This window comes from Cucurbita moschata, unplaced genomic scaffold, assembly GCF_002738365.1.
Source record: "Cucurbita moschata cultivar Rifu unplaced genomic scaffold, Cmos_1.0 Cmo_Scf00018, whole genome shotgun sequence".
Classification (NCBI taxonomy): domain Eukaryota; kingdom Viridiplantae; phylum Streptophyta; class Magnoliopsida; order Cucurbitales; family Cucurbitaceae; genus Cucurbita; species Cucurbita moschata.
In genome coordinates this window covers 1,687,964-1,823,965 of record NW_019268534.1, presented here as the reverse complement: position 1 = coordinate 1,823,965, position 136,002 = coordinate 1,687,964, and the positions used below count along the sequence as shown (strand labels likewise).

Sequence of the window (136,002 nt, the reverse complement as noted above, 5' to 3'; positions counted from 1 at the left end):
AGTTTTCTAAAATGTTACAGCAATGTATATAATTATTTTAAATAATATAAATAAACGATTGAAGTAAGTCATTGAGGATGATAACTAGTTTAAATGAGGAGAATGTCATAACTTAACTCTTAAGAGAGTATGTTGTGACTTTCACATTGTGACAAGAGAAGCGTGGATCTTTAAGTAGCGCGTGATAATCCAACGTAACCCAACTTGAAAATAAAATATTTAATAATTAAAATTTAATTAGATAAATAAATCGACGGCTAATAGCATATAAGAATGTTATCCATGGTGTTGATATTTATTATTATGCTTTTTGTGTCCAACATTTATTGTTACATGTCTTCAATGACTATTATTGGAGGATTTCTATAGTCTACATATATAAACATTGATGATATCAAATAATATAAATTATAACTAATCTAATTTTTTAAGAAAATAAATAAATAATATACTATCCAAAATTGAACGCAATTAAAAAGCAAAATATTATATTCGTTAAGATTTGGCCCAGACGATATATTGCACGTGGTTATTAATTTTATATTTTTTATTTTTAAATGACTATATTCAATATAAAAATAAGCCAAAAAAAATAATAATTATATATAGTAACGTGTACTTTGATTGCTAATTTTAGTTTATTTCTTTATTATATTTGTTGATGCCAGAATTTGACCCCAAGTAAGGTCGGGCACGATTTATAGTGTTAAACATAGAATAGATCATTTTAAGATAATCTACTGATTTTCTGATTTGTTACCAAATATATGATTTAATGGTTTGTTACGATCTAATCTTCATCATACACATGTATAAATACATGAGGTCGTGACTCATATAGGTCATAGTGTCATTTAACCTAACGTGGTATCAGAGTCACGCCATAACTTAGTCATGTCAATAGAATCCTCCTCGAAAGGACTTCAAAAGAAAAGGAGTAGGCATAGTAAAAAACGACTAAGACTCCAAAAGAAAAGGAGTCGAGCCACGATTAAGGGGAGACATACTTTGTTCGAGTCGAGGTGTTGATGAAAGTCCCACATCGGCTAATTTAGGGAATGATCTTGGGTTTATAATAAAGGAATACTATCTCCATTGGCATGAGACATTTTTTGAAAGCCCAAAGGAAAGTCATGAGAGTTTATGCTCAAAGTGGACAACATCATACAATTGTGGAGAGTCGTGTTCATTTAACATATAAGACTATGTTCCATATGCTCATGTTTACGTTAGTACTTAAATTAAGACAACGTTCCATTGTATTACTGTTTACATACCATGTTATTTGGAATGTAGTCGAGAATGTTATGCTTTGACTCAATCTCTAACAACAATCAATGAGATATTTTTTCGCGTGGGCCTCCAAAATTCTATAATAGACGGGCCATTAATTCCTAATCTATTAATTACATAATAAAAATATTTAATAAAAGTACCTATAAACTTATTTAATTTTTCTTAAAATTAACTGATTTATATTAGGGACATTACCCCATTTTAGTGTAAATTTGTTTGGAAATTTAATATTTTGCTGAACACCTTTAAATAAAATTAATATATTAAATTTTTAAAAGTTATATAAAATTAAAATTTTAAGATCGAAATAAACACAAATTAAAAAGAAAAAAGGAAATATATATATATATTAATAAAAGAAACCGCTTTCCTCACAGAGGTTTCAGAAACATGACTAATTTATTGTCCCGAGTTTCGACTCCCGAATTCTGATAGAAAGCTTACAGGTGTGCTCCATAGTTACACACACAACACCAACACCACACCAACACCAACACCAACACCATGGCCTTTTCCCCTTTCCACCGCTTTCTCTTCGTAACAGAACTCTTCTCCTCCCTGGGTCTCCATCTCCACTTCTCTGATTCAGCTCCTCCCAATCTCCCCGGATAATGGAGGTGATCGGAAACTGCTTGGGACCGCCGAGGTTGAGAAGAATCCAGAGAACTCTCCGCAATTTCAAGCTTACCATCCTCTGCCTCTTCCTCACCGTTGTTGTCCTCCGCGGCACCATCGGCGCCGGTAAGTTCGTCTCCTCCGAGTGGGACTTCATCCACTTCCGTGACCGCTTCCCCTTCCGCAACCGTCTCCTCGTCGAGCATCAAACGACGTCATCGAGCGGTGGAACGGACAAACCCTACCGACTTGGTCCGCCGATCTCCGACTGGGATGAACGGAGGAGGAAATGGCTTGAAAACAATCGCGGATTTCGTCATTTCACCCGGCCGGGTAAGCCTAGGGTTTTGTTGGTTACTGGATCGTCGCCAGAACAATGTGAGAATCCGATTGGAGATCATTACCTGTTGAAATCGATTAAGAATAAAATTGATTACGGTAGGTTACACGGAATCGAGATTTTCTATAACCTAGCGGTTTTGGATGCGGAAATGACCGGATTCTGGGGGAAGCTTCCGTTGATACGGACGCTCCTTCTATCGCATCCGGAAGTAGAATTCATATGGTGGATGGATAGCGACGCAATGTTCACCGACATGTCGTTTGAAATCCCTTGGGAGAGGTATAGAGATTTCAATTTCGTAATGCATGGTTGGAAAGAAATGGTGTACGATCAGAGAAGCTGGGTTGGGCTGAATACAGGGAGTTTCTTGATGAGAAACTGTCAATGGTCGATCGACATTCTGGACGCGTGGGCTTCAATGGGGCCGAGAGGGAAGATCCGAGAAGAAGCAGGGGAAGTCCTAACGAAAGAGCTGAAGGACAGGCCAGTGTTCGAAGCAGATGATCAATCCGCCATGGTTTATCTCCTTGCAACACAGAGAGAAACATGGGGGAACAAGATCTATCTAGAGAATTCATATAATCTCCATGGATATTGGGAGGTTTTGGTGGACAAATTGGAGGAGATGAGTGGGGGAAATCGGCCGCTGGTGACTCATTTTACAGGGTGCAAGCCATGTGGGAAAGCTGGGGATTACCCTGTTGAGCGATGCTTGAAAGCAATGGAGAGGGCGTTTAATTTTGGGGATAATCAGATACTCCAATTGTATGGATTCATACATAAATCGCTGATGAGCAGAAGAGTTGAAAGGATTAGACGGGTAACTGAGAATGAAGTTGGATCGATTCAACCAGTTCTTTCCCCTGGTGTGGAGGTGGAACCACCTTCTTCTAAAGGTATTTTGTCTCTCATCAGATGAACCTGTCGCTTGTCGGTTCCTTTTTTTCAACATTGTTCATAGACGTGTCAGGAATGTGTTCTTTTTCAGAGTATGAATTTAGTAGGTGGAAGGAAAATGTATGCGTCTGTTCCTTGAAACTCGGGCATGATCCCAAATGTTTATAAAGTATTTGGATTGCATGAACTAATACATCCATTAATACTAATCCATTAGTGTTGATGATGACTAATGATGAAAGTCCCGCTAATTTAATCACAGGTTTGACATTTAGAGAAGGATCATAAGTTTATAATAAAAAAATACTGTCTCCATGAATACTATCTTCCTTGGTATTAGACATTTTATGAATACTATCATCGTTGGAGTCAGTCATTTTAGGGAAGTCTAAAGGAAAGTCATGAGACGTGGACAATATGGATAATATTATATCATTGTGGAGAGTCTAAAGAAAAGTCATGAGAGCTTATGCTCAAAGTGGACAATGTGAATAATATTATACTATGTTATACTATTGTGGAGAGTCTAAAGCAAAGTCATAAGAGAGTAGACAAAGCAAAGTCATGAGAGCTTATGCTCAAAGTGGACAATATTACAGAGAGTCGTGTTCATCTCGATTATGTTAGTTGAAGTTTTGAGGAGTTTTTTTTATTGGAACTTTTGAACACATAAGGCCAAGGAAAAATGTGAAATTAGTTGAAGTTTTGAGGAGTTTTTTTTATTGGAACTTTTGAACACATAAGGCCAAGGAAAAATGTGAAATTTGTTCAAAAGATGGTAACATTATTTAGTAACGGAAAATGTGAAATTTCACGTGATTGGTCGGGGGAGAACAAATCATTTCTTATAAGCTGAGACTAATACGCACGATAGTATAAGCTATGAGACTGATACGCAATGGTATCTATAGAGTGGTACTCGAGTTTGTAAATTTTGTGAAATACTAAATAAATAAATGTGTAAAAAATACTTTTATTTTTATTTTTATTATTTTTATTTTTTTTATAAATTTAGGCATATTGTATTTTTTTAGTTATATAATACTCCTATGTTTTTAGCTATAAAATATTATTGAAATTTATTAGCATATTTTGCACTTTTTTAATAGAAATTGTATTTAAAAAATAAAATAAGTCAATTCACTCCTATTTAAGAAAATTAATTTGGTTACAAAAATTTTAATTATTCAAGGAATAAATCTTGCGGATTTTTATACCCAACCTTTTTTTTGGACGAAATGTTAAATAAAACAAAAACATGGAATTTAATAAATTTTGACCATGGTCAACCAACTCTTTATTTTAATGTAATAAATATTTTTATATTGTTTTATTCTAATACTACTAGATAAACTCGAATAAATTAAACCGATGCTTATTGAATTTATAAGAGAATAAAACTAGGAACACAAACAACCATTCAATTCACAAGCGAAAAAAAAAGTCCCAAACAAAACCACAAGACAAAGCCCCATATTATTCATTACTAGACCTCAAACAGAAACCATTGTAAGACTCACGATAGTAAGAAAAACAGACCAAACCAAACAAGGCCTAACCAAGTCCGCCGCAATCGCGTTCACTCCTCGGAACAACCGGTCACACCCAACCAGCGTCGCCGTCTTCCCCAAACACGCCACGGAGCCTAGCCATCGCGACCCGGCTCCAAGCACGAGGCCGTGCCACGCCATGCACAGCACCAAGTACAAAGTGTAAAGATACAGCGCGTTGGGCCTAGCTTGGAACCCGCCTTCAGCCCAGAACAGCCAGCTCGAGATGCCCATCAACAAGCTAGAAGCCAACGACCCCCAGTTCACGACCCTTGCCGATGGAACCCAGAAGGGCTTCGTGGCGGAGGGGTAGTAGTTTTTGGGTCTGGCAAGGAGGAGGATGGAGAGGAGAGTGACGGCGATGGGGATGGAGACTGCCACAGCTAGAGACTTCAGGCCTCGTTTGGCGATAGCCTTGTTCTTCTCTCTCTTCGCGCTAACCTCGTCGGCGGCGGCTGGGACGGCGGGGGAGTCGCCTGTTGTTCGGTGCTTAAGCTCGGTGGAAGCCATATTTTTGTCGGAGAATTACAAAATGGGAAAAAGATTAGGAGATTTAAGGAGGTGGAGGAGCGACGGAAGAGGACACGTGGAAGGAGAAGAAGATGAAAACGTGGACAAAACGACGTACAAATATATGTATGGGACACATAGCTAATTTTGTACCTAAAAAAAAAAGTTAACCGCGTATAATAAAGATTTAACTTAACGATTAAGATATCTATTTTATTTATTTATTTTAATATATCGATATTAGATTTATAAGTATTTATTCTACAGATTTATCACGTGTTATTATTTAGTTAATTATGCTAATTTTGGAGGATTACGTAGAAATGTAACCTAGCTCCTATTTTTTTTCTTCTTTCATTAATTTTTTATTTTTATTTTTTATTAATAATTTAATTATTAAATATATTACTTTGACGATCAGATCAATAGTAAAAAAAATTCCCTTATAAATTTATGATTCGAACGACCTCATAAAATGTTTAGTCGATATAATAATTAATAAAATAAATGAAGATTATAATTACCATTAAAATAATGCAATACGTCGGGTAATTTTTAATTTTTATTTTTTTTACCTCTATATATAAATTTAATATTGGGTGGAATAATCTTGAAAGTGGTCCAATTAGCGGTAGGGCTCAAATAGCGCGAACGAGAAGTAAAATCCACGTGGGTTAAAAGCCCACTTTGCAGCCCATCAAAAAATGGCGATTTTGGTCGGCCTGCTTCTCGGACCAGCGCCGTGTACGTCAACAGACTTGCAGGTCTGGGGACGGAGGGCAGCTCGACGACGGGGAAGGCCATGGCTGCGAAATCGGCGAAACCTCCGCGAAAATTAGCAAATTCCCGCCACAATTATTGTCGAAATCCGAAGCTCGCATTTGCGTTATGTTTGATCTTGGCCGATGCTATCCTCGTTGCCCTTATCATCGCATATGTACCCTGTAAGATCGAATTTCTACTCATTTCTGTTCTTCTTAAAATGGATTTTCGATATATCCTTTTGACGCCATTGATTCTTTGGTTCCAGATACTAAAATTGATTGGGACGCTTACATGTCGCAAGTAAGTCTCGTTAGTAGTAGAATTATAACATTAATTTGCTTAGAATTTCGATCACAAGTGAAAACATTTTTCAGATTGGCCTTACCTCTCTAAGAACTGTAACAGTAAACAGCAAAGAATGATAAAATTACAGATTAAGATTAGAGTGTTTCAGAACTATTCCATTATTTTGTTTTAAGTAGAGCATTTCTTGCGCATCAATGGCCGTTTGTTTGATCTTTTACATCTTGGTATTATTTTCAAGCAGGTAAGTGGTTTTTTGGGAGGGGAGAGAGATTACAGCAAATTGCAAGGAGACACTGGACCTCTAGTTTATCCTGCTGGGTTTTTGTACATTTATTCTGCCATACAGCATGTCACTGGAGGAGAGGTCTATCCAGCTCAGGTAATAGTTTGTACTTATAGAGATCAAGAAACTGTCATTTACCCTACTGATCTTTTGTTATTTCATGGTTGTTTGTAAGAACTATAATTAGGTGACTTGGAAAAATTAACGATACCGTGTTAAAAAATCTCGAAGAGGCAGTTTGGGTGTTTTTCTGTTGTTTGGGTCCGGTTCAACGTTTTTAAGGGTTGGTTCGACCGGTTCGTGATCCTCGGGAGCGGTTCACGTTAATTTCAAATTATTAATGAGCACGAACTCTTGTTCTTGTTCAAAAGTTGCCGTAATTTGTTTTAAACATCAGTTCATTCATTAGAATATAGGATTTTACTGATTTATTTATTTTTTCATGTGCTAAATTCAGGGAATATTGTTTTCGTTCCTGAGTGGTAATAAAATTCTATTATTGCAGATTCTTTTTGGTGTCTTGTACATTATAAATCTGGGAATTGTCTTATTTATCTATGCGAAGACGGATGCGGTAAGCATTTATCTTCCTTTCTTTTTCTTGTTATACTTCTTTTATGCTGCAGAGTATAAACTAGGGTGCCTTAACATAGCTTAGCAGGCAACATAATCGTCCTTGCAGCCTCGACCTTACCGGAGACTAGCACCTATTACGGGTAGAAAGTAGTAGTATATCTTAGATGGCAACAAGTTGTTTAATCTTCAAATTTTTTCAAATTGATTGCTTTCCAGCTTCCATTCTGGTCTTTTTGCTTACTCTCCCTCTCCAAACGAGTGCACTCGATCTTTGTGCTCCGACTCTTCAATGATTGCTTTGCCATGACTCTTCTTCATGCTGCATTGGCCTTAGTTCTTTTACGAAGGTGGAACCTTGGATTAATCATCTTCAGGTATCATTATCTCTGTTATAGTATTATCTTAATTTTTATGTTACCACTTTTAACCGTCTCGTTATTCCGATTCTGCAGTTTTGCTGTTTCCATAAAGATGAACATTCTTCTATATGCCCCACCTTTGTTACTTCTGATGTTAAAGGTAATTCTCGTTATCGTTTTTATTGTTTACTTACCTTAGTTTCCAAGTTTATTTTTGTTCAGATTATTTGTTAAGACAATTCAAACTATGTTACAGGCTATGGATATCGGTGGAGTGATAACGGCTTTAGCTGGGGCAGCTCTTGTGCAGGTGCTTTGCTTCCTATTTTAACTTTGAATTTCTTCAGCTGAGTGTCTTCTGAGTTAAAAAAGAGCTTTAAACTTTGGACTTATTTATGGTATTTCTTGACATATAATTATTTTCCCCATAAGATCTGTTTCCTAAGTGCTCTCAAGTTTACCATCAGTAGCTACTACATAGTCTTTCTTTTCCATTCGGACAGTTGGACGAGTTTAATTTTTAACATTGCTATTTACTTCATCTTCGAGGATGCATTGTCATCTACTTACATTTGCTCGATCAACGGTTTTGCAGATTCTTTTGGCGCTTCCTTTTATAGTTTCACATCCATTTGAATACATATCAAAAGCTTTCAATCTTGGGCGCGTCTTCATCCACTTTTGGTACATCTCACTGTACTTCCAAAGCGCTGTTATTTTTTAAAAACATCTTATACCGTATTTATTGGCCATCTTCTAAACGATACAAGATAGTTGATTCGGATCGTCTTTATTTGTAATTTTGTTTCTTGAATTCGAAGTGTTTGTGCTTTGATGTATTAGGTCCGTTAACTTCAAGTTCGTCCCCGAGCCAATATTTGTGTCAAAACAGTTTGCTGTGTTGTTGCTGATTACTCACTTGATATTGTTGGCAGTTTTTGCTCATTACAAGTGGTGCAAGTAAGTGCTTTAACTACTGACAATAAAGTAGAAACTAATGTTATTATGGTGATAATCTTCTATTTGAGCCTGTTAGAAAGGGAAGATTTACAGAGAAAACATTGGGCCGTTCAGTGGGTTATAAGTCTTATGAATGCATTAGTTTATCTTCTGGAGCATTTGCAGCAATATTTGAGATTTGTTCATTTTCTTCCAGGCATGAAGGTGGGCTTTTGAACTTCATCAATTCATGGTTTCTCTCTATTAAACTTAGATTTCCCAATAACAAGTCATCCTTCAAATTACTTAAGGAAGAACGTAAGTTGGTACTAAAACGATATTTGATGCAAATTGTAATATGTCTTATTTCCTCTGCTCGATTCATCTAACTATTTCATTGGCTCAGATGTCGTAACAGCGATGTTTGTCGGGAATTTCATCGGTATTTTGTGTGCTCGATCATTGCATTATCAGTTCTATTCATGGTAAGCTGAGTAACTCAATCCCTTCACAATTAATGGAAAAGGATGAATTATCTCGATCCACCTGTTAATGTCTGCATCTCATATTTTTACGAACACGCCATCCGATCCTCAAGCAATGGTGTCGAAATTTCATTTGAATAACATTTGATTATCACGATCATATAACTCATCAGATCTGAAGCAGGGCGGTATGAGCTCTAAACGTCATATTTGATTATGCTGCAGGTATTTCTTTTCCCTTCCATATCTGTTGTGGAGGACGCCGTTTCCTACATTATTACGGTACGTTGCTAGAATAACTCGTCCTTCTTTTCTGGATCAATTTGGGCACGTACAATATATCGTTATTGTTTCCGTTTTTTTGCAGTTTGGTTCTGTTTGCAGGGATAGAGTTTTGTTGGAATGTCTATCCTTCTAATATGTATTCCTCCATCTCGCTTCTAAGTCTTCACCTAATTTTGCTCTGGGGTTTGTGGTGTGGACCAGCAGAGCATCCTTATGTTCACAGCGAAGCATCAGATAGGAAACAAAATTAAAAAATACAAGCTCTTCATCTGTGTATCATTACCATTAGACTGAATTGCATATGTTTACATTTTCCATATTTGATTTTCAGCTAACTTTCTCGTGTTACTTTCATCCCGGGAATCGTTTGATACCGTGGGGGAACGTGATCAGGTCAACTTCGGGGTGTCGAGCATCAAATTTTAGGCTAATTTAGTTCGAGTTTTTGCCCTCTGTTATTGTCATCTTGGAAATGGACACACCCTTGAAAGCTGCTGTCTTTACTTGTATTGCGACTACTTTTGTAACACAATTTGATGCAACTCTTGATCCACACAATTTGATGTAACTCTTGATCCTGAACGGGCCCCTTTACTGTTTGTCGAGCTACTTACTCATGAACGCAACCCCTACAACTTGGTTGTGCTTGGGTTCTGGAGATCGTTCTAACATGAAATTACTGTAATTTGAATTTGAAAAGCAATCATGTTGGCTTTAGTTTGAACTTTTCCCAACCCAACTGCCTCTTTTGCTTTCTTTCACAATATGACAACAATTTAATAGCAAAGTTAAAAAATTTTCAAATTTTGAAAATTTGAATGTCATGCCTCCAAAACTTTGCACTCTTTCAGAAGTGAAAAGACTAAAATACCCTTGGGATATTCTTGATTTATATTTAAATTTATGAGCTTCGTGCTTTGAATGGTGTATTTCCTAATAAACTCATGAACTTTTAAGATTCTCTGGGATAACTATTTGATTATTTTTTGAAATTGTTGTTTTTTTTTTCTCTTATAATTATCTTTTCTAAAGAAATAGCTTCAATTCAATGAAAATTGATTCAATCTTAACCTATAAAATTTGATGGCGAAGAATATACCGATTGATATATATATATATATATATTTTTTTTTGTTTAAGAAAATTGAAAAAAAATTGTTGTTGGAATTTGGTTAGATTATAAATTTATTCTTTCAACTTTGAAACTGTGTTTATTTGATTTCAAAATTATAATTTCAAAGTTTTATTAGATATGAAATTTAAATAAATTAAATAATGATGTGTTCCCATGATGAATGGCAAAATGGTAACTTTGTAGAAAGTGGGGGCGAAATGAGCATCACTTAAGCAAGCAAGACGGCCATTCGCCACATTCGTCTTTCGCATTCTTCACCCGCTAACCGGACGATTGGGCATCGCGAGTTTTAGCATTATCTCCCGATTGTCTCTTGAAGATCCAGTTTTGCAGTTATGGTGAGCGTTTCCCCTTCTTCAACCTCATTCCATTCAATTACGCTTCTTCACTGTTGAATGTCATTTCTCTCGTGTTTTCAATTCGCATAGCTTAGTTGTGAAACTTTTGATGGAATGCGAAATCCCTTCGGGTTTCCTTATTCTTCTGACATGAATTTCTGTTGTGAATTTTATTCGCGTGGTCGTCAAATGATTCTGTTCAGCTTTAGTTGTTGAATCGTCTTGTAACCTTTTGCTCACTTTGAACAATGCCCATTAGATCACCTAGGTTTTAGATACTAAAGGTTGGTTTGGGGTTCGGTTGTTGGTGACTTTCTTGTGGGGCTCATGTTTTCAACTTTTGAATCGATGGATGGTTCAAAGCTTCGTCTCCTCGTTAATGTGATAATGTGTTAAGATTTCAATCTCTCTGGGATTTTTTAAAAAGCTGCGGTTGTTGATTTGGTCGATGTCTGCATGCCATGTAGTATGGTGTGGTTTTGTAATTGAGAGATCGAATCTTCTCGATAGTGTGTGGATCCTTGTGTCTTCTCGATAGTATTTGCTTGTGGATCCTCCCTTTTTCATATGATTGTCTTTTCCTTTTGTCAAATCCCTTATTTTTCTCATGGGAGGATGAGCACACTTGACCATATCCAAATATTGTCTTCTGCCCTTCTAGGCCCTTATGGTGCAACGTGAATCATGTTCTAAGGGGGGTTCTTAGTTTCCTGAGTCAATTTGGGACATATTTTTGGAGGCTTTGGTGTCCAAGTGACCCGTATCAGTTCAGATAAGGCTGTGACGTAGTAGGTCTGATTCCACCCGTTTCGAGATAGAGGGATGTTTCTTTAGCATGTTGCTTTCTTTGTGGTCTTATGGAATATCTAGCTTGAAAGAAATAGAATGATACTTGGGTATGGAGAGTTCTAGGGGGGAAATTTGGGCCTTGGCTAGGTTTGCCTCCTTCTAGGTCTTGGCTACTAAGGATTTTTGCGATTACCCTTTATCCATCATCCTTTTGAGCTATAGCCCCTTTTCGTAATTTTGTATATTGTTAACTTTTTTGTTTTTGGGTCTTTTTGTATTGCCCTTGTATATTCTCTTAGTTGTGGCTGATTGCTTTTGGGAGGATAAAGATCATTTGACCGTGTCCAGGGACCAAAACATCATTTTTCTAGGTTATTTTGATCACTGTTTTATCTATAGATTGCTACTGATTTCTATTCCCATATAATTTTTACATACTCGAATCAGACTGTTAAATGTAATTGTCAATACTGAAGATGTTTGATGCTTGATCTTAATTCTTTTTCAAGATTGTCACCCACCACCTCCGGTGGTTCTTATTTGTTTGACTTATTATTGTTCATATTATTTGACTGGTTTGTTTTTGTACCATTGTGTGACAGTGTGAAATACACGTCTTACTCTTTTTGTCCTGCAGGATGGGCATGACTCTGAAGATCCGAAGCAAAGCACGGCTGATATGACGGTTTTTGTGAGTTCATTTTCTTTTCTTTTAGTTCATTCTCTCTGTTTATCCCCATTTGATTGTCAAGCCTACGTTATTTAAAAGGTTGGTGTTATAAGGTTTGTCATTTCCCTCTGACGTATACTCTTGTTCTGTCTAAAATTTGATTCATAAGGCATTCTTGATTGTTTCTTGCTGGTTTATAGATTGGTATTCACTGGCCCTTTTTTTTTGCAGGTGCAAAATCTTCTTCAACAGATGGTGAGTCTCAGTTAAGTGCAAGTCTCTGGCAGAGAAGTTTATGTCTAACAAAATCCTTTTTATGCAGCAATCTAGGTTCCAAACCATGTCTGACTCCATTATCACAAAGAATATCCTTTCTAAATAATTCTATTTATTTCTAGCATTTCTCTAAAGTCGTAATTATGATGATTAATTGTTTCCGATACGCTTGGATACATGTTGATTTTTGAGTTTTGCGAAATAACTCGTATATTTATTTATTCGTTTAATAGGCTAGATGGTGCAATTTCTGAGCATTATCATTTTCTTTCACTCTATCAAACAATGATCTGGTGAACATTATATCAGAATTCGTTTGACTTTCTAGTACAGCTTTTGGAAAAGAAGTAGATTGTAGGATAGCATAGCTTTCTTGTAATAACTTATAGTAAATAAGCTTTCCTTAACTTGAGTATACTCGATGAGATGGGGAGCCGCATAAATGAATTGGAGCAGAGCATCAACGATCTAAAATCTGAGATGGGTGTTGAGGGCTCACCGTCGCCGATGACTCCTTCAAAGTCGAGTGCAGATGAAGTGAAGAAAGATGAAGGTTCTGCCTTGAAATAGTTGAGAGTGTATGCTTTATTGTTGAGTTTGATAACTTGCAATATTCTCTTTTTGCTATTGCCTTTGTGAAATTGAAGCCAATGCTTAGGATGAAACAGAAAAGTGCAATATGTTCTAGACTTGTACTTGCTATTTCTGCATGATTTCTTATTGATAATATAGTGATGATTATACTCTATGATGACCTCATACAACTACTGCTCATCTCTGTTAACAAAAGTAAACACACAACTCGTTAGCTTCGGCAACGAGCAATAGCACTGCAGCCACGGTCGTAGGGGTTAGCCTCAGCACCTGGCTGGCAATTGTAGTAAGATGCTCCTCTGCGTGAGCATGGCACCTTGTTGGCCCTGAGCGCATCGTAGCTTATGTAGTTTACATCGGCCAATATGCGTCTATTGATTTCGGAGTCCATCTGAAATTCAATGTCGTCCATCATGCAGTCTGCCATGGAGCCATGACAGGTAGCTAGAGCTCGATCGAGGACCCAACTCGGGCCTTTTGTGGTGGTGGCCGATACTGCAGTGGAGAAGACGGTCAGGAATGCAGCGATGAAGCAAAATGGAAGGAGAAAAGAAAGCTTGGCCGCCATTCTTGCTTTATCTGCTATTCCTGGTATGTCTGTACAACCCCCTTGAATCCTTTATAATATGCAAGCAAGTTGGTTGGAATTGGTCTTCTGATTTTTGTTTATTATTTATATTTGTTTTGTTTTGATCCATGAAAATTGTCTCATTAATTTGGCTCTGTTCATGAAATGAAATGAGTTGAAAAATAGATTTATTTACACTCTTTATTTTCAAGCAAAGACTTCCTATGGGTGGAGTAGAGAATAATCTTTATTTTCAGTTTTTATTATTATATTAAAAGTCTAAACACAGGCTGGAAGCTTTGATTTAAATAATAAAATACTAATAAAAAATGTAAAATCAATGATTATACACAAGTATATATACTAAAAATACAGGATAAACTCATACCATACCTTATTTTATGAGTGTTTATTTAGTCTTGAAAATATTGAAAGTAGACTTTTATTATACCTAATTAATTTTAGTATTTAACATTAATATTGGTGGATACATATTGGCATAATTAATAAGCCATATTATTATATATATCCTTTGACGTTTTGTTCATTTTTGTCCTTATACCTTCGGCGGGTATGTACATTTTCGTATTAAAAAGTTTTTATTGTGCATAATATTTGCCCATAGGTACCAAAACGGTAACCTTTTAAGTTGAGACGAGCATTTTAAAATGAACCTCAACTAAAATGAACAAAGGTCGAAAGTCTAGGGACGATTATAAATTTGGTTCTTGTAAGTCGGTTGGGTTATATAGAAGTTTATTTTAGTGGGTCTCACATTCTATGATTTCATTTAGGCGGCTCAATATAATAATAATAATAATAATAATAATAATAAATAAGATAAAAGAAAAATAGATTGATCAACTACGCCAAGTATAATATAATTTCACATTTCATTTTTGGACTTTGCATTGCATATTATAATCCATTCATATTATAACAAAACACATTTTTCGTTTTATGAAGTTCACTAATTATTAATTAAATTGATATGAAGACCAAAGATTTAAAAAATAATAATTTTGGTGATCAATATTATGGTTTCGCATATTATTAAATTGGATAATATGGTTGGTATATATATTAATGTATCAATATAGACATAGTAATAATGTTAAATAAGTATGTGTATTATTGAGTGACACCAAAATGATTATTTTATTATTTTTAAGTCCGAAAAGTTTAAGGAGTAAATTAGTTATTTTTAGGATATATAAAAATTTTCTCTATTTTTTTATGCATATATATATATTTAAAAAATATTGATTTTAAGAAAATTTTTAATGGATAATTTCTCGTCCTATAAATTTAATAATATTTTATGAACATAATATGAAGTAGAATATATTAGTTAAGAGGGTTTTAAGACGGATATTGTATGGAAATAATTTAGGGACTTCTTCCGTTATCGGTAGAGTTCATCACAACCCATTTTAGTCATCATCTGCTGCACCAACAATTAACAATTTCGACTAATGGCAGCTTTTGGCGTACAAATGTGGGCTGAATCAAACAGGATTCTCTCCCTTTTCGCCACTTCTCTGTCTCCGATTCACATCCCTCAAATTCAAGCTCAGCTCATCGTTCAAAACCTCCATTCAAATCCCACCATTGCCCACCATTTCATAAACACTTGCCATGATCTTCGACTTCTCGATTCCGCTCTTCGCTTCTTTACTCAAATCCCCAAACCCCACGTCTTCGTCTGCAATTCCTTAATCAGAGCCTTCTCCCACTCCAAAATCCCCCGTACCCCTCTTTCCATTTACGCCCACATGAACAGAAACTCCATTCTTCCCAATAATTACACCTTTCCTTTCCTTCTCAAATCCTTGGCTGATTTCAACCACCTTGTGAGTGGACAATCTGTTCATGCCCACGTTGTGAAATTGGGCTATGTTTCTGATGTTTATGTGCAGAATTCGTTGATGGATGTTTATGCGTCGTGTGGGAGAATGGGGTTATGCAAGAAGGTGTTCGACGAAATGCCTCTGAGAGATGTTGTGTCGTGGACTGTTTTGATTATGGGTTATCGAGTTGCTTTGATGTTTGATGATGCTTTGATTGCGTTTGAGCAGATGCAATATGCAGGTGTGGTGCCTAATCGTGTGACGATGGTTAATGCATTGGCTGCCTGTGCAAGCTTTGGAGCCATTGAAATGGGTGTTTGGATACATGAGTTTGTAAAAAGGAGAGGGTGGGAAATGGATGTGATTTTGGGGACTTCTTTGATTGATATGTATGGGAAATGTGGAAGAATCGAGGAGGGATTGGTTGTTTTCCAAGCCATGAAAGACAAGAATGTGTATACATGGAATGCACTCATTAACGGGCTGGCATTGGCCAAAAGCGGAGAGGAGGCCATTGCTTGGTTTAAGAGAATGAACGAAGAAGGCGGCATTGAGGCAGATGAAGTGACATTAGTGGCAGTGCTTTGTGCTTGTAGCCACTCTGGCTTGGTGGACATCGGCAGGCAGATCTTCGGGTCGATGATTGACGGTAAGTTCGGGTTTTCACCAGGAATCCAACACTATTCATGTATGGTTGATCTCCTGGCTCGTTCTGGGCGTATTGAGGAGTCCTTTGAATTGATTAAGAATATGCCTTTTGATGCCACCAAAGCAATGTGGGGGTCTTTGCTAGCTGGTAGCAGAGCTCAAGGGAGCTTGGAAATGAGCGAATTTGCAGCACGGAAGCTTGTAGAAATGGAACCAGAGAATGGTGCTTATTATGCTGTTTTATCCAATATCTGTGCAGAGATGGGGAAATGGAATGAGGTTGAGAAAGTGAGAGAGATCATGAAAGTGGAAGGACTGAAGAAGGATCTGGGGTCGAGTTCTGTTGAGAGCTTCAAGAGGCTGCCCCATTTCCCATGGTATCGAGTTCCGTGGTCATGATAACCGAGGTCTCACTTGTAATGACTTTGTAAATGCTTAAAAAGCTCTTGGGCTCATGATCTCCCTCATCGCCTTTGTACTCGAAACAGATGCGTTGCGCTAACCAGCGCGTAACCTTCCTTTCCCTATCCCTCTTCTGGTTATACCATTACCAATCTCAGGTAACCCCCGAGCCGGCTGCCCTTGACCTAAGAAGAACCAATATCCTTATTACCAAATAAGGACTAGCTTACTTCTCCGATCTCCACCTGAAACTTGTTGGGCCATTTTGACCATCCCTGATCCTAACTAGACTAGATAAGGGTTAGGAGATTCTTATTAGTGTAGAATAGTCATTTTCTCTAAGTCGCGCGAGACTGAGTGGCAACAACATGGAATAACTTCTTGAACGGAGACGAGTTGCAGAGTTCCATCCATTGTTGGGCGTCCATAGTTTTCTTAGTAATGGAGATGCTAATTGGTAGCAGATTTGAAGCTCCCATTAAATACTTGTGAGCCTGTAATGGTTTGAGCTCCAAAGCAGAAAGGAGGCAGTGAGAAGTCTTGGAAAGCTGCATTGGTTACAGGTAAAACTTTTTATTAATTTATAAAATTGACACATTTTTTTATTAATTTAGCATAAATTAAATACAAAACTCTGTCGTTTTGTAAGTGAAGTGAAAGAGCAAGGGTAATAATCAGGTGGCTTAGCGAGTACCTGGGCTCGCCTTTAAAAGTAGCTTCTAGAGAAATTAGGGTTTTACTTATTTATGATAAACTAGTTTTAAAATCTTCATTTATTTAATATATCTCATATATTTAATTAATTATAATTAAACTCTTAATTTTGTATTATTAGATTTACAAATTTAAAAAAAAATTAAAAGTTTAACAACTATTTATAATTTAATAATTATTTATTGAGTTTATATTTTACTCGAAAGTGACCGTACACGTCACCTAACACACGGCCTTCTTTGATTGGTTCAAATATTTGGCCCGGATTTTCCATTTGTTCAGACGTGTAAACTTTGACCTCTTTATTTTATTCTTCCCCCCCCTTTTTTTTTTCATTCAAATTTTCCTTGTAAAAAAATGAATATTATAATCTAATTTAATATATTTCCATAAATTCTTTTATAGTAAGGTTAGAAATTAATTTATTTCCATTGATTTTTGTATAAATAATAAATTAGTGTCGCTAACATGGGTAATTTTTACATTTATCTTAAAATAACCATTTATTTCTTTTTTCTTATTTTGGATTTATTTTCATTATTCAATTGACAACACAAAAAAAAAATTGTTGTTAGCTCTTTGACAACGAAAAAAACCCAAAAAAAGCTCTCCACTAACTCTTTGACATCGAAAAACCAAAAAAAGCTCTCCCCCTAACTCTTTCGAAAAACCAAAAAAAGCTCTCTAGTCAAGAATTGGGGCCTGACAATCATTAGCATAATCACTAGCTATGCTTTTCTCTCATGCCTTTCTTTCTTTGTTCAGGGTTCAATATTCCGGCGTCCTAGGCGTAGAGGAACCACACCACCAATCCATCCCAAACTTGGTGGTTAAATTCTACTGCGGTGACAGGTTCAATATTCTAGCGTCCTAGGCGTAAAGGAACTACACCAATCCATCCCAAACTTGGTGGTTAAATTCTATGGTGACGGTCCTAGGCGTAAAGGAACCACACCAATCCATCCGAACTTGGTGGTTAAATTCTACGGTGACAATACTACATCCCGAATTTGGTGGTTAAATTCTACTACGGTGACAATATTGCAAGGCGATGATAAAAAGCTTAACACCTCTAATTCTAAGATCTTAGAATCCACCCGAGCCTTCCATTTTTACTTCCCATAAATTGGATTATTTTGAATTTTTTTAATTTAATGAGTGAAGTAAACTAACTACCACTTTATGCACAACTTATTTTTTTATTTTCTTAAAAAAATGTAAAGTAAATATCAGTTGATTAGTTAAATTAATAAAATATAAAATCATTTGGTCTTAATTATACTTTAAATAGAAATGAATTTGATTGCTACCTTGAATCACATCATAATCAAATTATTGTGAATACTTTATCCCATATAATAAGATCTTATCTTAACAGCAAGACTCAAGACTTTGATGTTATCACTAAAAAATAAGACCAAAACTCCTTTAGATTGTTAGCACTCCACACGCTCAAAGTTACTATCAATGTTCATATGAAGTAGGAAGAAAACAAACTCAGAGATCTAATAGTTCATCATGTATAGCAACCAATTCCTCTGAATATGAATGATAATCACACAGATCCAATTCATCATACTCAGAAGCACCAAGCTCGTTACATGATGATACACACACAAAACAGAGAGGACCTACAGAGAAGACACTACCACAGTACAGTCTTTTATTCAAGTTTGTGATGATATGATCAGCACAAATCAAGACCCATCTGCAAAGTCTAAGGCTCCATCACTTGCGGAGAGCAAGAACTTTGGCCCAAGATGGCCTGGCTATGATATCACCCACCCAAGCATTGACATGGGGTCTAGATTCAAACAGTTTCTTCGACGGTGTAGCCAATAGGTAGCCTAATACGGGGAGATGGTGCAGATCAGCCAAGCTGAAGGAGTCACCTCCCAAGTATTTGGACCCGGACAGCCTTTTCTCGTAGATGTCAAGAACTTGGCCTAAATCAGCCTCGCTTTTCTCAACCACTGCAGGATCTGCATCACCCAGCCCAAATAATGGCTTTAGGCAGAACTCGAACACCAGTTTCATGGCTACTGGGTCAAAATGGTGGCTCTCCACCTCGATCCACGTTAACACGACCGCCCCTTTCTTGGAGTCTTTCGGAATCAACTCGGTTCCGTTGCTAGCATAATTTCCCGAGATATACTGAGTGATCGCCCTGGATTCTACACACAAAACATTTTATCAAACACCTTGTGTGCAAAGCCACAAAAACCCACGATTCTCGAAGTAAATCTTACCAAAAAGCGTCAGATCCCCATCGTTAAACCCAGGAACTTGACCAAAGGGCTACAACCAAAATCAAAATCGAAATCAAAATCAAAATCAAAATCAAACCAACAAAACATTCAGGTAGTGATAACCCCAGAAATATCAAATCAAAGAAAACCAAGGCAAGGGAAATGGCTAAAAACCCACATTGATTGAGAGGAAGGGCTCTTTCTTGTGTTCCCCTTCATGCAACTTAACATTAACAAGCTCGAATTGAAGGCCCTTTTCGTAGAGGGCAGCTAGAACCCTAGCTGTGGCTGTAGAAGTGGGGATTCCGTGAACTTTAATACCGGCCATTGACACGAAAACAGGATTAGCGATGAACTAAGAGAAAAGGAAGATCGTGGGGAAAATGGATGTGAATTTGTGAAGGAAAATGGTAAATTATATATAGAAAAAGAGGTGGTGGGTAGGCGGTTTGATTATTACACTGATCACCGCCAGTACGGCCTTGGCCACCGCGCTTCCACACACAGTCAATGACCAATATGATGCTTACACGTGTCAAAGTTTGTTTTAGAAATAGTCTCTAGTACCTAAAAAACGTGGCCCGTGATTTTACCTACCCCATCTTAAAGAGTACTAGAAAAATAAATAAAATACTAGAAAAAATAAATAAATATCATATAAATAAATAATATTTTTTACTCAATTTATTTTAATTTATTAATAATATAGTTTAGGTTTTTAGTTTATTTGGCAATTATCTTAATAATTATTTTAATGAAAATAATAAAAAGATGTATATTTAGAAAATAATTTAATGGATACCCTAAAGATATAATATTTCTTATTAATTATTGAAAGATTTATGAAATATTAAAAACTGATATTATAAAATTGAAAATAATAACAACATTTAAAAAAATAAAGTGGGAAGTTTTTAAATTTAACAATTATGACGTTGAATTATTTTCTTTTGTGCTGCGAATAATGAAATATCATGAATGCGCCCTTTCCCTATTTTATTTAGCACGTGCTTTTTTTTTTCACAACATTTAAATTTTATTGCTCTTACTTTTTCCAAGGCTGCAAACACTTTTTTTTTTCTTTCTTTTTTACTCTACCATTTATTTATTTTTTTTTTTTAAAGATTTTTTATTTATTTTTAATATACATATTTTAAAATATTTGTTTAAGGGATAATTTCGGTTAAAAAGCGTAAAATATTTTAATATATTTTAAAAAATATAATGTAACAGTCGCTAACTCAAATTTTAATATTACAACATAAATTTTAATATTACAATATAGTTATATGTATGAAATTTCCACGAGATTAAATGAACCTCTCATGAAAATAAATGGTAAATTTTACGAAGATAAAAATTGAAAAAAGTGTCGAAAATAGAAATAGATGAAGTTTTCGGTCCTGTCTTGCTTAAACTTCAAATGAAACCGACAATTTGTGGAATTAAGTTATTATTAAATTAACTTAATGGATCTAATAGATGAAGGTTGATCAAATTAACCTACTCCCAAGGTTAGAATAACTATATAGAAATCTTCAACCAACGTTTAGATTCTTTCCAATTATTATTTTTTATTTTTATTTGTAGTTCCGTTTCCACCTACCACCCACCCACGTTGAACTTAAAAAATAAATAAATTAAAAAAATGTCTAATAAATATTTAAGTTTTTAATTTTTAATTTTCAAATGATATAATTCTGATGTCTACTAAAATTTTAAATTTCATAAAATTGAATTATCAATTTATATTTTAAGTTAGAAATCTCTCATTTAATATTAAAAATAAAGATTATTTACTAAAATATTTTAAAAACAACCCTATTGGATAAAAGAAAAAAGAGGAAAAAAAAAACTCGGTTGGCCTTTTCCAAGGATCGTACTAATGTTTTTTTTAATGATTATTTTTGTTTTTATTGAAACACCAATAATCCACACATGGAGAAAATTTCAATTAATTATTTTCAAATGTTTTTTTTATTATTTATTTTAATCCTCTTCCATTAGATTCTTCCAAAAAAAAAAAAAAAAAAACAAAAACAAAATTGATTTGTACAAAATTAAAATCTCTCAATCCCGTCTAATATTCAAATAAGATAAAAAAAATTAAAAAAAATTTAATTTTGGCATCTATGTGTCCAAACATTCTCCTACGACATGAATATGTTACTTATTTTTTTGCTTCTAAAAGTAAAAACTACGTACCTCCACAAACAAACACGTGACCTTTCAACATGATTTGATTTGCGTGCGTGTAGAATCCAAATGACCAAACTATAGCCTTTTCTCTATGCCACCATCAAAGGCATGTGTTTCTTGATCCATTTTCTATTGCAAAAACCTCCTCATATTCTAACATGGAAGCTGACAGAACACAGCCAAATGCAAACATTCATAACATTCCAGTAGGGAAGCAAACAATGGCAATACCTGGACATATGTATAGACCTTTGACAACTCTACAAGGATGGAAACTTATCCTAAATGGCACCATTCAAAACACACATGGCTAGATTGGTTAGTAAAGGTTTCGACCAATTATCCGGGTCGAGTTCTGCTATAACTTACAGCCCAGAAATCAAATCTACCTACTGTTCTCCAAAAACACGGTGTATACGAACCAATGCCTATTCCGAGCAACTGCTATGATAAAAACATATCCTGCACTTGATCTTAGCCAAAAGGCCTAGAAAGGTATATCAAAAACTGCTATGATATTCAATTGCAAGCCTTGTCTTACCCAACTTGTTGACATGTCTTTGTACCTCAAAGACACTGAATGGTACATTACGTTGTCATTCAAATCCTCATTATATTACAACAAAGTTATCTCAAGAAATCTCACGAGCCATGTTTTCATCTCTCCATCCCCCCCCCCCCTTTTTTTATGTATTGCAAATAAGACAAGTAAAATTAAATATGAACATTAGTGGCAATAGTAGCATTTTTTTTCTTTTCTTCCCTTTCCCCTAAGACAGACACAGGCCAATCTATACATGTGCATCGATCTATTTACAACATGCTTAGGAGGAAGCAGGAAAATGCATACATACGACATAGCCGAAGTAAAGAGAATATTGGGCTAGAAGGCTTCCTCTGGCATTAGAAAGTTGTGATATTCAAGCTGTGTCATCTCACCTCCGTTCACTGAATCAAATTGGCATCGGTAGAAGCTGCATACAATTAAAAATGGCACATCAAGATTCTAAATATTCAAAGCGGCAGTTAAACAAACAACCAAACAGAACATAGAAATGCATGGTGTAAAAGAAAATGGATTCTGTAAGTTTGGGCAGTGGAAGAAAAGAAGATCTGAAGGGGAGTCGCTAAGAATACCAGATTGAATGGAAGCTTTCACAATTTAGGGTAATGCTGAAAATATAATGAAGCAAATAACCAACGGTTCGAGTTAAAGCAGAAAAGGAATTGTCTATTTGCGTCTATGAAAACAAAAAACGTTCACATTAACTATATTTTTATATGATAACATCGAATTTCTAGTTAGGTTACCCAAGCAACCCCCATCTTACTTTCTATTCTGCATAATAATCGCATAATAATCGTCAAGTGCACGAGAAATAATGAGAAAAGGGCTACAAAGACCTATTACCTTCCATCCATTCCAAGGATTACGACTGTATTCTTCTGATGACCAAAAGCAACAACATACTGAGAGCCTTCATGCAAGCGAAACTGAGCCACAGACCACTCTGACTTGAAATATTTTGGCAAGACACCTACAGGTGCAAGAGAGGAGAGATCATTATATCCAGAGGTTTAAAAAGGACATTGGACGTTACTTGCCATTAATAGGTTACAACATAATAAGGCTAATCTCCAATCTCTTTGCTTTCATGGGGTATTGCTGGCTGTTCTTATTCTTCTAGCAATCATTGAAAGAAAAATGTGGCGGACAGTGTCAGCCCAACACTTAATTCTGTTATCTTCTAGTCTTAAGCGTTCTCTTTTAGAGGGTGCAAGTAAATTTCCCCAGCTGTTATACTAAGCGATTAAAAAGCAATTCGAAGCGATTAAAAATGTTTGTATTACCTTTGATGAAGGAAAAGGAGGAGCCAGATGGTGCCACAGAAAGAGAGGAATCGTTTTGATGAGACATATCATTCCCAAGAGATCCAGAATTGACTTTAAGGCTGAATACATGGACAGTACCCTTGTCACTGGACACTGCCAGCCATTGGGCAGTCGATGAGAAAGCCAAACTGTATATCTCTGCTCTATCTGCACCTCTCCTTACCTATGCATCACATCCAGATAATACAAAGTAAATTCGTTGTCATGTTAAGTACTTCATAAACGACTAACGAACAAGATTACAGCTTCGTTTTCAACAACAAAACTAGAGTTCAACATCCTCATTACACTGAAATTCTAACAATTCAGAACAATCCCAGAAGAAAAACTTCGTTTTCAAGAACATTAACGCACCTCTTGAAGCAAATTTCCATCAACTGTGTTGAATATCCGAACCAAAGTTCCCTTGGTGCTCGCTGTAGCAAGTAACTGCCCGTTGGTCGTAAGCGCGAAGCAAGCAATCCTCGAGTCGTGAGCCATAATAAACTTTGTCCGTCGAGAGGCATAATGCTCAACCCTAACCTGCCCCTTCTGCAGTCCGGGGCAGACAAGCACAAGCGAAGTACTCAACTGGGAAACAGCACAAAGACCCTTAGGGTTTGCAATCGTTTCGATCTGATGCAGCAACTTCAAGTCCGCAAAATTGTACACAAAAACCTTCTGCTCCAAAATAACAATAATCCGGTCTCTCTGTAGACGAACACCGCGAACAGCAGACCTAAACGAAAGCTCACCAATACACCGGCTCTGATGGTCATCCCAAATCATGACCTTATTACATGGATACTGAGGGTCAGGCCCACCACCAACAAGAGCCAAAATATTACACCGAAAAAGCATCTCAACGACGCCAATACCACCCCCACGGTCAAAATCCCTCCGGAAAATCTCACGGAATGGATCGCAATTGTAGATCCGAAACCCCCGGTCAGTCCCCGCAGCGAAGCAGCCATGGTCCTGATTGAAGGAGAGATGTAGCAGAGAAGGCTGCGAAGCAGCCGGTTCAACCGCCGTGGACGAAACGGTCGTCTCCACCGTCTGCGGCAACTGGGGCAGCAACTGAGGCGGCTCCGATGAAACTGAATCGGAATCGAAGCGTTCGGATTCAGCGACGGCCGGCGGAGGGTTGGGTTCGGGATTCGGCCATGGAGGCGACGGGAAGGCTGAGAGGGTCTCCATTAGAGACGGAGGAACGGAAAATCAGAGAAACTGAGGTTCAGATGAAAACGAAGATGGAGGAATCTTAAGACATGATTTAGAAGAAAACGCAGAACAAATTCGAGCTTCGAAGGATTGGGGATTGTGTGAAGTTACGAATTTGACTTCAAATCGTAAAGTAGCTCTAGAGGGTGCTTGGGGGTACTTTCGTCTTTTCAGACACCTGCTGATTCCGCCCCTATTCGGCGAGTGAGCGACACGTAGCTTTAAATGACGTAATTAGCTTTGTTCTCCAGCGAAGCGAGTTAGAAAGTCATCCTGTCGGCTTGGGATTTAGGACTAACAATAGAGGGGTAATTTTGGAAAACTAATTTGGAAAAATTTCCCTCTAATTTAATTAAATTTAAAGTTTAATAGTTTGTGTTAATTTATTATTTAACAATTTAAACAAAAATTAATTTATATTTAATAGATATATTAATTTTTTAATTTCTATATTCATGAATCTATTATTGCTATTAGTTAGAAAATTTTGTTTAACATACATATTAAAATTTCATATATTTAATTACATTATTCAATTATTTATTTTTATTAAGTTAAAATACTAATTTACTTTAAATTTTTAGATTTTTTAATTTATTTTGCCATGGTTCTCAATAAATTTATATTTCAAAAATTAACTCCAATAAATATAATTATGAAATCTTATAAATTATTTTAAATAATATACAATTACGGTAAAAAAATAATTCAAAAAAATTGTAGTTCATTATTATTAATTATAATTTTAACTTTTAAGTTAATTAATTAGGCTTAAAATTATGATATATTTCGATAAATAATTAATTAATTATCAATAATCAATAAATAATTAGTTATAAGTATTGAAAATTAACTTCTTTTCTTCTTTAGCTAACTAATCCAAATTAATTATCATCCATCCTCAAGCTTGAGCCACGTAAATCAAGCCCATCCGATATCGACCAATCCAAACCGTAGATCTGAAGTATCACCATCCAATCAGTGGGGTCTATTCCCATTCCCAACGAATTCGCCATAGTCTCGGCTACACACAATCACTACTCTCCCCGCGCAATATGAATTATTTTACAAACGACGCCAAAAATATATATATTACATTTAACTCTTATTGGGCACAACCCTCTTCTACCGCTGCTTGCTTCCAGGACTAGCTTAATCTGAAGAACCGGCGGGAATCAACGCTTCCAAAGCTCTCCCCTCATCATCTCCTAACTCTGAGGATAGAGATTCCATCTGTGAGTTCGGTATCGATTTTTTCTTCCTCTTTACCATTTATGAGTTCGTTTGATCTGCTGTTGATGAATCAGGGAGAGTATTTGATTGTTTTCTGTAATCTTTCTCGACGTGTTATGAGATGGACGTTATTTCCTGTTCGAAGTAGTATAGCCTGTGTTTTCTAATCATTGAATTCTTTTTAGCGATTACCTTTATTTTTACTGAGTTTTCTATCACTTTAGCTAACGAATTAGTTAATTTTAGCTTCTGTTGATGGATGTAGAGAGTAGTTGATTATTTGTTGTTATATTACCATGGCTTAATTTTTTCATTAGTTGAGAAACGGTAGTCATCTCCTGTGACAGGAACTTGAATAGCCTGAATAATGTAGCATGATTTGCTAGTAATAGAATACTTCCAGAAATTAATTTGCTCGTTAGTATTGAGATTGGTATGCATGGAGGAAAATGATATCTGGTGAGATTGTAGGCTGCACTGTAATTGACCATATCATTTTTGGTGTTTAAATGGAGTTCTAGATATCTAGACATGGATACTGCTCTTCATGGTTTGAAAACGAGCAACTCTACATTCAAATGGAGCTCTGTGATTATAGTTTATCCATTGGCAGGTATTCTCACCCATTCTCTGAGGTAAATGCACTGAGAGCCTCTGTATCAGGTGAGTTTTAGTTCCATCTTGAATTTTTAAACATTGCATTTTCTTTTTGTAAAACTTCATTGCCAAAAATATTGCTTTTGTTAACGCATTTAAGTAGGCTTAATTTTTATTTGTTGCCTGGAAGAGTAAATTAGTTATTTCTGCACTTCATTCAATTCGTTGCTTTCAACAGGAAATGCCACTTCTGAAAAATAATGATCCAGAATTTTGTTGTAAATTATGTGTTAATGTTTTATCTTTATCCATTCCAATCCTCATGTTGCCTTTATATTTAATACATGAGCTTTTTCCTTTCCAATTTTCAAGTTCTAGAACTGGGAACTTCTGAAACTTCACGGCTTTGCTGCTGAAAATGAAACTACAAACAAATTGCAAAGGCATTACTATTTGTGCACGAGAAAAGATTAGCTCATTTAGATGTGAAACCTGACAGTATATATTGTAAAAAATGGTGTTTATAAACTTGATTTTGGGTGTGCTACCTTTCTGAAAAATGCCTACCGATTGAGGAGGGTGATGCACACTATATGCCTCAAGAAATTATGAGTGAAAGATATGATATGGTCATTCATTGCAATTTCAAAATTGCCACTCCTTCCTGGTCATTCATTGCAATTTCAAAACTTAATCAAGGTACTGATTAATTGAACTGAAAAATCAGATGTCGGAGTCAAATTTTGCTCTTTCCTTCGAACTCATGGAGAAAGTCTTTCTAAATCTTCTTCCTATTTGATGCTGGATTATTAGATTTAGTTGTTGCCTTCTATACTTTCGAAGACCTCTCTCAGGATATGCTGAACCATCATCAAAGTAAGTCCAAGCCCATGTAAGAAGGGCCTTGTTGACTTGGAAGCCCTTTCCTTACTCCTCGCTATAGTCTAGAATCACATTTTTTTGGCCAATTCTCATGGCTTTAGGAATGGGCCCCAGGCTAGGGTGTAATCGAATTTCTCTTTTCAATGGGATTCGTTTGTTATATTTTGCTCTCTTCATATCTACCGACTTTGCCTTTTGGCCTGATAGGCCTCGACTCACCCTCCTAGGATGATGAACCTTGTCGTGGAATCTGGTCACCGTATTTATCAATGTTTGCATTTCTTCCCACAAATTTTGCTTTCCATTAAAAACGTCTATCATTGTAAGAAGGTCAAGACTTCTGCCACCAAAATAAAATTGAACGAAGTTGCATTCCTACCTTCCAAAAGATAAAAGGAAGCTGCAGTTATTTTTTTTTCTTAAGAAGATATCTCCAAATCCTGTTAACCTATGATGCATGTATTTAGATGAACAAATGTTTTCTTGTTTTGTCAGATTCCTCGTTCTGCAAATAACAATCTATGTTTACCAAAAGGAATATTTGATTTTGTTTGTTTGTTTGAACCGTCTGAATATTTAATGCTCTGTTGGGGTTATTTTTGAAAGATGGAATCATTAGATAAATAAAGCAGGCATATCTTATCAAAATGAACTAATTTTAGATGGTCTTTTAGCTGTCTGTTCTACATTTGTGTAGTTTGATCAGATTGCTTATATTGTTTGAGAAGCCTGATTTTATCAGTCCAGCATAATTCATCAAACAAAGATGCATAAGATGTATTATTCTGTTTCTCTTCAAGTCTTTGAGCGGTAAACTTAATAAAATAAATTCTCAAATAGCCTTTGAGTGAATGAAGTCCAACTTAATACAGAGAAGAACTATTTGATATCCCATATCCCATTTGGAAGAGAAATTATAGAAGAATCTTACATCTGATAAAAGCATGGATTCTTGATTGCCTTTGTATGACGATGAGGAAATGTTCACTATTTACTTCATTATCTTGAAACTTTATTAGAGATGTTCAGGACCTTCCCATTTCTTAGCTACTTGTTTCTTTGATTGAGTGATTGATTTATAACTCTAACAGGCTATGTTGGATCCCGAACCGACACGACGTCCTTCGGCAAGGGAAATTCTTGAGACTCCCATATTAGATAAGGTCAGAAATCATACCAAATCTTAGGACAATGTCAACCATGGTATCATCTTATTGTGTTCTCTTTTTCTCAGATGTGCTTTGTTTGTGCAATCCCTTGATATCAGCCTGCTATTTTGTTAGTTTGCAATCCCCACTTTACCAAAGTTCATGCACCAAATTTAGCCTAAAAGTGCTTTCGTTTTCAAATATTTGAAGTCTGAAGGCATGTTTAAGAGCCATTTTGAAAGGATTAAAACCACATTCAAGATGTAAAATAAAAAATTTAATTGATTTTGAATGATTCAAGATATTTTTTGATTGCGTAATTAAAACGTTCCTCCCTATATAGTTATAATACGTGTAATATGTTGCATTTGATGGTTTAGGAAAAAACTATGAATATTAGTGATTATGCCTAAATAAATACAGTTTATATTTGTATGGTTTGTTGGGATTTTGAGATGATTAGAATATTAATGAATATGCCTAAATAAATAGAGTTTAGATTTTGAGGATCGTTCCTTCCCAAACAAACCATACATTTCCACCTACCACAGAAGAAATAAAGTTCAATCAGCCAAAACTAGAAAAGAGGCAAAGCTAGTTATTATGCAAAACTTAGAAGCTTTTGCTGGCTTTTCTCTATGTTTACGAAATCAAAGAGGAAATAATGGCAATCAAAAGGGTCTAAAAAGATGGTTTCTTGTTTTCCTTGCATACAATTTCTTCAAATTGTTCAATTTGGTTACTACAAAAGCACATTTATTGATTGTTTAGAAATTGATTCAACATTGCTTGTTTGTGTTAGAAATGGCTAAGATAAATGAATTCACATTCTCTGTCTCATCTTTCTTTTTTTCTTTTTTCTTTTGTTGAAAAGGGAATTCAATATTTTTTGTTAGTGGAGGATGAAGAAAGAATTTATTGTGACAAAAATTTCCTTATTAAAGTTGGGACAATTTTCTTATGGAAATAATGAATATTTTGCTTATTCTTTTTCAGACAGGGACTTTTTTGTCCAAATTTTTGACAAATTTAATCGACTCTCGTGACTACTACCTCTTATATAAATATGTAGGTAAAAAATGCTGAAGGTCAATATAATTTCCTTTAAAATAGAAACAGAATTATCTCGATGATCAATATCTATAGTAAAGAAAATTCGTTCATAAAATCATCGTTTTATGTACACTACGTTAAGCTAAAATCGCATATTTAATAGCATACGCTCCATATAACTAAAGCCATAATCAACCACTAATCCACCAAAAATCATGAATTCAAAATAATAATAATAGTAATAATAATAATAATAAGGATGTCATCTAATATATTTTTTCTTTTCCCTATAAATGATATCACACCCTTCACTTCCATTAATACATCACCACCTCTCTATCTCTAAAAAATTACTGGAGAAGTAGAAATAAACAACCCCAACAACAGTCCCAAAATACGCTCATTGCCAAAACTACGCCGTTTCGATTCATTAGACATCGAGTCAAACAACCTCGACGGGCGCCGTGGCCATCGCGCCACTGCCTCCGTGGCGGCTGCGGGCTGGTGGGTGTCTCTGCAACTGGCCTTTCAGAGCATTGGAATAGTGTACGGAGATATAGGAGCGTCGCCGTTGTATGTTTTTCCGAGCACTTTTGATCCCTTTGGTTAAGTACATCTTCATCGTCTTGCAGACCAACGACAATGGCATTGGTACGATTTTTTATTTTTTATTTTTATTGTAAGCTAACGACAATGAGAATGTTTGCTTAATTCATCGCATCTAAATGATGTATGAAAGTTCTCCATCTATAATCAAATAAATAATAAGAATATGAAAATAGTAATAAATATAAATAATAATATATGAAAAGATAGTAATATGATAGATATTTACCCTACAAAACTATAATTTAGTACTAAACATCCTTAACATTAAGTACGTCTTCATCATCTTGCAGGAACGACAATGGCGATGGTACGATATTTTATTTTCTTTTTGGACTTCGAGTTTTTAAAATAAAAATAATTATTACTTGTAAATAATATTAATAATAATGCAATATTACTCTGATAAAATACTCGAGTTAGTTCCAATATTTTTCAATTTAGTTTCAATGTTCTATGACATAGAGAAAAAATATTATAAAAAATCATTTAAAAATAATAATAAATGAGATATTTTGAAAATTGAAAACATATTGATTCCCAAGTCCCAACATATTTCAAAAGAACCCCTTTTGACCAATTAATATCACATTTATTAAATACTTTTGTTTTTTCCCCAAACAATTGGGAAGTCCCATTAGACACTTCAAATTAATTTAATTATTATACAAATACACTTTAAATATAAATAAGATTAAAAAATTGCAAAATTACTCTCTACAAAGGGGTAAATATGTAATATTACAAAGTTGAATTTTTTTTTTCAATATTTATTATAAAAGAACAATTTTTTTAAACTAGAGGGGTAAATTTGCAAACTTTGCAAATTAGAGGGTGTAATTTGCAAAGATAATTTAAAATCCTCATGAATTTTTGTTCATAGTTAGGGAAGCCATTTTGTCGTTTTGCAGGGAGTTGGTAGAGAGTCAATTTCTCCTTTGGAATTATTTTGCAGAAAAAATTATTTTTTTAAAAATTGCAATTAATGTAAATATGGAAGAGTTGTATTTCATTTTACTCTCTTTGTTTTGACTTTGCAGTTAAGTTCTTGTGTTTGTAATTATTGCAGTTTTGTCACCTGTTGGAGGCATTTTAATATTTAGAAAAGTTTCGGGTCTATTTGGTAATTATTTTATTTTTGCTCTTCATCACTATTTTTTACTATAATTTACTTATTTTATTATCTAAAAAAAGTAATAGATATTATTGGTTTTTTTTTTTTTTATAAAAAAAATAGTATTTTATTATTTTAAAAATGTGGGGACCAACTGGTATATAATGGTAAGAATCTAAGGACTAAATATGTAATTATTTGAAATTAGGGTTTAATTTATAATATTAGTTTGATAAATCTTTTAATTTCTTTAGTTATTAATTAAAATATCAAAAAAAAAAATTTAAAAAAAGAGAAATAAATAATAATAAACTATTGAGAGGTCAAATTATTCTTGAAAAAAATAATTAATTAATTTTCTATAATTTGCAGACGAAAATAAGAGTTTAAGTCTAATCTTAAAAGGTAATGATTTGTTTAGTGGTCGTAAACAATGGGTCCAATTAAAACAACATAAACCTACTAATGCTAATCCTCGTAGAGTTCTAGGCCTTGCTCTTTTCTACACCGAGCTCGTGCAAGAGATTCCTCCTATTTTCAAGCTTTACATGGCAAACGTGTCAGCCCTTCATCATGTCCTCGTCTTCGTCTCGATCAAGTCATTGCCTATAAGTAAGGTCTCGTTAGACAATGGGTTTCTCTTTTATAGGGTTGAGCCAAGAGAGCTTAATATCTTTCAATGCATCATACAATATAGATACACAAACGGTCACAATGAGCGAGAGTCATTCGAGAAGAGAAAAGGGTTTGATAAAGCAAAACGGCGTTGTTCACTTGGTTGGAAAAAGTGAAATTGTTCCTCACCAGCGTTTTGCTTAAACTACAATCCAAACTCACCGTTTGCAGATATTATTGAATGTTAATAAGAAAATGAATTTTTTAAAGTCTTTGGAGAGTTAAATGCACGCAGAAATAAACTATTTAAAATGAAATAATAGAATTAAAATTTTAAATAATTGGTTTTTTAGGAATTTAATTTTCAAAATTTATAAATTAGTAAATATATTTATAATTAAATTTATTTTTTAATTTAATTCTGATTTAAATAAAAAGGAACAAAAATATCTTATTCACCGTGTGGGAACAGAGCCATCCACTATTTGCACGTTACAAATTGGGAATCGTAGGGGTGACGTGGCACAATTCTATTGGGCATTCATTTGTGACTTTTCCACTGCATGGTGGAATTATTGTAGTCGTCTACGCATGGAGAGTCAAGGAAAGAAGCTTCTCTCCATTGAAATTTTGAGGATCAAAATGCAAATAAACAAATTTTAAAGGACCTTCCTTGAATTTTCCATTTTTTTCCCAAAAATAAAAAAATAATTTAAGTACTTTTTTAGAAAATTATGATAATAAATGTTTTTTTTTTCAAAATTTACCAAAAAAAATATAAGAATTTAACCTCTAATAACAAATTCAAGAGTCTTACGTGGCATGTAACTTTTTTTAAAATTAAATTCAAATAATTAAATAAATTTTCTAATTAAAAAAAAAACAAAACTAGCATTTTTGTAAGTATAGTGGAACATAATTTCTTTTAATTTTTTAACCATTTTTAATTATAAATTTAGTAAAAATATGAGGGAAATTAATGATGTTTTTTTTTCTTTCTTTTTTCTAGTTTCAATTAATGAACATTTATTTATTTAAATTTAGTATAAGAATTTATTATTATTATTATTATTATTATTTAAAAAAAAAATTAAAAAAAAAAGTGCCACAGAGTGGGTCCCACTCCCCCCAAAATTCCATATAAATACCCATTTCCAACTCCAAAATTCCCCAAAAACTCCATTTCTCATAGATAAAACGATGGAAGTCGATCGGACGGCTGAGAACGACCACTGTCCCGATCTCCAACAGAACTCCGGCGAGTCAAGGCCTAACCTGACTGAAACGAACCTCCGACGACACGATTCATTGGACTTCGAATCCCGCTCTGTTAAGGCGGCGGGGAAGGCGGCGGCGACCTGGGGAGTGATACTTCAACTGGCGTTTCAGAGCGTGGGGATTGTGTACGGAGATATCGGAACGTCGCCGTTGTACGTATATGCCAGCACGTTCAGTGAGGGTATCAAGCATAACGACGACGTTTTGGGTGTGCTGTCTTTGATTCTCTACACACTTACCTTAATCCCTTTGGTTAAGTACGTCTTCTTGGTCTTACAGGCCAACGATAACGGCGAAGGTAATATAATTTAATTAAATATAAACTCTCGTAACTTTATTTTAAGATATTCATGATCATTTTCTAAATTAGCAGTAAATTTAGGATCATTTTCTAAATTTGTCCTATTGAATTATAATTTAGCTTAAAAATATGAATTAAGGTGGGACGTTTGCATTATACTCTTTACTATGCCGATACGCGAAGATCGGGCTGATACCAAGCGAGCAAGCGGAAGATCAAGAGGTATCGAATTTTCAGGTGGAGCTACCGACCAACCGCCTCAAAATGGCGTCTTGCCTGAAGTCCAAGCTGGAGAACAGCCGCGCCGCCAAGGTTTTCTTGCTCTTCGCCACCATGCTCGGCACTTCCATGGTCATCGGCGACAGCGTCCTCACTCCTTCCATCTCCGGTAACCACTCCTCTTTCCTTTCAATATGGTGTACGTTGAATGGTGGGTCCACTTATTTATTGCTAATTAATATAAACTAACCTTATTAAGTAGTTAGTTTCTACTTACATAAATAGATAAATAACATTTAAAAAAAATTAATTAATTCAACTGTGATACCTCCCTAAATGACGGTACATAAAATAACTTTTATTAAATAATAAACTCAACCTGACCATAATATATTGAGTTGAGTTGGATTGGTATGGATAGTTCGGATCATTTATTTAAATTTAAATTTTTAATAAAAGTAAAATTTTAATACATATTTTTTTAGTGACCAATAGAAATATAGAGATATAAATAAATTATTTTTTATATTTATATAATTAAATAGGTCTAAGATATGGAGGTGAGTACTTGGGGAGGCTTGAAAATAAATTGGAATTTTATGGCGAATTTGTATGGAAAAAGGAGTTTTTGACTTTTAAAATTTATTTATTAAAAAATAAAAATTAAATTTTGTGACAGTTTTATCGGCCGTGGGAGGAATCAAGAATGCTACCTCGACTATGACACAAGGTACTTCTTCTCGCATAATATTTTATTTATTTATTTAAATTTTTAATTAATTTTATTAATTTTGACAGAGAAAATAGTGTGGATATCAGCAGCAATCTTGGTTTGCCTGTTCATGGTGCAAAGATTTGGTACCCATAAAGTTGGATACTCCTTTGCTCCCATTATTTGCACTTGGTTTGTACTTATTGGTGGCATTGGCTTCTACAATTTCTTGAAATTTGACCCTTCTGTCATCAAATCTGTTAATCCTATATACATTTTTTACTACTTCAAACGAAACAAAAGGGACGCTTGGATCTCTCTCGGTGGTGCCGTTCTTTCCATTACCGGTAATCTCATGATCATTCCCTTAATTAGTCGATGCAGGACTCCCTTCCATCCTGTGTTAAATTTTGTGTTTTTTAAGGTTAATTCTTTGATGTTGTGGTAACAGGGACTGAGGCTCTGTTTGCGGACTTGGGACACTTTAGTGTGACGTCTATAAGACTAAGCATGTGTTGTGTGGCTTACCCTGCCCTTGTCTCTGCGTACGTTGGCCAAGCCTCCTTTCTCCGTGAGAATGCTCATCTTGTCTCCGACGCCTTCTTTAGCTCCATTCCAGGTACTTGGAAGTTTAAGTTAATAAGTTGGTATAGTTTCTACTTAAACTCTTGTCATAATCGGCTAGTAATTACCTTGTAGGTGCTCTCTATTGGCCTATGTTTGTGGTGGCCGTGCTTGCCTCCATCGTCGCTAGCCAAGCGATGATCTCGGGTACCTTCTCCATCATCCAACAGTCCCTCTCCTATGGTTGTTTCCCTAGAGTTAAAGTTATTCATACTTCTTCCAAGTACGAGGGTCAAGTTTACATCCCTGAAGTTAACTACCTTCTTATGGTGGCTTGTCTTGGAGTCACTCTAGGGTTCAAAGATACAACTAGAATCGGAAATGCTTATGGTAATGTTCTCTTCAATCTTTCGTTTTTTTTTCATATCAATATAAATTAGGGAAGAAATGATAGTAGATGGAATCGAGCAAATGTCTTTGCAACAGCTCAAGCCCACCGCTACTAGATATTGTCCTTTATGGCTCTCCCTTCTAAGCTTTCACTCAAGGTTTTAAAACGCGTCTGCTAGGGAGAGGTTTTCACACTGTTATAAAGAATACTTTGTTCCCCTCTTCAACTGACGTGGGATCTCACAATCCACCCCCCCTATTGAGGCCCAGCGTCCTCGGTGGCACTTCAGTGTGGGATCACACAATTGAACGGGTTGGATTGCGAGATCCCACATCGGTTGGAGAGGAAATGAAACATTTCTTTTTATAAGGGTGTGGAAACCATGAGGGGAAGCCTGAGAAGGAAAATCCAATAACAGCAATATCTGTTAGCGGTGGGCTTGGGCTGTTACAGATTTTCTACTCAATTTTGAAAGCTTCTAAATCTAATAGTGTTACAAGTTTAAAAACTTTGTTTTCACACAGGCATTGCAGTGGTGTTCGTAATGACACTTACTTCAAGTTTCTTGGTGCTCATCATGATCATGATATGGAAATCTCACATACTCGTCATACTATCCTATGTTTTCACCATTGGTTTATTGGAGCTTTTATACCTAAGTTCAGTCCTTTACAAGTTCGATCGAGGGGGCTATCTTCCTTTAGCTTTTGCAGGGTTTCTCATGATAATAATGTACATTTGGTATGACGTCCATAGGAGAAAATACTACTACGAGCTTGAGCACAAGATTTCTCCTCAAAAGCTCAAGGACATGCCATCTCTCACAACTCTCAATCGTGTCCCTGGCCTTGCCTTATTCTACTCCGAGCTTGTCCAAGGCATACCCCCAATCTTCAAGCATTATATAGCCAACATTCCCACTCTCCAAAGGGTCCTCGTTTTCGTGTCCTTCAAATCCCTCCCAATAAGCAAAGTCCTAATGGAAGAGCGGTTCCTGTTTAGACGAGTCGAGCCTGATGATCTCAACGTGTTTCGATGCGTGGTTCGATATGGGTACAAAGATATCATCCACGAACAAGAGTCATTCGAGAGAGTACTAGTGGAGAAATTAAAGATGTTTATAGAAGAAGAGTCATGGATATTACGAAACGAAGATAACGATAGAGCAAGCAGGGTATATGAAGGGATAGAGGTGGTGGATAGAGCTTGGAGAGATGGAATTGTTCACTTGATCGGACAAAACGAGGTGGTGGCAAGTAATGGGTCAGGGTTAGCTAAACGGGTTTTGATCAATTATGCGTACAATGCATTAAGGAGAAATTTGAGACAAAATGAAGAGATCTTCTACATCCCTAGGGAGCGTATGCTCAAAGTAGGAATGACGTATGAGCTTTAAGAGTTGACTTCAGTCAACAAGTTCGAGAATTGCAACTGGGTCAAGATGTAGTTTTTCAGCTTCAACTAGTCTTAAATTTCATTCTTAGATTGTTCGTGTATCTATAGAACGAGCACTATGAATTATATGTCGGATTAAACAAAATGAAATGAAAATAAATATATATCAATTACGGTTGAGCTAGCTCGAAAAAAAAAAAACATTAATTTAAGAATAAAATGGAGACAGCAAACAAACAATATGGTTCATTATGTCAGCCCATCACTCATTAGTCTAAAAGCAGCAAGGCCAAGGTGCTAGGTGTCACATGGAGAACTCAAAAGCAGCACATGCTTTCTTATAATTTCTCTAATAAAATATAAATTAAATCTTTTTTCTTTTTAAATATATATTTATTTATTTTTCTTTTTTTCTATTTGTGTTAAATAAGGTTTCTATCCTTTTATGTCTTATTTATTGTCTCTCTTGTTGGATTTGGGATTGTGATGTTTAAATTGTAATTATTTAATATTAGATTAACTAGGATTAATTAGTTTAATTAGTTTTTGTTTTTTTATTTGGCTTTAATGTTGCGTGCCCTAATGAATTTTAATAATTTAGCAACGAGAAAATGACACTCGAGATAGACAGTGACACGTGCGGGGCGTTCATCGAGTCACGTGAGGGGCAAGAAAGGTAAATGTCATATGTTTAGCTCGATTAGTAAATTATGGGAAAACCCTAAAATTTAACCTAATTTAGGGTTTAACTTCGTATGTTTCGGTTCAACCATTCTTCCACCGTGCATACTAGAAATAATGTTGCTCGGGATCTAAAAACTAAGACTGTTTGATAACCGTTTGATTTTAAAAAATTTAGCTGAGAGTTACTAATTCTACCTATAATTTTCTTGCAAGTACATGCTTTCGTAAACCAACCAAATCTTGACAACCTAAAAAAAATATCAGCTTCATTTAAAAATTAAACTTGATCATCATCTAAACTACGACCACATCAGAGGAAAACTAAGCAGAAGAATTCAACTATTCACATGATCCATTTTTCTCGGAGCTCATCGACATAGACCGATGATGATTCGAACCACTAATTTTTAGGTCAAAGGTATACGCGCATTAACGAATTAGGGTATACTCAGATTAGTGACTCATACTAGATTATACTCGGGGGATAGGGTTAAAACAAAATCGCTTTAGTTTTGTCCTTATAATTTCAAACTTTCAATCAATTCCCGATCTCATAACACGTCCCATCAGAAAAGAAAAAAAAAGAACTTATGAAAACTTAATTAATCAGAAATAGAATCTTATAAAGTTCGAGAATAAAGATCTCCAAATCTCATCCAAATCTATTGTATTTGCAATCAAACTACGAAGAAACAAACGTGATGAGCTAACTAAAATCCAAATCTCCTCGAACCCTAAACGTCAAATCTCACATGTTATGAAGACATGACGGAAGTGATTTTAGAACAGTTAAAAGACATGATTTTACAGTTTTAAACGCGATCTTCGTATAATCAAACTTGATTTTGATATCATTTATTAATATGCCCTAAATATATGCAAAATGTAATACGGAAACTGAGAATCAAATTAAGATCTTGAAGTTAAGAACATGAACAAACCAAATTATACATCTCAAACCAAACCCTAAATTGTTGGAAAGTTAAGAACACATTAGTTTTCAAGTGAGAAAATCAAATAAAAACCATAACCCAATTGAAAAAAGTGAGATTAAAAGAGGAAAGTTGTGTTTTTTTTGCTCCAAATCCTTAAAATTATGTTGTTTCATGCATCATGAGTATTGTTATTGCAACAACCCTTATTTTGTTGAGCTCTTTCCCCTTCAATTTCTCTATACCTAATCAAATACCTCCTCAAAGGCTCGGCATAATCATCGAACCCGAGCGTGGCCAAGGCACAGCAAATATCATCGCCATTGACGGTCTTCCTCTTCTCCTTATGGCACTTATCGGACGCCTCGCCCGTGACGAAGCTGATGAACTCAGACACGCATTCTTGCATAGTTTCTTTGGCTTCTTTGGAGATTTTGGCATTTGGAGGAAGAATTTGCTTCATGATTCTCCCTACGTTTGCTATTGGAAGTAGTCGATCTTGCTCTTTTACGAACCCGCCTATGCCGCTACCAGCTTCTTCGCTCGACCCACCGGTACTGCCACCAACTCCGCCGCTGCCGCCGCCGGTGGTGAAATCGTACTTGAATTCTACTAGTCTCTCTGGCATGGGTGTGTTGTCATCCATCTAAAAAGGAAAGGGAAAGGAAGAGAAAGGGGAAAAGAAAGAGGCTTTTTGTATCCTCTAAAACGGAGACACGTTGCTCCCTTCAAGTGCTCAACTTCTCCCTCCCCACTTACTATATATATTCATCATGTGATCTATCCAAATGCTCTTTTTAGGTTAAAACTTTTTTAATTTTTTGGACAAAGATATGTGTAAGAGAGGGAGGGAGAGAGAACGGGTTTAAACCCTAAACCGAAATTTACATCGTGCCAACGAGAACGCTGGACCCTAAAGGTACGGGTAAGATCCCACAATGATTGGTGAGGAGAGCAAGTGCTAGCAAAGACGCTAGATCTCAAAGAGAGGTGGATTGTGAGATCCCACATCGGTTGGAGAGCGGTACGAAACATTCTTTTATAAGGGTGTGGAAACCTCCCCTAACAAACACGTTTCAAAACCTTGAGGAGAAATCCAAAAGAGAAAGCTCAAAGAGAACAATATCTGCTAGCGGTAGATTTTGGTTGTTACAGTGTAAAACTAGAAAAGAATACATGATAATTTATATCATATTCGTAAATGATTTTAACAATATCTTTTGAGATGAAAGTTAGGAACGTTATCAAAATTTACCTTATAATTTAGGACGATTCTGTATAATTTAACCCTAATTTTACTCTATTTTTGTGTTATATAGATATTACTAAAAACTTATTTTAATAGTGTCTTTTGAGTTTCATTTTATTTTAATTTTTATACTTTCAATTATTTAAATTTAGTCTCTGTATTTTCCGTAAATCTTAAATTTAGTCGAATAAATTTTACATTTAATCGTCCTTTAAAATTAATTTGTTTAAATTTAGTCCTATATTTTTAATAAATCTTAAATTTAGTCAAATAAATTTTAAATTTAATCTATCCAAAAAAAATTTAAATAATAATAATAATATAGGGTTTAGGGTAACTTTTAAAATATAGACAATTTTTTAAAATTTATTAAAAGTAAATAACCAAAATTTACTAAAATACAAGAAAACGAACAAAAATAGTATTTTAATAATTATTTATTTATTTTAGTTTTGATTCCTTTTTATATTAAAGATTTTATTCGAGATACCGTTGGTTGTACTATTTTAATTTTTTAAAAGTGTAATCAGAGAATTTTTATTATATTTTTTTAATTAAATTATTTTCACAACATGGTACTTAAAAGATAATTAAATTAATTAAAATAACCCTTATAATTATCATTATTTGACTATTTGCATTTATTCTAAACAAATTCCAACTTTTGTCCTCTTTTATTTTTACCTATGCCCACTTCAATCATTCAATTATTACCTTTTGCTTTTAACTTTCAAAATTTTATATTTTTCAATTTAGTCCCGGTAAATATATATTTTACGTTTTTACTGTTTTAATTTATCCTATTTTCGACAACCTGTTGTCCCTCGAATTTAGATTCATCGTAAATTAAGCACGATAATCTTATTATTACCCAGAAAATTATTTTACAGTAGCGTGAAAGTGACGATTATACAGACTGTGCCAGTCATATTAGAAAAATTGAGGAGATCGATGGTGGATATCGGAGGCAGTAACTTTGGGACAAGTGTCGGCATAGTTAGGTTTTGGTTCTCTCTCCGTTTGTAGGGTTTGGGATGTGAGTAGTGACCTCAAAAGCATATAAAGGCTATGGGAAACTTCTCAATTATAGTTTCATGGTCCCCCTTTGTTGTTCCATTAGGTAATAATCTCTTTCAATTAGCTTTTAATTAAAAATTAATTATTATTATTATTAATTTTTTTTATTTTTTTTTTGTGGACTCAAAGTAATGCACGTGTTATTGTACTACAAACACTACCAAATTTAGGCCTAAAAAGACCCAATTTTGATTCTTACATTAATTAATTAATTAATTAAGCTACACATTGCCCACTAATTCTAGGGTTTGCTGTCTCTCTCTCTCTCTCTCTCTCTCTCTCTCTCTCTTAATTCCCCAAATCTTGTTTCTTAATTGTAATGCAAATGTATATGATTTCCCCTTCTAGATGAACATCCAAACACACCCATTTTTAATGCTTCATTAATCTTATTATAAAATCGTTGCTCGGACATAAAATACGTTTAAACGGGCCAAGCTCATTCGGTGTGAAAATAACAATGACGGGTATGTTTGAAGCTTTTACTATATTCTCGACATGTTATTCCTATATATGGTTGTACATAAATTCATGACAACAGCCCAAGTCAACCTCACGGTTTTAAAACAAGTCTGTTATGGAGAGGTTTTTTGTGAGATCCCACGTCGGTTGAAGAGGGAAACAAAGCATTCATTATAAAAACGTGGAAACCTCTCCCTAAGAGATACGTTGTAAAACCTTGAGGGAAATCATAAAGGTGGACTTGGGCTGTTACATTCTCTTCTCCAACTAACGTGGGATCTCACATAAACAATATAACTATCACTTTTTATAACCGTACGATCTCAGTATCAACATAAGAGATTGTCGTGTATTTATGTTGAGAGAGTAATTTTTCGTGATTTTTTTTTTATCCATCTTAAAAAAAAAAAAAAAAAAACATTTCCCAAAAAGCTTGAACTTTATATATATATATATATAAAAGCTTAGGGTTTGATGAATGGATAAGGATTTGGAAGATTTAAAATATATATTTGAGAGGTTGTTTGGTGAGAAATGGATTAGATCTTAGGAAATTAATTTATTAAAAGGAATAATTAGTTGGAGATTTGGTGTATTAAATATTTAAAATTTGATTAGTTTATTTATTTTAATAAAGAGTAAAAATAGTATTTAAAAAATTATAAAAATGGGATTAATTTGTGCATAATTTTGTTGTAGAAAAGAAGAACGAAATCTATTTAGGATTTTAGAGATTAGGGTTTTGTGCTTATAAATTTTGATGAAATTAAGAAACCAAAGCAACTTTTGTATGGTTTAATGTTACATATTATTAGGGAATAGGCATCCTTGAATCAAGGAGATTGCTTTGGAACTCTTAATTATTACCCTTATTTTAGCAACATAAAATATTAGAATAGCCCCCCCCCCCCCNCCCTAAATTTACCCAAATTATTTACCCAAAACGTAATTGACATGTACTATCAAATTTACTATTAACCAACAGCGTTCATATGACTCGATAATCCAACTCATTCGAACTATTCAACAGAAACCGTAAGGTTGGGTTGGGTTAAATTTTGAAAATCAAAAATTTGGTTTAGTTTCTCGGTTGACATTTTTTTGTATGTGTCAACCTGGTCAACCCAAAAAGAACATTAAGGTTGGTAACCGATGTTAGTGATATTAAAACTTTTCGAGATTTTAGTTAACAATAATTTTTTTAAAAAATAATTAAAAAAAAACAGCTCGATAACCCAATTCAGGATTGAGTTCTATTTGATTGTAAACTTTATTCGGGTTACTCACGTCATCAATCCAATCAATCTTGAATTAACCCTTCTATTTTTTTTTTTTAATGTAATTTACTTAAAAATACTACTTTCAAGGTAAAGTGGTGGGTGGTCGTATATTTTTAGTTAAATTATAAGTTTAATTTTGATATTAGAATATTAAAAAATATTAATGAATTTTTTTAACATAGTAAAAGAATAATAATAAATGATATTTTTCATATAAAATTAAAATTAAAATTTAATTTTGAAAAATTGAGAAGTAATTTTATAAATTGAGAGAGTAAATAGATTTAAATTATTGTAATTTAAAGAGAGGTTATACTTTCAATAATTATGTTTGTAGTCATGAATTATTTAATTAATAATAAAAGACAGACTGTCTGCTGAAATGACATTTAACTACAACCACATAAGATTCTGAACTTTTTTTTTAAAAAAATAATTAAATATATTTTATCTTTATGTAACAAACAGACAATAAAATTGCAACTGAATTAAAACATTCTACACTTTGTGTCCGTACAAACGATTTTCACCAACTCATAATTTTGGAACAACAATAATATTAATTAAAACTTATATTTCATTTTTTTAAATATTTTTTATGATTTTTTTTTAAAATTATTATCCATATATTTAGAGATATCTATAAAGCGGCAAAGACAGTAAGTCGTCTTTATTTTAAGATTTGAGTGACATTCTGGCAATGTTGGTAATTGGGATGGGGACAAGGATTGTAAGCTCAATCTTTAATCCTGTTTAGCTCACGGAAATCATCTCGGTTCAAGTTCACTGCTAGTAGATATTATCATCTTCTGACGAGATTTTCACACCCTTATAAAGAATATTTTGTTTCCTTCTCTAACCGATGTGGGATCTTACACAGCTGTTAACCGACCGAGTGTTGAATATAGAAGTTAACGGACCCGAGTATATATAAAATTAAGTTGGTGGAAGACATCACGACACTCAAAGTTGGATAAAGTTAGACCCTTTTTCTTTTGCATCAAACTCCAACAAAACTACTTTTTCCCACTTTAGCAATTTCTTACAATTTTATTAATTCCACCTCTTCCCACTCTTGTGGCCATCTTATGTTTTTTTTTTTTTTTTTAATTAATTGGATCTCATGTTTCATTAAAAAATTAATTAATTAAAATATTATCAACCCATATAGATTCTAAAATAGAATAAAATAAAACGGTTAAAACCTGAATTAAAATAAACACTAATTAATTTTTTTTATAATTTTTTAAAAAATAATTGTTTGGTTTACTATTTCAGTGATTAACTAAAATTTAAAACAGATAAATAAATAATTTAAATATACTATGGGCCGAGAGCCCAACTTTTTCCTCTTATTTTAAAGCCCACCAAGATGTGAAATGAGCCCATTTATTATTCCAAATTAATTTAAAATCCATAAATAATATAATTATTATAAACTTTTAAAATTATAAATTTAGTCTCGACTTGAAAATATATTAAATACATAAAAATTTAGGGATCTATTAGATATTTTTGAAAGTTCATAAGTTCGTAGACCAGATGTTATACTTAAAAAGTTCACTCTCGATATTATAATATGTTAAAATAATTAAAGCATAATTCTTTTATTTGAATTTTAATATTAATAAAATACAAGTTGGGGAAAGGAACACCTTTTGTCCTTTTTATTGATTTTATCCAACATATTCCTTAGCTCATGTCCACTAGCAAGTGGGAATTTAATTAATTAAAGCATTAATTAAGGGTATATTAATAATAATTAATTAATTAATTAATTAATATTTTGTTTTATTCTTTGATAAATAAATTTGTTGGACAATTGCTTTGTCATCATTAAATATATCGATAATTTCCGTTTATTACTAAGCTTTCTAATTAATTAATTATGTTCCAATTTTTTGTCTTATTTTCTGTTTTTTCTTTTTAATTTATAATACCTTTGTTTATTGTTGTTTCCCCTTTTAGCTTGTGACTACTAATAATGTGTAGCGTGTCGTGTGTCGTGGTCCCGTATAGATTAAAAAAATGATAATTTATGAAATTTGATCGACCCAATTCAAACCATACGAGATTAGCTCAATAAATAAGTGGAAAAAAAATTTAAACCTTCATCTATTTTCATCGAGATCAAATTTTTTTTAATGGTACTTTTGAAAGTTTATAAGTATTTGTTAGACGTGATGCTCGTCTTTTAACTTTTTAAAGAGTGAAGGGTATTCGTGAAGTTTTTAATTTTTTTTAAAGGTATTAATAAAAATTTTGAAAATTCAACGTGCACACGATCCAAACCAATCAGAAATGAAGAAGAATTCTATCTTATTTAGTGTCACGATAGTTTTTCTCTCTTCTTGTTTGCTTGTTCTTCTTTATGGGAACCTAGCTGAAGATCATGGCAACCTGTCTTCACCCAACAGTCAGCATCACCTGCTTGATCACTTCCGACAAAGCGTTACGAAGAAGTGTAATCGCCCCGGTAATCTAGGTAAATCTGTTCGTCGGTCTCTCGTTTTAATCAATGATAGTTAACATGATATCAGAACCGGAAGTCGTTCGTTCATCGATCTCTCATTTTTTTTTTCAGATCTAAATGCTGAAATTGTTGCATTATCACCAACAACCCTAATGACTACAAATAGGTTTGTGTGTGAGCTTTGCAACAAGGGGTTTCAAAGGGATCAAAACCTTCAATTGCATAGGAGAGGCCACAACCTTCCATGGAAACCCCCGCAAAGAACCGACGTTGAAGTCAAGAAAAGGGTCTACGTCTGCCTCGAACTGACGTGCGTTCCTCACAACCCAACACGAGCTCTCGGCGAAGAAATGGAAATGTGAGACGTATTTTGGAAAACTCATCAAAAGACTTGTGGCACTAAGGAATACAAAGGTGATTATGGAACTCTCTTTTAGTAGTCGTTTAAATTTGTATAAGACGTACATCTTTTTATCTATGGATCATAGTTGAATTTAGAGATATCCATTTAACTCATAGGGTCGAGACCCAATTCTGCTAAATGGGGTTAGGGACGGAGATTATATTTTCTATTCTCGTCTTTATCCCAGATCCACCTAAAACTAACTTATTTTGTATGTGTGTACTCAAGGGGTAGGGACCCAATTCGAGGTGGGAAATGGGAGGAGGGAGCGGGGAGAGATGTTTCCTACTAAATGGGGTCGGTGACTAATAAATATTCTCCATGAGAACCTCGTCCCACCCACGAAAATAATTTTTTTTTTTTTTGGTAGAGATAGAGAATGAAATAGGAGGTAAAAATGGGACGGTAAAACTTACCTGTTCCTATCGTACGCCATGAACAGAATTATTATTCTTGAGATTAAAACTTTAGTATTATGGGTGGGGGACAGCAATAATAATTTATAATAAATAATATAATAAAACAAGAAGCTTGTTTGAAAAAAAATATAATAATTCAATGTCATTTTAAGAAATAAAATAAAGAAAATAAACATATATAAAATCCGAAATTTTTTAAATACTAAGATATATTTGATTAATTGGGCCTGGTTATAGTGGGTAGGTTCAGGCCCAAACATTCGAAACGCACCGTTTCATATCCGTATCCAAAACCCTAGCCCTAGACCGTCACTATATATAGACCTTAAACCCTTACATTGGATCATCATCTCCGATTCTCTCGTCCTTTTTTTCGTTTTTGTTTTGAATTATTTCATATTTCTTCTGTTAGGGCTATGAGTTTATGAGGCAATGATGTGGAAATCTACCTATTTTCTGAAGGAAGTTCATCTTCGCGTGATTATGAAAAATAACCAATTGATCCTTCTGAGCCATAAACTCTCCTCTCTAACATTTCGCTGAAGCTTTTGATTTCGTTTTCTTCGATTTCTGCTTGTAGAAAGGAGTCATTGAGGTGATGATCATTATTTCTGAAACTATGCTTGTTGACTTCTTAATTCAGACTACAATTATCTGATCAATGACTCCTACAATTTCTGCTTGTTTTTGTTCTTCTGAAGATTTCGTCGAACTTTGTTTCGAAGAGATCCTGTTATCGAACTCTTTTTCATTATTGTTCTTATCAAATCTTTTTTATTTTGTTTTTAAATCTGAATTCTTGTGAATTTGTAAGCCCAAGATTTAGTAAAATGATGATACTACTCAATATCATAGTTAACAATCATTGTAAATATGTATACGTATTTTGATTTTCCTATATATTATTAATTTTCTAAAATCTAATTTATTTTAGAAAAAAATTAGATTTGATTTTGAAATTTGTTTCCCGTTCTCTACGTTAAATCCGATTTGATGAAATTATCTACATTATAGTCCGGGCAATAAATTTGAATCCAAAAATTATTAATCAAAATGGGGCTGTAACATTGTTATGAAATTACAGACAATCCATTTGGGAAGGAACAAATAATAATTATTTGCTACAAAATTGGCGAATTCTCAATTATTCAAATCAAATTTAGAAATATTTGGAGTTATAAGCTGACTTAGAACTCTTCCTGATGTGAATTCAGTGGGTGAGATGTGGAATTTGATGCCCCAAACGTAGCAGAATGCTAACATGAACAATGTTGGAAGCTGCCATCAAGACCTCAATTTCTGCTTGTTTTGCTACTTCCATTGCATTTCTGGGTAACAAATAAGGGTGTGGAACATAGAATCAAGAACAATGGCACAATCATGAATTATTAATCTGGGTTTTATGAAACGAGGCCCTCAAGTGCTTTACCTTATTAGCAAGTCGGGAGGCATGGAAACCTCGATTTGGAGCAGGATCTTGCCTTGCAACAAGTGGGGTGTAATGCGTTCAACCACCATGCTCTGAAAACAATCACATTCAAGGAATCAAAACTGTTATTTTAATGAATCAAGCAGGTTAGAACAATCATTAAAGTGGGTTAATGAAACATGCTTGGAGACTTCAAAGAACAATTAGTTTCAGCTAATCACCTCATGAAATTTGGACAGGATGATTTTGGATACGATTGCTTCGATATTCTTCTCTTCCAGAGCGATGTCGTCTATATTTTGATTCGATGTTCCTGCTGATCCTCCTTGCTGGTCGGATAACTTGAGTGGGACATGGGAAATGGAGGGATCTACAGGGGATTATAGGTAAATGAGAACATGTGCCAACTACCAAAATGACCAGAGATAAAAGTGAAGTCTAGATGGTGGTACTGATCCCAAAGGGAAATGAATCAAGCAATCTACCTATATGTATAAAAACTTCAGATGCTTCAGGATGGGATGTATGAATCCGTTGACGAACATTTTCACCGATACAATGGGCGGCACTGACACTCAAAAATGGATCAACCTACAAACAAAAAGTAAATAAAGGTAGCACTGACACTCAAAAATGGATCAACCTACAAACAAAAAGTAAATAAAGGTAGAGTTCATCTATAATAACTCAAGCCCACTGCTAGCTGATATTAATTTTTCCTTTTGGATTTTGTTCTTCCCTCCAACCGATGTGAGATCTCACATCATTTGGAAGTGAAATGTTTGTAATTCAATCAGACAACGAACCTCGATATGCACATCAAGATACAAAGAAGAGCCAGCTCTCCTTCCTCTTAGGCGATGGCAGCCCTACAGACAGTGTTCTAACATCAGCAGGATCACAGGCAGTTATTTTCAAAATAATGAATGAAAGGAGCTGGCAGAGAAAGGTCGATGGCAGCGGCTTATGTGGTGATCGGCCAGCTACCCTCCCCCACGAACCAGACACCAACAGTCAAAATAACATGTTTCATATCAACCTTAAAGTTCACAGATAACACAAAACTTGTGATTACCTTGACACCCTCAACTTGAAGTATTGTTTTTCTGACGGGATCTATTTGATCTGCTGGGATTGCAGCATCCACTAATTCCAAGATACTAATTGCAGTACATAACAGAGAAAGTTAGAAATACAGAAATCAAACGAATTGCTGAAATATGAAACATTAAAGATTTTGCCCATCAACAGAGACAATCCTAGATATTATTTTAATTGGGAAGAGTGACATCCCATGAAATCCCAATCCCAAACCCAAATACACGGCTAACAGATATTATCCTCTTTTGGTTTCCCTTTCGGGATTCCCCTCAAAGTTTTTAAAATATGTCTGCTAGGGAGAGGGTTCCACACACTTATAAAGAATGTTTCGTTCTCCTCTCCAACCGATGTGAGATCTCACAATCCATCCCTCTTCGGGGCCAAGCGTCCTCGCTAGCACTCGTTCCCCTCTCCAATTGATGTGGGATCTCATAATCCACCCCTTTCAGGACCCAGCGTCGTCCCTGACACTCGTTCCTCTCTCCAATCGATGAGAATCTCACAATCCACCCCCTTCGGAGTCCAACGTCCTCCCCAACACTCATTCCTCTCTAATCAATGTGGGATCTCACAATCCACCACCTTTCAGGGTCAGTATCCTCTCTGACACTCGTTCCTCTCTCCAATCGATGTGGGATCTCACAATCCACCCCCCTTCGGAGTCCAATGTCCTTGCTAGCACACCGCTCAGTGTTCGACTCTGACACCATTTGCAACAGCTCAAGCCTAGCACTAGCAGATATTGTCCTCTTCGGGCTTTTCCTTTCAGACTTCCTCTCAAGGTTCTTAAAATACGTCTGCTAGGGAGAGGTTTTCACACCTTTATAAAGAATGCTTCATTCCTCTCTCCAATCGACGTGGGATCTCACATGTATTCCTAGTAGTTCTAGAAGACTTACATACCTTTTTACTATTTAAATGAAAAGGTTGGTCGTGTTTCAACGTTAAAACTTTCTTTAATGTTCCATTGATATCACACAAGGAACACCCAACAAGAAATCCATGTACTGCAGTTCTTACATAAAAGTGAAAAGACTAAAATTTAATATGTACCTCTGGTATCCAGTTTCAAGCCCAGCCTTTAGAATCATGCCTGAGACAACAAGTCCTGCTAAGGGATCTAGAAATTTCACCCCAAGGATGGAACCTCCTAAAATTAAAATCAAGAACGAGTATGATTGCTCTTTCGAGTAGCAAGCACGTTCACCAACTGATACAATAACTGAGCTATAAGACGGTGAGATGATGACATGATGAAGTTTGGTTTTAGCACGGCAATTCCAAGAATGTTAATCCATGGACGAATTTAGGAGAATAGTGTTAAAGTTAAACCCTTCACTTTCACGAAAAATCTAAACTTACCGAAATAAAAAAATTGATAATTTAAAACCTCAATGAACTAGAAACCGAAAAACAACGTGAACATAACACAAGTTTCAAACTAGAAAACAAAGATTCTATAGTCGACTGCGGTGAGAGAAATTGTTTGGATTAATTGACTTCAAGTTCTTATGAAAGCTATATCAATCTTCCAATATGAACTTGAAGAGCATTAAAGAATTGAGTTAGTTACCTATGAGTTACTAAACTACAAGCTACTGAAACCATATATACATTCATAATAGGAATGAATGTGAAGGACAAGAACCTAGTTCCTTACCGACACCAATGAGAGCGACTACGGATGATATTGCATCAGCACGATGATGCCATGCATTTGCTTTCATGAGTCCACTTCCTTGTTTTTCCCCTGCTCGTTTCGTGATCCAGTAAAGCCTATTGGAGGAAACAAAGGATCAGGAGAGTAAATATGACAAGAAGACAAAACATCACGTCGGGAAATATGACAGCATACAGCAAAAGAGATAACCACGTTAATATAGTTTAGGAGGCAAGGAATTGGCATAGCTTAAAGTTGGCTGATAGAGATGAACAGTAGAGAACTTTGATTCATTACCGTGCAAAAATAAAGGCTGAAAATATTATGACGCTAGAACGTAAAGATAGAACACAGCACTCGAAGGGATATATTCAGTACCCTTCTTTGATACTTATTGATAGAATAGTCATATTCAAAGCTAGAATAGGATGATCCATGTCAATTCCATGATGATGTCCACCGTGACTATGGTTATGCAAACTCTCGTGTCCAAGAGGCTGATTGACTATTTCGGGAGCTGCTGACAACAATCCCTGCACGTGGGAAAACAGAGAAAGCATGGTTGGCAAAACCATGATATATAGAATCCAAAATGATACTGGGTAAACTAAATTTCATCCAGTTAACATGGAAGATTCCTCAAACTTGTAGAAATCGGGATTGTGAAAGTATAACCGTTGGGTTCTAAAGGTTTAGAAGACATATGAATCACTTAAAACCTTTCAGATCAATCAGAAGGAAATTCATAATCAAGCATACCAGTAATAGTTCTGAAGCATGCCAAGCAATGCCACCAGCAGTTGCTAAAAGCATGGAAGAGATTCCAAGGGCTCCCAGAGTCTCAAATTTACCGTGTCCTGAGTATCACAGAAGAGACGTTACAAAATAGAAGTGAAAACAAGAGCAAGCTCTAAATTATCAATTCCAGGAAAAGAATATCACTATGATAGAATTATCTTTGACAGGGAAAATGCAGTAAGTTTTCAAGTATGGAGTAAAACCGTGCAGAACGCCTAGCCCTTTTCGTAAATCAAGCATTATTAGATGATCAGAAACTTCTCTGCAATAACTAGATCTTAAAGAGTCCACTCTACAGATACATCGGTTTATAAACCCAAGGATAAACTATTTCCAGACGAAGATATAGTAAAGCATAAAAGATATTCGATCTACGACAAGCAAACAATTTCTTAAATATGCTTTGGAAGCGATCATTCCCTCAATTGAAATTTAACAAGCTTAGCCTCAAAAGTCTTAAGACCGAGATGAAGCAAACCAAAGGGAAACCTACTCCCTCTCGCTATCGATTTGAAATGTGGAAGATGGGGGCACGTAATGACTTGATAATATTAACATATGGCCATATTTTCGTCATACGTTAGGAAATTAAATAGGTACGTGAGGAATGCAACAGTGAACTAATAATGTATTGCATATTTAGAACCAAGGCTATAAAACCATTATGCTGAGAATTCATTATATATGGAGAGAACAATGGAGTAGCATGTAGGTACAAATCAAGAGTGACCATATGGATGCTCCTTGTCCTTGGGAGCTTTCCCAGCTTTAAATGACCATAAAGCAATGCCACTAAGAACCTGCAAGCCACAGGTAAATAGTTATCAAAACATATTTGGATCCTTTTAAAAGAAATGGAAGACCAAAAACAGAAAAACAAACATAAAGTAGGAATCAAAAGTTCAAACTCAATAGCAGTACATGTTCCTGATAGTTCAGTTCAAATCAACAATTAAAGGGTTGGAGCAGTAACAGCAGCTTCAAGAATTCAACCAAAAAGACAACTCAAGAAAGCAATAAAAATGGAAGCTAAAGTTACCACATCAGAAACCGAATGAGCGGCATCAGCGATTATAGCTGTGCTTCCTGATAAATAGCCCGTGAAAGCCTTCCCTACAGCCAATCCAATGTCAGCGCCGAGACCCAGCTTGAAAATATTCTCACCCTCTTGGCCAAATCGATGGTCATCGTCATGGCGGTGGGAGTGGCCTAAATGCCACCGTCTGCAGATTTTGCTCTTCGGATCACCGTAGATTCCCAGTAATGTGGCTTGGGGATGAAGATCGAAGGATTGGGTTGAGGGAATCGCATGAAATTCTTTGTGAGTTGCTAAAGAAAGCCTGGAATAGAAGGATTGAAGTATGGGATTTAGGCGGTGGAATCTGTATCCCATTGATGGAGTTTCGCGGGGAAGCGGTGGATTTTGATGATCAGAAGCTTCGAAATTGTAAGGAATTGTGTTTAGTTTCTAAATCTGGAGAGTGGAAATTCAACAAATGATTCAACGACTGTGTGGAACGGAGAGGAAGAAGCACCGATTCCGTACATATTTGCGAGGAAAGGGAATCCGGTTCCCCTGTTCAGAATCTTCGTCTCTGCACCGATCATGCGGTTTTTTTTTCTTTTTTATTTATTAAATTATTCCCGCTTTAATACGTTTCGATTAGGTTAAATAAGTTATTGAAATATTGATTGAAATAAATAAAAATAAATTCCATTTATTATTCATTTGGTTAATTTTTATTAATAAATATGTTGATAACAATAATATGTCTATAAAATTAAAATTAAAATTTCAATATCAGTTTAAAACTTTCGGATTTGTGTCTATTTAATCCGTAAATTTTTAATTTTATATCTATTAAAATTTTAAATTAAAAAAGTGATAATCTTTAATTACACCAATATATCCTTAATTTTTTTTTTTTTTTTTTTTTTTATAACTCATTTACTAATGGGATCATTTTCACTACGTTTATTTTTTTAGCTTTCAAAATTTATTTAAATCCTCAAAATTTAAAATTTATTTAACACAAAAATACTTCTTCCATAAAATATAATAAGTTGAGAGAATCAGTAATTTATGATAATGATTAAAGATGGTTACAACTCAGGAAATTACTGGATAGCTAATGGAAAAGCCTCTTTCAGAGTTAGACTGAGAATAGGAAGATCAATGATCTCATCAGAGCATACTTCCAAAGACAGAGAAGAACACTAGTAATAATTGATATATGAAGAATGATACCCCAATCCCCCTACGAACTCAATCTCCTCAAAACTAAATTTTACAGGTCAAAAGCCAAAGCACCGAAGAACACGAAGAACACGAAGAGGGATACTCTTCCTGGTCGCGGTCGGCCATTGTGAATTTGTGTTACTTGGGGAGCCTTGAAAGTATATAAACTTGCAGAACACAGAACAGCAATCTCAACCCATTCTCGTTGAGAGGCACCTTTTTTTCAATGCTGTTCATACCCATTTTAACAGCCAAAACCAAGCATCTGTGAGCTCCTTCAGCTAAATCTCGTCCTACTGAAACAATAATTCCCAGTTTCAAAATTGCCGATCACGCCACCTCCTGTTGTTGTTGGTTCCATGTCTGTTTTGCTCTTGATATCCATATGGACTCCTCTGTCTCTGCTGCTGGTCTGCAGGCCCATAGCTTCGTCCAGAATTAGTTCTGGGCTCTGAGATGCTTTTGTCCGGCCTGCTATACTCCTGAGTCCTTACTGGACTGTTCTCAGGACTCCATGATTCAAATTCATTTCTTCCCCATGAAGGGCCTCCTCTTGCCGCCATGGATCCTCCAACAAATTTACTGTCACTTCTTTGGTTAGTTCCAGAGTTATAGTGTGAACCAATATCCTGCTGTCTTGGTTTCCAAGAACCTAAACTAGGGGCTGATTTCTCAGAGGGTGGTAAAGAAATATTCACACGAGTTTGATGTGGATGCTCAGACCGAAATGGCTGTATTTGTGACTGCTGCCTTTGCTGCTGTATCAGTGGCATTCGTGTAGGGGTCGGAGAAGGAGGCGAATGGAATGAGATTGGTACTCTTTCTGGTATGTTTGATGCAAAAGTAACAGGTTTTACAACATTCCCACCTTCTACTCTCACTGAAGAGACAGCTGCTGTTAGTTGATTAACTAGGGGCTCATTGGTGATAGGGAAACTCCTCAATGCCAAGGCTATTTCCGAGTTCGGTAATTGAACATTCGGAGAGTTTACGATGCCCTGTTGGTGCTGGTGAGAATGAAGTACATGATGGGATTGACGCCCATTGATCATAGTTTGTGGAAGTGAAAATTGAGAAACTGATGCAGGAAGCTGGTGGGACACTGATGGCATAGCTGCGTGTTGTTGGTTTGGAACACGCGACACTGCAATGCTTGATGCATCAACTGGTGGGGAAGCGAGTGCTACTCTGCTTTCTGCAATGGAATCTCGCTGTGAAAAAGGATTCCTCAAGGCTGCTGGTTTCCATCCACTCTGTAATTTTAAGGGGAAAACAATCATCAGCAAATACACAATTTTGAAATAACTTTTAGTAAGTTTGCTTGTAAAAGAATTGTTCCAAAAGCTTGCATTCAAGGCAAGCATTAGGGTTCATGGGGGGAGGGGAAAAGCTCAGAGACCAAAATCCCTGTTAAGAACTGAGATGCTATGAGTGGGAAACTCATAAATAAGTTTGATTGAGCGATACCCAATTTATCATGAAAATAATAGGTGAAGGAAGACCCAACAATCATTGACGTGACACTGGCAGCCATATATACGTCGGGGACGGGTGAAGTTGAGTTAATATCGAGCCAGAAATTATAAATAAACAAAAAAGAGGTGCTATTTGCTCCCCAAGTTTGACTTGATGAAACAGACAATAATCTGGTTAAGCACAAAATATAAGCAACATTTTTGCAAGTACTTTTGCAACAGCAGCAAAATGAGCCTAAGTCACGCACCGTTCCAGCGTTACTCGAAGGAGTTGGAGATGGAAGAGAGACTTCAACTTTCTCCACTGCCTTTTCCATCCTGTTGACGCTGCCCAAATTATTAGCTCCACTTGCTTTAATCATATCCAACAGCTTTACAGTTTCCTCGGCAGGCAAATTACCAGCTTGGCTAGAAGTGAGAGCATAAACTAATTCTGGATTTTTCAAAAGTACAGCGAGCAACTCGAGATCTGGTTCATCTGCATTGGACTTGGGATCTTGAGATGAGATCACCTCTGATGGAACAGCAGCATCCACCACATGATTACGAACTTCTGTTTCTGAGCTTTCATTATCAGGTAATTGCTCAGTTAGAACTTCAGGAGTCAAAGAGTCATCATAGTCCATTTCAAGGTCCCATGGCTCCTTGGGATTTGATGGTATGTCAAGGATGGTCTGGTAGAAAGTCTCCTTTTCTCTAGAGTTCCTAATGTTTTGGAATCCAGCTTCTTTACTGTTCTCGCCACCGCCTACCCGCCAGAGATCATTGTGTTTCATTTCTGCACATAGAAATAAAGTGAGGCAAGCTGTGAAATAATAAGCATGACAGATATCATAAAATAAAACCAGAGAATCGACAGAAGTATCTGTGGTCAACTACTATGATCCTAAAATTAATAAACTGTCACCAAACTAAGAAGAGTCATCGTTCATCTGGAAAGATATGTGATACAGGATGAAGAATGCATTATCAACAAAACTGGTGAATTGAAATCTCTCTTCAACACCAGATGAATTCGGTTTTTAACTTCTTTTACACCATACAGGAAAAAAAGTAGTTCATTTCATTTGATGGTTCGACAGAATGATAATCGCACGCCATCATAAGAGCAGATAAAACAGCCATAACTCAGATTTATTATTGTTAATATCATCTTGAACTGTCAAGTTTAACTGCAGGCAACATAATATTGTTGTGTTTAAGGCCACTTCACAGAATTCCCTGTATTGAGTCCCGTATTTGACAAAGTAAAACTTTATTTTGGAATTTCTCTTGCTTATTTGACTGCTCTGTTCATTCGATATGGCTCTACATTGAATTGGTTGCACATTAAAAGCCTCAGCTTCAAACCAAGACAGTTCAAACTGAGGTAAAAGCAATATTTCAATCACACTACATTTACCATATTAAAGAAGGTAGCTGATTATAAGCACAATCCATTATACTGAGAAAATGTGTAACAAAATTGTACTCCATAGCAGATTTGGCTTGCTGCATTCCATGCACCACACACACCAACTCCCCCCCCCCCCCCCNCCCCCCCCCCCAAATAAAAAAAAAAGAACATGCTGTATTAAATCTGTGACTATTACAGATAAGTGACCCCTGTACTCGATGGCCTGAAACAGTTTGGATAAGCGATAGCTGAGAACAAAACTCAAACCCACCCCCTCTACCCCCACGAAAAGAAAAAAAAAAGAAGGAGATAGAACACACCATCATCCCTTCTGAGTTGAAAAAAGTAATGTGCGTGTGTATATATATATTTGTTACTATACGATCAATAGAATAAAGTAATCTTTCTTCAATTTTTGCTTCTAGGAGAATCACACCTATCATCCCTTCTGAAGTTTCCCTTTGATCGTATAGAATATAAGTTGTACTCAAACACCAAATAACGAAGATATGTCAAAAATGCAACATTAACATTTGTATTGGACCCACTAACAGAAAATTCAGAAACCAATGCTACCAGCATAAAAAATATAAATACAGAGAAAAAACTGTAAGTATAGAAATGACTCCAGTTAACGTTCCAGGTTAGTTAGTCCTTTCCTTGCAATAGGCTTTACTTTTTAAAGATTTCGATCCCTGTATTTTTTATCTCCAGGTCGTTTGCAAGGTTGGAAATCTGGTCTGCCCATTTGAAACCCGTGCATGGAAAGGTGCAAAGTGCAAGTATGCTGAGTGAAGGTAGGGAGTCTAGTGAAAGAGACCTTTCTATAATTTCAGGGAGGGAAAAAAGTAAACAAATCAAATTGAAAATCTCTACGCATTATACTTCTTTTTTCTTTTTTATACCATTAGCTTGCAGCTGTCATCTAAATCTGATGGAATGAAGGCGTGGATGTCACATGTCTTTTAGTTCAATTCATACATGTTACGAGTGGATGCCCACCTTGCCGGGTTATCAGATTCAAATTTTGTTCAATTCAACGAAAACTTAAAAACATTGACAATAAAAAGAAATGTCCGTAGTACATGCATCTAAGAATTTAATAAAATATAAAAGTTTGTTCATAATGCAGGACCTATTTCTCTTTTTCTAATGGAAAACTATATAGTTTTTGTTAATTTGGTGTACTAGTACAAGCAAAGGGTGGTGGGAGAGACCTATGATCATAATAAATAAGAGCTTCCTTTCAAATCATAGTAACCAACACATCTGTATCGTGCCTAGTTTATCGGAAAACAGCGCATAAATGTTTTATGTCATGTTTATATACCGAGCCAACATAATTTCTTCTAAATAAGTGGCATCTCCAAGTTTTTAACCCATGCAACAATGGTCCATGTTCATACAATCGTTTTAAAATGAAATATGTACTATAAAGGAAGCATAGAGTGTTGAAGAAAATGAACCTGGTGGCATCCGCCATTGGATCTGAACCCTCTTACATTTTTCCCCGAGCGAATCCTTGAAGCCCACTTCAATCTTTGAATGAAGCGGGGTTTCAACCTTATTACTGATTTTTGGAGACAGCACCATAGCTTTTTTCTGGTCCTCAAATTTGGGGTGAAGGGAAGTTTTAGGTGCTGGAGACAATGCACCGGAAACTAAAGGTAATGGTTTATTTACATTCTCAGACTTCATACGTCCATTAGATGAACCGGTCTTCCCATACTTGCTCTGCATGAATTGTGCTCGCATTTTTGCTTTCTGAATATCATCAGTAGACATTGGCCGACCTCGACTCACAGGAGAAGTTCTTGGAGCCTGCGAATTTCTGGCAGTACTTTTCTGCTCAGGCTGTTCTACCATCTGAATTTTTCTACGTTCTCTGAATCCTTTTAACAAGCTAAGGAAATTAACTTTAAACGCTCCATTTACCAAAATGAATTGATCAATGCAAAAACGTTATTAGTTGGGTGAACCTTTAATTATTTATGTCAAAAGAATTCTACAATGTCCATAGGGCAACAAAGAAAATCTTCTTCGGTATACCCAGAATTACTTTGGAACAATCAAACAGAAACAGCGTAAATAAGAAAATTCAAGCCCAACATGATAAATTGAAGGACACGTGGTTTTTTATTGAACTAACGACCAAGTACAATGAGTAAAAAGTTATTAACCCTAAAACAGGTTTACTAAAACCAATTAATGACTCACAAGAGGAGAACATTATATCATCCATACGTAAACTAATCCATGACCCAGAAATGGGTTGATTTCTGGAAAGTTGAAACAAATTGAACAAGAAGTTTTGAGGAAACTGGAGAACCAAAAGAAATTCAGTATTTAAAAAGGAGGACTCCTGCCTTTGGCTAATCCAGTAATTTCTAGTTTCCCAACTGGCAACTCATGAAACGCCCCTTTTTCATATCCCATGGACGATAGTGTTGAACTTTGAAAGAAAGTTAAGGGATCATATTCGAGACGAAGAAAAAAGGGAAAAATATATCAGCAGTCTACTTAGTTGGGGAGTGAGTTTCTTTTTTAATGTAAGAAACATTCCAAAGATTCTATTCAAAAGAGCTTCCAAAACAGTCTATCAGAAAGGTATCGTTGCCCTTGGAAAAAGGTGATCTTCAAATTGGAACTTGAAGAAAGAAATAAAAAACAACATAAAACAATTTTAGATTAGTCTACAAAATAGTTCGTAGTAAATATATCAAAACAATCCTTTATTTTTCTGTTGTTCTTTCAATTAAACCTTTAGGCTTCAGTTATGACAGCAATTTCAGGTGTCCTGGGTCTTAGATGAAGAGGCTGAAGGCAATATTGAACAGCTATTGAATGGTCAAAGACTCTGGAAAAGACAAAGATTTAGGGAGTAAACACTATGGAGAATGCTGCTTAGAAAGTTGGGATGGGAAGAAGACTTTAAGTTGGCTAAAGTTTCATTCTGTTCTCTTACTAAATGTTTATTTAATAATACTCCAATTATTATCAATCTAATTGGAGAGCTTTGTGGTGAGTTTCGGTAGTGTAAGGCTCTGGTAATTCAAATTGGTTTAGTTTGTTTTAGGGACCCTTTGTATCTACAGTTTGATTCAAGAGTTTTGACTTTGTTTCTTCTTTTGGATAATTGTATTGACTTTTTACAACATCAATGAGAATAATGTTTCATTTTCAACCAGTAGTTGAACCTGTTATCAATCCTAGTGGAAAGGTTTCATGATTAGTAAGGAAAATTACACTTCCACTATACTCAAATTGGCCAACGTAAATCATAAAAAAAAGGCATTAATATTAAAAAGTCAGAGTCTGTTCCAAGGATACTGGATGAAGATAAACCGAGGACATTCTTGCGATGCAAATCATCCGAAGAGGCCGGCAACAGTTTCAACGCTTGGCGAGGTTCCAATTTCCTGAAGGAGAAAACACAATTGGTAGCCAGCAGAAAACAATAACTTTGGAGGACTTGAACGTTATTTAGTCAAATTCATACCTCGTGTTATCCACATTTACAATTGAAGAGGAAAAATTTTCCTGTACAGCAGAAAAAGTTGATGAAATTCCAAAACATTATAAATGCTTAAAAAATTAAATCTAGATAGCCCAATAACTTACGGGTACATCAATATTCGACTTCCATGATTCGTCATACATAATGTCTCCAATACTGCAAAAAAATGATAAAATAATGAGACAAATGTTACTAATTTCCACGAACAAATAAATAAGTTAAAAATATGTACATGCCTCTGTTTCAGAATCATATCTGTTTGTGAATTGGTCAGAAGTTTCATGCCATTGGGTTTCTTTAATGCTTGAGATCTTGTCAACAATTTGCTCCATCTTGACAATAAAAACCTTGCCCTGTTTGATATGTCTGATCTTCAAGTCAGAAAATGAGACTCAAAAATTCACAGGAGCAGAATAGAAGCAATCAAACATATTTTCAACGAGCAAACACAAATAAAGGTCATGGATATTGGAAAATCTCCACATGAAGCAAAATTACCATAACATAGCTAATTCATTAGCAGCAAAAAAAAAAAAAATTGCAATATAGCTACAAATATTTCTAAGGGAACTCCTCTACCTCCTGCAATAAAAAAATAAAAATAATGAAAAATAAAAGGACTACAAACTATCAATGAGAAAATGGCCACAAAAAGTAATTTAAGATGTATGTGAGCAATTAACAAAAAGCCTATCTCCGTTAATGATAAATAAGCAATTAACATGCACATAAAGGTGCCAATTGGAGCATTTAGTGTAAGATCATATCTGGTTGTAGTTCACAAAATGATACATTCCAACAAAGAAGAGAGGAGATAACACAAAAGCAAACACCAGACAACAAAATCATACCTGAAGTTCTGTAAAATCGCAAGTTGTTAACACTTTGAAGTATCGCTGATATATGTACAGGAAGAGCCTTGTGTAAAGGCAAATGACAAAAAACCTGCAAAGAATAATATAGATCAATTCTTTGTAATGCAGGGATTCTTTATTTAAATGCAAAATTCCCTTAACATCTTCATGGTCACTGGGACAGAAAGCTAGAAACTACTACCTAATCCACTCCCACGGGGAGGGGAATTTAAATGAAGGAGTCGAGAACCAAGAGCCATCAAAAAATACTCAAGTAATAATTCTTCAACTTGGGACAATATAATTGCTAAATACTTGAACAATGATATCACTTAGGAATAAACAAGCAATGTTAAGGTTATGGTCCAAAGTTAGCTATATATATTACCAGCAACAAAACAATAATAATAATAGAACAGAAGCTAAATGAAGATGACCAACACAAGGCAGTTAAAAACTTTCATTTGTGCATCGAAGGGCTAAAAGCCTGCTACACTAGACAAAATCCTACCCACATAAGATACCTAAAAATGAGATCCATATACCTCAAGGATTACGTGAAGGAGACTTGTTTGTTCTTCAGCAGCAGCTTGACTTAACCAAGTTGCTAAAATAATTGCACCACCTTTAGTCAAGAACCTAACACAATGCAAACAGATAGCATAATGAGGGAAATGGATACCAAAACAAGAAGAGAAAAACAAAACAAAACAAAAAAAAATACAGACTCCCAACCAAATGAGTAGTGTGAATAATACCAACATAGTACTGAAGAATTTTGTATCTGCAAGATCCATTCCATCAATTTAACCTGACCCGAAAATGTTTCTTCTTTCTGCATCATACTAAATATAGTTTGAACAAAATGCTTATCTATACCATCTATGCCAGAAAGTTCACTATCCTGTGTTGAACAGGACGGTCCATTATCAACATTACTTGGTTTGATAGTGTTTAAGGGAACTGGTGTATCAATATTTAAAGGAACTGGAGCTTCAGAGTTCAATTGAATTGGTGCATCAGAGTTAAAAGGAACCACTGCAGCAGAGTTCAAGGGAACTGCATCAATTGGCATACTGGGGTCATTGTCTATTGCAATCCTTCCAGCTTCAAGTTGTTTGCAAGAACTAGATTGGATGGATTTTTCCCGCGACAAACGGACTAGTTTCCTCACCCTTGAGCGTTGGCTATTAAAAAAATCACGGACCTAACAACCAGCAAACACAGAATATAACCAACCAAAAAGAAAAAATTACATGAACGTCTTGATATAATAGAGAAGGATGGTCAGAGATCATTTTTCTCCCATTGGAGCTCTTACAAATTTCTTCTCCTTTTGTAACTATAGTTTTTTTTTTTTTTTTTTTTTTCCTAAACAATGCCAATTGAAGGAATTTTTGTAATCTCCTTGGCTCTTTACGGTTGGCTGCTATAATTTTCTCTCCGTTATGAAAGTTGTGTTTCTTAGTAAAAAAACCATATAAAACCAATCAAAACAAAACTATCGGATTAAAGAATGGACAACCAAGAAGAATATCAAACCTGTGCTACTTTGACACCAAATAAGGCACTGATTTCTCGGGATTCTTTCTTACTAAGTGCATCTTTAATAGAAAAAACAGTCTGCATATACTTTACAGCCTTGGGATTGAGCAGGTCACGGGGTCTTTTTCCTGAAAACGGAAAACGGGGATAAGTGAATATGATAACAATATACTGATAATGAAACTGAATCACTTGATACCGTACTATTTTCATTTACTTAACAGATTTTCTATTATGCGAGTGAGTAAGAAAAACATCTTTGCAAAGTGATAGTCCAAAGTCGGGAGTTACCAATTGTAATTGACAAAGCACCAGCAGCCTGTGCTTGGACAAAAAACAGCATGAAGTCAGTTATCAAATAAAATTATTGTGCACCTTAAAATTGACCATGAAACCGAACTTTTAAGTTCTAAAGATCATAAACATGTCAAATTGCATTGTGGTGAGAACTAAGAGATAAAATGTGAAGCCTAGCAGAGGTTTATCTTGAACTAATAAATTGAAAGCATCTAAGGGGAAAGCATAACTTGCATCAAGAACAAGAGAAAGACCTCTATATACTTGCATTTAGCAAATAAAAGTATATAAACTAAAAATTTCATCCTAAACTCAAAAATAAGTAGGAGAGCAACTATTAAAAGAACACATACCAATCTAAGTCAATCAGAAAAGGGTATGATTTTCAAAAAACTATATATTTGTATAGAGCACTCCAACAATAGGTAGTGTACAACATCATTTTATCTTTAAAAAAAATGTAAAATACCACAAAAACTATCAAAAGAATTCTCATTGTCTTCAAAAACCCTTCGCAAACCAAAGTGGCTACAACAAAACTAAAATGGCACACTTCCAAAGGAAGTTTAGCTTTTCATTTCAACCATCAACACGGAAGCGCTTCAAAAATTCCACCTTCCATTCAAAGTACAGCTACACATAATACTCATAAAATATTTCATATAAATTCAATAAATAGCGTCTTCCACGCTCAACTAGTAGACTAATATTCCGAGCAGCTTGCCAACAAGACCTCTCATCTTTCATGCCCCTAGATATTGTTAACATCATCTGATAACTGTAAGTTATGAAACCAAAACATAGAAACCATAGACATACATGCCCTTACTGGCAAGGACGAACGAGGTCAATTGTGCATACCCCAGAAAGAAAGAGAGCACAATACAAAAAGGCAATAAAACCTTAAAGTTGAAATCCAAATTCTTTCCGCAGTCACCTTCCATTCGGTAGCACGAAAAAACAATGATTATACAAATAAAAATGTACATGAAATCATGACCATTATCCCTAAACTGGAAAGCATTGGGCGTCCATTTTAGTTTTGAAGAACCAATTTCAAGGCTAAATTAAATACAAAGAAAAAACGCACCATCTCTTGAGAGAGCGGGTTGACGCCAGTGAGTTTACATTGCGTGACGACAATTCTCTGCAGCTGATCGACCTGGGAGCGAAAGAGATCCTTTTGAGAGTCCAAAAATTTCTGGAACGACTCGGCTGAATTCCCAATCTCCAAATTGGACAAATCATCCTTCAATACCTCCATTGCCGACCAGAAATCTCGATTTTCTGAATCGAAATTGAACAAAAAATAAGCATTAAAACCTCAAAGCGAAGGATAAAGTATGGGTTGAGGCAATAAATTAGGGCCTGAAACGAGGTAAAAAGGCATTCGATAATGAGAGAGCTCAAGGAAAGAGGAGAGAGAGATAGAGGGAGAAAAAGAGTTGCGTATATAACAGTATACTACCGGGGCAGCAAACCACAGCCCAATCTACCACACGTGGGAACATATCGCACGCTTCGTAAATATGTTCGTTTTTTTTTTTTTTTTTTTTTTGTTAATCTAACCACCTTAGAATAAGAAGGTTACGATCTAATCCAACTCTACTATACTCTTAAAAATAGAAAGAATATTTAACGTTGGTAATAGAAGTTAATTATCCAGTAAATATTTAATATTTAAAATTTATAATAATTTACTTATTATTCTTATTAGTGTAACAAATTTTTTTAAAATATTAATAAAAAATAATGATAATTTACCCTCTAAAATAAATAATAAAATAATCGCATTGATGATAATTAATATATATGTTTACTGAGTTAGGCTTGAACAGAAAAAATAATAATAATTATATAAAACCTAACTAGTTATATTAAATTTTTATTTATTTTATTGCATCAATTTATACCCTCTATTTAATTTGCTAAATTAGTCATTAATTTCACAAATAAAGCCCAAAAAAACTTATTAATGAGGTAAAAATTAAATTAAATTTAATTATTAATGAAGTGAAAATTTATGACTTTTTTTTTGTCATATTAAATTTAATTATTAATGAGGTGAAATTTTATGATTTTTTTTTTTTGTTGTCATATTATAGATATGTTTTATAATTTATTAAAGACGCGTAATAATACTTTTTTTCAAACAATTATTTGAACTAAAACTACCTAAAAAGTTTAAAATATAATTAGATATTAAAAAAAACCTTAAATTATCAATTTTAGGATTTATATTTATCATTTCTTTTTTCTAAATTAGTCAAATATTTTAATAAAATAATAATTTAATTCCAACCCATTTTAACCAAATTTTAGCAAAATTTTAATATTTAAGATTAAAATTAAAAAAAAATTAGGTAACAACTAAGGCCGTCATCCTCACAATTCTAAAACACACTTAAAAGGAGGTTTCCACACTCTTATAAAGAATACTTCGTATCCCTTTCCAACCAATGTGGGATCTCGGCCAAGTAAATTTTTTCATCAATATTTCGAATCTCAAAATTTAAATTATATATTAAAAAAAAGTATCTTAAAAAAAATGAAATGCTCTCATAAAAAAAATATATAACTTACAATAATTGATGAACATAAAAATCTTATTGACCATCGTCATAATATGAATCAAATGCCTATGAACAAAATTGGGTTCTCAGCCATCTCCACCAACATCAGAATCTACAGCAGCCTGCAATGAGAGATATCAATCAGCATTACCAAACAACCAAAGCCGAACGCATCGTTTTCGTGCATATTAACTTCCGCTACATTGGATTGAAAGTTCAAGGACCTACTCGAGATTCTTTTTAAAGCACGAAGACTGAATGAAAACGAATGTCCATCAAGAAGAATTAAATTGAACCAACCCCTCGAACTCCACTCCCTCCCAAGATACGGAAAATGAATTGCTTATCGAACGGTTTAAGAGCCTCTAAAGACATTTAGCTATCCACCTCAAGAGGGACGCTCTCGATACGAAAAATCCAAAGAACGCCGACTGCAGTTTCACGAATATGATATTGTTCTGGAAGAAGATGATACCACTCCAGAAAATAGATGATACCATGGGACGAAGAACGAGGAGAGACCTTAGAAGCAAGAAGTTTAAGTCTAGCAGCTCAAGCCTACCGCTAGCAGATATTATCTTCATTGAGCTTCCCCTAGCAGACGCGTTTTAAAAACCTTGAGAAGTTTAAGTCTAACAGCTCAAGCCCACCGCTAGCAGATATTATCTTAATTGAGCTTTCCCTAGCAGACGCCTTGAGAAGTTTAAGTCTAACAGCTCAAGCCCACCGCTAGCAGATATTATATTCATTGAGCTTTCCCTAGCAGACATGTTTTAAAAACCTTAAGAAGTTCAAGTCTAACAGCCCAAGTCCACCGCTAGCAAAGATTATCTTCATTGAGCTTTCCCTAGCAGACGCGTTTTAAAAAGCTTGAGAAGTTTAAGTCCAACAGCCCAAGCCCACCGCTAGCAAATATTATCTTCATTGAGTTTTCCTTAATAGACACGTTTTAAAAACCTTAAGAAGTTTAGGTCTAACAGCCTAAGCCTAAGCCCACTGCTAGTAGATATTATCTTCATTGAGTTTTCCCTAACAGACGTGTTTTAAAAACCTTAAGAAGTTTAAGTCCAACAGCCCAAGCCCACCGCTAGCAGATATTATTTTCATTGAGCTTTCCCTAGCAGACGCGTATTAAAAACCTTGAGAAGTTTAAGTCTAACAGCCCAAGCCCACCGCTAGCAGATATTATCTTCATTAAGCTTCCCCTATCAAGCTTCCCCTCAAGGTTTTCAAAACGCATCTTAGACCACTCGGCCACCCTAACTTCTACTTTTTTTTCCCCAAAAAAATTTGGACCATTCCTCAATTCGTGCGTGTCATCCTTGCATAAGGGCCATGCTAATCTTCTCTGTATCGTCCTACCAATTTGAAACCTCTCCCTAGCAAACGCGTGTTAAAAATTTTAAGGAAAAGCTCGAAAGAGAAAGCCCAAAGAGGACAATATCTGCTAGCGGTAGGCTAAAGCCGTTACGTTAAGCGTTAAGCGTCTAACATGATTAGTAAGAAAGATGAAGTTACCATGATTATTGCAAGTTCCAGCTGATTGTATTGGATGGTAAGCTCCCCTCTTCCCCATCACTTTTTTCATCCTTCTCTAGAAAAGAACTGTGTACCTTAAACTGATATAAACTGGGTTCAATGACTAATGCATGGAAATATACAGAAACTGCCACACAAAAAGATGACAAACCTGCTGTAAATTAACTCAAACGACAGTCGTGCTGGGAGCTACGAGCTACGAGCATGTACTCGACGATGTTATTACAATTTGTCGTCTTATTTATTTATTCCGTTCCATAAATAACAGGAAAACGTAAAATACAAAACCTGCAATTAGGAGAAAAGCAGAGTTAAATAAGATTAATGAAGTTGATTACTGTATTAAGGAGATAATCACCTGTCTTAACCCCCTTCAACAGCATTTTAGCACGACCCAAGTACGAGAATGGCATGGCCAATCAAGAAACGAACGTTGACGTGTCACCGAATCAATAGGACAGACAAACGTAACTCCTTGTGGATGCTGAAGTCCCTACAAGCTCCACCGTTAGGACTTCGAACGTCCCACAATGACAGGATCGTGACCTTGGATCGTAAATATTCCAGGTACATGTCTCAGAACGTCCATATACAGAAGCCTCGTGGCCGATCGTGCTTTCCTAGTCTAAAACGAATGGCAAAGCAGCCTTAGCCAGCCAAGCACCAGGACAATGTACAGAGAGATCCATTAAAAGGCTGTAACCATGCTATCAACAGGGTTTTCGTGTAACGTGGTCGGTCTCTTCTGCCTTTCGCATCGATGCTTCTCAAAGAAACATACCAACCAGACAAGTCCCGAGTCAAAAATCATTTCTATAATCAGTTTTTTCAACGGTTAATTGCCTCCATTGCAATCCGTACTAGAGCCAACAGACCTTCTACATCTTGAAAGTTAAAATCAAGAGCCGTCTTGATGCAAGAGATACCGTCCTTACTCGTTGTCCCCACCGAACTCGCATTTGCAGCTGTAAAAGCAATCCGTGATTTTCTCGATGCTTCCATGGCGAAATTTACGTTCTGTGCCTGTAAATTACCATCATCGAAATATTAAAGTTCATACTTGAATACACAAAATAAGTATACTTCGTCGCTCGAGATACGAATGGACTATTTTTAGCAATGGAAGGGAAGAACTTCTCAAATATTTGTGTTCAACAATGTAGAGATTTGTAGAGGAAAGAAAAAACCTCTTCATCGACTATATGTGGTAATTTTAAATACCGACCCTCCCTCTCGCAGCCCGTCGAACAAGATATTATTATCTAATATAATTAAAGTAACCAGTATAAAGTTCGAAGTATACATACATAACCAAGCAACCGTACAAAATCGGGACGGTTGTTAGCAGGGATGACATGGGACCCATTAGCTTGGCTCGAGCTGACACCTTTAGAAAGAGCAACTTTGTCTGCCGTGCCAGGGTTATTTAAGTTATCGACATCAGACGCCGGTGATGGAGATTCTCCTGATAAAAACGTACCAGAAAGCGATATGAAGAATGTTATTAACAAATAGCTTGAGCGTATTTCACGTCTATTCGTTCTTATTACCAGAGGGAAGCATTTTCAGGGCTTTCTGTAACTCATTCTGGTCTCTGATGGCAGTGTTATGTGAAGAATAAATCACCCTCATGAAAGCTACTTCCATGCATTTGTATGCCAAAGCAGCAGCAGCCATGTCCTTGATTTTCTCGTACTCGTGTGCGCAAAACCTACGAACATCAAAAGGGAGAAGATAAAGAAAAGCTCAACCCCCGAGCAGTCGAAGAACATATCATTACCACTTTTTTTCCTAATACGAGGAGAGAATAAATCACGAGAAAATGTTGGACGAGAGTCTCACATAAAAGAAACGATACCTAAGCTTCCAACTTTCTATGTATTCATATTTTGACTGACTCGACATAGTTTCAAAAGAAAACATCTAGTTGTAATTCAAAAGCGTGCAGGGAAATCTAAACTATAACTCGAAAGAAGCCGTGTAAAAACGAAGAGAGTAAATTCTGGTTCTCGAGAATCTTGGTGCACGCACAGAAGATATTATTTCGACTTACTCGCATAGTTTTGCGGTGCTACTGTATATTTGCATAGACTGTTTGGCAGTCTCGTTGTTGGACAACTCGAGCAAAGAAGCTCCATAAAGAAACTTAAGGGCTGCTTGGAAATAAAACCCCAAGGATTCGTGATTGGACCCCGTATTCTGAGGAGAATATAAAAAGAATTAGAATACGAAGATCGGATAAAGACCAAATCGGGAATGTATGCGTTTAGTAACCTTAAAACGATCGGCAAGATGTTTTAAATCTTTGGCTTCTTTCATAGCTTTGGTAGCAGCCTGGTTGGAGGAATCCCTTCTAGCCGGACTTGGCGCATCGATGGGCATCCTCTCGTTGGGGGTGGAATGTCGTGAGCCATTGGTCTGAGCTTCCTTTTGACGATTCTTAGCATGCTTTTTCCCCTTTAATACATCCTTACTTTCTGAAGCGTCTATTTGCAAAATATCGGTCGCACTTCCTTTTCCACCCCCTGCTGAAGGGGGGCAATGCGGTATCTCGTTCCGCTGTTCTCCTGACATTGGTAATTGTACCGGTGTACTTTTTCCCGAGACTTTTTCGAGTTGATCCTTTCTCTGAAAAAGGGACTTCTTTGAAGCAGTGCCATTGCGGTCATGTTTCTGATTCTTCATCGCAGACAAAATCACGTTTTCTTTGGAAGTGCTATCTACTGTAGAATCTGGACCTTCATGCTTGACAAAATTTAATTCACCGTCTCGTTTACCCCGCTCGATGGACAGTTTTCCTGAACTTTCCTTCCTTGCATCTCCGGATTTGATCCTAGAGTTGTCGTGTAACTTGTGTTTACCATTCTTAACCTTCAAATCAGAATGTGGATGAGACCTTCCTCGCAAGTCGTCGTGGGAATAAGGAACCTTGTCCTTGTGCATGCCAACATCTGAACAATAGCTCCCATTCATGTCCTTCGACTGTGACGGTAAATCCTTTCCGCTTTTGACTGGATACGTTTCATTGCCCCTGTATCTCGTTCCGTTTGGTCTATCTTCATTCTGAACTTGTTCAGCCCATGATTTACAAGGATGCTGAGGATCAATTCCGCCAAGACTACCATTTGGAAGGTCACAATTTAGGACATCAGAAGAAGACTTCTTAGTTTTAGCCTTTTTCCCTGACATATTACTAGCGTCTTTGTTCAAAGTATCGATCGAGGGGGACTTTAACAGCCTACAATGAGCCACAACAGACTTCTTCTTGCTACCAGTCCCAGAGCGGTCGCTACCGCCATCCTCTTCTTCCTCATCTGAGAATCTCGTACGACCAGCATCCAGAAAATCCTTGCCTTCCCTAGATGACCGTAAAATCTTGTCTCGGTTAGGTATTCTCATAGGCGATGAAGAAACAGATTCAACAGGCGATCCTTTCATCTCATGGAAGCTGGATTTCGTTTTATGTGAACCAGATATCTTAGAAGAACTTGAAGTCGCTACAAGAGAAGGTTGTATCGCTCCTAAATCCCTTTTCAAAGAATCGGCACCGTCCAAACTCCGATGAGAAAGAGAGCTCCCTACATCTTGTCCAAGTGGCAGCCAATTCTTAGAATGGGAACCTTTTTTCTCTTTTCTACCACTGGATTCTTTACCTGGAGGCTTATATAGCTTCGCCTTTTTCTCCTTCCTATGGTCATTATCACTCGTAACAGGACCTCTCTTCTGTGGGAGATGCTCAGAACCGTTAAGGGACCCGGGATTAGTTTGAACATCCGAGGATGCTTTCGCTTTTCTCTTCTTTGAATTGCTTTTGGTACTACCACTACATCCTCCCAGGCAATCATCACCCACAGCACCCAGTAGTTTGTCGTCTCTTTTATCGTTGGGCGCTCGGTGGATGACATTCATGTTATATTTCGAGTCCTTAGAAGAATGGTCCATACTTTTAGACTTATTAGTTCCACCTGATGCAGAAGGAAAGCCAATGCTCGAGGTCGGGTCAACTTTTACAACAGACCCACTGTGCACTGATATCTGGTCTTCATCAATCATATCCAGACTATCAGTTCTGACTTTCTTTACAGGTCTAGAGTAATCGAGTTCTTTCTCTTTTCGGGTTTTAGTCTTTAAAACTTTCGTAGCACCTGTGCAAATGATTCATCGAAAAGTGAGATTCTTATTGTCAAGTAGAGCAAGTAAAAGAAGTCAGTACTAAAAAAAGAAAGATCATGCCTTCATCCGATAAGATATCGTGAAATTCCTGCTTCTCTTTATACTTATGCTTGTGCTTCTCGACAGGAACATCACTCGACTTGTTTAAATGACGAAAATTAGCTTCATCTCCAACAGGCAACTGGTTCACATCATCTAAACTCCTGCTTTTCATCGCTCCATCATGCTTCTTCGAGTTTGATAACTGAGGGGCATCCCCTTTAAGTGTCGCACTCGGTCTTTCGTTTGCTCCGTGTTTCTTCTTCCCACCACCAGGCCAAGCATTGAAATCATAATGATGGTGATTTTGCTCCGATTGCCGAGCATTAGCCACTCCTGGCGCAACTCCGCTCAGATTACTGTAAATGTTACCCTCAGGAGCAACAGGTGCTTGGAACCTTGCTATTAGAGCTTTAGTTGTTTCCTCCTCGCTAAACACACATTGGTTCATTCCGGGCCTACAGATTCATAAACAATAGATTAAAGGTCATAAGATCTGAATGATAGTATGTTCTTTAAGCATTCAAACTTACAGCCAATCAAGCATGCTGCAAAGCCACTTCTCAGGTAGGCTGGCAGGGTTTGTGCCCAGTGGAAGAAGCCGCCATTGTTGACACTTGTCGCAACAAACCCAGTTGTCTTGTCCATTTACATTATCCACTGCAGCAGGAGCTGTATCAGATACTGTCCCACTTGCAGTGTTCATGACAGCTTCAGGAAAAGCTTTTGAAGCCAATGACTTGCCAATTTTCACAACAGATAATCGCTCCCTTGATACAGGAATAACAGGCGTTGATTTTTCAAATACGTCAGAATGATTTAGTCGATCCTCGAAAGGCATCTCCGATGCATCTATTAGATTATCATCTTCGTCCAATTCCCCAAAGAAATCTCGGTATCTATCGTTCGTTTTTCTGAAGTTCTGTGTCTTCTGATCTTCAATTTCAGTTCTGGTTGAAATGTTGTCCGCTTTACTAATACCCTTCGTTTTGGAACCTGAAGAGCCAGATTTCGAACTACGTTTTGAGACCTCTCCGTTGGGGATAGAATCCGTTTGACTAAACTTTGACTTCTTTTTGCCCTCGGGTAATGAATGATCCTTCCCTGAAGTATATTTCATGTTGTTATGTGCATGTAGCGCTTTATGATTAGTATTCAGCTCGTTTGAAGCATTCTTTCCCCTTGAGGCAGCCTCGATCGAGTCAATAGTTTTGTCCCTCTTGCTTTCTCCAGATTTTTTTGCAGAAACCGAAGTATCATCGAACTTACTGGCTTTTTTTGGCTCCTTGACCTTTCCAGATGACCCGTTACTTTGCTTCTCGTCCTCTATAGCAAGTGGAAGCTCTACGGCTGGACCGTCTTCCAGTTGATTGAAAAAATGTCTGTCCCTAGCCACAATTTTATCTGCCTCCGTTAATACGTCCGATGGCCCATTCTGACTTTTCGTTGTTTCGCTTGCAATGGCACATGAATTTGCTAAAAGTGGAAGCTTTAATGCATTAGAAACAAGCGCCTCACAAGCTACTGTATCGATTTCTGAAGTCTTTTTCGACGTAATCGAGCCATTCAGAAAGTCCTTATTCGTGTTCTTTGACTCGGACAAGAAGTCATTCGTATCTTTCGACACTCTCTTCTCAACTAACATTTGACCACCTTTCAAAGAAGGCTCCCCAACTAATGGCCGATCCCGATTGTAATGTTGGACACGAGTAGATTTTTTCTCTCTTGCAGGCTTCCCCGTCTGAGTCAGGTGAATAAGATCATCAGGAAGAGGGGATAGCAAGAGACCTCCATGAACCGGAAATGATGTCATCATCTGCTCCACGAATTAATTGCAATTCGATCAACGAGGCTCATCGTAGCAGTAAAGAAAAGGAGAAACTATGAGCGTCTTATAGACAAATATACCTGAAGAATGCTAGTTGGAGATTCAAACGGACCATCCTGAAGCTCTCGAGAAACCCCTTCACTTTCCGAGGGGCTGTCATCTAACGATGAAGATGGTGAAACATCTAGGCCAAGACCACTATAGATTGCATCGTTTTTTCTCGTCGACAGGTTATCAGAACCCACTTTAATTCGCACCTTCAATGATTTTTGGTCCGAAGAAGTAGTGGATTTATTGTTCACACACCCGTATCCAGAAGCAAGTTCTTCGACATGCTGGAAAGATGTGCATACTTCTTGTTTGGACGATTCATTCAGATTCGAACCTCTGGTGATTGGCAGTGACGTAGAACTAGTAGAAGGCGGGCCAGGTCTTATCGAGTGAGGTGTAGTTGAAGAAACTACAGAGTTATTATGGCCAACCTGAATAGAAACACGTGTTTGATGCTCAATAAGGCCATCATCAACGACAATCAAGAATGGCCAATTATCAAAAACGCAGAACGAAAACAAGTTTACCTCCTGCAGAAAATTATTGGGAGATCTAGATGTACTGCAATTATGACCTTTCGGTGGAGTCCTTGAATGAGGCCGAACCGGAGACCGTTGATAGGAAGGTAAAAACGAACCATATCCACCAAATTTTGCCCCTGTAGTAAGCACATTAGCATCCACTTTCACGTCATAAACGACAACTAAAGTTAGCATACACCGGAACAAAAAAGATCCATCATCCTACGGTGGTTCGACATACCCAAATTTTCTGCAGAGACTCCGCCTTCAAAATCTTTCTGAAAGTGTCCCAGAACATGTTGAATTTTCACATCCTGATGAACAAGTTAAACATCCCTCAAACACATATAATACGAACTTAGAACACATCGATATCAGATTCTTGATATCTCTATCTGGGAAACGAGTCAAACATGACTAATGTTCTTGTCTAGCAACGAATAGTCATTATACTAAAATCGCTCCCCGACATCCACAGTAAACAAATTCATTACACTAACAACCAAACGCTCTTAACTTCAATGCTTACATCTCCGATGATAAACGAAGCATAAAGATTACAAGAGGTAACCATAACGATTCCTCCATGACACTTGACTTCCAATTCAAGAGATCCATAGCAGAACTTCAAGAACAAATGACACGCAAAATTCTTCGTCTACCCGGAACGGGATCGAGTGGGGAACGGTTTAAGTTTCTTCACCTAAGATCTTCTCATTGTTTCTTACATTCTCTCTTATTCACTAGGCTCTAACTATGAGTATGAGCATTCAAAAAGGGAAAGGAAAAAGGAGATCTAATTCAGCAAACAAGGTCAAATCCAGAATCTAGAAGTTACAATATCAAAACAAGATGAACAAAAGGCTTACGATGTAGGAGAGAGCAATATCCGGGTCGATATTTGAATCAAAAACTTCATGGTTTTGGTAAGACCAAGCTTCTCCTTCTTCAAGCTCAGTATCTTCCATGTCTCCTGGCACCGCCCTATGTCCTTCCCGGCATCCCTACGCCCACAGAAATCATTGAAACCCCATTCAAAAAACAAGAACAAGAACAAGAACAAGAACAAAGAACACAGCTACCTCAAAACCAAACGTTTGTCGCCCTGACAAACATCCAAACCCAAATCTTCATCCAACCCATCTCACAAAATAAAAAACCCACGAAAACCCATTAACGATTTCCCCCAAAAACACTCGCAATCCCACCCGATCACGCCACTAAAATCAAAACCACGCCGAAATCGAAAATTTAAGAGAAACCCACCAGAAATTCTGGGAAGAAGATAGAATGAAATAAAACAATCCCAAAATCACCGATCTTCAGCACAAGCAAGGTTCGATCTCTGTTGAGTTAACTCTAAATTCATTAATTGTAGATTTCAATTTTTTAGCTGGAATTCCCAAACCAAAAAAAAAAAAAAAAAAAAAAAAAAAAAAAAACCCACCCTCTTCTCCCCCGGTTTTTTGGTGTGAACAGCAGCCGCGTTTTGTATAATTTTTCTCTCTTTTTTTTATTTTTATTTCATCTATTGTAAAATTTTATTTTAGCTCGACTCATATACCAGACGACAGAGAGAAATATTCCATTGTCTTCCAAAAAAACAATGACATCTGAGTTTATTTCCAATTAAATGTTACATCACCAGCTTTATTCATATCATCAAAATAGTTTATCCATAATTGTAAAAAAAAAATGTTTTTTTTTTAATCAATACATTATCCACATTTATTTATTATCTTTTTAGACCAATTTATTTATTAAAAAATAGTTTGATAATTTTAGACTCTAAGCCTAATAACATGGTTTTATACCTCATTCGTTTCATAATGTTTTTTTAAAAAAATTAAAGTATATTGATGTCATAAATTTAGAAGTATTTATTTTAAATTAATAAAAAATATAAAATCTAAATTGATATTCACGAGGTTAAACTAGACCATATAACTAGATTCGTCTAAAATTTAACGTCTTATTGTTAAGTAAGTGTTAATTATTATTCTGTTAAATTTAATTTAAAAGATATTACTGAATATAATAATTTTTAATTTAAAAAAATTTAAGGTGATCAAAAGTTTAAAAATAAAAATATAATGTTTTATTATTAGTTATTGGCACGTATAATTAATTTTAGTTAGTTTGTAAAAACATTATAGTAATTAAATTAATGAGAGACTATAATATTTTGGTGTTTAATATTTTTAAAATTGAGATTTAATGTCGATAATTATTTATACCTTCAAAAAAAAATACTTTAAAAATTATTTTTAAGAGTTATTGAAAATTAAATAATTATAAAATCTTAACAAATATATGTATATACAAGCAAATAATTTTTTTTTTAAATTGTCGATTTATTTATTTTTAAATACTCTGAATTGACCTTCTCTCAATAATTTTTTTTTTAATAAAAATTATTAGAATGCATAGATTTAAAATTTATTAATAATATATATGGATTAAATTTAGATAAATTAACGAATAGGTTAATTATAAGATTTGCAATAATTGATGGTGAGTATTTATTTATTTGGCTTGAAGCGTTTCATCACGTGGGGCCATAACGTATGATGCACGATTCTAATAGATTGTCTCATGTACGGGAGTTACGGGATTATATCGTGTAGGGCATAGACTTAATAGATCGTCTTGAATACACCGCTCCTATTTGCATTGTAAAAAACAAAGAAATAAAGAAGAGGTAAAATAGTCTTCCTCACAATATCCATACTATGACTAGTAATGCGGTACAAGTCATTCCCGAAATAAGGTAGAAAAAGAATATAAACAAAAACAAGGAAAAAGTTTTTCATAATTTTGTGATCATACATAATTAAATTAGAGAATTGCCAACAAAAATTTGGTTTTTTTTACGAACTTGATGTTGATAAATACGCAGATTTAGAAATTCATTTCGGACAATTGAACCTTCTCAAACTGTTTCTTTTTAAGAACTAAAAAGATTTGTGCCAAAATAACAGATGCAAAAAAGAACAAAAGGCCTTGGACACGTAATGGATCTTGAAGGACTATTTCCGCATCTCCCTGACCAAATCCTCCCACATTAGGATTACTCGTTAATGGTTGATCCAGTTTGATAGATTCGCCCTCTGAAACAACAAGTTCTGGTCCTGGAGGGATAATATCAACCACTTGACGCTCATTCGATGCATCCACTATGGTTATTTCATATCCTCCTTTTTTTTTCGTATTATTTTGCTTACTATACCTGCTGCTGTAGCATTATAAACATTATTATTACTCTTACTCCCGTCGGGATAAATCTGACCCCTTCCCCTGTTCCCGCCTACGTATATGGGATATTTTAAGAAGTGAACATCTTTCTTAGTCGCAGGGTCCGGGGAAAGAATAGGAGAGGTGATTTCACTATATTTCTGACCAGGAACGGGCCCTATCACAAGAATATTTTTTTTAGTGGGACGATAGCTCTGAAAAGACAGATTGTCCATCTTTTCTTTAATCTCGGGAGAAATACGATCGGGGGGGGGCTAATTCAAACCCTTCGGGTAAAATAAGAACAGCCCCCACATTCAAACTGCCCCTTTTCCCATTCGCAAGAACTTGTTTCAGTTGCATATCATAAGGAATTCGAACAACTGCTTCAAATACAGTATCAGGAAGTACCGCTTGTGGAACCTCGATATCCACGGGCTTATTAGCTAAATGGCAGTTGGCGCAGACAATACGGCCGGTTGCTTCTCGTGGATTTTCATAACCCATGCAAGAAATGACCTCTTATATTACCTCGTAGTGTACGATCGTAGCAAATTTAATATTTTATTATTATTTTGTAAAAATAAAAGTTAGAAGACTTAAACCGACATGCCCATGTCTGAAATAAATTAATTTAACATTTTTGGAGGAAAAAAATTGAGTGGCAAAGTTGTTATTATCTGGAAAATGAGGGCTAAATTACAAGTGTCAGTCTAATCGGGAACTTTCTAGGATCATTACAGCATATACGGAGGGGAGGATGTTATTTGAACATGTGACAAATAGGAATAAAGGATAAATATTTTATGTTTTTTTTTTCATTTATAATTTTTGTTATAAATTATTTAACACGCCTAAAAGCACATATTGAAAAATATTTTAAATGCTTGAAAATTTAAATTTAGTAAATATAAAAATTCAAAAAAATAAATAAAATTTATTATATATTTACTATATCAAATATTAAGTTTAATAGATCTAATCGATATATCACTGACTAAATCTTGAAAATAAAATAAAATATACAGAGAAAATATTAATGGATTACGGATATCTAAGATATATTATATAATTAATTATTATAATATATTCTCTGAATATTATATTTTAATAGTTGTATTAATATTTTCTATCGACTTTTTTTTAATAGAGAAAATATAGTGTTCGGAGCTATCTTCTTCAATTTGGAGCTACAGTTTGGAATGAGTTTAAATCAAAAGTCTGGCCGAGATAGATGTTTTAAGTTTTTTTTAATCAATATTAAAAATTTGGAAATTTTGAGATTATCATTTAAATTTTTTTCTTTAAAGTGACGCTTTTAATTGGTTTGTAATTTTTAACGTTCTTAGGAACCATCTCTAATTAAGGACTGACTGAAACATATATTAATAATATTATTATTTATAAATTAAAAATGGAAATGTTCCCACATCGGGAAGTGTGAAAAAGTGGATGCCTTCATAAGGAACTGCCGAATTGAAATGGACCGCCGGGTCTTGTAGCGTGGGCCTGTGACCCAAGTGGGGGCATTAAAGAGGGTAGCGAAGGATTTAATTGGGGCTTTGGGGGCCCAAAAGTAGTAGTAATTGACCAGCCCAGTTAGCTGACCTAAATGGATCAGTGTTAATGTTGGGCCAACCGAATCCCAGGACGAGGTGAGAAGCCCAGCAGGTTTTTGCTGGCTTTATCAGAGCAGCAGCAACTGATCCGTCAAACTAAGCTAGCTCTGCTGGTCAAAATTCTATATCAAAAGGGTTTCCCATTAATAGTCCCTTCCAACTCCAACCGCCATCTTTTTGGATTTTTTTTTTTTTTTCTGTCTTTGGGGATAATATTTAACGGGTCAACATAAAATTCATCCCTCACTCACAAAGAAGAGGCATGCAAGCTGAGGTCACGATACAGCATCGAGGTTGGATCAATCATAATAGTGTCACAATAACATATGTTGAGGACTCAAATTCTCTCTAGTCTCACCTGATCTAAGTCGTAACTCGCATCGAGTATATCGTCTTTGCGGATAATGTTTGAGGAAAATCCCTCCCTCACTCACAAAGAGTAGGCATGCAAGCCGATATTACAATACAGTACCGAGGTTGGATAAACCACCATAGTGTCACGATAACAAATGTTGAAGACTCAACTTAAAGCCATCTTGCACAACGTTTAATTTATTTATTTTTCTTTCAAGTAGGGTTGGATGCATAATACTTTTTTCCAAGCGGATAGTCCCATCTAATCTAGGGTCATATCGAGAGCATCGTTTTTTGAGATAATATTCAAAAGGTCAACATAAGAGTCTTCCCTCACTCACAAATAGGAGGCATGCAAGCTGAGGTCAACATAGAGGTTGGATCAACCACCTTAATGTCACACCAACCGTAGATGGCTCAATTTTAAGCAATTTTTCTCTCTTTATCTAGTAGATAAATATCTTAAGGTATATTACACAACTAAATTGGATATAATATCCTAAAAGAAAAAAATTATATATGACCTTTTCTAATTATAACCAAGAATGTGTTAGAAAAATTCAAAGAAAAGAAAAGGCAATACCAAGAAGAACAAAGCATGAGAGAGAGAACCAGAAGATGGAGAACTGAAAAAAAATCCACCAAAAAGATGAGATTCATTATGTGTTTGAAATGTACCTAAAAATTTGAAGCCAAAACTTCATCAAGATTGGCATTCCCTTGATACAGATCCATCAGCTCAGGAACGGCCTCAAGATATTTGATCACGAACGTCTCCAGAAATCGCTTCTCCACTGGCAACAGAACCGTCGTCAAGCTCAAATCTCTCTTCACCAATCCTCTGGCCGACAGAACTCTGAGCACAGAACACCTCGGGATGATCCTCTTCTCCAAGCTGAAGAACAGAACCACTGGAGTTTTCGCGATCGTTCCCGCGGATTTCCCCATCGTCTCCGTGAAATACTCCATTCCTTTCGAGATCTTCTCCTCCGATAAGATCATACAGTGCGGATGCTTTCTGAACGCCATTAGAATCTCGTCCTTTGTCCAGCCCCACTTTCGGTACACATCGTAGCATCGGTTCCAGATCGATCTGTTTCCTTTGCCGGAAATGGCGTGTATCGCTAACACGAAGGTGGATTTGCTCGGATCGAAGCCCATTCCCTTGATTTCGGCTACGGTTTCTTCGAAACTGTCCGTTTTTTGCATCAGAGTCTCGGGGAAATGCGTCAGTAACAACGCGATGCACGGTTGTGGCACGCCTTCGTCTCGCAAAACGTCGATGTTCGGCATCAGAGTCTTCGTGTGATCCTCGAGGAAAATCCAGGACGTTCGTTTCAGCGCGGCGACGACTTTCGCGTCCGAGAGCAAAACGCTCTTCAGATACCTGTAAGAAGGAATAATCTGATTCTGCAAGCTTCGGGTCAGAACCGTCGGGTCGGAGGTTAGGGCTCTAGCGAGAACCAGTCTCGAGGCGCCAATGGAGTAGAAGAATTCCAGTTTAGGGAGAAGAGTTTGGTTTACGCTAGCGAGGAGAAGTGAAGGGCGTTTACGGACGAGCTTTGATATTTGCGATTTGGAGAAACCATGGCTCTCGAGAAGCTCCAAAACGGAGTCCGGCTTTTCGCGGTTATGAAGCTGGACCTTCTCGGACACAACAATGGCGGTTTCCGGCAGCAATCCGCAAGCATCTGTGAGGTAAGAGATGGTGAAGTTGTGATGCTCGGCTGAGAACTTGGCAGTAATTAGTCTGTGAATAGTATGATTTCTGTGAATAGGGAAGGGGATTGTGGAGCGGAAGGAGCGGAGAGGAGCGCAGAGGTCGAATTTGAGGCGGAGGCCATGGAAGTTCTGCAACTGTAACATGTGGATGAAGATGAAGATGACGAGGACGATGAGATGGCTTCCGATTTGCAGGTCAGTTGAACAAAACAATTATCTGTTCAATTTCGCCTGAATTCTGAATTCCAAATTCTGGGGTTTTCAATGTCGACTTGTGCTAACTTTGCTCTATTATCTTGCATTCCTTTATCCGAGAAGATGGATGGAAAAATATCTGTCTTGATTTTATTTATTTATCTACTTGTTTTTCTTTTAAATTTTATTTTGTGTCATTTTCAGTTTGAATTTAATAATTTTAAATTTAATGAATCTAATAATTTTTCAAATTCAGATTCAGGGTTAGCTGTAGGGCCAATACAAGCCAGCAGCAAAATAGTTCTTCCGTTCTTCCCGGCCACTACTAATGGATACTGTCAGCTTTGGTCGGTTATGTATAGTCATTAGTCTTTGTTAGATGAACACAACTCTCCATAATGGTATAAATTATCTACTTTGAGCATAAGCCCTCATGGCTTTGCTTTGGGCTTCCCCGCCTCAAGCCAAGTCATGAGAGTTTATGTTCAAAGTGGACAATATCATACCATTGTGGAGAGTCGAGTTCATCTAATATGGTATCAGAGCCATGCTCTAAACTTAGTCGTACCAATAGATTAGTAAATCCTCAAATGTCGAACAAAGGATTCTAAAAGAAAAGGAGTCGAGCCTCCTCGAAGGTATAGTAAAAAATGACTAAGACTCCAAAATAAAAAAGAGTCGAGTCTCGATTAAGGGGAGACGTGCTTTGTTCGAGGAGAGGTGTTGGATGATGAAAGTCCCACCTCGGCTAATTTAGGGAATGATCATGAGTTTATAATCAAATAATACTCTCTCCATTGGTGTGAGACCTTTTGGGGAAACCCAAAGCAAAGCCATGAGAGCTTATGCTCAACGTGGACAAATATTATACCATTGTGGAGAGTCGTGTTCATCTAACAGTCTTAAGACGCGTTTACTAGGGAGATATTTCCACTCCTTTATAAGGAATATTTCGTTACAAATGGTATCATAGCCAGACATCGGATGGTGTACCAACGACCACACCAGGTCCCCAAGGGGGTGGATTGTGGGATCCCGTATCGATTGGAGGAGGGAACAAAACATTTTTTTATAAGGGTGTAGAAACATCTCTCTACTAGATGCATTTTAAAACCTTGAGGGAAAGCACACAAGGGAAAATCGGACAATATCTGCAAGTAGTAGTCTCTACTAGATGCATTTTAGCACACAAGGGAAAACCGGACAATATCTGCAAGCAATAGTCTCTACTAGATGCATTTTAAAATCTTGAGGGAAAGCACACAAGGAAAACACACAGAGGGATAGAGAGAATTAATTAGACCTAGTTACTTGTAGAAAATAGGAGGAGATTGCAGAGTCTGTTCTTCCTGTTCTGTTGGGTTCATATGAAGCATGAGCTGCAGTAAAGGTTGGTTTCAAACTGTGCTATCAAGGGTACAGCCCCAGCCATGTCCCTTAACCTTTTCTCGAAACGGCCTGCATTCACGAAGAAAATGCAGCCAGTCAGTATCCCAAATATCTGATGAATTCAATAGAAATATTCGTACTAAGGAGTCTACTGACAAGAAGTTGCTCAGTGTTCTGTCTGAAATGGTCGGAGCTTGTAAAAGTCCAAGCCCACCACTAACGTATATTGTCTGTTTATAGAGCTACGCAACGGAATCGATACTCATCCAAATACTATCCTGTTTGGGCTTTCCCTTTCGGACTTCCCCTCAAGATTTTTAGGCTTTCCCTTTTGGACTTCCCCATTACTCGTTTACTAGGAAGAGGTTTCCACGCCTTTGTAAGAAATGTTTCCTTCCCCTCTCCAACCAACCTAGGATTTCACAGACCTACTTTCAGAAACTAGTGAGGATAACCTGATAATTGATAGCCAAAACCGAATTTCCAGATGTCTCAACCCCATCATAATCTTACTCCACCCGAACAAGAACAGAAGGTGTTGAGAACTGTTGGGAGAGGAATCCCTCTACTAATCAATAAATTGATCATGAGTTTATAAGTAAGGAATACATCTTCCTTGGTACGAGTCATTTTGGAGAAACCAAAAGTAAAACCATGAAAACTTATGCTTGAAGAGGACAATATCATACCATTATGGAGATTCGTAATTCCTAACAGATGGGTCTTCACCCATCGATAGTACAAAAAGAGCCCAAACTGATCCTCACCTAATATTGGAACTCTAAAGCTAGTTAAGTTAGCAAAGTAACAAGAGCAGGGTGGCTTGAAGTTCTATTGCCCAGACCAACCACTTCAGTCCACAACCATATTCATAGAGATCAAGCAAACCTCCAATTAGAAATGCATAGCTATCAGTCAGGAAAGCCAGGTGCTTCGGATGGCCAAACTATGCTGTGATCGATGCGTTTGTTCATTGTAAAGCTTTGTCCTGATAAAAATAGCAGCTTTCTCTGCAACTTCGAATTACTCCTTGGGCTGAAGATCATGAAGACAGTACTTAGAAATTGTATTACCTAGCGAACAAGTCAGCTATGAGAAATTCGAACGTCACGGACAACATCGACATTTGCTTGCATCTCAAGTCATGTTTGCGAGAAATGTTTTAAAAAACGCAAGTGTGAGAGATTTTTTAACAAGAGTTTGAAAGAAAGGTTGAAAATCACTGCAGCTTAAATATCATATAACTTGGGTAGGAAGAACTGACAATTAGTTGCATTCTCTATAGTACATTTTGGGGCATTTTAGCTATGGTGGGGTAGATATGATTTTGGTGAATGGTCATGCACCCTGTATTGATACAATGTGAAATAGTAAAGACCTATCTAAGATGAAAGCTGGTAAAAGGGGTTAGAAATGGGCATGCGGCCATAAACAACACGTCCTGGACAAACATGACCGTGACACCAAGTATATCATTGACCTAAAAGAAGCGAACAAAAATGTTAACAATCAAGAAGAACGCTACATCACACCTCCTATGGTGGTTGCCAAAACTTCGAATGAACTCGAATGAATCTCGAGTTGAGTCTTGACTTTGCCTTTATCTTTTACCTTATGTTCGTAGGCGAACGAGCGACGTTCGTTACTCGATTGAACTTCAGATTGAGTTTCTATAATTTCATTGGCAAAGGTGGAAAATTTCACAATACTCATTTATCTCTATACTCACTCGAGTCAGGAAAGTTGAACGGAGGACAATTTTGGAGCATTGTTTCATTCATTTGCTTCTTTATTATAGATGGGCCTGACTTATGGGACTCCTTTAAATGGGCTTGGGCTGAGATGAGTATTATAAAAATATATTTTATTAAAAAAAATAGTTATAATTATTATATTTAACTTGCCTAAAATTGATGGCATTAATAAATACCATAATCAATTTTAAATAGCCAATTAAAAAAATATATGGATAAATAAATTGTTGTTTTTTTAAAAGGAAAATATTTATGTAACACATTAATAATTAATTTATGATATTTGACAAATATTCTATTTTTTAATCTAAAAATAAAGTCAAATAATTGAAGTTTAAAACTAATCATTCAACAAATTTTATTTTTATTTTATTATTATTATTATTTTGAAGTGACAAAATTTATTATATTCGTTTAGAGTTACCAATTTAAATTTTTAGATCATAAAAAAAATTATTTATATATAATTAAATAATTCCAAATAATTGTAATTTTAATCTCAGTGACATCCTCTCCCACTTAATTGGTTGGCGTCGTCCTGTCAACCGACTACTTTCAAACCTGGCGATGTGAGTGGCGGCGGAGTCCAGATCTTCGGCGCGTTCCCAGCTGGTTTCCTCCGTAGGGAGATTCTTCCAATTGACAAGGAATTCACGAATCGTTCGTACGGGTCTTCCTATCTTCCTAACCTTGTCGACTAGGATCTCCTCTATTTCTTTGTTGTCTCTTTGTTTCAGATCGATGCTCGATCTTGTGATTACATTTCACTGGTCATCGTCCGAGTCAAGTTGATAAGGCTTCAAGTTGCTCACATGAATTACTGGGTGGATTTTCATCCATGTGGGTAACGCAACTATGTAGGAGGTAGCCCCGATCTTTTTAAGGACTTCAACTGCGCCTTCATATTTTTGAACTAGTCACTGGTCCTAGTTGTATTTTGTTTTAAAAAAAAAATCGAAAACGTAAAATGTCTTTCAAATCTTTGGACGTCTTTGGATCCTCCAAACCCGAACATTCCAATTAAAAATTTTCACGACAAACGACGGAGCTATAACAAGATTTTGACCAAGATTTAGAGTCATGATTCAACACGTGATAGTCCCGACATTTTCTTACATCCCTTACGATACTACCTACTTTATTATTAATATATTTTAATTCTATAATAATCGATATCTTATCTACTGAACTATGTTTTAATTACTCGCCTAATTTATACGTTTAAACCCGAAAAAAAAAACAATTTTATTTGATGCGAGGGGCATTTTGGTCCACAAATTCACAGTTGGGTTTTCTTTTTCTTTTAAATTATAGAGACAAACAGACAGAACCCTAACATTCAACAAATAGAAGGGTTTACACTGTTTTCTTCTGAATTTATATCATGTCCCCATTTAGTTCCCATGCACACCACACGTGGTGTGTTTGTTACAAAACTTCGGTTTCGAGTGAGACGTAATGCGACAAACAGCTCAATAAATTAATAGATGTGTTGTCGGGTGAAACAATTAATCGTGGTCGTAGTCGAACGTTTTAGAAAACGGGTATATTGCATCAATAACATTTTTGTGCACGGGTTTAGTTCAATATGCATAATTCAAATTTTAGATCGACTAAATTCATAATTCATTTTTCAGTGCGCAGACTAACAAATTTATGATACTCGAATATATCAGAGATACATGAATAAATCGAAACTGAGTAATTTGGAGAATATAAACAAGATGCACATTCCTTTTCCGTGACTCAATTATAGAAACTTCATTACAAAAACTATTAGGTGCTGAATCCATCCGAACCCTATAAGGCGTTATACAGTCTGACCAACTTAAATCGATCATATTTATTTCAAACGAAAAATAAATTCCAACAATTTAGAGTAAAATAAATCACTCTTATTTATTTTTTAAAATTTAATTTAATTTAATTTTTTTTAAAAGGTGGATAAATTATTATTTACAAAGTTAATTAAAGAAAATCACGTGTTTTTTGTAATAATAAAATAAAATATATGATGAGGTGTAAATGATATTTAAGTCAAAATATTAAAATGGTCAAATGGGAAAGAAAGAACGAACCGAACCAATCAATAACTGCGAACCAATCAATAACTGCCAACTGGCAGAGAGAGAGAATGAAATGATCTAAGCCAGCAATTCCATCATTGCCCCTTGATCCTCCCAATCTTAGACCATTATTGCCCCCAAACCAACCTAACTCAGCTTTGGCAAAAATCAAATTAATTATTTTAAAAAGATTTATTTTCACAATTTTTTAAATTATATGATTTTTGTAAAGTATTTAAAATTTAAATCAAATTTAAACCATTTTTTCTAACTCTTAAAAAAAAAATCATTTCATTTTTGTTCTAATTATCAATAGCTTTTAAATATATATTTTTTTAAAAATAAATTATATATTTCATTAATCAATCAATAAATAATTTAAATTTTCATACGAGATAGTTTAAAACATTTTAAATTTCAAATTAGTTATAAAATTATTGTCTGGATTATGCTACTGGAAATCTAACTTTGTTCTATAATGTAATGATATTATTCGTTCATTTAATTTGTATAATTATATATAATTATTATTTATACACGAAACTAGGTAATCAATTGTGATATTTGTAATTTGTAAATTAAAATAAATTCGATTCAGAGGTCTAATAAAAAGTGGGATGAACTAGATTGAATGGACCGAATGATAATCAGACTCGAAACTCGATACTAAAGTATAGTCAAGGTTGATTTTGGTCACCTCGTCAACTATTTTTAGTCACTTCACGGTTTACTTAATAATATTAGACTAAAATGAACCGAAATAAAAATACCGAAATTAAAACAAACAAAATTTAAAAATACAACATAAATCAACGGATATAAAATATTTATTATCGATGAAAATAAATAATTCAAATAAATTATTTATTTTTATTTTTTAAAGTTAGGACCCGCTTTCTTTTTAAAGAATAGAATAAGGTTTACGTGTGAATGGAAAATCAAATTTATTTATTTATTTTAATTAAAGAATTAAGTGTATAAATCACTAAAATAATAATTTGTATATTGTTTATTAACTTATTATTAAATTAACGAATATAATTTTAATTTATTTTTTAAAAACAAATTATTGTACATAAAAAGACATTAAAAAAAAAATCCAAATAGTATCTTTTTGAAAATAAGATTGTAACTAACTTTCAAAACTACAACGGGTAAATTTAAAAAATCAGGATTTTATTTTATTTTATTTATTAAAAAAGAAAATAATTAAAAGAAAATTTATTTTTGTTTTTAAAAGGTAATTTTTTCGTGGGTGGCTCTCAATCGCCATGATTACAGTTTCTCCAAGCAAACAAAAACGAAGCCATGCTTATAAAACAAATGAAGAAAAAGTTGCAAATGTAATGGCGATTTCGTTTAACTCCTCTGTTTTTGCCTTTTGTTTTCCTCGATCTTGACTTTACCATTATAACTACTCATTAAACTAATGCTTTTCGAAGTCATCACATCCCCTTCAATCTTGCATGAGTTCATGTAACTTTCCCTTCACTCCATCCCCGTTTTTTTCTCACAAAAAGCTCTCGATTCGCAGTGGAGGAGAAGGATATGCAGGGCGTTCGATGTCCTGCAATCGATTTTGTTCGTGTAATTTGAAGTGGGTTTCGATTTCTGAGACGGGTTTCTTAGTTGGGTTTGAATTTTTTGTGTTTTTTAGAATGGGGGTTGTCACTGTTGCGGAGTTGAAGACGAGTATGTCTGGGAAGAGATCGTTGCGGTCGAGTTCGAGCATAAGGCATGCGACTGAGTGGTAGTCTCTTGAACTAACTCTTTATTCCTGTCTTTTTTAGTGGGTTTTTTTTTTTTTTTTTTTTTTTGTGTCTGCTATGTGTTTGATGAATTGCTTGAGAGAGTGTTTGGCTGTTTGAGAATCTGGAATGATGAGTGTTCTGTTGTGGAATTGAATTAGTGGTGATCTTTAGGAGAGTTGGATTTGGAAATCAATACTTGAATGTGATTTCATGGAAATAACAGAGTTGGATTGTTAGCTCCCTTCACTAAGAGACTGACCGAGTGAAACTAATGGCATGCTGTGACTAGAAATAATGTGGAGTGATCTGAGTTGGGAAGTTAGCAATGGCAGGATAGGTGAAAATTGGAGGACTCCTTTTTCACGTTTTGCCGAACTTCATTCTTACAAGCTTATTATAAGCAATTAAACGTCTTGATATGTGTGGCAGGGTGGATTCTCTATCTTGCTCTAGCTAGGACAAGAGAAAAAATGTAACGGCTTAGCCCATCAGTAGCCCACCACTAGCGGATATTGTCTTCTTTGTGCTTACCCTTTTGAGCTTTTCCTATGTGTATGCTAGGGAGATATTTTAACACTCTCATAAAGAAGGCTTCGTTCTCCTCCCCAATCAATGTGGGATCTCACGATTCACCCCCCTTCGTGACCAGCGTCCTCGCTGGCACTCGTTCCCTTCTACTCCAATCGATGTTGGACCCCCCAATCCACTTCCCTTTGGGGCCCAATATCCTTGCTGGCACACCGCCTCATGTCCACCCCCCTTCGGGGCTTAGCTTCCTCGCTAGCACATTGCTAGATGTCTTGCTTTGATACCATTTGTAACAGTCCAAACTCACCACTAGCAGATATTGTTCTCTTTGGGCTTTCACTTTCATGTTTTCCCTCAAGGTTTTTAAAACGCCTCTGCTAGGGAGAAATTACACCCTTATAAAGAATGCTTCGTTCTTCTCCCCAATCGATGTGGGATCTCACAAAAAGCTTGGTCCCACTCCTTTTTTGCTGAACTTTCGTGTTTTCCCCCTTTTAACCCTCTGAGGAGATCAAGCTTTTCTGGAATGGTATAAAACATCTCATTCTCTAAACTGTAATTTTTCTATCAAGCTAAGCTCTGGTTCACAGAGCTTCAAAAGTGTGGAAGAAAACACTAAACAGTAGAAAATAACAATAATCCATACCTTTGAGGTTGACCACCTTGAACATCTTGAGCCCACAGGACAAGTTCACGAGGCTTGGGGCTGATTTCTGTCTTCATTTGCTGCTTTATCATCAATTAATTTTGAGTTTTTCTATCTCTTGTTTCTCACAAAAGGACGGAAATTGTACAACATTTGACGCTGGATGACATATTTTATGGTTTTACATTCTATAAGATGATATTCATCGATCTCTTAAACCATAATGCGCCTATGGCCAATGGTTATCCCTAATCATTTGAATACTGTTGATATGTTCTATATACTAAGTTGGTCCATTTTGATACCCATAAGTCAAGATCTTAACTTTTTACTGTTTATCAGTTTCCTTCATCTTTAATAATAGATCCATTGTTTTCAGAATGGGCCACTATGTTTGATAATATGTAATCCAGTGTTCTTGTCCATAATTTTGAGGTGTAGATAAAATCCTGTCACTTCTTTCATGCAAACAGAAAGTTTTCTTTTTAATTTTATTTGGCTGATGATAATCTTGCAAGGTCCTTGCCAACACTAACAAGTAACAAGCATGTATGCTCGATTTGCTTATTCGTTCGGATGATTCTTCTCTTTTTGTTATCATTCTAACCAGTTGATAAATTGCAGGCCGATTTCTGATGTCGCCAGTGATCTCGTGATCGAAGTTGGAAGCTCGAGCTTTGCACTTCATAAGGTAAGGAAAATCGGGTTCGGTTATCTTTTGAAATCGAATTCTATGATTTATATTCATCTAGCTTAACTCGATCTGATTTTTCCAGTGCAATCCAACATCAACATGGGATATTACGATTGATAATGCTTCTAGTTCTGGTTTGTTGCTTAGATAATAGAAATTTCAAGAAAGATTCACCTAGAACATTGCATTAACTTATGAACCAACTGTAACTGTGTATAGTTTGTCTTGCTTTGTTTGAAAAACGAAAACGACTATTGTAGAAGTTGAAGGAAATGGGTGATCGAACGAGCAGCTCCGTTCTTACTGTTACAATTGTCGATATTTTGCAGTTTCCTTTAGTTTCTCGGAGCGGAAAGATTCGAAAATTACTGTTGGAAGCGAAAGATTCAAAAACTTCCAGGGTTAACCTCTCTACTATTCCTGGAGGGCCTGAGGCATTTGAGCTAACTGCAAAGTTCTGTTACGGTATAAATGTTGAGATTACATTATCAAATGTTGCCATGCTGCGTTGTGCTTCTCATTACTTGGAGATGACTGAAGAGTTTGCAGACAGAAACTTGGAAACCAGAACTGAAACATACCTAAAGGAGACGGTATTTTCGAACATATCGAACTCGATATCTGTTCTTCACCGTTGCGAAAGTTTATTACCTTTGTCAGAAGAGATCAATCTGGTAAGCAGACTTATCAATGCCATTGCTAGCAATGCTTGCAAAGAGCAGCTGACTTCTGGCTTACTAAAGTTAGATCATAACTATCCCTCTAAAACTGCTCTTAACATCGAACCTGAAACGCCATCGGATTGGTGGGGGAAGTCACTAAGCGTGCTCAATCTCGACATCTTCCAACGGGTTTTATTAGCCGTGAAGTCAAAGGGTTTAAAACAGGATATGATCAGCAAGATTTTGATAAACTATGCTCATAACTCTCTTCAAGGCCTTGTTATCAGGGACCATAATTTGGTGAAGGGAAGTTCCTTAAATTTGGAACTGCAAAAGAAACAGCGGGTGATTGTGGAGCCAATTGTTAGCTTGTTACCGACGCAGTCTCGGAAGAGCCCGGTTCCCATGGTCTTTCTCTCGAGCTTGTTGAAAACAGCAATTACTGCTTCGGCTTCGACTTCTTGCAGGTCGGACTTGGAGCGACGGATGGGCTTGCAATTGGACCAAGCTATTCTTGAGGACATTTTAATTCCTTCAATCACTCGTGGGAGCAGCCATGGCAGCATGTATGATACAGATTCAGTAGTGAGGATTTTCTCCATCTTTCTAAACTTGGATGAGGATGACGACGACAACGATTGTCACTTGAGAGATGAAAGTGAAACGATGTGTGATTTCGACAATCCTGGTTCGCCTAAACAAAGCGCGATTCTCAAGGTTTCTAAACTATTGGATAATTATTTAGCAGAAGTTGCACTTGACTCGAACTTGATGCCATCGAAGTTCATAGCACTAGCAGAACTACTGCCTGATCATGCTCGGGTGGTAAGCGATGCCTTGTACAGAGCTGTAGATATCTACCTCAAAGTAAGCATCTCTCTCACTTGTCTCCTCTGTTGCAATTTCGCAGTATAATGTGCTTATGATCCTTCACAGGTTCATCCGAACATCAAAGACTCCGAGCGTTACCGCCTTTGCAAAACCATCGACTGTCAGAAGCTATCTCAAGAAGCATGTAGCCATGCTGCACAAAATGAAAGGCTACCTGTGCAGATGGCAGTACAAGTGCTCTACTTTGAGCAGATCAGGTTGAGGAATGCAATGAATGGTAGCCACAATCAGTTCTTTTTCGGGTCATCCAATGGTAGCCAATTTCCTCTACGATCGAGCAGTGGCGCTGGAAGTGGAGCCATCTCTCCACGAGACAATTACGCATCGGTTAGAAGAGAGAACCGTGAGCTGAAACTCGAAGTTGCTCGAATGAGAATGAGGCTGACTGACCTGGAAAAGGATCATGTTTCTATGAAGCAGGAGCTTGTAAAGTCTCATCCTGCAAACAAGCTATTCAAATCATTCACCAAGAAATTGTGTAAGCTCAATGTTCTTTTCAGGATGAACAGCCTCAAACCATTCGGGACAAAGAACAGTTCCGAAAACCGGTTCCCGTTTCAAAAGAGAAGGCGACATTCGATTTCATGACGATGAATCTAATGAACTTTGATCAGTGAAAGTGAGTGTGTATAGTATAATCCAGTGAGGTTGATAGTTACTGAGTGTTGATTCTGGCTGTTGCTATTGTTCATCCCAATCCCTTTGATGCTTTTTTTTTCTCTTTCTTTTTTGGTGGGTAAGTCTCAATGCTCGAATGCAGGCATTGATCTGTTTATGTGTCCTTTAGTCCTCTCGTACTAGAAAAAGTCCTCTCGATGTGTGAGATCCTACATCGAGAAGTACACAAAGTATTCTTTATGAGAGTGTGAAAACTTCTCCCTATTAGACGCGTTTTAAAATCGTGAGGCTAACGATAATGCGTTACAGGTCAAAACGGACAATATCTATTAGTGGTAGCTTTGACTATTACACAATGGTCTCATGTCCAAACCGATTATGGATTGAATTGTTACAAAATACTCTAAACCAGACTCACATACTGCTTTGAGTTTTGCATACAAGTTAAAGGTCCCGACTCGAGGCAACCACTAGATCAAAAGTTTATAATTAAGTGCGCTCCAGGTTAGATTGAATCATTTGACGCTCTCCATGAATATCATATCAAATACAAAATATTATTACAAAATTACATTAAATTTGATACAAAGTAGAGACCCATGTATAGTTTAATAATAATAACATCATCTTATATTTGTCATAATGAGAATAAGACAGAAGGGACAAAGCAATTGACATCCCATGGCTTATGTTTCATGTGGAAGTGATTGTGTTTGAACTTATGTTACTCAAATATATATATATATTTGTTTTTTTTAATTAATTAAAATTTTAATGGATACCATCAATTATTTTGATTTTCTTCATAAAAGCAAAATGAAGTGATAGTTTCTAAAAGTTGGTATTAAATATTAGAAAAAGGAGATTATTAGCTAACAATTCTGTTTTTATTTCAAAAATCAAAATAATTAATTGAATAAAAACAACATTAAAAAAAGGGTAAAAGGTTCCACGGTTCGATCCTCAGCCATTTCGTTTTTAAAAATTTGCTTTTTAAAATGACAAAAACCCAAACGACGTCGTTCGCCGTTGCATTTATAAGCTGTCTCTCAACGCGCGCGCGACACAATACAAGAAGCTCAGTCCTCAGATATGCCTCTTTCATTTTCTCGACTGGGAAAATCCATCCCCTTCTCCGGCCTTTTCAGGTAATCTCTCATAACTGGTTTCTGGCGATTCTTACCATCGTTGGTGCTGAAAACTTTATGTGAATGTAAGATCTTAGGAACAAGAAGTGATTATTTCAACCTTCGTCGTAAGGATGCCATGGAGACTGAAGTGATCTCAGTGTTTACAACAGTTTTATGTTGATGTCTCTGCATTTTTTTCTTCCTTTTGGTAGCTTTTGTTAGAGTTTTGGTGACTTCTTTTACTTCTTTTTCCCGAGAGGTGCTAAATAGTTTGATTGAAAAATCGTTGATACTTTGCTTTTGTTGCAATAATATGATTTATCTATCGGTTTAAATAACATTTTGGTTTGGATAGTTTTGAGTCTTGTTCAATTTTAGTCGCTTTACTTTCAAATGTTTAATTTGAGTTCGGATACTTTTGAATAAATCTTAAATTTAGTCATTCAAACTTAAATTTTATTGAAATTGATTGAATAATAATAGTAATAATTTTATGCAATGCACTATGTCAATATGTTTCCAAAATCTTGTAGGGGTTAAATTCAAGATTTATTGAAAGTACAAGTATCAAAACTGTATCTTAGAAAGTATAAGGATCAAAATGAACTTTTTTTTTTATTTTTTATTTTTGATGTGAAACTATGATTTTAGTATGTTCTATGTATTTAGTTTTGATGACATATTAGATGTGTTTTATGGTTCTTCTCAAGTCCCTGTTCTAACTACAGGTCGCACTCAGTGTTTAGCGGATATGTTCCTTGTTACCCCAGTAAGATGTTTGCTTTAAAGAAGTAGCCTATTGAAAATTCTTGTTTCCTATCTAACCTATATTTTAAGATGATGAGGGAGCTTTTTAGAATTGTTTCGAGTAAGTGAATACTGATTCAAGTGTGGAGTAGCTTTTAACTCTTAGTCTAGAAAAGTGCACAATAGCCTTAACTTTACAACTTATCTAATTGTTTCTGGACATCTCCTAATGCTTTCCTTTCCTTTGTATAGGCAACTGGAGCAAGAGATGGAAACTGTCATAAGGGTTTTGCAACCTGGACCTTTGGGAATTATTGAACACAAGTTTTCTGCTGAGGAGATGCGCCGGGCACAATCCACTGTTCGGGAAGCAGTAAATAATTGGCGGAGGAATTCAAGTATTTTAAAATAAAAGCAATATTTCTAGTAAGCATGTCTAGGAAAGAAACTGTTTCTATAGTGATATTGAAAGACATGTTTGTGTAATTTCTTAATGAAACTCTCAACAAAAATTAGAATAAATAGTGACATTCACTAAACTTGCAGTAAACTTGTACTGAAGAATATGAAATTGATAACGATAATGAACCTCCAGGGTGTTTGACATTCGTTTGAAGAAAGTTTTATGGACCATCCAAACATGGTGGGAATGAAGTGTATAGCAGCCATAGAAGAAGAACATGTAGATCTTTTCCTCTGTAATTTCTGCTAATAACAGAATGTAGTGATAGGACACATGGGGGAAGACAGTGATTAGGAGTGTGATGTAAGGGAGGGAACTATTTAGTCGTTTTGTAGGAAAGAACTAGGGCCTTCGATCTTCATTTTGGAGAGAACTTGAATGTATGGTAGTTTTTTTTAAACTTTTGTGTGTAAATTGCATACTACCATCAAGTTCACTTCTCTAAAACTATAAGAATTCTGTAATGGTTAGCACATGAAGAGCCTCATTTGGTTTCTACTTTCTTCCTCCCAACTGTTCATCCATTGCTCCCTTTCATCTTTGGCATTCTTTTTTGTTTTTGTGTCTTGTGAAAATACTTCCCACTAATTCAATGGAGATCAGTGTCATCCAAGGCAATCTTGAATGATTGAGAAGAAAAATGTTTTCATTAGCGTTTGGTAGTGCTTTTAGGGTAAGAACACATTTTCTTACTAAAGTTGGAAATTCTTACTCCTTTTCCTTCTCTGTTTAGTCTGTTCCCTTTGAGTGGTTTAGCAAAAAATGAAAAAAAATGAAAAAGAGCCTCAAGTTAGTCTCCTTGTTGTTATTAACTTTGACATAATATCCCATATTGTTACTTCCTTTCCTTCTAGATTTCCAAGACTTCTCTGAAATTTGGGATCTTAGCAACTATTTACACCTTTGTAGCAAATTTGGGATACAAAGGTATAGCTAAAAGGTGGGGATGACTGTTCTGGGATCTTTTAAAAACTCTTAAATGGAAGAAGGGAGTTCTTATTGCTGAGGTACTTGTCAAGTTGTCATGGCTGGTTGTAGTTCTTATTCCCAAAGTCACTAGTGTCATATGAAACCAAGCTTATTTCCACTCTCATTTTTCTTTTACTTCCATAATCTGTTTTATTACATGCTACGTCTCTAAAGGTGCAGAAGAGCATTTATTGGAGAAAGAAAACACGAGCCATTTTGATTCATTGTGTCTCTTGTAAATGCTATAGGGATCCCCTCTTTATTTAGCATGATCAGTGTGTGTTATATGAAGAACAAGAGGGTAAAAAGTGCTGTCAATTCTTAACTTTGGAAGTCAAAATAGAGTCAAGAGTCCCCAAACCAACCAACAAAGTAGAAAAAGGAGAAAAAGAAGAAGAAACGAAGTAAAAACGAGAAAACGTGTATTATCAGCATATTTCTCAAGAGTTTTGTGCTGAATTTACAGCTTTTGTTTCAAACCCATATAGCTCTGGCACTCATGAGCAATGGCATAAGCTCGTTCCTGACCTGCAGGCTCATGAGCTCTCTGGCACCACCAATTAACTTCTGCCCAATGAACACAACAGGCACACATGGCTCGCATCCTAGTTGAAGCAGCAGTGTCTCAATCTGATGCCCATTGGGTATCTCATCAAGCTCATACACTGTAGGATTAGCCCCAAAGCTTGATATGAGTGTCTTTACTGTATAGCTCATTGAGCATTGGCTTCTACTGAAGATCACTACTGGCTTCTCGGCCACCAACCCTTTCACTGCATTCATATCCATGGCTCTTGGAAATGTGATCTTTCTGTTAAGAAGGAAGCTTGGTTTTTCTTTTTTTGTTGATGAGTGTTAAGCTCCCACTTTGATCTATTTATACTGTGGTGGAATTTCATGTCATAGGGTTGTCTGTTCATTTTCTGCAAGTTGGAATATCAGAATCTCTGCCCGGTTTTTCCTTTTAGTATTGCAGGTAGCTGTGTAAGCAGATTTTTAAAATACCATTCATGACACTTGATATTTGATAATGACAAGGTGCAGTCTCATGGAAAAATGTAGAGACAGTTAATGCACAAATCAAAGTTGGACGAATGAGTGAAAGATTGGTGAAATTCTGGAGCCATTTCTTCTAGTTTTAGCCATTAAGAATATTGGAATTCACCATTTGTTAAATAGGTCAAGGCTTCTTATTTGGCATTTATTGTAAACATTTCATTATATTTGTTTTTGTTTTGTACTTTTTATTCTGTTTTTCTCTCTATTTCCTTGTCATTTTCACATTGCTGAACTTGGCTTGGCCTAACATATTTTGGAGTATCTTCTTAGTTGGAGATAAGAGCTTGTTGAGGCTTATCCAATTCTAAAGAAGTTTTGGATTTTACTTTTTTCCTGTGCAAGATTTGGCAGCCATTTGTAAACAAAACAACGCAGGGAAAGGCTGGAAAAAGCCAGATCTTGGAGAATAAAGATGCTTTGGTAAAGGTGATCTTCCTAGCAGCCGTACATGAAGGAGATGACCAATTGAAGGTCCCACCAAATGATCTTCTTGGCTCTCGCCTTTTGCATCACCTGTCGGTAAATGCTTCTATATTCTGATAAAAACATATGTGCTGCGAATTTAATTGGTGATTAAATTTATAAAAACTTATATAAAAAGTTAGTCCTAGTGATGATTTAGCATGGTAATAGATGACATTAAAATTTTATGATACTCGTTTTTCTCTCTTTTTGTTGGCTACATGATTCAAATTTAGAATTTGAGTCTATATGTAAAAAGAAGTTAAGTGACCTAATAGCTATGATGTGTTGGATTGATCATTTCAATTTTAAGTTGAATAGAGTTGATAATTTGAAAATAGGTTGAATATGCTAGAAATTTGTTAGACACAATTTTTAAAGTTCAAAGATTGATTAGATATTTAGTTAAAATTTTATAAACCTGTTGTTACAAACATGAAAATTGATACAAAATTTGTAATCTAAAGGAGAATGTATTGAAGATTTTGCCAAGGCCAAGGTAAAGATTCTTACGTTTTGATTTGAGAGTTAAAAGGTTGTAAAGGTTCCTTGTTTTTCTGATTACAATTCCATGTCCAGCCCAAATGAAAATTGGAATGAATTCCAAGGGAGGAATTACCAATTAGCTAAGCTGACATGACTTATCCTTCAATTGTCTCTTGTTTCATTGAAAGGGCAAATGAAAATAGTCTGCAAATCTTTTCAGCAGGAACTGTCAAGATAATTTATGAGATCAGGAATAACAAAAATTCCCAATTAAGGCATAGAATCTTCTTGCATGAGAGAGAGCCCCTCTCTCTCTCTCTCTCTCTCTCTCTGTTGGCCAAGTGGTATTGTTCTTGGTGTTTTCTTATTCCAAGAGCTTGATGTGAACATTTAGAACATATCTTCTTGTTCTCAATTTTTAGATGAGGTACCTTTTCTTTAGCTTTTCTGCATCAAGGGGTTTTAGGTTCCACATCTTTCATATTTGCAAGCTCAAGCTCAACTATTGGTTGATTGCTTTTATTGATGTTGTGTTTATGAAATAAGATCAAAACTAGACAATGAGCCTAGAACATATATGTTTTGAGATTTGAATCAAAGATAATCAGGTTGTCAAGAGTGACTTCTTAAACTATAACATTAATCACTCAAAGCCATTTCTTTGGGTAATTGAGATATACTCCATATGAGTGAGGAAATTTGCATTCAATCCAGTAAAAGCCTGTGTAGCATAGGAAAAAAAGACAACAGATAACAGCCCATGAAAGTGTTGTTATATAACCAGGAGAACTTGATTCGGCTAATCGAAGAATAAATGTGAGGAAGACTAAATATCTATGGAAGGAAACAAAAAGAACATTATATATTTTACCACACCTCTTGTCCTTTGGGTACAGACTCAAGGCTCAAGATATGGCAGAATAAATGCCAAAGTAAAGTGGCCCTTCATGATATACCCTCATCTGGTCATACAGGAACCACAGAATTGTAGTGCTCTCCAAGTCCGAAGGCATGCTTATGGTATGACAGCCTAACGCTTGAGTTTAGTACGCCGTCTGACTTGTATTCCTTCCCCATTTCCACATCAGGGAAGCATCCTGAAAATATCATGATATGTTTTTTAAGGCAATGGGTTAAAGCACCAAGTTCCAGCTGCCCGCCCCATGCTGCTGTTGACTCGATTTCCTTGCAGTAGTTTTCGAACCTTTCAGCCATCGAAACATCGGAATTCCCTTCTACAACGTTGTCTGAGAGGAAAAATGGCATGTAATCAGTTGAATGGTCTCTCATGTAAGCTGCTACCATTTCACGAAGTTCTTGGTAATTGTATGGAGATGAACCTCCTGAAAGGAGGGCTAACTGGCTTTCGACTGCTCTGTATAGGCAATGCCCATCTGGCTTGATTTCGTTAACAGTCAAACCAAGAGGTCCAAGCTTCTTTTCCAATTGTTCATTCTCAATCATTCTATCACTCACAATGTTGCTCTGCTCCTCTTCGATTCTTCGGTCTCTTTCTGCTTCTTGTTGAGCTCTCTTCTCCCTCCGTCTCGTGCTTTTGCTTGGCTTTGAGTGATCGGACTGAGCTGTCGTAGATACTCCAGCTATGGCCTTCACTAGATTCTCAATATTGTTTTTTTCATTTCCATTACTGTCACTGAAGCCTAAGGACGCAAGTTCTTCAGTATGCTTCTTTTTTAGCTTTGCAGAAAGTTGAGATATCTCTTCCTCCACCTGCTTTTTCTTCATTTTTTGTTCAGCTTTGCTACCTCTAGCAGCTGCCTTTTTAAGTTCGATTTCTTTGTTCTGTAACTGTGATATTTCTTTCCTGCATACAGGTGAAGTAATTGCACAACAATATGAATAACGATAAATACAAATTCTATGAGCACTACAGACACAAAATGTTAACAATACTCCATGCAGTTGAAACGCAAAAGTAAACTTTATCACCAATTGTACCGAGGCATCAATCATGATAAAGCCCTTTGTTTCATATTAATATATGTCTTAGACACGTGCTCATACTGCAGTAATTATATGTTATCCTATAAGCTTCGGTTCTGGGGCAATTGAACACAGCAAAATATGTATAAATTGAGCAATTGTAGTTGAAATGCTGCCTGGTAGACTTAAAGAGTGTAAAGATCTAGTGAGCTTTTTAACACTTACAAAAATCAAGTTAATCAATAGACACTGGATCTTGATATGTTTTTAATGTAGTGCCCCAGATGACTACAACCCTAAAGTTCTGATGAACATTTAAAGACTATGAAAATCAAGCTGGAACTATATATCAAGTAGCCAACCCTTCTGCGGGGTGATGGTGAATAAAAATATATAATTCAAATACATTAAATACCACATGCAACAAGATGAAAGAAAAGCCAAAGATGCAAGACGAAGTGTCAAATTTTTATTTACCTATGTCTTGAAAGCATTTCATCACGAGTCTCATGATTCTCTTGAGCTACTGTATCTGAGACAGTTTCAGATGATGTGTCCTCTATTTGCTGAGTGACTTCCATATTCCTGATACATAAAAGCGAAAAAAACAGAGTATGTAACACCCATCAAAAGCTTCAATTCAACTTCCTCAAGTTATTAAATAACTGATTAGTCTAAAAAATATAGCTCCAGTAAGTGCGTTCTGACCACAAATTAACAGGAAGAATTGAACGTTTAAGCTACTTGTAAATGTGGAAGTTGAGGCCTTGTGGGCGTGGTGTGGTGGGGTAGGGAACTGAATTAAAAATTTGGGGGAAGCGGGGCCAACTAAGAATTAACAATTGATGGACACAAAGCAGATTAGGAAGTACGAATTAGAAAATGTTTCAATTTTGAAATATTGTGAGCTGATGTTTACTACTACTACTACTACTTCCTAGTTCCTACAGAGAAGTTGAATAATTTTGTGTGTAGGAATTCCTTTAGTAACAATAGTTAGTTTTATTTATTTGGTATAGCCCATTACTGCTAGTTAATCATGTATTTGCCTGAAATGCATCCTTGCTTCTAATCTTAAATGCATCCTTTGGCTGAAAAACAAGGACGAATGCTCAAGCGTCTCTAAATCACATCAGAGAAGGTATAACGGCCCAAGCTCACTATTAGTAGATATTGTCTTATTTGGGTTTACCCTTAAGGCTTTAAAACGCATCTAGGTTTCCACACCCTATAAAGGGTGTTTTGTTCTCCTCCCCAATCAATGTGGGATATCACAATCCACCCCCCTTCAGGGCCTAGCGTCCTCGCCGGCACTCGTTCCTTTATTCAATCGATTTGGGACCCCCACCAAATCCACCTCCCTTCGGGGTCCAACATCCTTACTGACACACCGCCTTGTGTCTACCTCCCTCCCTTCGGGGAAGGGCCTCCTCGCTGACACATCGCCCGGTGTCTGATTCTGATACCATTTGTAACAGTCCAAGCTCACCGTTAACAAATAGTGTCCTTTTTGGGCTTTCCCTTTCGGGTTTCCCCTCAAGGCTTTAAAACGCATCTACTAGGGAAAAGTTTCCACACTCTTACAAAGGATGTTTCGTTCTCCTCCCCAACCAACGTGGGGTATCACATAAGAGCCTTCTAAAACGCAAGCTAGACGATGGGGACACCCCAACAATGTCCCCATCAAAGTAAATGACACGTGAATGGAATTATTATTCTAATAATAAATTTCTACGGTAGGAAGGCCAAAAGGAATCACTATTGCTCTACCAATCCTCCCAATAATTGAATCTCATAACCACACTGATACTTCCGTAGAAACATATATTTGAAGCCAAGAAATTTTTTTGGAACAAGAAGATAATAGAACACTTGGAACTAAGATTCATGGATTCTAACGTCAACGTTTTTTTGTCTTCCATAAGGTTTCATGAAATCTAAAGATACGCTAGAATCCTACAAGTTCCTTGACAACTTATTGACATCTATCTATCTATCCATATGTTCACACAAATTCATACGAGGAGTACATTATATCCTCCAATCAACAATCTAATTAACTAAAACAGCAACCAATCAATTTCAGAAACCAGTAGCACCATGATCTAAAGAATGCCTTCTCGTTCTTTTCTTTTACATGCTCTAAAACTAAAAACTACAATCCAGAACCGACTTCAAATATTAGAGGCGAAATTCAATTTGGAAAGTTCCAGTTCCAATTCCATGGTTAACAACCAACCAAAAGAAGAATACAAGAACATGAAAATGAAACTCAGATTTCACTCGGGGGAAGGCGAGTAATTCAAAACAAAAAAATTGGATTTAGATGACAAAATTTACCTCAGCAAATATCTTCTGCAAGAATAACTTAACAAACGACCCACGCGAAGCGTTCTTTTTTGAAAATCAACCAATTCCCCGCAGAAATTGAATACGAAGAGCAGAGCAGCAACAGCTAGGGCCAAAATAGACGGAAAAATGAAGCTGCAATGTAATGGGCGGGTGGAAGAAGAAACGGAACTGAGAGACGCTAGGGCATGACTGTAGTAGTCTCTTTACCTTAAAATGAGACCCTAAAGTTCAAGAATAATACGAAAATGCCACTGCTTCTTGAATACCGGTTCCATTTGTTTTGGGTTCGACCGCCCGCTTAACTCGATTGGTTCGGTTTGAACCGACCGGCTAATGATCCAACCTCAGCTGCAGAAGTTCGGTTTTGTTTTGTCGGCTCAATTCCCGGGTTTCTCTGGTCGGTTTAACCCAAATCCGTTCTAAATTTTAAATAAGTTAAAAGAGGAATGGTATTTTATAATGGATAAATTAAATATATATTTAATAAATCTCGCCTGATAAAAGCTTACTAAAATTATTTTAAAATAAAATTTTAATTGAGAGATGACTGTTTAATCTATCAAGAGAATAAGCTACGTCATTGTTGGACGAACACGATTCTTCACAATGGTATGATATTATCCACTTTGAGCATAAGCTCTCGTGGCTTTGCTTTAGGTTTCCCTAAAAGGTCTGATCCCAATAGAGATAGTATTATTTAATTATAAACGCATGATCATTCCCGAAATTAGTCGTGGGACTTTCATCATTCAACACTTTCCCTCGAACAAAGTAGGCCGCCCCTTAATTGAGGGGCGGCTTCTTTTCTTTTGGAGTCTTAGTCATTTTTTACCATGCTTTTTAGGAGCCTCGACTTCTTTTTCTTTTGGAGTCTTTTATTTGACATTTGAGAATTCTATTGGCATGACTAAGTTTAGGGCAGGACTCTGATACTATGTTAGACGAACAAGATTCTCCACAATGGTACGATATTGTCCACTTTGAGCATAAGCTCTCGTGACTTTGCTTTGGGCTTCCCTAAAAGGCCTCATCCCAAGATAGTATTATTTGATTATAAACGCATGATCATTCCCTACATTAGCTATGAGACAGACTTTCGAATTATATTAAATATTATATTATATTTTTGTTTATGAATTATTATTAAATTTATTATAATGTTTGAAGTTTTTTTAATAGAAATTATATTGAAAAGAAAAGAAATATGAGATATTAAGACAATTAAAATAAAAAATTTAAAACATTATTTATTTGAAATATTATATTAATTATTTATGGCGGTTCTTAAACAAAGATTTGATACCCGACACATACATTTCATATCCATGAAATCAATTTTCAACGGGGTTTTTCAACTTTTCGTTTTCAGGCTTGCATCATACTTTGATCAAATCTTGAATTCCATATTGGTGGAATCAATTTCATCCTTTTTTTTTTTTTGGCGGCTTGCATCATAATTTGATCATGAAGTTTCCCTCGCATTTTTATCATCAAACTCGAATTCTCCTGAGACAAATGCCAAGGCGGTGAAAGCGATTGAAAAATTTGGAGCATGAAAAGACAGCGCGCATCTTTGTAAATGGAGACTATTCGTTTCACTCGCTCTCTCGAATCTTGATCACTCAATTATACGTTTACATTATTGGAGTGGAATCTCTCAACTTGAAGAAGGCTCCGCTTCTTATCAATCTGTAAGTGAATTTACTGTAAGCAATTACCGCTTAAATTTGCTCTGTTGTGATGAATTTTCTTCCGTTTCTGACGGATTTAAGGAACTTAAGAGCTGAAGTTTTTAATTGTTTCCAAGGAGGACTTGTTGAATTTGTTGAATTTGTTGATTTTGATGGTGACTTCTTAGTCACATCTCTTTAATCTTGAGATTCACGCTTTGCATCTCTATCCGCCTCCTTCATTCGTTGACATTCCCTCCTCCACCATTTATATAACCAGTTGGAAGCTGACTTATCTAGCTTTAGATTATTCCTTGTATCAGGATGAGGATATGCACAGCCTGCGCGTGACGCGTCCAGATTATTATGCGAGATAGGTTTTGTGGAGAATTGAATGGATTCAACACTATGAACGGCAAGCAATGTATGTTGTTCACTCACTTAGAAGATTTTTGTGGAGAATGTATTAAATGACTAAATTCATGATAGATTGAAAACTCAGGTTCTGTAGCTGATAATTAAGCTTTAGCTCAGAATTCTGGGATGTTATTTACTCCATATTATTATTGATCATCTCGTGAATCAAGTTAACATCAGCCTCATATTTGGGAAGCGGTGTAGTGTTGAAAATGTAGTAAATTGAATATACTTTAGAATTGTTTGAGAATATATAAATGATTTAATTTGCCTTAGTTTTTTTTTTTAAAGCTTTTAGAAGTGGCGATGATTTAATAATGATGACCAAAACATTTGATTGGTGGAATTTTCTATCGAAGTCTCCCTCGATAATTTGGAAATTGTGACACTTGGAAAACTATAATATTCTTATGGACAAACTTTCTCTCTATAATTGATGTTTACAAAACTGAAAGTTCATTCTATATGTAGAGATACTTAATATACTTATTTATTATTATTATTATTATCATTTAAAAATATGTTATACTATATTGGCTATATGTTGAAGATTTGTTTGAGTGCTAACTGTAAAAATAGAGTCCACTAAGAGAGAAATCTGAATATCATGCTGTTTACTACTTATTTAATGAGCTTTGAGCACAGTGATATCTATGAATTCCCAATTTTAAATGATGGCAGCAAACTAGTAGAATATTCCCATCTTGGAATTTTCATGCATTTTAGATCATGTAGAACAAAGATGAAGATGCATTGACATCTAAGATTCTATAGGTGAAATAAAGAGGGTTTGAGAGGATGGTGTAGGGGTTAATTGAAATGCTGGCCTTATCCTCAACTGATGACAAGAAAAAGTTTGCAGCAGAATCTTAATGAGGGAGAATCAATGGAAATGGTGACCCTTGCTTTTAATATACCAGTGAGCATCGTGCATTTTATCTTCATATTTTACTAGAAATAACATCTCAATGCCTCAAAAGTTTGTTTGATGGAGATATGTAAGAATCTGTCCGAGTTTCGTCATTCAGTTTTATATTTTTCCATTTTACTTTCCTTCCTGGAGGGGGTGGAGATAATTGATGTCCTACTAAGGTGTTCTGATCCATATGTTTATGGGACCGATGAATACAGTGATGGAAATGAACTGGCTAAACTCTTATTAATCTCCACATCAGCTGCAGACGTAGAATTCACTGCATTGTTCAAGTTGCAGGCATGTCCAATATGAATTGATGCCATGTCCTCGTAGCTTTGTTCCTTTCTAACAAATTTCCTCGTAGCTTTGTTCCTTTCTAACAAATTTCAAGTGTGAATTGAATTGGGGTTGACATTGTTCTGATATGAAGGGACCGACATCTAACCCTTCTTTCAAAGGGAGAGACTTTCCATCAATGATGGTTGTAAAAAGATTTTATTGATGTTTTCACTTAGCTTATAATAAATCAAATTCTATTTCCATATTATGTGCTCGAGATTTCATTAAGGCTAGTTATGAAATTATTGATATTCTTGATGGCCGATGCCATCACCCCAGTTGGCCAAATAGAAGTGCTTTCTGGTAATGTTTTTGTGTTATGTATCTTCTTTATTCCAACTATAACGGGGTTTTACATAGATTGAAGGATACATCTTTAGATTAAGTGATGCCATATGCAACTTTGTTTGTGAAAAGAGGGTCACTATCAAGCAAATCATCGATAAGGGCCATTTTCCTTATCCAAAACAACTATCTGAAGGAACTTGCACTTTTCTATCCAATTACTTATGTCTTCCAAATTGTTTCGACTAAACAGTTCAATCCACTAGCCCTTCACCAGCCTTTATAAATACATTCGTTTATGCAAAGTCACCATGTCAAAACCTAAGCAAACATACAACCTTACTTCCATTCTTTCAGCTTCTTGTTCCTTGCTCCTCTACAAGCCTTTGGCTTTTCTCTTTTCCTCCTGCTTTTGTTAGTATAACTGCAGCCATTTCACCTATCTTTAGATATTTGGGTTTAAATATCTTTTGGAAGGAAGAAGAGTGGTTGAATTATAATGGATAGATTGAGAAATTTGGCATCTCAGAAAGCAGTAGTGATTTTTTCCAAGAGCTCATGCTACATATGCCATAGCATCCAGACACTCTTTTATGAGCTTGGTGCAAGCCCTGCTATTCACGAGCTTGACCATGAAGCAAATGGGCGAGAAATTGATTGGGCTCTTAGAGGTCTAGGGTGCAACCCCTCTGTTCCAGCTGTGTTCATAGGAGGAAAATTTATAGGCTCAGCAAAAGATGTTATTTCTCTCCATGTTAATGGGGATCTGAAACAAATGCTGATAGATGCGAAGGCCATCTGGTTGTAATGCTACAAAAAGCTAAACCAGGTGGTTCTTTCTTTGTTTCGTTTTGTCCTTTTTCCCCCCTGCCTTTATAATGTTGAAAAGGCTCGTACAAAATGTTGTAAGAAGGCTCTGATAGTTCTTGAGTTTACTTACTGAACTGTATAAAATGAAGCCATACTTACCCTGAGATCTAAATGTAGGTTATCTTTTCCTTGAACTCAATATTGTTTACCTCTTCATGCATTACAAAGAAAAAGGAAAAAAATATTAAATATTGATTCCAACAAGCCCACTACACTGTCTACGTAGGATTAGTCTTCATTGACTGATTTTGTTATAAAAAGTGAATAATAAGATAGGGCAGCAGCATGAGAGGTTTTTGTGGGTAAAACTGGTAGTTCTGTTTTTCAAGTCTACCATTGATTAAAATAGGAAGATGCACCACTGAGGAATTATGCACTTGCGAAGAAAAATCTCTTCTTGCAAATTGAACTGTCTGAAGTTGTCATTGGCAAAATTGTGTACTTGTTGACGGTTGTGCTTTTCATTAGATCTTCATACTGCTGCCAGACTGATAACCTGTCTGTACACATCATAATACTTAATTATGAGGCAAGGCATGTTGATAAAGACATGCACATGACATTTCTGCCTTACAAATTGAGCTTCAGATACTAGTGATCTAGTTTAAGCATCACATGTGGCTGGGGTTAATTTGATTGATCAGCGCATAACATTTCATATTTAGTTATTTAGATCCTTTACTAGTTCAGGGACAACCTGGTGATGCTGTAACTTTTGTGCCTGCCATGAACCTTTTAAATATCTTGAGCCAAAACCAATTTTGGAGACAAAATCAATAAATGCATTGAATTATGCTTTATTGTGCAGCCAACATGTTTTCGACCAAAAAGTAAGTTAGAGGTTTGAATCCCCACCCCCAAGTGTTGTTCAGCTCAGGAAAAAACATTATGCTTTAATGTTCAATGCTATATACGTATATATGTACACTCATCTAAAATATCAATAGAGCGTGTCTGTACATGTAACCAAGAACAGGATATGCTCTGTTGACAGTATGAGCATGGTTATATACTAGATATTACATTGGAGAAGATTTTATGAAGCTATTATTTTTCAGAGAACTCTGTCAATTGAATAAAGGGGGAAAGTTCAATCATTCCAATTCATATATTTGTATAACACCAGGCTGTGGAACTTAACTCTGTTAGGTAAATGAAGCTTAGCAAGCTCCACATGCAAGGAATCATACAAGTTGGTGGACAGAATACAGAGAACTACAGCCACTGAAGCCTGTCTTCGTAATGATTCAAAGAAGGTGATTGGAGAATCTGGTATTTATTGATTGGCATTACAGAATTTCTTGCTTTTGTTTTATTGTTTCTTGATAGCTATATTCTCATTTCCACAAACTCTGCAAAGTGGAAGACACGGTCATTGTTTTTACACGTCAGACAAAGATTGATAGGATAAATATCGCCACTTAATTACATTACTAATACAAGTGTGATTAAATTATAATCTACATATATCATATGGTTAATTATTCGTATATCAGCATCATAAAATAGTCTTGCCCACTGAATTAAAAGACCTGTCAACTTGTCCAGCCTGTTTGTAACAGTAAAATTAAAAAGTTGCTTTTATTAGTTTGAGCATCTAAGGAAAGCACAAACTCTTTTGAACGTTCTTTTATATAAATATATATATAAAAAGAAAGCAATCTTCCTTATGTTGTCTCTATAAATAGTCTTGCATGCGAGCTCAAACTCATAATACAGCAAGCATCGGTATTAGTTTTCTCTTGCACATTTTTCCTTCAGTATTTAAAGCCTATATAACCATATTTGGACCAAATTTGAATAAATTTGGTCCAAAAAGGTTATAAGGTTTTAAACAAACTTGAAAGAAACCTTAGATATCCAGTATACTTTTGTTGTTGGGTTTCATTTCATCTGCAAGGAAAACTCTATCATATTAAGAAGAAGGCATGGATAAGGTTAAAAGGTTGGTTGCAGAGAGGAGTGTGGTCATATTCAGCAAGAGTTCGTGCTGCCTATCATATGCAGTTAACATTCTATTTGGGGAACTTGGAGTCAATCCTTTGGTGTATGAGATTGACCAAGACCCTGATTGCAGGGAAATAGAGAAAGCTCTCATGAGGCTGGGATGCAATGCACCAGTACCAGCCGTGTTCATCGGCGGAAAGCTGGTCGGATCTACTAATGAAATCATGTCACACCACCTTAGCGGTGATTTGACCAAAATGCTGGTGCAAAGCCATGCTTTGAATAAATACTAATTCTAATTAAATTATTCACTATTCTGTTGGAGAAGGAAAGCTAATAAGTTGGCTCAAGCTTAATAACGAATAGTTATGTGATGTCTCATGTGTCAAGAATTATGTAGCAATTGTTTAGCTGTGTAGTGTGTAATATGTTTGTCATTATTAATGAAGTCAGCTCCTATTTTATTGTGTTTATATTTTCACTGTTGGTCTCTGAGCATTTGACAAAGTTGCACTCTGTGCCTCTCCTCCTTTCCTTAATATGAAACCAATACGCAACTGAACTTTTGTTCCTAATTTGTCATATCATGGTGTAGCCTCATTTTTTGTTACTAATCCTTCCTTGTCAGACTCTTTGAGATCAAAAGTAGCTGGAAAATCTGTCTGCAAGTATCAAAGCATAAGCGACCCCAGGTACGACATACTCGTGGCTATACTTTCAATACTTTCGATGTTTTGGCTCAGTCTGAGTATCCAAGTGCCTGACAACGCTACATGCGTTGATCGTATTCGTTAAATTAGGATGCGCCATTGATCAGATACAATATTCTTGTCAAAGAGCCAGTTGGACTACTTGTTGGGTCTTGGTATTTTTTAAGAATATTGATTAGGAAGAGATTAATACGAAATGTAATGATCAGTAAAACCAACATAAATGTCACTATGAGATAATTCTACATAGCAATGCTCCACGTGCTATTACAAAAGTTGAAGGAAAAAATGCTCAACTTTTCCTGCATGTGGGGCTGCAGATTCTTCTACTTTTTCATATGAAGATAGGCATCAAATTCCATGATATTTATTCCCTTTTGATTTCCTTTCTTTTTTATGTCTGTGATAGTCTTCCCTTCAGCAGTCGATATCGTTAGCATAGATTTTGTGCCGGCTCAGCTAAAGGCAAGCTTCGTGATGATCGATCGAGCATCTCCACGACACCCTTATACAGGTACTTCCCTTTTTAAATTATAAAGAATATTGCTCAAATTAGTTCTTGGAAGTTTTTTTTAGTAGTAAAATGTTGGATTTTGATCACGACGGATCTGGTTCTGTTATGTTGTTTCTCTACTATTTACCATCTCTGATTGTTCAAAAGTTTTTTCTTTTATGATTTGCATTAGCCTTTCTGAGAATGGAAAGAATTTGTTCAGATAATTAGTAGAGGAATACTTGGCTTATTTTGGAGAGGGAAAAAGAACCAAAATAGTGGTAGAATGGTTAGGATTTTGGACAAAATCCAACCAGAGAACATTCAGTGGCGTTGTAGCCAATTAAGAAAGAATCAAGTCATTAGTGGGTCCAACAATGAAATTCCTAAGATTGGGGAAGAAATCTGTCAATTAATCTCACCCGTTTGATTTTTTTCTTTTTTTCTTTTTTTTTCTTTTATGGCTTGGAGAGCTGGATGGGAGATAAAACAGGATTTTGTTTGAGGAATCAAATAAATTGGAAAAAATAGGACCCCTAAAATGTATTCTAAACATATTTGGACAACTGATATTTGAACTTTATACCATATATGTGTAACTTCTTATTTTGCACAAATTTAAGTTTGATGGATACTCATAATCGACTATTAAATAATTCTATCAATCAGTAACTCTAGCATTGAGCATTAATTAGTGTCGTTCTTCTTTGAAGTTCCATTCATATTGTGTTATATTTATTTCATATTCATTGAAGGCATATGAAAGCAATATGTTAGGAGGCAAAGTTTGCAAATTTTTTTAAGAGGGTAACGATTATAATACTTGTTTTAGTTCAAATTACAACTTCGATAAAATTGAAAGTTTAGAGTAAAAATTGATACACATTTCAAGTTCTAGGGTAAATTCTTTTATTTTGTATGATATTTTGAGTTAAATGACTTATTTGGTACGTATGATTCCAGAATTAATTCTATTTCGTTTCTATGGTTGAGATGAATTCAATTTGATTTTTATGTTTCTTTTGGTCTAAGAATTGAGATATGGGGCCACTCTTTGTAATATGGCTAGAGTGGATGGTTTGTTTATTTATTTATTTGCATATAAAGTTATTCTTTCTTTTAGAATCACATGTTTTTTTTAATATCAATTTTGATTTTCAATGGGCATAAGAACCTTAAAAAGGGTATTTGTTTGGAGGGTTGAGATTAAGGTGGGTTAGCATCCTATTTTATTATCTTTTTTAAATTCTCCTCTATTTTCTTATTTGTTTGAAATTAAGTGTCATTTAAATTAAATCATTTTTCCGTATAACAATTAATTTTATCTTTACGTAATAATAGTATCTTTTATTAGTTGAATTTAGCAATTTATTGTACCTTTACATGGCAATAATATCTTTATTAATTTAGTTTAACAATTATTTTTTGTAGTCAATTCAATGCAAAAATGTTGCTTTTTGAGAACTCGCAGGTGAAATAAATAATTAAAAAAAAAAATCAAACTTTAGGGCTTTTTAGTTGCTTGGATTAAAAATATAATTTAACCAAAAATGTATTATTCGAATGGATAATTTTTAAATTAATAGCCGAATCTGTTGGATGATAAAAGTCTCAAATCGGCTAATTTAGGGAATGATCATGGGTTTATAATCAAAGAATATTTTCTCCATTGTTACGAAGCTTTTCGGGGAAGCCCAAAGCAAAGTCATCATGAGAATGTCTTTTGGAGAAGCCCAAAGCAAAGTCATCATGAGAATGTCTTTTGGAGAAGCCCAAAGCAAAGTCATCATAAGAATGTCTTTTGGAGAAGCCCAAAGCAAAGTCATCATAAGAATGTCTTTTGGAGAAGCCCGGGCGTGAGAGTTTATGTTCAAAGTGGACAATGACAATATTATATCATTGTGGAGAAAGACATTTTAGGAAAACCCAAAGCAAAATCATGAGAGCTTATGTTCAAAGTGGATAATGATGAGAAGCCCAAAACAAAGTCATGAGAGCTTATGTTCAAAGCGGATAATGACAATATTGGATAATGACAATATTGTATTATTGTGGAGAGTCGTGTTCATCTAATACAATCCACTCAATTATTATTATTTTAATAAAAGGAATAAATAAAGGCCATCAACTCTTATTATTATTTTAATAAAAAATAATAAATAAAGGCCATCAACTCTTATTATTATTTTAATAAAAAATAATAAATAAAGGCCATCAACCCAATAGTTTCCCCCCCCCCCCCCACACAACTATCAGGTGGGATAATTGATTTGAAAACGGAAGAATTCAAAGCCTACTCGCCGCCGGTCAAATCCGGCCAACTAAAACTCATTAATCCTAACATTTCTCGGATTATAAATAATGCTTCCATAATCCTTCACCTTAATCAACCACTCCCAGTTCAAATGGCTCCGATCAAATCTTTAATCTCCATAGCTCTTCTAGCTCTTCTCTTGCTCTCTGAACACCTACCCATTTCCGCCGCCGATCACGGCGTGGCTCCCAGTCCTCTTGCCAGAGTGTTTCGCCGGGACACCCTTCAGACGGCAGAGCGTCATCAAGTTGCAGAGAATGGAATTGGATATCAGTACTCTTTTGAACAAAAAATCAGAAGGCGAGCCCGACGAGCTGTTAGGCGAGCCGAAGGTCCAAGTCCATCGTCGGCGAATTGGAGCCAAACGTCGTCGTTTGGGGTCGGCTCTCTGCTGTGTCTCTGTACTGTCTTTGGTTTGTTTTTGTGAAGTGAATAATGGTGATTCACTACTCTGAATTTGTCATCGGTTTATTCATTTATTATTTTTTAATAAAAAATTTGAGTTGTATTTTACCAATTTAATTAAATTCATTTCCTATATTTTCTTAATATTTTGTTACATTTTGTCAATTTTTAATAATAAAATAACATTTTGAATTTACTCGATAAATATTGTATCGAAAGCAGCTCCAATCACTCTTACAATTTACCCATGAGCCAAGGCCCTCCACCAAACAGGAAGGGAAGTCCCATCTAGACGGAGAATGGAGAGTGACTGATAGAACATTTTTTAACTATCACATAGATAAACTCGGGAGACGATATTATATTTTCCTATCTACATCTGATTTTCTACTCCACTTTGCTTAATATTGAATTTTAATTTTTTAAAAAGTGTATTTGTAGAACTCAATTATCAAAATATATTGATTTATTATTCTTTTATCATTTTTAAATAAAGATATTAAGAAAATAAAATAAATAATAATAAATGAGAAAAATTAATATTGACACAAATAAATAAAGAATTTAGGATGAACATCTTTAATCACTCTCAAGCAGTTCAACAGCTGATGGCGGGGAGGCTTCGAATTCTCTAGCCCGGACGCTTCGCCGGAACGTCCTTTCAGACGGCGGCTCAGCCGACTGCAGAGAACTACGGCGAGTCCTCTTCGGAGGAGAAGACGAATGTTCATATTAAAAAGCGGATCCGACCATTGCTAATCGGCGGCCATAACCGTGCATCCGCCGCGAATCGAAGCCCAACGCCGCCTTTTGGCATTGTTTTGTTGGAATTGCGTTTCGATTCGTTTCAGGTTTCAGGCTTAGAATGTTCAAATTATTCGTTGATTTTATCAAAATTTAACAATATATAAAGTGAGCTAGAAAGAAATTTCTCCTACCTACCTCTCCCAAGAAAAATAAGCTACGCGTTTGTTAATAAAACCAAATAATATCATATGGACTAAACTGAAAGCGCGTCAAAAAGCGTGGGAGAAATTCAAATACCTGTTCGCCGTCGCAATCCATGGTCATCAATGGCGGCTGAATCAGACACTCGTCTTCCTAATCTTCTCTGTTTCTATATAAAATCCAAACAATTAAACATTATACCTTATCTTCAATTCCTCCATTCTCATCTCTATCGGCAAATCGCACAAATGGCCGCTCTCAAATCCCTAGTTTCCGTAGCTCTTCTGGCTCTTCTCTTATTCTCCGAATCCCTAACAGCTTCTGCCGTCGATCGTAGCGGCGATTCAAATTCTCTCACCGGGATGCTCCGCCGAAACGTCCTTCAGACGGCGGCTCATCAGATTGCAGATAACAGTGTCGAGTCCTCCCCCGAAAGGAAGATGAATGTTCATATCAAAAGGCGGATGCGACCAGTAGCAACTGGCACCCGTTCCTCGGCGGCGAATCGGAGCCGAATCGCTTCCATTGGCGTTGGATCTGTGCTTGTTGTTTTAGGGCTGTTCCTGTGAATTTGATGGATTTGGTTCTGTAAAAATTGGGATTTATTCTATTCGTTAATTTATTTATTTGATGAATATATATTTTTTTCTCTGGGTGTATTTAGTCTTTTTAAATTATTTCATTATATTAAATTATTAAAATACAAATTCCATAATGTCCATTAATTTACTTATTATTATTTTTAAACATTAAAAAATATATTTAAAAATGAAATAAAAAGTAAAATACAAATTTTTTTTTTATTTATATTTTTTTCTCACTTTTTATGGATAGAAAATTAAAAAGAATAAAATTTAAGTGAACACGAGCAAAAAGAAAAATATTCAAAAGTCAAACTCTTTTAATGTCGAACATTTATTCAAAAGTCAAACTCTTTTAATGTCAAACATTTATAAATTTATTCATTAATCTTATACGCAAAGCTTTAAAACTCGAATAATATAAATTTTATTATTAAAAAAATACTAAATTTGAAAAGAACATAAAATGGAATTATAATAAGGTGGGTTTTACTTTATTTATTTATTTATTTTCCCTTTCTAAAACTTAATAATTAAAATAAAATTGGAGTAAAAAACAATATTTTATTTAGTCCGTGAGAATTTTAAAAATTAAAAAAGAAAGAAGAAAAAGAAAATCATAATAAAACAATTTTTAGTTTTGCAATTATTCTCAAACGAAGCCGAAGAGCTCGAACAGGGAGACGGTCTCCAATGGAACAAGAGGACTCCCCTGTGCCCCAATCTGCCGGGAGAGAGGATTTCGGAAAATTTCAGCACGGGTATCGATTGCTGTATCATTTGTTGTTCTTCTTCTTCTTTGTTCTCGCTTTTGTTATTAGTAACTTGTTTTCGATTTCAATTAGATGCGAGCATTATAGGAGGCGTTGCAGAATCCGAGCCCCATGCTGCGACCGAATCTTCACCTGTCGCCATTGCCACAACGAGGCCATGGTATGTCTCTCTTCTTTCTATGCCCTTGTGTTGCGTGCGTTTGTTTGTGAGAGATGTATTGGAAAGGATTTTGCATATGCTGTTAAACTCGAACTTTCTGTAATTTTCTCTAGTAGTTTTCTGAATTTTCTGAAATTTTCGTTGATTTTAGACTTCGCTGAGCAATCCTAAGGACCGTCACGAACTCGTTCGGCAGGACGTTAGACAAGTCTGTTTGTACGCTGTTCTATTGTTTTTTTTTTTTTTTTTTTTTTTTTTTTTGTGAATATGACATCTTTTAGAGCATATCGTGATGTGAATTGATTAATTTTGTTGGAATTGTTGCTTTAGGTGGTTTGCTTGATTTGCAACACAGAGCAAGAGGTTTGGGGGACATTTTTTTTGTTGTTCTTGGGATAATTTCCATTCATTGCGTTTAGATATTCTTGTTTTTGCTCTGCTAAGCGTTTATATTTGGTTTATTATAGGTTGCTAAGTCTTGTTGCAAGTGCAATGTTAATATGGGAGAATACTTCTGCGGCATCTGCAAATTCTACGATGATGATGTAGGAGAAGTTTCCATCAATCTGTTTCTTTCTTACTTTGTTCTGTTTTGTTTTCTTTAAGAACTAATTTTCAGTTTTAAACTGTCGAACCGAATGGTTTTCTTATCCTAGATGCTAATAGATTCTGCTATGAATGCAGACCAGGAAAAAGCAGTTTCATTGTGATGCGTGTGGTATCTGTAGGTTCGTGTGCATATTTCCCGTTCTAGTTCTAATGTAATCTCAGCTTTCTGTGCTAAGTTTCTCAACAAATGTGTTCTTTGTTATATGATTTTCAGGGTTGGTGGTCGTGAAAATTTCTTTCACTGTGAAAAATGTGGTATGTCATTCAATTCTCCTGATGGTTAGTTAGAAATACACATTGTGTTATTCATTTACTGTTTGAGGTAAATGTAGCAAAAGGATTTCTCTGGTTTGTCTGTAAAGTCTTTGATACTATGTAATAAAGGCACACACATTGAGGCCATATGAGACTGAAACAATTAGTAAAATGTGAGCGATTGAGCGAATAAACCGTTCAGATGAATTAACTTTTTTTTTTATAAATACAGGATCTTGCTATTCCACTCCTCTGCGTGATAACCACATGTGTGTTGAGAACTCCATGAAAAGTTTTTGCCCCATCTGTTATGAGGTTTGTCCTTTTAGAATGCATCTTTTCTCAGGGAAGTATAATCTAAACTGTTCTCTTCTAACAATTTTATTGATGCTTGCAGTTTCTTTTTGACTCAATAAAAGACACAACTGTTATGCCTTGTGGTCACACAATACATTTGGAGTGCTTTAGAGAGATGGAATCACAGAATCAGTAATCCAAACTCCTAATTCAAAATCCAGTTTCTGAATCTACTATTAAACATGTTTCTAAAAACTTTGAATATGCTACATACAACTCTATTTTCTATTATATCCATTGCCTTTTATTCTCAAACCAAACTGGTTCTAAGTTTCCTGTTTTGAATTACATTAAGATTTCCAGTTCTCTTGTAATAATGAAGTTGTATCTGTCTCTCAGATACCGTTGTCCTATTTGCTCGAAGACAGTTATGGACATGTCTGCAAGCTGGGCATTGCTGAAAATGGAGGTGTGTTTCATCTTAGTTTAGGCGTGATAAAAGTGGCATGTAGAAGGCAATTAGATTACTGTCTTTTTTATCCATAGAGCAGTTTCCCCAGTTAGTGAATATGGTAGAACAGGTGGCTTCACGTAAATTTTAGCAACCTTAGAAATTAGAATATATATCTTATCATTGAACATTGTACCCACTCTTCAACCTCCTGACCGATCTTTTCGTTTCTTTCTTTGTCTTGATGTATGATTACATGTATTGGGCTGATTCTTTGAAAGTTGATGGTTGCAGACTCAATATCTCAATAGAATTCTAACCGAGTGATTGCATGAAGAAAGAGATTTAAGAAATGAGTGTGGATTCAGGGCTTTAGTTATGCCTTAAAGTTGAGTTTAGAGGGATATAGAGGCATTAACATATATAATTAAAAATGAAAGAGGAAGATGTCCGTGAGAGCTATATATATTCTGTTACAGACAAGTACTTGACTTGATCTTATACGACCTTAAATCATGTTCGTCCACTTGAATAAAATTTTCTCTTATTTTTATTTTTCCCTCATTTCCCATTTACCCATTACCTGTTATCAAGTTGTTATTGGATGGTAAAATAGATCTTATTGGATGCTTACTTTTTGGTATTCCAAGTGGTATTTCTATCTATTTGCAAATTCTGACATGTTTCTTCTGCCATATTCTGGTGTCGAAATTCCATAGATTTTTGGTTATCTTAATTATGTTTTCTTTACCATAGATCTTTTGCGATATTATCTTAAATTTGAAAATTGTTTCTATCTTATCTAGATTGACTGCACACCGATGCCGGAGGAGTACAGCCACGAGGTAGTTGCTTGTATACATGTTTAGATTACCGCAAGAATGAAATCTTCTAACTTAACTGTGTACTTGGCTTAACAGGTATCAATTCTTTGCAACGACTGCAGCCATACGAGCAAAGTTCGTTTTCACATTTTGGGACACAAGTGCAGTCAGTGCAATTCATTCAATACTAGGAGGATTTCTACCGGAGACGTCAATGAAAACTGAAGGTAAAGAAGTATGAGGCTCTCTTAATCTCAACAACTAGGTTATGTTGAACGTTTGATTATTGGAGTCATTGATCCATTTAGGAAGTCAACTATGATTGGTTTATACCTATGAATTCAGTCACATGAAGTCAAGTAGTGCGATCTTCTATAGGAAGAGTCTCAGATTTTTTTTTTCTTTTCTTTTTCATTGTAACATTTAGCATTCATCTTGAAAAATATATATCATATTAGATGCATTTTACAGATGTGAATATAACATGAATCTCAACAAATCCTTGTTTGAATACTTGGATTTCAAGTATAACAAGAGATAGATAAATGAATGATGATTTCCATTAAAGAGGATATAGTTGAGGAGATGGATGGTGAACTGCTCGAACACTATACAATCAAAGTTAAATTCTAGCAACCATGCCATGATTTAGTTTGATATTAAATAATTTTGTTGGGGCTCTGGCTGTCAGAATTTATGGTAGGTAAGGGTAAAGTAGGACAATGTGCTACCAATAATTAGTTGCATACATGCCTTGTATATGAGGGGGGTATGTGAGGAGTGGAAGTTCGTTATCATTTTGATTAGGTAATAGAACGAAAGAGAGTTTCCATCCCTTTTGAACTAGCAACGTCTAATTAACTTGGAATAGATGTTCTTCACCCTATTTTGTATTCTCCCAAGTAAATAAACTCTCGATACCTATTATTTCCATGTGTAATTGGTTGCTATTAATGGTTATAAGGTTTGAATGAGAATCATATTCCTTGTAGTGCGTTCATACAACTGAACACAAAACTCTAGTCGAATGCGAATTAAGATTCTGATAAAAAGAGAATTCGGATTAGATCTAATGACTATTTGAAGTATATGATACTTTTATACTTGTCTTACCCTTTATTAGTATCATCTAAAACCTAACCAAAAAGAATGGTTCTTCCACACAAAGAAAAACCGTCTTCGTAGTATTTAATACTAGGTTTGTTCTCGTTTGTGCTCGAGTTAATGGTATATAGACGTGTATCTATTGTTTATTTATTTATATTGAACACAAAATTTCAACAAAAATCTCACGTAACAAAATCTCATTATGATTTCTAATATGTTATCATAAGCATTGCACGAGTTGATGAAATGCGCAAACGAGTCGGAAGGAGCATATTTACTTCAATCCATACTAACTCTAGGTTGAAGCCAAATCTAGTAACTCCCAACCAACAAACTAAAACATTCAGTCTCCTAATTTCATTTCTTGTGAAGATTCAGAACAGAAAGCACAACCAAACAAAGAAACATGACAGAACCAGCAATGGAGATGACAAGTGCAGCTGTGAAGTGGTGACAGTAACCTTCAAAGAAACCACAGACTTTTATCCAATGCATATGCGAGTTCCCATCTCGACCGATGATTCCAATGGCTGCAGCAGCACCATCGGCAGAGAACAATAGCCCCACCATAATCAGGTCAAAGGATATGAGCAACAACGACCTCATTGGATCGTCTTTTTGACCTCGAGTCTTAACCGAGTACACCAAGGATACTGCAGCATAAGCACATGCTATGCAGTTCGACACCACAAAGTACCTAAGCGAAAGAAAATTAGAGGTTCAACCACAAAAAAAGATAGAAAAACAAAAAGATTTGAAGAGGGCATGATGAGGGAAATAATGAACGCTTGACCAAAAACAAATCGAAAGTGAAAAGAAAATGGTTTCAAGGTATGAAAAAGCTATATCACATAGAGTATGTGTTAGATCCCACATCAATTGGGGGAGGAGAACAAAACATTCTTGATAAGGATGTAAAAATCTCTCTCTCACTTGGAAGGAAAATCCAAAAAAGATAATATTACGGTTGAGGCGGTTAAAGTATGTTTGAAATGAGTTTTCAAATCTTGAAAACCTCTTTCAACACGAAAAAGTATATATTTTGAATACTTAAAAAGTCATTCCAAACATACTCTTAATATATAATGTCACAACCATGGTCATCGTGAGTTCTCCACCCACGAGACAAGTAGGTAAGTATCAATCTTAGAAGAATGTTACGACTTAAAACTACAAACCAAACAACGCAACAAGAACCCACTATGTCGTAGAGGGTAAAAGAAAATCACAAGGCTCAACCGGGATCAGAACAAAGTAAGTATAACTCGATTTTAAACACTAAAAATTTTCATAGAGGCATTTCATCAAACACCAAGAAGGCATCTCAAAACACCACAAACAAGAGCGAAACAACGAAAACTCACTTAAAAGCAGACATGTACTGCCACTTAGCCGAAGCATAAAAATGGATAGGAGGCAAGCTCTTGGTGAGAGTAACAGAGAGAATCTTGGACTCATTATCAACACCCACAACAACAGCAGCAACTAAAGTAAAAGCCAGACCCAAAAGCCTCACTACCCCATCAAAGGGCCATCGCAGTCTTCTTCTAGCGCTCTCGATAACTTTCACATGGCTTCTCACGCCATCCCCATCCCCATCCATGGCCGTAGCTGCTGGCTTCAGCTGCATTCTTTCAGCAAGAAGAAACGAGAGCTTCTCAGGCCGAAACAGAGCATTTGGAGTGAACAAAAAGGAATTCAAAGCGGGAGGGAAGTGTGTTTGGTTAGAAAATCAGGGAGTTGGGGCAAAAATTTAATTCCTCACAAACAGAAATAAATGCCAAGCAGTTGGAACTATTTATTATTATTTATTTACAAATTTAGTGTACTCAGACCCTTTTTAATTTATTATTTAATTTTTAATACCATATAATAAATTTATGAAATTTTAATTTAATATTTCCATATTAGACAGATTTAGAAACCTATTAAATATTAAATTTTATGAATTTATTAGATATAAAATAAAAGAAATTAAGAATTTAAATATTTTTTTTTTAATATTTGAGCAATTTCTCTCTATTATTTGTTTAATAGATTACGAGAGTCTTTTCGACCAGCTGGGTAAAATGTCGTATACAAGGCATTTAATATTTTTCGTGAATGAAAGAGATATTTTCTAGTTTGGAATTATTTTGCATTTATTATAATTTTTTAAAATCTCAATTTATTACATTATTTTACATGATATGGCTATTCATATATAGCCACGTAAAAAAATGTATCATTATTGTGGACCATGTTTTGTGTACTATGGACACATTAAATGGTTACATATCAATATATATTTAATTAGTAGTACGTGTTCAAAGCAGTTCGATTAACCCAATCCAACTTGGATTGGATTGAGTTAGGTTTAAATAAATGACAAATTTATAATTTGGTTGGTTCACGTGTTCCCTGAAACTAAATTGAGTTGAACCGAACCAATTCGAGTTTATTGTTAATTTTAACATATGTATTTTTGCTTACGATACAGGTACATATATTTATTTTATTTTTATTTGATTTTATAATTATATTTTTAATTTTTGTTGCAAATCATTATTAAATTATTTTCTCACCAACCCATTGATTCTTTGTTCCTAAAATTAATTTTTCTCTTCAATTTTAGTGGTTGTGGTTTAATAAATAAGATGGCTTTGGAACATGCCTTGGACGGCATGGTGATATGACACATGTCTAATCTATTAAAATTTTGTTTGATACGCGGTTGGTTTTGACTCCCTTATTCCCGTTAGTCTTGAGTGTCGAAACGGGGCAGGGGCTTCCTCTGCCATCACTATCCGACCTATCCAGTGAGTTTTCATCGAGGGGGACGTGGATTAATAATTATTACGACAACCCAGATGAGGCATCATCTTCCCTACCCAACCTGGCTGCACCACATGCAGCTCAGCAAAATGTAGAGGGTGAGGAGAGTTCCACCCCGAAACTGACCCTTCGAGTAGTATAGGAAGCTTCGAATGCTCTTGTTACAGAGATCTCTTAAATTTAAATGGTAGTATAAGTTTTTTTTTTTTTTTTTTTTTTTTTTTTTAATTTTAAATTTTCAATCATTATTTTAATTTTTTCTAAGATGTTATTTGAATTTTTGTCGGATCCTAAAATATAAAAATAATTTTTTTTTTATAGTTTTAAAAAGAAAGAAATTCACAAGCAAAAAGATTTCTTTAGCTAGAGAGGGTCGGAGATTGAGATTATATTTTTAGTTCTTATATATATTTATTTAGTTACTTAATAAATAAATATTTGTCGTTGTAATATTAAAATTTAAGTTATTAATATTTTTGTTTATAAAATATGATTGAATTTACTCTATATTTTCTCTATTTCAATAAAAATTATTTCATGAAATTAATATTTTTTTAATCTATAGAGAAAAATTCCTAATCCAATAATGACGTAAATAATAATTTGAAACGTTTTTGCATTTTTATTGGATATTAAAAAATAATTTATTTTCTCGTCTTCGCATCTGTTTCGCTTTCCTTCTCCGTTTTGCCCTAATTGCTTTCAATTTCATTCAATCTGTAAATTTTGTGCTTTTTACGACAATGAAGAAGCGCACTGGGGAAGATGAAGTTCAGAATCGCCCAAAATCGGCATTCATGAAGAACAAGAAACACAAGAACATGAAACGGTTGGGAGGGAAGGGGCTTTCGCTTGAGGCGTTTGCCAATGTGAAATCAACTACCGACTACTATAACCCAGCTTTAATAAGTATGATACTGCTCAATCTGGGTTGCGTTTACTTCTTTTTGATTTTTTATCATCGCCTTAAGTTTGCTGCTCACTTGTTGATAGATCTGTGAAATCTAGGTTGTGAATTTTTGTTTAGCTGTTATGGACCTCGAAATGTTGTTGCAAAACCACTGTTTTTGTTGGAGAATGGAATTTGTAGAGAGAAATTCGTATTCTCCGGTGTTTGATTTCGTGTTTCGAATTGGGGAATTACATTGCAAAAACTGGTTTAATGGTTTGCTTTAGGAGATTGGATATTGGATGGTCTTTGTTTATGGTAGTGATTGATTCTCGTGTATGTATTTATGTTCAGAAAAGCAAAGAGAGTTCTATAAGAATGCTAAACATGTCAGCAAGTATAAGAAGTTAGTAAAGCATCAGAATCACCACAATGAGAGGCCCTCTAGCTCTACTGTTGGACTTGTCGAGGTATGACCTGTTTTATGAGTATCTAATATCGCGTAAAAGTTCAATTATGTTCATTTGCCTTCAATGCTTGGTGAGTTTTGAGACTCTTGAGATGCCTTTAGTTATGTTGAATGAGAAAATGGTATTGCAAACTATTGCATAAGATAAGATGATCTGTTGCAAGTTTTCCTACAAAGAGAGAGAGACGAGAGCTTTGTTTCATTTTGGTTATTGAAGTTATTTTCGGTCACTATTTGTTGGTTGTGATTTGGATAAGCAATCAACCCAATGGGTATCTATTTCATTTCATTCTTGTTATTCAAAGAGACAGAGAGGAACTTTGTTTCTTTTTGTTTGTTGAAGTTATTCTAGGTGCCTCTGTCACTATTTGTTTATTGTGATTTGAGTAGACATCGAACCCAACGCCCATCCATTTCATTCGCTTCTTATTATCGAGAGAGAGAGAGTGGAGCTTTGATTCCTTTTGTTTATTGAAGTGCCTGTCACTTTAGGCATTCAGAAAACTCAATGAACCCTACCCTTACAGTTTTTTAGTCGAGTTATATTATGTTTGAGTTGAGTTCGGTAATTAAACGTATAGGTTGGACTGGTTTATGGGTTTACTTCAACTTAGTTTAGTCGAATCCAATCAACCGAAGTTTATTATTGATTTAAAATACACTTGTTCTTCAACAACTTTTAAAAATACTCGGGGAGGCAGCACTTGAAGTTATTAGAGTGCTCACTAACTGGAGCAAATATTCGAGGAGGCCGCTATAATGTGACTAATAGTTATTTAGGGGTCATCCAGTCTGATGTCCCACATTGGTTGGGGAGGAGAACAAACCACCATTTATAAGAGTGTAGAAACCTTCCCCTAGCAAACGCGTTTTAAAGCCTTGAGAGGAAGCCCGAAAGGGAAAGCCCAAAGAGGACAATATTTGCTAGCGGTGGGCCTGGGTTGTTACATCCAGATTTTTGGTCTACATCCGATGAAAAACAGTCACATTGTGGTGGTGGTGGTTGAACAATTTTTTCCTTAACGGCCCTTACCACCTAATGGCGAGGTTCTTGAAGTGAACATGAAGCCATGGTGCACCATCGCCAAAAGGCAAGGAGAGTACCATGTTGATGGCTGCCTTAATGGACTTTTTCCAGTCACAATAAATCCTTGGTAGCCCACAGAAACATTAAAGGTTGTCTCACCTTATGGGCAGAGAAAAATAAGAAGGGGGAAGAAGAAGGCAGGTCGGAAGAGAAGCACAATAATTATTGAAATTCCAACTGCCACGCTAGCGTTTAAGAACATGCAGCTATTGCTTGTTGCATTTAATTTTTCTCCTTCAGCCCTTTTATTTTTTATTTTTCTAAAATATCTTTACCTTTATTCATTATTTAAAATGATTTTGTTAATATTTTTCACAATTTGAAATTCTATTTTTTTAAATCTATTATTTATTGATTTATTTAATGCACCTGCTTCATTTAGTTTATTCTTTTTGGTTGCCTCTTGACTTAAGTTTATCAGGAGACTTGAGATATCTCTCGTAGTTTGAATATAGTGCGACTTACTAATCTCGAATCGTTGCGTTGGATCTAAAAGATATTCTCTATCCCGTCCAACCCAACCTATGAATACCGCTTTCTATCACTATTTGTTGATTGGGGTTTGGAGAGACATCGAACCCAACCGGCATCTGTTTCATTCCCTTCCTGTTATGATAAGAATCTTGTGTGTATAGAATGTGCTGCTTGAACTATTAACCGACTCGCTTTCTTGCTGGTTCTTAAAGGGTGAAAATGGAACGAAATTGGAGAATCAGACGAACGGTAGACGTGGGAAAGAAAGGAATAAAGGCATACCTAGTCTCCAGGAACTGTATGAGAGAAAGCATGAAGAGAAAGAGAAAGCAAGAATGGAGAAAGAAGCTATTATCGCTGCAAAAAAGGAGGAACAAGAAAGGGCTAAAGCTAGACGAAACACCACAAGAGAAAAAATGCTCAAAAGGACGCAAAAAGGTCAGCCAGTTATGAAGTACCGAATTGAGCATCTTTTGAAAACTATTGGAGCCTCAATGAACCAATGATGAGGCCTTTGGTTGTTTTGGCTGGACTTGGTGGAAAAAGCTTTTGTCTGCTTTAGGATGTAATGAATTACATTTATAATCTAATCTAAATGATCCATATGCATTACACTATTGTATTGCCGTCCCTTTGTAAGTGCTTGGATGCAAGTTTCTTAGCTTTTAGTTGAATTTAAAATGGTCAATGTAACACCCGCGAGTAGATATTGTCTATTTTGGCCTGTTATATATCACCATCAGCCTCATGGTTTTAAAACGTGTCTGCTAGAGAGAGGTTTCCACACTCTTACAAGAAAATGTTTTGTTCCCCTGTTCAACTGACGTGGGATCTCACAATCTCCCCCTTAGGGGCCAACATCTTTGGTGGTACGCCGCCCGGTGTCTAGCTCTGATACTAATTGTAATAGCTCAAGCTCACCCATAGTAGATATTGTCTGCTTTGACTCTTTACGTATTGCGTCGGCCTTCGGCCTTACGATTTAAAACGCGTCTATTAGGGAGAAGTTTTTATAACCTTATAAGAAATGTTTCGCTCCTCTCTTCACAGATCCCACATCACTCGATTGACAAGCACTCTTCTTTCTTACATATATAAATAGATATACACGTATATACAGAACATGGATGACTTTGTGTCATCAAGTACTCGAGTTGAAATGGGCATATTATGGATGAAAAAAGTCAGCGTCTAAGCTGTTAGGCAACAACACTACAGTATCACAGAATTCAGAGCATGATGAGGATTTTATTAGAATTGGAATGGATATGTTCAGAATGAAACAATCCAACATCTAAGAATTGGTTTCTGAAGAAAATTGAGACTACCCAACAAATTGCAATCAAGAAAGAAAGATTTATATAGCATACAAGTAACGAGCTCGGAAGCTTCGAGACGATCGGCCTTGAATCTCAAGGCCAACGATGCACGATATAAGCTCGGCGCGGTGGAGGCTGGCAGACGACCATGAGGGTAAGAGCTAGAACAAGAACCATCAGAATTCCCATAAGATCCAATCCATCATCATCATCAGCAGAGCAACAAAGCTTCCCCATCAAATTTACAGAGCAGGAAGAACCTTCCTTCCCAACAACACCAGAAGCTGAGCCTCTTCAATCCTTTCCCCTCATTAATAAAGAACTAACAATTCTGATAATGCCATTAGCTGACCTAAAAGGAGGGCCCCCCTTCACCACAATGGTGGACTTTGGAAAAGTCCAAGTCTTTGATTATCTTTGATCCTTCCTTTGTTTTTTTGTATAGCAATTGGGTGCCATTAGCAATTTGATTATCTTAAATTGTATAAAAATATGATTTTAAGACCGTATTAGGTAGTCAGTCCAGATATAATCCGGTGAATAAGGTATCAATTACCCTTCTAAGATCGACGATTAGAACCACAACTCAAAAATATAATAAAGATGAGAAGTAAGTAAAATTATTAAATTTTATTATATAATGCTAAATACAATAAAATTATTTAAGAAATTATTTGATAGGAAGCTAAAAGGTAATTGCTACATGGAATGAAGCCATATTATGAAAGAAATAATGAATTGGTTGTTTAATTTATTTGAATTGATTCAATTATTATATCCAATAAAGAAATGGTGTATTAGATACAAAAATTAATAATTTAAATACCGATTAGGTAGAAAAATTAATAATTTAAGAAGAAAATTTATAATAATGAAAATATAAGAATTAATAGCAATATATATTGTGTTAAACTATTTAATTAGTGAAGTTGAAATGTAATACGGTGGGAAACCAAACAATTTGTAAGTTGTAGGAAGAGCTTGGTCTTTCTTTTTTTTTTTTTTTTTTCCCACTCATTAGAAGAAATTTCTTGGTAACATTCTTGATTGGGTGATGGGAATTTTAAATTTGTTGACTTTGGCATGTTGTTCAAGGGATTGACCACTTTCCCAAAGGAAAATTTTCCGTAAAAGTTCGGCACGACGTATGCGCTTGAATAAGTTGTCATTTGAGAAAGTTTGGAAGGGTTAGCTAATAATTTTACTCTGTTAGATGTATGAACGATACAATAGAAACGATTGGAGAGGGGAACGAATTCCAGTGAGGAGGGTGGATTGTGAAATCCCATATCGGTTGGAGTGAGGAACGAATGCCAGCGAGGACGCTAGGCCTCGAAGGAGGTGGATTGTGAGATCCCATATCGATTGAAGAGGGGAATGGGTGCCAATGAGAACGCTGAGTGTCACAGTCGTACTTTTTCAACCTTGTGACGTTGTGATCTTGATATGCTCATGACCATCCTTAAGGGGAATTAAGCCCCATATATATTTTTTGCACTAACTTTGTGGCTTCATCGGATCTTAGACGAGGTTTGTTTTCGCCAACCAAACATCGTTTGTGCGGAATCTAAGCTTGTTCGACCACACACGCCTTCCGTGCATGTTCAATCGTTTGTGACACAACCGACTTAACTCTACACTAGGCCAAGTCATTTGACTCGACCTTGCCTCTACTCGGGGTCAAAGTCTCTTAGTGCAACATCGCATCTCATCTCGTCATCTTGGTTCCCAATCGACATGACCCATATGTCTTGATGTCATCTCAAGTTGAGGTGTTGTTGACCAATCACAACTCATTCAATCGTGCCATCGAGAACGGTCCCACGTGTCGCTCATCTCATCGAGACATCCCGAACATCCATCCATCTGGGTTCTATCGGGGCATTGGCCCTCCTATGCCCATGTCATGTCATTTACGGATACTGATCGGATCGCAAATGTATAATTCAACCTCCAACACGCAAGCTAGGGCACAATACTGACACACCCATGCCACCCGGTATTGTCTTTAAAAACTCATTTCAAAGAAAGTCGCTAGAGACACTCGTCTCGGCACGCTCGCCCTCACTGTGACACACACATGTGCTACAAGGTAGCTCGCGTAGACCATAAGGCCCAGGGATGGTGGAGAGTTGACATTATGCCTCCACCTTCAATACATTTTAAGGCATTTCCAATTCCTGTGAAGTAGACGTGATTTTGGCGAACGGTCATACGGTATCATGGAGCGTCCGTCCTGCATCTGATTGACACCAAATTTGGCAAGCATTCATATTTTATATGGACGAACTTAACTCTAGAACCGCATGCCCAAATTCTTTTCGAAACCTCGACTTTCAAGGTCAAGGCCCAGGACCCTACCTGGCACTTCAACAAGCCTATCTTTTATTGCCCTTGTTTATGCCTTGACTTCTCTTCAATGTCCTCGTCCACTCTATATAGTGTTAGATGATGCACCATCCTCCTTGGTCGCATCATGGCACTCGTCTAAGCCCTTGCGTGGCTTGATGGCTACCACTTGGGGTCATCACTTCTCTTGTTCATGTGAAATCATATAAAATCATCACTCGTTCATCAAATCGAAAGGTTGCTACATTATTTATTACAACAAAAAGTTGAAACAAAATGAAAAGTAAAAAATGATACCCAAAACTTTTTGAAGAAATACAAAGTTGAGTTCAAAATATAAAAGTTGAGATGAACATAACTAAACCAAACTAAAAGAAAAAAGGGATACTTAAACTTATAGCTTAATAACCTAATAAACAATAATATTAATGCATATCCATACGCATCTTTTAGAGAAACACTAATATAATCATTTAGAAAGGAATAATGAGCAAAAGGGGAAGAATGGAGGAGGAAGAAGTGCAACGTGTGGGCATCATCAACCAATAAATCTGTCTGCAAATTGACAAACCACAAAAAGCACTTTTTCACAGAAACAGATTCGTTTCTTTGACCTGCTTTTCCCTTTTCCCTTTACCCTTTTCCCTTTTTCCTTTCTCTGTTCCTTTTCCTTTCAAAATCTGCCCTTCTGCTCTGCTCTGCCCTGCCTCTGTTCAGTTACTTTCACACACACTCTCTCTCTCTCTCTCTCTCTCTCTCTTGTTCTTCTGGTTTGCAGGCTCTGTTTCTGAGGGTGAGGCCAGTTAATAAGGTCTTAACAAGAAACAGAGTCTTTCAAGTACAACACTCCGATTGTTTTATGTTTTGGTCATTCCCTCAGGTGGGTTTTGGTTCTGCCTCCTAAATATACAAAACCCACAACATAAAGATATGAAAAAAGAGCTTTCTTTCAATCTATACTGTGCAGCTCGACAGTCGAGAAAGCCTCTCTTTTTTTTTCTCTCTCTCTCTCTCTCTCTCTCTCCACAGTAAAAAAGGATTCCCTTTCTCCCTCCTCATCATTTTGAAACACATTCCAAAGTCTTAACAGAACTCATTCTTTATGCGCTATTTGCTTTCTCCATACATAATCATCTCTAAATGGAAGGATTTACCAATACAAAATCTTAAGTCAGTCAGTCAGTCAATCAGTCACCTGAGTTTCACCTCACTTGGCTTGCCTATATTTCCTTCTCATCTAATCTAATCTAATCTAACAGTGTAATGAACAAGCAAGACAATGAGCAATCAGAAAGGATTTAGGATAAGAACTAAGTTCAGTTGAAATCTGAAATGAATGTCTAATGAACATACAAAACAAAAGATTCTGCCCATAATACAAGGTGGCTGCAAATTGACCATAAATCTGTTTGGGTACAGTAGAATGAAGAAAAGAAAGAAGAGACCTTTGCAATCTTTATTGATCACTAAATATGCTTGTCTGTCTATCCATCCCCCCCACAGCTCAGCCAATGTATAAAATGAATGGCTATGGAGTTCCTCTGCCTCTGTAAAATGTACCTTCACTCCATTAAAATTAGAGCTGCAAATTATGTTATTGACGGGAGAACTACATTAGGAGTAGTAAATAGCATAAAGGGAATGAACCTACCATACCATCTCCATTCCCATTATGTGAGCTTGCACTTTCTAGGCTTTGATTCCGGCGGATTGCTGAGAGTTGAATCAAGTAAGCCTTAGAGGAGCATCTCCGTCGATTGTCCATACGAAACCAGGCATATCGGACCGACGCCCGGCAACACTCCGGTATATGTAAAGCCTCTCCACAGGGCAACTTTCAGGCCTTGTATTTGGGGGACCCCTCTCGTCTATAACTTCGACATTTAGTTGGGGAAACTTCTGAGCTAACAATTTGCATGCTCCAAAACTCACAGAGCAAGAAGACATCCAAAGGGATCGCATTGTCTCGAGCTTTGCAGCATTGGCCAAAAGAGCTTTATCACCAAAAGGACAGTCCCTAATCTCCAGCTTGCGAAGACTATCACATCCAGACAACACATGATGAAGTCCTAAGTCACTATTACCAGCAAATGCCACAGACAGCATCTCTAGCTTCTTACCGTAAGTTCCTATATACTCGAAACATCGATCTGTCAGAAGGCCAGAAAGGGAAAAACGCTGGAGATCTTTGCAATACTCAACAATGGCACCAAAGCCTACATCAAGCGACTGATTCGTGACATAATCGGGAGTTCGTGGCTCCATAATACATAGACGAAAACGGGTCATGTTCGGACGATTCCTGGCAATGGTCACTAAGGCAGCATTTGTCATTTGACGACAGAAGTACAGAACAGATTGGAGCTTTGGACACCCTTCAGAAACAGAGACAAGACCCTGTTCTGTCAAAGACACATTCGGTTCCGGCCCATATGGTTCGGATGGAAACACTCTTAATTCTCGAAGATCCTTGCAGATACCTGCAAGGGCCTCAAGGCCAGAATCTTCAATGTAATCCAGCACCTGCAGTTACAATGCATCTTGAGCTAAGACCATGATAAAGATTGGGCGTTAAGCTGAAGAGAAATGCATTATTGAAAGGACACAAAAACAAGGACATACCCAAAGCTTCTGCAAATTATGACACTGAGTGATAAGCTTGGTAAGATCGTCACATTGAATTATAGCGTAGCTCAAGTTCAAGGATGTGAGCCTAGAGCAAGTTGGATAAACGGAAGGAAGGTATGCAGGGACAACATCCCAAAATCCCGATAGACTCTTCAATTCAGTACAGCTTGTAAATGCACCAGTTAAGTTCGAAAAAACTTCCGATCTCAAGTCAGCTGTGTAGCATCCAGCGCCAAACTCAACCAGCTGAGGTGCACGACGAAGTAGACTGGCATGCCGATCAAGGGGAACTGGACGATTGAGGCGCAGTGTCTGTAAGTTTGGACACCTATCCACGAGACGCTCCAATGCAGAAATACTCACCTCTGACCCCAAACAAGCAAAATTGAGGGATATCAGTGAGGTATAGGTTTCAGGAAAATGGCTTAGCCAGTGCCCATTTAGATCTTCCACATCACTCTCTCGTAAGTCCAATACTTCCAAATTCCTGGATCGGCCAACAACGAACAGTGTAAGAACAAAGAACAGATATCTCAAAAGCTTAAAGAAACCCACAAACCTAATCCAACAACTATGCAAGAGGCAATAAAGATCTTCCCAGTCCAAATATTACCCATTATCAAAATCTTTCACTACACAGACAGCAGTCTCTAAGCAACAATAATAGATGTATTCCTGATTTTCAAAATCTACAAATTTAAGCTCAAAGATTCAACAAAACTACCAGAGACAATGCAGCCCAATTCAAGGCTCCAGCACAACGAAACCATCTAGACTATCAATTGGTTTCAAATCTGCAAGAAAATGTAAATCTAAAGTCCAAAGCAGAGTTTATGTTCAATGAAGCCAAAAGCAAAGTAGATCAGCTTTAGAACATCGTTAACCATCACTGTGTACAAAGCCAAATAGACTGACAATTTGGTAAAAAGGATGGAGAAGAACCCGTCGTTCCCAGTGAGCTTAGCCTGAGCTCAGCTCAACGGTAGTTGTTCATCCCACCCAACATAACATTATGAAAAAAAGCACTTTCCTGAGCGACAAGTAAAATTCTGTACAAAATGGAGAATACCACAAGAGTAAACCAGAAATACAAAGACAACAATATAAAGCCAAAAATCAAAGGATTAAACTGCCTCAAAACTTCGTGTTCTTCCTCGTTCACAGTGTTAACTTCGCTTCACGAACGAAATTTAACGAAAAAAAAAACTTACAAAAAGTCCGAAAACCATAACCAAAATTCCACAAACCTGCAATTGGCAGCAATGGCCGCAAGCCCATCCGTACTGAACCCCTCGCATGTCATTAACACAAGAACCTTAAAATTCTTAAAAGACTTGGAAATGAGCTCCAAACTCTCATCCGTAACCACCATTCTCTTCAACTTGATCTCCTCCAGAAAAGGATAAGCAGAAGCCATAGCAACGATCCACGGATAAACATACCCACCCCAACCATCAGGCACCAAACTAAAGTCCGCAAAGTGCGGTTTCCCTTTGAGCTCCACAGATCTCACCTTCGGAAACCTCCTGGTCACAATCCGAGGACTCACCGCATAACAGTTCCCAACAAAAACCCTCTTCCTACACCGTCTCTCAATCTCATACCACGACTTGCACACCATGGAGATCGAGTTCCTGTCCTTATGACACTGTATAAACGAAAACACATGCTCCAACACATCCTCTGGAAACGCGCTCACCATTTTCAGCATATCACAACCAACAAATTTTAACCTAATTTTCCTTCCCTTCTTCACCCCCAAAAATGTCGCATCCCTCAAAACCAACCCAAGCTTCCTCAAGACTCTCCGCAGAATTCCACCAACAACAATAACAGAGCCTTAGATCTGAGACGCCATTGACGACCTTCAAATAGAATTGGAGAGAGAACCAGAGAAACAGAGAAGCAGAGAGAGAGAGAGAGAGAGAGAGAGAGAGAGAGGGGATAAGGTCTATTCTTTTCTCTTCTTTTTTTCTTTTTTCCTTTCAATTTTTTTTTTTTTTTTTAATGTTTTAAGTTAAATGGTGAGTGAGGTAAATAGTTTAACCAGGGTTAAATAGTAGCAGCCAGCTTGGTAGGGAAGAGGGGGAGATATTCATCGACGAACCATAAAGAGCCACGTGTTAAGTAAGAGACTCGGACCGTCAGATTTAACAGAAATCTTATCCAGTGGCGGAAAAGGAGTGGCCGCAGAAAAATTGGTGCGGTTATCGTGCGATACGCTAAGAATACGATATTTAGAAGAGATTAAGAGAAATCGTAACGAGAAAATGGGTTTTGATAAAGTGTTACGATGTGTACCAAAAGATGGAGTGAGTGTGCGGGGGTAAGGAATCTAATGATTCCGATTGCACGGCTGGATCTGAGAGATAGGGCAAATATGACGTGGGGACCACAAGCAATTTTATTTTTTTATTTTTTTTTTATTTTACAAGAAAAAAATTGGTATGATTGATGTGAAATCTGGTATGACGACATCAGGACCGTCCAATCATGTGGATTGACTGTTTCGTTCAACCATTCATGTTAATTTATCATCACTTCATTAAATATTTATATTATTACTATTATTATTATTATAAAATAATTTAAGTTATTATATTTTTTGCCTTTTTATAAACCCTTCTTTCATTCGCAATTATTATTATTTTAAAAATTATTTTTTCAAAAAGAAAATAGTTTAAAGTTACTTTAAATATGAAAATCCTTCCAAGAAAATAGGAGAATTGCACTTTTGTGATTTTAATTTCTAGATGTTAATATTTTATAAACAGAAAATTAAACGATTATTATTTTATTATTATTATGACAAATTGATTTTTTTTAATTTACGAAAAAGCCCACACGTTACATCTCAATCAAAGCCCCCCTCTCCTACCCCTCTTTTCCCGCGTTGTACGGACGTAAGGGTAAATTCGTAGATTTCGAGGGCTACAAATGGACAAAAATAAAGTTAAAATTTTATAAAAATATTTTATTTTCTTTTTTCTTTTAGGTTTAAATTTGCTTTTTCATTTACCTTTCTACAGTTCACAGTTTAAAAGCGAAAAAAGATTGTCAATAGTTACTGCAAGGGGCAGGCGAGGGGTATGCTGAATGACGAAAAGGCCCTTGCCATGTCTGTGGAGATGGAGGGTATTTTCGTCCGTGTGGGAAAAGGACATTGTATTATGGAGCTGCGATGGTTCAGCATGGAGTGCATGGACCTGTCCCTTTTATGTCCAAAAGCTGAGAGGTTATAATGAACGGTAGAGATTGAGTCTGGTTTGTATAGAAGATCTTCGCCGTTGGATTGTGCCATGGTGGGCGTCCTTATCGATGGCCATCCCCGAAGCCTTGTCGCAATCCTAAACTTTTTTTTTAATTATAATTTAATTCTTTTATTAACCAATAATATATTTCCTTTTCACGTTTCATTTTCTTTGCTACAATTAATTATTTTCGTTGGTTGACCATAAAGAAATTCCATATAAATAATACAAATAAATATTTTTAAAAAAACTAATAATTTGTCAAATTATCACCAAATTTATCGAGCAGTTATCAATATAACCAAAGTCGAGACATGTTGCTTTAGTGTCGTGTTGTCTGAATTATAAAGACTTCAAACTATATGTTAGATTAACTAATTCAAATATTAAACTAAAAATATAATTTTATTTGTGTAGGTCCTGTCATAATTTATTTAATGCTCCATTGTCAAACCATGAGTACGAGCATAATTTATTTCAACCATTAAATTCAACTGTAAAATTGAATTATTTTTCTTTTATTTTTCAATTATTCAACGACGATGAATATGACAATTAGAGATGTTAATTTAATTAATGGGACCCACTCCAAACAGAGATGAAAGTATGAATTAGAGAGAGATTTATCTCTATTAACTAAACAGAACTATACTCGGGATTATATTTATAGGTGTAAATACACACGGGTAGTTGTACTTAAAAAATTATAAATAAAAAAAATAAAATAATAATTTATTGTGAGTTGTCATGCACGTGAGGTTCAATAGTTAATTAGTAAAATAAAAGGCCGTGATTAAGACTTAAATTACGACATAAACAAATTAATTGAAATTAAGCAACAACCCCCACGCATGGTTCCCCGGGAATCTCTCTTAAACTCGAGCGCAGAAGGTTATTTAAAAATATTTATTTAATTATTATTTTTTAAATCAAGTAAACTAAATAATATATGAATACACCGCTAAATACTTAATTTTCTTGATTTTTTAAAAATTTTAAAATTAAACAATTTAATACATTTAACTGATTTATGTCGTAAAAAAACAATAGATAATTTGTGAAAATTAATGTAACAAATAAATAGAATAATGTTGTATTGTTGGATGTCGTGTAATAATAAAGATTTAATAATCCTAGGTGATGACTTTCCAATAATTTATTTTTGTTAAACTGTCAGAATATATATTTTTTTATTAAATATTAAAAACAAATTGTACGACTTTTAGGGGCTTTGATTTGCAACTTTGAGACCTGCTTGCACGTGAAGTGGCATGTACAAAACCCAAAACTTTTAATTATACATTTTATTATTTAAATTAATTGCAAACTATTTATGCAAATCCCAAGTTTATACATAAAAATACCAATAATTATTTCTAAAATATCTATTTATTATTGACTATTTTATTTATTTCAAAATTTTGTCTTCCAAATAGTTTCAAGAAATTATTTATAAAAATTACTCGAGAATAAATAATCGTAAAATAGTTATGAAATTAAAATTATATATAATTGTATTCAAGGTAAAAATATAATTACTTTTTTTAAATTAAACATAAATTCGAGTGTAGTCGATGTAATCTCGTTTAATTAGTGTATATCCTTTTTATTCGGGATGTCGCAACTTTTATTTATTTTTTAAATAAATAATTGTCACAATTTTAACGTTAAATCGATAGAGAAAACGACCTCGAAACCCAAATTTTTGTTGAGAAACAAAAAGATAAAAAGGAATGAAATGAAACTATAATACAGTGTAGAAATGAGAGTGGTCCACCAAAGCTTTATTAAGGTTGAAGATGACTTTTAAACAACCATATATAAATAAAATAATTTAAAAAAAAACTTCGTACTAATCCATTATCCATTAATATACCTAATTATCTTATGATTTGACATTTTCTCTTTTATTATTTAAAATATATTTTTGTTATATTTATTTAATTTATACTCAAATAAAAATTTAAATAATTTATAACTATTTAAAAAAGTAATTTATGAAAATAAATGTTTTGTAAATTAGTATTTAAAATTTAAATAAATGATTCGAAGGGTTAAATTGAATATAAAAAAAAATGTCAGAATCCATTAAATTAAGTATATAAACGATATCAAATTGAAATATTTTAAACTATAGGTTATAAATTAAATGAAGACAAATTATTTAAAATAATAGCTTTAAATTGCTTATAAATTGGGGATAATAATAATAATAGTTATTATTATTATTATGGCGTTGGGCGTTGGGTCTATGTGTTAGGGGGAGGTGGCTTAAAAAGGGCTGACAACTCCTTTCTTCTGTCCAATCAAAATCTTACACGTCAGCTTTTCCTCTTCAACTCAACTGTTTTTTTCCCAACATCTCTGTTATTTTGGTTTATTTATTTTAATATCCTTTGTAATTCAATTAAAAAATTAAAAACATTCGTTAATTATTAAAAATATAAATTTTGAAACTGGGATTCAAATATAAACTTTTAAAAGTAACATCAATTTTTTTTATATATAATCTATGAGGTGTTCGTTCATATATTAATGATAACGATATTTATAAACATAGATGAAGAGTAAAAGCTATTGATTGACACTCTCTTTGACGTATCGAAAGTAACAACGTCTACACCTAGAAGCAATGGGACAGTTCGTGACAACCACTCTCTATAAAGGCAAAGACTATCCCTTCACGAGTTACACAATATACTCTAAGTCGTCTCGACACAAGCTTGGGTGGGTACTAACTTAAATTTCTAAGCGTACGGGATCGAGCATCACAACGATACAAAAATTTATATGTGAGATATAATTTCAATTGATTGGAGTTCACCTCAAACGTCACATCAATAGCTACCATCTCGTCATAAAATTGCACCTCAAATACAAAATATAACTAAATGTAAATGTAAGGGTTTTATGAAACGACTCTTAAAGTCAAACTTTGACTAATATATATGAAAGGACCATATATGTCTTTGTATAAATTTGTAAACAATTGAGAGTACATAATTGCAACCACAATTAAAAAAAATCAAATAATAATAATATGTTATTATTAAGACTATTCATAAATGTGACATATGAAAGTAAAATCTAATTCTAATTAATTACGCCACCAACAATAATAAATAAAAATACAAAAAAATAAATATTAAAATTAAATATTTTGGGGGTGAGGAGGCAGTTCAATAAATAAAAAGGACACGACACTAAAATTAAATGCATCAAAATTTAGTTAATGGGAGTGTTACATCATTGGCTATAATTGAAAACCCATTGGGACCCACCAATAAATATTTTTTTATTCTAAAATTAATTACTTTATTATATTTACATCGTTTGATAAATATTATTATTATTATTATTTAATATAATGAATAGACTTTACAAATGAAATATAATTTAATGGGTCATTTAAATTTTTTTATGAGTTTATTAAATACAAAAATTATATTATAAATAATTATTTTGGAATTTATGGACCAAATAAAAAAAAAATAGTAGTATAAATTTGTAATTCTTTTATTATGGGGGAGGTGGTGCTGTGGGACCCATGAATTGATCGGACGGCTGAGGATTATTACGAAATCTGACGTGCCCCGACGGCTGGACCACAGCCCGACACGTGATTTTTATGTCTACAATATTGCCTTCCCCTTCGCGTTGTGTCACCACCACCAACCTTTTTTCTGTTTTTGTCATTTTTCTACGAAATTACCATCTTACCCCGCTAGGTTTAAACTTCAAAATTTCAAATTACTTC

General features: G+C 35.6%; 24 protein-coding genes, 2 long non-coding RNA genes and 3 other non-coding genes across 42 annotated transcripts; 15 read left to right on the top strand and 14 right to left on the bottom strand.

Moving 5' to 3' along the window:
* The first annotated feature begins 1,675 nt into the window (after window positions 1–1,675).
* On the top strand, window positions 1,676–3,342 carry LOC111455966 (xyloglucan 6-xylosyltransferase 2-like). The gene has a single exon (XM_023097629.1). The coding sequence runs from the start codon at window positions 1,908–1,910 to the stop codon at window positions 3,171–3,173; it is 1,266 nt and encodes a 421-aa protein (XP_022953397.1). The 5' UTR covers window positions 1,676–1,907; the 3' UTR covers window positions 3,174–3,342.
* A 1,158-nt stretch (window positions 3,343–4,500) lies between these two features.
* Window positions 4,501–5,271, bottom strand: LOC111456181 (translocator protein homolog). Its single transcript, XM_023097967.1, has one exon. The coding sequence runs from the start codon at window positions 5,209–5,211 to the stop codon at window positions 4,645–4,647; it is 567 nt and encodes a 188-aa protein (XP_022953735.1). The 5' UTR covers window positions 5,212–5,271; the 3' UTR covers window positions 4,501–4,644.
* Window positions 5,272–5,934: 663 nt separating this feature from the next.
* Window positions 5,935–9,791, top strand: LOC111456562 (dol-P-Man:Man(5)GlcNAc(2)-PP-Dol alpha-1,3-mannosyltransferase). Of its 2 annotated transcripts, XM_023098481.1 has the most exons (13): window positions 5,935–6,155; window positions 6,242–6,276; window positions 6,524–6,661; window positions 7,071–7,139; window positions 7,358–7,515; window positions 7,594–7,660; window positions 7,757–7,810; window positions 8,096–8,184; window positions 8,344–8,460; window positions 8,657–8,757; window positions 8,846–8,924; window positions 9,150–9,206; window positions 9,292–9,791. In XM_023098481.1, exons 1-13 carry the CDS (start codon window positions 6,014–6,016, stop codon window positions 9,458–9,460), a joined length of 1,275 nt encoding a protein of 424 aa, XP_022954249.1. In that variant the 5' UTR covers window positions 5,935–6,013; the 3' UTR covers window positions 9,461–9,791. The 2 variants fall into 2 exon arrangements, with proteins under 2 accessions (XP_022954249.1, XP_022954250.1); XM_023098482.1 differs by lacking the exon at window positions 6,242–6,276 and having other exon boundaries at window positions 6,076–6,155.
* Window positions 9,792–10,516: 725 nt separating this feature from the next.
* LOC111455787 (heat shock factor-binding protein 1-like) lies at window positions 10,517–13,706 on the top strand. Of its 2 annotated transcripts, XM_023097398.1 has the most exons (6): window positions 10,517–10,682; window positions 12,109–12,162; window positions 12,373–12,396; window positions 12,464–12,506; window positions 12,836–12,970; window positions 13,431–13,706. In XM_023097398.1, exons 1-6 carry the CDS (start codon window positions 10,680–10,682, stop codon window positions 13,457–13,459), a joined length of 288 nt encoding a protein of 95 aa, XP_022953166.1. In that variant the 5' UTR covers window positions 10,517–10,679; the 3' UTR covers window positions 13,460–13,706. The 2 variants fall into 2 exon arrangements, with proteins under 2 accessions (XP_022953166.1, XP_022953167.1); XM_023097399.1 differs by lacking the exon at window positions 13,431–13,706 and having other exon boundaries at window positions 10,519–10,682; window positions 12,836–13,165.
* LOC111455786 (rapid alkalinization factor-like) lies at window positions 13,072–13,599 on the bottom strand. The gene has a single exon (XM_023097397.1). The coding sequence runs from the start codon at window positions 13,577–13,579 to the stop codon at window positions 13,223–13,225; it is 357 nt and encodes a 118-aa protein (XP_022953165.1). The 5' UTR covers window positions 13,580–13,599; the 3' UTR covers window positions 13,072–13,222.
* Window positions 13,707–14,966: 1,260 nt separating the features above from the next.
* LOC111456251 (pentatricopeptide repeat-containing protein At5g56310-like) lies at window positions 14,967–18,332 on the top strand. Of its 2 annotated transcripts, XR_002712729.1 has the most exons (2): window positions 14,967–17,042; window positions 17,959–18,332. XR_002712729.1 is itself a non-coding variant. In XM_023098068.1 (1 exon), the coding sequence occupies exon 1, from the start codon at window positions 15,055–15,057 to the stop codon at window positions 16,474–16,476; it is 1,422 nt and encodes a 473-aa protein (XP_022953836.1). In that variant the 5' UTR covers window positions 14,967–15,054; the 3' UTR covers window positions 16,477–17,088. The 2 variants fall into 2 exon arrangements, 1 of the variants encoding a protein (XP_022953836.1); XM_023098068.1 differs by lacking the exon at window positions 17,959–18,332 and having other exon boundaries at window positions 14,967–17,088.
* A 303-nt stretch (window positions 18,333–18,635) lies between these two features.
* On the bottom strand, window positions 18,636–19,853 carry LOC111456252 (glutathione S-transferase-like). The gene is made up of 3 exons (XM_023098070.1): window positions 19,621–19,853; window positions 19,443–19,491; window positions 18,636–19,367 (listed from the first exon to the last, which is right to left on the bottom strand). The coding sequence occupies exons 1-3, from the start codon at window positions 19,768–19,770 to the stop codon at window positions 18,922–18,924; spliced, it is 645 nt and encodes a 214-aa protein (XP_022953838.1). The 5' UTR covers window positions 19,771–19,853; the 3' UTR covers window positions 18,636–18,921.
* Window positions 19,854–22,139: 2,286 nt separating this feature from the next.
* Window positions 22,140–24,819, bottom strand: LOC111456412 (autophagy-related protein 18a-like). Its single transcript, XM_023098260.1, has 4 exons — window positions 23,889–24,819; window positions 23,493–23,697; window positions 23,053–23,179; window positions 22,140–22,615 (listed from the first exon to the last, which is right to left on the bottom strand). The coding sequence occupies exons 1-4, from the start codon at window positions 24,711–24,713 to the stop codon at window positions 22,525–22,527; spliced, it is 1,248 nt and encodes a 415-aa protein (XP_022954028.1). The 5' UTR covers window positions 24,714–24,819; the 3' UTR covers window positions 22,140–22,524.
* Window positions 24,820–26,491: 1,672 nt separating this feature from the next.
* On the top strand, window positions 26,492–28,731 carry LOC111455915. The gene is made up of 2 exons (XR_002712650.1): window positions 26,492–26,633; window positions 28,541–28,731. It is a non-coding gene; the product is annotated as an uncharacterized LOC111455915 (long non-coding RNA).
* A 4,416-nt stretch (window positions 28,732–33,147) lies between these two features.
* Window positions 33,148–37,022, top strand: LOC111455782 (potassium transporter 5-like). Its single transcript, XM_023097392.1, has 7 exons — window positions 33,148–33,561; window positions 33,704–33,952; window positions 34,463–34,513; window positions 34,582–34,842; window positions 34,947–35,114; window positions 35,195–35,449; window positions 35,975–37,022. The coding sequence occupies exons 1-7, from the start codon at window positions 33,186–33,188 to the stop codon at window positions 36,844–36,846; spliced, it is 2,232 nt and encodes a 743-aa protein (XP_022953160.1). The 5' UTR covers window positions 33,148–33,185; the 3' UTR covers window positions 36,847–37,022.
* A 1,408-nt stretch (window positions 37,023–38,430) lies between these two features.
* Window positions 38,431–39,180, bottom strand: LOC111455784 (nuclear transcription factor Y subunit B-1-like). The gene has a single exon (XM_023097393.1). The coding sequence runs from the start codon at window positions 39,105–39,107 to the stop codon at window positions 38,634–38,636; it is 474 nt and encodes a 157-aa protein (XP_022953161.1). The 5' UTR covers window positions 39,108–39,180; the 3' UTR covers window positions 38,431–38,633.
* Window positions 39,181–46,247: 7,067 nt separating this feature from the next.
* Window positions 46,248–46,342, top strand: LOC111456656. The gene has a single exon (XR_002712803.1). It is a non-coding gene; the product is annotated as a small nucleolar RNA R41 (small nucleolar RNA).
* A 70-nt stretch (window positions 46,343–46,412) lies between these two features.
* On the top strand, window positions 46,413–46,488 carry LOC111456658. Its single transcript, XR_002712805.1, has one exon. It is a non-coding gene; the product is annotated as a small nucleolar RNA Z155 (small nucleolar RNA).
* Window positions 46,489–46,854: 366 nt separating this feature from the next.
* LOC111456474 (metal tolerance protein 2) lies at window positions 46,855–52,434 on the bottom strand. The gene is made up of 12 exons (XM_023098340.1): window positions 51,852–52,434; window positions 51,543–51,612; window positions 50,774–50,871; window positions 50,393–50,547; window positions 50,015–50,130; window positions 49,408–49,504; window positions 48,329–48,413; window positions 48,060–48,122; window positions 47,739–47,844; window positions 47,475–47,623; window positions 47,254–47,345; window positions 46,855–47,152 (listed from the first exon to the last, which is right to left on the bottom strand). Exons 1-12 carry the CDS (start codon window positions 52,203–52,205, stop codon window positions 47,035–47,037), a joined length of 1,503 nt encoding a protein of 500 aa, XP_022954108.1. The 5' UTR covers window positions 52,206–52,434; the 3' UTR covers window positions 46,855–47,034.
* Window positions 52,435–52,876: 442 nt separating this feature from the next.
* Window positions 52,877–63,580, bottom strand: LOC111456139 (homeobox protein LUMINIDEPENDENS-like). Its single transcript, XM_023097914.1, has 13 exons — window positions 63,226–63,580; window positions 62,130–62,157; window positions 61,836–61,966; window positions 61,052–61,500; window positions 60,839–60,932; window positions 60,291–60,384; window positions 59,676–59,805; window positions 59,544–59,595; window positions 59,422–59,462; window positions 59,253–59,341; window positions 57,389–57,814; window positions 54,775–55,304; window positions 52,877–54,304 (listed from the first exon to the last, which is right to left on the bottom strand). Exons 1-13 carry the CDS (start codon window positions 63,397–63,399, stop codon window positions 53,369–53,371), a joined length of 3,174 nt encoding a protein of 1,057 aa, XP_022953682.1. The 5' UTR covers window positions 63,400–63,580; the 3' UTR covers window positions 52,877–53,368.
* Window positions 63,581–64,674: 1,094 nt separating this feature from the next.
* Window positions 64,675–74,389, bottom strand: LOC111455990. Of its 3 annotated transcripts, none has more exons than XM_023097666.1 (15): window positions 74,307–74,389; window positions 73,729–73,863; window positions 73,101–73,173; window positions 72,866–72,996; window positions 72,368–72,769; window positions 70,993–72,275; window positions 70,481–70,917; window positions 68,522–70,392; window positions 68,301–68,446; window positions 67,798–67,958; window positions 67,555–67,712; window positions 66,606–67,270; window positions 66,399–66,535; window positions 66,227–66,327; window positions 64,675–64,830 (listed from the first exon to the last, which is right to left on the bottom strand). In XM_023097666.1, the coding sequence occupies exons 2-12, from the start codon at window positions 73,825–73,827 to the stop codon at window positions 67,076–67,078; spliced, it is 4,956 nt and encodes a 1,651-aa protein (XP_022953434.1). In that variant the 5' UTR covers window positions 73,828–73,863; window positions 74,307–74,389; the 3' UTR covers window positions 64,675–64,830; window positions 66,227–66,327; window positions 66,399–66,535; window positions 66,606–67,075. The 3 variants fall into 3 exon arrangements, with proteins under 3 accessions (XP_022953434.1, XP_022953433.1, XP_022953436.1); XM_023097665.1 differs by lacking the exon at window positions 74,307–74,389 and adding an exon at window positions 74,126–74,295; XM_023097668.1 differs by lacking the exon at window positions 74,307–74,389 and adding an exon at window positions 73,942–74,117.
* On the bottom strand, window positions 65,993–66,097 carry LOC111456655. The gene has a single exon (XR_002712802.1). It is a non-coding gene; the product is annotated as a U6 spliceosomal RNA (small nuclear RNA).
* Window positions 74,390–78,596: 4,207 nt separating the features above from the next.
* LOC111455797 lies at window positions 78,597–80,124 on the bottom strand. Its single transcript, XM_023097411.1, has one exon. The coding sequence runs from the start codon at window positions 79,930–79,932 to the stop codon at window positions 78,745–78,747; it is 1,188 nt and encodes a 395-aa protein (XP_022953179.1). The 5' UTR covers window positions 79,933–80,124; the 3' UTR covers window positions 78,597–78,744.
* A 6,355-nt stretch (window positions 80,125–86,479) lies between these two features.
* LOC111455845 (BTB/POZ domain-containing protein At1g03010-like) lies at window positions 86,480–91,082 on the top strand. Of its 3 annotated transcripts, XM_023097470.1 has the most exons (5): window positions 86,480–86,535; window positions 86,727–86,942; window positions 88,742–88,808; window positions 89,141–90,340; window positions 90,410–91,082. In XM_023097470.1, exons 1-5 carry the CDS (start codon window positions 86,501–86,503, stop codon window positions 90,950–90,952), a joined length of 2,061 nt encoding a protein of 686 aa, XP_022953238.1. In that variant the 5' UTR covers window positions 86,480–86,500; the 3' UTR covers window positions 90,953–91,082. The 3 variants fall into 3 exon arrangements, with proteins under 3 accessions (XP_022953238.1, XP_022953237.1, XP_022953239.1); XM_023097469.1 differs by having other exon boundaries at window positions 86,504–86,942; XM_023097471.1 differs by lacking the exons at window positions 86,480–86,535; window positions 86,727–86,942 and adding an exon at window positions 88,583–88,666.
* Window positions 91,083–92,021: 939 nt separating this feature from the next.
* Window positions 92,022–93,465, top strand: LOC111456224. The gene is made up of 2 exons (XR_002712722.1): window positions 92,022–92,130; window positions 93,112–93,465. It is a non-coding gene; the product is annotated as an uncharacterized LOC111456224 (long non-coding RNA).
* A 1,055-nt stretch (window positions 93,466–94,520) lies between these two features.
* Window positions 94,521–95,747, bottom strand: LOC111456223 (monothiol glutaredoxin-S1-like). Its single transcript, XM_023098038.1, has one exon. The coding sequence runs from the start codon at window positions 95,078–95,080 to the stop codon at window positions 94,766–94,768; it is 315 nt and encodes a 104-aa protein (XP_022953806.1). The 5' UTR covers window positions 95,081–95,747; the 3' UTR covers window positions 94,521–94,765.
* Window positions 95,748–96,967: 1,220 nt separating this feature from the next.
* On the bottom strand, window positions 96,968–100,769 carry LOC111456222 (OTU domain-containing protein 6B-like). The gene is made up of 3 exons (XM_023098036.1): window positions 100,583–100,769; window positions 98,720–98,827; window positions 96,968–98,123 (listed from the first exon to the last, which is right to left on the bottom strand). The coding sequence occupies exons 2-3, from the start codon at window positions 98,821–98,823 to the stop codon at window positions 97,265–97,267; spliced, it is 963 nt and encodes a 320-aa protein (XP_022953804.1). The 5' UTR covers window positions 98,824–98,827; window positions 100,583–100,769; the 3' UTR covers window positions 96,968–97,264.
* Window positions 100,770–101,903: 1,134 nt separating this feature from the next.
* LOC111456468 (glutaredoxin-C11-like) lies at window positions 101,904–108,851 on the top strand. Of its 3 annotated transcripts, XR_002712765.1 has the most exons (5): window positions 101,904–102,285; window positions 102,588–102,688; window positions 106,218–106,347; window positions 107,667–107,730; window positions 108,158–108,851. XR_002712765.1 is itself a non-coding variant. In XM_023098333.1 (3 exons), the coding sequence occupies exon 3, from the start codon at window positions 104,721–104,723 to the stop codon at window positions 105,027–105,029; it is 309 nt and encodes a 102-aa protein (XP_022954101.1). In that variant the 5' UTR covers window positions 101,904–102,285; window positions 102,588–102,688; window positions 103,456–104,720; the 3' UTR covers window positions 105,030–105,225. The 3 variants fall into 3 exon arrangements, 1 of the variants encoding a protein (XP_022954101.1); XR_002712766.1 differs by having other exon boundaries at window positions 106,241–106,347; window positions 107,667–108,851; XM_023098333.1 differs by lacking the exons at window positions 106,218–106,347; window positions 107,667–107,730; window positions 108,158–108,851 and adding an exon at window positions 103,456–105,225.
* On the top strand, window positions 106,757–107,511 carry LOC111456467 (monothiol glutaredoxin-S11-like). Its single transcript, XM_023098332.1, has one exon. It carries the CDS (start codon window positions 107,020–107,022, stop codon window positions 107,329–107,331), a length of 312 nt encoding a protein of 103 aa, XP_022954100.1. The 5' UTR covers window positions 106,757–107,019; the 3' UTR covers window positions 107,332–107,511.
* On the top strand, window positions 107,672–111,072 carry LOC111456466. The gene is made up of 2 exons (XM_023098331.1): window positions 107,672–108,262; window positions 110,498–111,072. The coding sequence occupies exons 1-2, from the start codon at window positions 108,145–108,147 to the stop codon at window positions 110,980–110,982; spliced, it is 603 nt and encodes a 200-aa protein (XP_022954099.1). The 5' UTR covers window positions 107,672–108,144; the 3' UTR covers window positions 110,983–111,072.
* A 2,039-nt stretch (window positions 111,073–113,111) lies between these two features.
* On the top strand, window positions 113,112–116,328 carry LOC111455836 (E3 ubiquitin-protein ligase MIEL1-like). The gene is made up of 12 exons (XM_023097457.1): window positions 113,112–113,250; window positions 113,335–113,422; window positions 113,574–113,630; window positions 113,753–113,785; window positions 113,890–113,967; window positions 114,107–114,150; window positions 114,246–114,286; window positions 114,519–114,601; window positions 114,684–114,775; window positions 114,983–115,052; window positions 115,841–115,879; window positions 115,955–116,328. Exons 1-12 carry the CDS (start codon window positions 113,183–113,185, stop codon window positions 116,081–116,083), a joined length of 822 nt encoding a protein of 273 aa, XP_022953225.1. The 5' UTR covers window positions 113,112–113,182; the 3' UTR covers window positions 116,084–116,328.
* Window positions 116,329–117,136: 808 nt separating this feature from the next.
* LOC111456214 (CASP-like protein 1E1) lies at window positions 117,137–118,735 on the bottom strand. The gene is made up of 2 exons (XM_023098025.1): window positions 118,330–118,735; window positions 117,137–117,662 (listed from the first exon to the last, which is right to left on the bottom strand). Exons 1-2 carry the CDS (start codon window positions 118,593–118,595, stop codon window positions 117,323–117,325), a joined length of 606 nt encoding a protein of 201 aa, XP_022953793.1. The 5' UTR covers window positions 118,596–118,735; the 3' UTR covers window positions 117,137–117,322.
* A 1,705-nt stretch (window positions 118,736–120,440) lies between these two features.
* On the top strand, window positions 120,441–123,391 carry LOC111455827. The gene is made up of 3 exons (XM_023097447.1): window positions 120,441–120,688; window positions 121,023–121,138; window positions 122,911–123,391. The coding sequence occupies exons 1-3, from the start codon at window positions 120,523–120,525 to the stop codon at window positions 123,202–123,204; spliced, it is 576 nt and encodes a 191-aa protein (XP_022953215.1). The 5' UTR covers window positions 120,441–120,522; the 3' UTR covers window positions 123,205–123,391.
* A 4,260-nt stretch (window positions 123,392–127,651) lies between these two features.
* On the bottom strand, window positions 127,652–130,973 carry LOC111456212 (protein TRANSPORT INHIBITOR RESPONSE 1-like). 5 transcript variants are annotated; one of them, XR_002712717.1, is made up of 4 exons: window positions 130,242–130,973; window positions 128,989–129,481; window positions 128,018–128,889; window positions 127,652–127,926 (listed from the first exon to the last, which is right to left on the bottom strand). XR_002712717.1 is itself a non-coding variant. In XM_023098021.1 (3 exons), the coding sequence occupies exons 1-3, from the start codon at window positions 130,703–130,705 to the stop codon at window positions 128,092–128,094; spliced, it is 1,755 nt and encodes a 584-aa protein (XP_022953789.1). In that variant the 5' UTR covers window positions 130,706–130,973; the 3' UTR covers window positions 127,652–128,091. The 5 variants fall into 5 exon arrangements, 1 of the variants encoding a protein (XP_022953789.1); XR_002712716.1 differs by having other exon boundaries at window positions 127,652–127,913; XR_002712718.1 differs by having other exon boundaries at window positions 128,023–128,889.
* Between the last annotated feature and the right edge of the window lie 5,029 nt (window positions 130,974–136,002).

Bases quoted from the DNA above. Each gene is read 5' to 3' on its own strand.
- LOC111456412 (XM_023098260.1), bottom strand. From the start codon at position 24,713: ATGGAGACCCTCTCAGCCTTCCCGTCGCCTCCATGGCCGAATCCCGAA. The intron at 23,698-23,888 runs GTGCGTTAATGT...TGTGATGCATAG, and splicing joins ATGGAAATTTGCTTCAAGAG to GTAAGGAGAGGTGCAGATAG. The intron at 23,180-23,492 runs GTAATACAAACA...TTGCACCTGTAG, and splicing joins CTCCTTTTCCTTCATCAAAG to GTGTCTTGCCAAAATATTTC.
- LOC111456214 (XM_023098025.1), bottom strand. From the start codon at position 118,595: ATGCAGCTGAAGCCAGCAGCTACGGCCATGGATGGGGATGGGGATGGC. The intron at 117,663-118,329 runs GTGAGTTTTCGT...TCTTTCGCTTAG, and splicing joins CAGTACATGTCTGCTTTTAA to GTACTTTGTGGTGTCGAACT.
- LOC111456466 (XM_023098331.1), top strand. From the start codon at position 108,145: ATGTCTGTGATAGTCTTCCCTTCAGCAGTCGATATCGTTAGCATAGAT. The intron at 108,263-110,497 runs GTACTTCCCTTT...CACAACTATCAG, and splicing joins TCCACGACACCCTTATACAG to GTGGGATAATTGATTTGAAA.
- LOC111455836 (XM_023097457.1), top strand. From the start codon at position 113,183: ATGGAACAAGAGGACTCCCCTGTGCCCCAATCTGCCGGGAGAGAGGAT. The intron at 113,423-113,573 runs GTATGTCTCTCT...CGTTGATTTTAG, and splicing joins ATTGCCACAACGAGGCCATG to ACTTCGCTGAGCAATCCTAA. The intron at 114,287-114,518 runs GTATGTCATTCA...TTATAAATACAG, and splicing joins CTTTCACTGTGAAAAATGTG to GATCTTGCTATTCCACTCCT.
- LOC111455782 (XM_023097392.1), top strand. From the start codon at position 33,186: ATGGAAGTCGATCGGACGGCTGAGAACGACCACTGTCCCGATCTCCAA. The intron at 33,953-34,462 runs GTAACCACTCCT...ATTTTGTGACAG, and splicing joins CCTCACTCCTTCCATCTCCG to TTTTATCGGCCGTGGGAGGA. The intron at 35,450-35,974 runs GTAATGTTCTCT...GTTTTCACACAG, and splicing joins TAGAATCGGAAATGCTTATG to GCATTGCAGTGGTGTTCGTA.
- LOC111456139 (XM_023097914.1), bottom strand. From the start codon at position 63,399: ATGGAGGTATTGAAGGATGATTTGTCCAATTTGGAGATTGGGAATTCA. The intron at 61,501-61,835 runs GTTTGATATTCT...GCTGGTTGTTAG, and splicing joins TTGGTGTCAAAGTAGCACAG to GTCCGTGATTTTTTTAATAG. The intron at 60,385-60,838 runs GTATATGGATCT...TATTCTTTGCAG, and splicing joins TCCTTCACGTAATCCTTGAG to GTTTTTTGTCATTTGCCTTT.
- LOC111456222 (XM_023098036.1), bottom strand. From the start codon at position 98,823: ATGGAAGTCACTCAGCAAATAGAGGACACATCATCTGAAACTGTCTCA. The intron at 98,124-98,719 runs GTAAATAAAAAT...ACCTGTATGCAG, and splicing joins GAAATGCTTTCAAGACATAG to GAAAGAAATATCACAGTTAC.
- LOC111456474 (XM_023098340.1), bottom strand. From the start codon at position 52,205: ATGGGATACAGATTCCACCGCCTAAATCCCATACTTCAATCCTTCTAT. The intron at 49,505-50,014 runs GTAAGGAACTAG...TTTTAATTTTAG, and splicing joins AGTCGCTCTCATTGGTGTCG to GAGGTTCCATCCTTGGGGTG. The intron at 47,346-47,474 runs GTGATTAGCTGA...GATTGTTTTCAG, and splicing joins TCCTGTCCAAATTTCATGAG to AGCATGGTGGTTGAACGCAT.
- LOC111455966 (XM_023097629.1), top strand. From the start codon at position 1,908: ATGGAGGTGATCGGAAACTGCTTGGGACCGCCGAGGTTGAGAAGAATC.
- LOC111456562 (XM_023098481.1), top strand. From the start codon at position 6,014: ATGGCTGCGAAATCGGCGAAACCTCCGCGAAAATTAGCAAATTCCCGC. The intron at 6,277-6,523 runs GTAAGTCTCGTT...ATTTTCAAGCAG, and splicing joins GGGACGCTTACATGTCGCAA to GTAAGTGGTTTTTTGGGAGG. The intron at 9,207-9,291 runs GTACGTTGCTAG...GTTTTTTTGCAG, and splicing joins CCGTTTCCTACATTATTACG to TTTGGTTCTGTTTGCAGGGA.
- LOC111455784 (XM_023097393.1), bottom strand. From the start codon at position 39,107: ATGGATGACAACACACCCATGCCAGAGAGACTAGTAGAATTCAAGTAC.
- LOC111456212 (XM_023098021.1), bottom strand. From the start codon at position 130,705: ATGCTGAAAATGGTGAGCGCGTTTCCAGAGGATGTGTTGGAGCATGTG. The intron at 129,482-130,241 runs GTTTGTGGAATT...TGGCCGATCCAG, and splicing joins GCCATTGCTGCCAATTGCAG to GAATTTGGAAGTATTGGACT. The intron at 128,890-128,988 runs GTATGTCCTTGT...TTGTAACTGCAG, and splicing joins ATAATTTGCAGAAGCTTTGG to GTGCTGGATTACATTGAAGA.
- LOC111456252 (XM_023098070.1), bottom strand. From the start codon at position 19,770: ATGGCCGGTATTAAAGTTCACGGAATCCCCACTTCTACAGCCACAGCT. The intron at 19,492-19,620 runs GTGGGTTTTTAG...TTTTGGTTGTAG, and splicing joins AGCCCTTCCTCTCAATCAAT to CCCTTTGGTCAAGTTCCTGG. The intron at 19,368-19,442 runs GTAAGATTTACT...TTTTGTGTGTAG, and splicing joins TGGGGATCTGACGCTTTTTG to AATCCAGGGCGATCACTCAG.
- LOC111456251 (XM_023098068.1), top strand. From the start codon at position 15,055: ATGGCAGCTTTTGGCGTACAAATGTGGGCTGAATCAAACAGGATTCTC.
- LOC111455787 (XM_023097398.1), top strand. The intron at 12,507-12,835 runs ATATCCTTTCTA...ACTTGAGTATAC, and splicing joins TGACTCCATTATCACAAAGA to TCGATGAGATGGGGAGCCGC. The intron at 12,971-13,430 runs GTTCTGCCTTGA...TCCATCATGCAG, and splicing joins TGAAGTGAAGAAAGATGAAG to TCTGCCATGGAGCCATGACA.
- LOC111455786 (XM_023097397.1), bottom strand. From the start codon at position 13,579: ATGGCGGCCAAGCTTTCTTTTCTCCTTCCATTTTGCTTCATCGCTGCA.
- LOC111456467 (XM_023098332.1), top strand. From the start codon at position 107,020: ATGGATAAGGTTAAAAGGTTGGTTGCAGAGAGGAGTGTGGTCATATTC.
- LOC111455827 (XM_023097447.1), top strand. From the start codon at position 120,523: ATGAAGAAGCGCACTGGGGAAGATGAAGTTCAGAATCGCCCAAAATCG. The intron at 120,689-121,022 runs GTATGATACTGC...ATTTATGTTCAG, and splicing joins CTATAACCCAGCTTTAATAA to AAAAGCAAAGAGAGTTCTAT. The intron at 121,139-122,910 runs GTATGACCTGTT...TGGTTCTTAAAG, and splicing joins CTACTGTTGGACTTGTCGAG to GGTGAAAATGGAACGAAATT.
- LOC111456468 (XM_023098333.1), top strand. From the start codon at position 104,721: ATGGATAGATTGAGAAATTTGGCATCTCAGAAAGCAGTAGTGATTTTT.
- LOC111455845 (XM_023097469.1), top strand. From the start codon at position 86,659: ATGAGTTCATGTAACTTTCCCTTCACTCCATCCCCGTTTTTTTCTCAC. The intron at 88,809-89,140 runs GTAAGGAAAATC...GATATTTTGCAG, and splicing joins CGAGCTTTGCACTTCATAAG to TTTCCTTTAGTTTCTCGGAG. The intron at 90,341-90,409 runs GTAAGCATCTCT...GATCCTTCACAG, and splicing joins CTGTAGATATCTACCTCAAA to GTTCATCCGAACATCAAAGA.
- LOC111456181 (XM_023097967.1), bottom strand. From the start codon at position 5,211: ATGGCTTCCACCGAGCTTAAGCACCGAACAACAGGCGACTCCCCCGCC.
- LOC111455990 (XM_023097666.1), bottom strand. From the start codon at position 73,827: ATGGAAGATACTGAGCTTGAAGAAGGAGAAGCTTGGTCTTACCAAAAC. The intron at 73,174-73,728 runs GTAAGCCTTTTG...CTTGTTCATCAG, and splicing joins ATATTGCTCTCTCCTACATC to GATGTGAAAATTCAACATGT. The intron at 72,276-72,367 runs GTATATTTGTCT...TTCGTGGAGCAG, and splicing joins CTCCAACTAGCATTCTTCAG to ATGATGACATCATTTCCGGT.
- LOC111456223 (XM_023098038.1), bottom strand. From the start codon at position 95,080: ATGGATATGAATGCAGTGAAAGGGTTGGTGGCCGAGAAGCCAGTAGTG.
- LOC111455797 (XM_023097411.1), bottom strand. From the start codon at position 79,932: ATGTTACAGTTGCAGAACTTCCATGGCCTCCGCCTCAAATTCGACCTC.